This window comes from Salvelinus namaycush, chromosome 35 (genome assembly GCF_016432855.1).
Source record: "Salvelinus namaycush isolate Seneca chromosome 35, SaNama_1.0, whole genome shotgun sequence".
NCBI lineage: Eukaryota > Metazoa > Chordata > Actinopteri > Salmoniformes > Salmonidae > Salvelinus > Salvelinus namaycush.
In genome coordinates this window covers 8,124,758-8,268,936 of record NC_052341.1, presented here as the reverse complement: position 1 = coordinate 8,268,936, position 144,179 = coordinate 8,124,758, and the positions used below count along the sequence as shown (strand labels likewise).

The window sequence follows — 144,179 nt, the reverse complement described above, 5'->3', positions numbered from 1 at the left end:
CGGAGAGTGTGATCACACAGTCTTCCGGAACAGCTGGTGCTCTCATGCATGTTTTAGTGTTATTTGCCTCGAAGCGAGCATAGAAGTAGTTTAGCTCGTCCGGTATGCTCGTGTCACTGGGCAGCTCTCGGCTGTGCTTCCCTTTGTAGTCTGTAATGGTTTGCAGTCCCTGCCACATCCGACGAGCGTTAGAGCCGGTGTAGTATGACTCGATCTTAGTCCTGTATTGATGCTTTGCCTGTTTGATGGTTCATCAGAGGGCATAGCGGGATTTCTTATAAGCGTCCGGATTAAAGTCCCGCTTCTTGAAAGCAGCAGCTCTAGCCTTTAGCTCAGTGCGGATGTTGCCTGTAATCCATGGCTTCTGGTTGGGGTATGTGCTTATGGTTACTGTGGGGGGGACGTTGTCGATGCACTTATTGATGAAGCCATTGACAGATGTGGTGTACTCCTCAATGCCATTGGAGGATTCCCGGAACATATTCTAGTCTGTGCTAGCAAAACAGTCCTGGAGCTTAGCATCTGCTTCATCCGACCAATTATTTATTGATCTAGTCACTGGTGCTTCCTGTTTTAATTTTTGCTTGTATGCAGGAATCAGGAGGATGGAATTATGGTCAGATTTGCCAAATGGAGGGTGAGGGAGAGCTTTGTATGCATCTCTGTGTGTGGAGTATAGGTGGACCAGAGTTCTTTTCCCTCTGGTTGCACATTTAACATGCTGATATAAATTTGGTAAAACTGATTTAAGTTTCCCTGCATTACAGTCCCCGGCTACTAGGAGCGCCGCCTCTGGGTGAGCGTTTTCTTGTTTGATTATCGCAGAATACAGCTCATTCAATGCTATATTGGTGCCAGCCTCTGACTGGCATGTAAACAGCTACAAGGAATATAGATGAAAACTCTCTCGGTAGGTAGTGTGGTCTGCAGCTATCATGAGAAACTCTACCTCAGGCGAGCAATAGCTCGAGACTTCCTTAGATATCGTGCACCAGCTGTCATTTACAAAAATACATAGACCGCCGCCCCTTGTCTTACCAGACGCCGCTGTTCTATCCTGCCGGTACATCGTATAACCAGCCAGCTGTATGTTGATATTGTTTTCGTTCAGCCATGACTCCGTGAAGCATAAGATGTTACAGTTTTTAATATCCCGTTGGTAGTTTATTCTTTCCAGTAACTCGTCCATTTTATTGTCCAAAGATTGCACGTTTGCTAGCAGAATTGAGTGAAGTGGGGGTTTATTCGATCGCCTCAGACTTCTCAGAAGGCAGATCACTGTGGTCGGGGCCTGTTCCCGAGGGAGCCGTATATCCTCCGCCTCGGGCTCGTCAGAGTAGTGAAAGAAGAAAAAGGATTCTGCTAGTCCGTGGTGAGTAATCTCAGTCCTGATGTCTAAAAGTTATTTTCGGTCATAAGAGACGGTAGCGGCAACATTATGTACAAAAAGAGTAAAAGAATAAGTTACAAACAATGCAGATAAACGAACAAAAAACACAATCGGTTGGGGGCGCGTAAAACGTCTGCCTTCTGCTCCGGTGCCATCTTAAGGCAATGCATCCCAGTGCTAGAGGATTAACTACAGACTTGGGTTCGATCCTGGTCTGTATCACAACTGGCCGTGATCAGGAGTCCCATAGGGCGGCACACAATTGGCCCAGCATCGTCCGGGTTAGTGGAGGGTTTGGCCGGGGGGGCTTTACTTGGCGCATCGCACTCTGGCAACTCCTTGTGGTGGGCCGGGCGACTGTAGACTGACCTCGGTCGTCAGTTGAACAATGTTTCCTCTGACACATTGGTGCGGCTGATTTCCGGGTTAAGAGGGTGGGTGTTAAGAAGCGTGGTGTGACTGGTCATGTTTCGGAGGTATGACTTGAACTTCGCCTCCCGAGCCCATTGGGGAGTTGCAATGAGACAAGATCGAAATTGTGGAGAAAAAGGGGGTAAAATATATATATATATATATATATAACATTGCTTTAACACGCCCCAGAAAGAAATGAGGGGTAGGGGTAAGATCAGCAAATACCACCTACCAAACAGGTGCAATTTGTGAGCACAACGCTCCTGTGGTAAATCCTTTGATTCAGCAGCAAATTGTCTGTCAGTCTCTGAACCTGCATTAGATTTTCTGGGGACCATGGCATTGTGGTTCTAATACTGTCCTATACATTCAAGGTGTGAAATCATATCCATAATCTATACACCAATGCCTGAACGTAAGCCAAAATGCAGCCCCCCCCCCTCTCCCCCCCATGAATGTATTATGTTGCGCTGTTAGTTCAGTCCAAATCAGATAGTGAAAAAAAATCTAGGGAAACATATTGGAGACCACACAATGGGAGACCACACAATGTTGACATCAGTCATGTGGATATAATACAAATGCTAATACATAATCTGTGTCCTTCCCAATACATTAGAATAGGATTTAAAAACAGGATGTTAGAGATTCACTACCGCATGAAAACCAATGACGACACAGACATTCTAATGATTTTGTCTCAAAATATCCTTTTGAGCACCAGGGAAGAAGTGAGAGGGGGAGGCCAATGTGCTTCAACTCTGCAATGAACAACTTTGTGGTGCATCATTTCTCCCCTTACAGAAAAACCACATGAATTTCACGTGTTATAAAACATGTTTTTATGTGATCACGTAATATTATGTGAAGTTAATGTGATAACAAGTGACATCATGTAAAGCAACATGTGATAACATGAAAATATCACGTGGAGTGTTCCAAAAACACGTTTTCACATTATTTCACATGTGAAATTTCACATGAAAGGGAAAGGGGGATACCTAGTCAGTTGTACAACTGAATGCCTTCAACTGAAATGTGTCTTGCTGCCTTAATCGACATCCACGTCTTCAGCGCCCGGGGAACAGTGGGTCAACTGCCTTGTTTTCAGGGGCAGAACGATAGATTTTTACCTTGTCAGCTCAGGGATCCAACGCTCTAACCACTAGAAATCATGTGATGTTCCACATGTGAAATCATGTGGTTTTTCTGTAAGGAGATCATTATACAGTGAAGTATATACTGTTAGGTTCATGGCTCAGACTTTCTCTGACCTTTCATCCAACACCAGCCATGATTGCATTTAGAGTGACTAAGTGTTATTCAATGGATTTCTATGGGCTAATATCAATAAGGCCACATTCAATGTTTATACTTACAGGGGTCCTACAATTCAAAGTCAAATAGCTAAATTATCCTTGGTATGGCCATCTTAAAATAAGTCCATATGTTAGCTTAGTAGAAACCCAGCTTGGCATAATTAGACCTTAGAGGGTTAAGACCACCTAATTACCTTAATTGAATTCATGAAAGACCTGTCATTAGAATAGCACAATCGAAGCTGAATGTAACTTGATTTTCCCACCTCTTTTCCACAGCCTTTTAGGTCTACCTTAAAGACAGGCCAAAATATCAGTGTTTTGCATCTGTAGTCTGTATGCTATTGTATAATGGATGTGATAAAAGCCTAATGCAACCAATTAACACGTGAGTCTTAGATTTTGCTAAAGGTAATATATTTAATGACAGGACTTAACAAATAACACTATTAACAGCAAATATCATATTATATAAATACAAATATGTATGTATGTTAAATTATGTCATCAAAACGCAATGCATGCTGTATGTTTCAACTTCTTTCTTAACTACAGTAGAATGCAGCACTTGTAAGAGTCATCTTGAGAGAGATAGAGAGAGAGAGAGAGAGAGAGAGAGAGAGAGAGAGAGAGAGAGAACTCTTCCGTACTTCGGTACGACACACCTTGTATTTCCACATCACATCGACAGCTATTTTAAGGTATTGACCTTTGTTGATGTTTTTTCTGCCAAGTGCTCCAGGCTTCAGTTTTTGAGGGCGGTTGCTTGTGTTTTGGAGAGGAAACAGGCTCTTGGGCATGAGTGTCTCTAGTAGTCTTCTTGGCCCCCCTTGTCCCCAACAGGGCCACGCTGCTGCTCCAGCTAGCGATCATGCATAAACATCGGCATACAGTAGCCCAGAGATGTTTGCATGCTCGGAAAGAAGAGGCTGTAGGAAAAACAAACCTACACTGCATGTCCTACCTTTCAAAGCCAAGTTGACCTACCAGTGGGTCAACTTGACGTGATGATAAATGTGTCTTAACAACTGCTTAACTGTCTGCAGCTTTGAAAATGAGCCAAGAGCAAGACCAATAGTTGTATTGTTATGCCTTTCAAGCCACCAAGATGTGCATAAACTTACCTCCAGAAGATGAGAATCTTGAGGGATTGTGAATGGGACTCTAAGGTGTTTACACAGGCAGCCCAGTTCTGAGCTTTTTTTCATTAATTGACCAATCAGATCAGCTCTGAAAATTATCTGATGTTAAAATATCTTATGTGATTGGTCAAAAGAACCATTAGTGGAAAAAAGATCAGAAATGGGTTTCCTGTGTAAAAGGTTTGTAGTGATGTTTATGTGGAGGTGATGGTGGTGGCATGTACATGTATTGCCCTGAAAAAGCAAAGTGCCCAGTGGAGAATATTCCTGGACATATCACTGTTTAGACCAAGGCCCTGAACGCTTTTTTGGAATATAGAGATAAAGCACTAAACCGTAAGATGGAGGTTAATGAGTATGTTGGTGAGGAAGCCTGTACATTAGAAAGCACCTGTGAAAGTGGATGATGCCGCTTTTAACCTGTCGACATGAGGCAATATTAACAACACTTAACGATGGAATTTAGAAATGCCCAATTGTGCCTACCCTGCAGTGAATACTGAAGAAAATTACACCCAATGTTTGTACCTTCCTGTGTTGATGATAAAGGACACGGTACACTACAGAATATACTCTCCCAGGAATTTCAACGAGACCTCGCAGTGATTCTCTGTCACATTCATCTCCAGCATGCTGGCTCAAAAAACCTTGGTGATCTGGAGGTTAATGCATTTTCTAAGCCATCACTGTGTTTGTTTTCACCTCCTTGTTGAGACACAACAGGGACACGGCCAATGAAAGCAAGAATGATGATGTGTACAAACAACATGAGACCCTACTCTGAATGACACCCTTATTGATAATATTTTTACAAATTCTTTGAATAACGTGGCTAATACAGGTATACTTTATACTGACATTTCTGACCACATTCCAATTTTCCACTTCTCTTTGGCAACTGAAAATGAACCGATGGGAATGATTAGTAGCATTAAATGTAGAATATTTAACAAAAGTAATTGTGAGCACTTAAAGATGTTGATTGATGATATTTCATGGGAAAATGTTCATAATCAGGCTGATGTGGAGTCTGCTTACCAGACTTTTCGCTTTCAACTCTGTATTTCACCACTGCTTTCCCTTAGTTAAACCATGTAAGAGACCAGCAGAAGGGTTCTGGAAACCTTGATTGTATAAAATCCTTAAATAATATAAAGTAAACTTGGAAAGTCATCAAGCAACTGTTGAGTAAGAAAACAGCATCTACAACTATTCCATTTAAATGTATTGTTGGAAATAAGACCTATAGGGATGCTGATGTTAGTTCATGTGAATTTAATAACTTTTTGTGAAATGTGGGTTCCTCTCTGTCAAAGACAATTTAGAAAACTGATTGAAATCCCTTGGATTACATGAAGGGACATTTCCCTTCTCTGCTTCAGTGTGATCCTTCTGATATAATGGAGGTGATGGAGGTAATTGGTAACTTCAAGATATCAGCAGCAGGTCATGATGACATTTGTGCCTCTTTGGTGAAATCAGTGTCTTCCTCGATCACTAAGCCTCTAACGTATATCTTCACCAAATCTATGTAAACTGGTATTGTTCCTAAAGATTAGAAAAGTTATCCCCCTCTATAAATCTGGGGATCCAAGATATTTTACAAACTATCGGACAATATCTGTAGTACCATGTTTTTCTAAAATCCTCAAAAAAATGGTGTATAAGAGAATGTTGAAATATTTAAATCAACACTGTATTCTATATGATCACCAATATGGTTTTCGTAAAAAATACTCCACAGATAGGACTCTTTTGTAACTTGTGGATAAAATATTTTCAGCCCTTAGTGTAACGGATGTGAAATGGCTAGCTAGTTAGCGGGTACGCGCTACTAGCGTTTCAATCAGTTACGTCACTTGCTTTGAAACCTAGAAGTAGTGTTGCACCTTGCTCTGCAAGGGCCGTGGCCTTTGTGGAGCGATGGGTAACGATGCTTCGTGGGCGACCGTTGTTGATGTGTGCAGAGGGTCCCTGGTTCGCGCCCGTGTCGGGGCGAGGGGACGTACTAAAGTTATACTGTTACATTGGTGCCGTGACCCGGATCACTGGTTGCTGCCGAAAGGGGGGTGAGTGTAACGGATGTGAAATGGCTAGCTAGTTAGCGGGTACGCGCTACTAGCGTTTCAATCAGTTACGTCACTTGCTTTGAAACCTAGAAGTAGTGTTGCACCTTGCTCTGCAAGGGCCGTGGAGCGATGGGTAACGATGCTTCGTGGGCGACCGTTGTTGATGTGTGCAGAGGGTCCCTGGTTCGCGCCCGTGTCGGGGCGAGGGGACGTACTAAAGTTATACTGTTACATTAACACAAATGAATACACTCTTGGCATCTTTTTAGATTTATCCAAAGTGTTTGACACAGTTGATCATGTAATATTACTTTCTAAATTGCATTTTTACAGTTTTCATGATTATACATATAATTGGTTATATAATTAGGTTTATGAGAACAGATAGAGAACAATTTGTTTATGCAAACGACTGTGCATCTACCAGGGCCAAGATATCCTGTGGTCTCCCACAGGGTTTGATAAGTGGACCTTTGTTATTCCTAATCTATATAAATGACCTTGCTGCTGTGTCTTCTACTGTACTTCCCACTCTCTTTTCTGATGATACCAATTTGATTTTATCACACAAGAATATTGATTCACTAATTAATGAAGTCAACTCAGGCATGGACACATTTTCTGAATGGTTCCAGATAAACAAATAATCTTTAAATGTTAAAAAATCGAACTTTATTGCATTCAATAGTAAAAATAAGAAATATTGTAAAAAGCCAGAATCTCAATTGGTGGGAATGAAATGGAACATCCACTAGATTCCTCTGAGTTCTAATTTATGAAAAGTTATCCTGGAAAGATCCTATTCATTTTGTCTGCAGCAAAGTGATGAAATCGGCTGGTGTCATCAGAAAGATTAGTGGTTTGGTTCATCAGGCTTTCTTCTTAACTCTTTACTATAGCTTAGTTTACCCATATCTCATTTACTGTAATATTGTCTGGGCCAGTACATGTGCCTCCTATCTACACAAATGACTTATCATACAAAATACATGTGCTAACCCTTCAATGGATTCTACACAACACAAGACACTGTGATAACCTTCACACTCCCCACTGCCGCACCTCACATAGTCAATTCTTTAACATATACAAAGGTACCATGCTCTGGAATTCTTATCTTCACATTGCCAAAACCTCATCATCCCTCAATAACTTCAAGTGAAGACTGGGGGTCAACCTGATGAACCAAACTACTCAGTAATCTCCTCCATATAGCCCAACTGTCACACACTCACATCCACGCAAGCACACACACTTAAACAAAACATTGGGGGAAAAATGGAATGCTTAGCAAGATGGGAAAATTGTCTAATTCACATACTTATTAAGAGAACATCCCTGGTCATCCCTAATGCCTCTGGTATGGTGGACTCACTAAACACATGCTTAATTTGTAAATGAAGTCTGAGTGTTGGAGCGTGCCCCTGGCTATCTGTAAAAAAGAAGAAAAAAAAGAAAATGTTGCCGTCTGGGTTGCTTAATACAAGGAATTTAAAATTATTTATACTTTTACTTTTACTTTTGATACTTAAGTGTATTTTAGCAACTACATTTACTTTTGATACTTAAGTATATTTAAAACCAAATACTTTTAGACTTTTACTGGGTAACTTTCACTTTTACTTGAGTCATTTTTATTAAGGTATCTTTACTTTTACTCAAGTTTTTCTCCACTTTGTCTGCCTCTTCAGTCCAGAGTGCATTGTATGGTGCCAATGGATGGATGTTGGGATTGTCAGATTGTCAATCTGCAAATTGAACATGGTGAAATTGTAGACTCCTAAATTGATAGTGCAGTTTATTTGGCCTGATTTTACAGCTAACTAGCTACTTCACATGCTGATATGAGTTTGGTATTATTGAGTGTGTAGCTATGTTTGATACCTAACTACCTAGCTATCTAGCCAGCCAGCCCTTAGAGAGAACTTTGCATTGTAGGTTTTGTAGTCAACTTGAGCTGCAACAGATTTCCACAACAATTTTCACATTTTGCTACCAACCTTATTATTTATTTTTTTATTGAACGTTTATTTAACTAAGCAAGTCAGCTAATATTTGTATTTAACTGGGCAAGTCAGTTAAGAACAAATTCTTATTTACAATGATGGCCTACCCTGGCCTAACCCTCCCCTAACCCGGACAATGCTGGGCCAATTGTGCACCGCCCTATGGGACTCCCGATCACGGCCAGTTGTGATACAGCTCGGGATCGAACCAGGGTCTGTAGTGACTCCTCAAGCACTGAGATGCCTAAAACCGCTGCGCCACTCGGGACAAAATGAAACATTTGTTCACACAAAATATTGCTCTCACATGTTAGTGTTATTTAACACTGTAAATTATAGGAATTGGTGGTTTTGGGTACATTTTTCCTTTAAGGCATGTAACAAACTTGAACTAAACTCAAACGAATCATTGCTTTTAAGGCTACAGTATTTGAATGTAGAATAGAATTGCTGCAGCATGTTTGTATAGAGGAGGGAAAGAGGGAATAAATACATTAACAAACAGCAGAACAGGAATGTGCTCAAACTGTTCCAAAATGACTGGAAAGCAGGGGAGCACAGGGGAACTGCGTGCCACATTGCCTGCCTGTCTCCTGATAAAGCCATTGTCTGTTTATCTTTTGGAATTAGTTCCAAAATGGGCCTGGCTGAGGTGACCAATACGCAGTCACAATACAAAACTTAACTCCATGCCCCGAGGGCTGCTGGGACAGGAATTCCTCCAGCTGCCACCACACAAGAGTTGACGCTGAGTGTGTGCCAGCCATTAAATGGATCCTAATGCTGGGCGTGCTCAGGGGGATGAAGATAACAGTAGCATGCTAAAAACAACAACAACATAGGCAATGGCTTTGTGAGAGCTAAACTGTGTGTGTGGATATTTCCCCTCATTATTGTGCAAATTTTCACACATTTTCCCCCTCCATTTTTTTATGTCAATACTTTCTGGTGCACATCTGAAATAGGCAGCAGCACATTTAAACCGATGGTGTGTTTGTGGATAAATATTACAGCTGAATGAGGAAAAGGTTTTAGTAAATCAAATCATTTTAATGCAACATGAAAACAATGCATTTAACCATGTTGTATATAATCAAATACGGTGAACATTTTTCTGTCCTTTTTTCATTTCTGTCCATGCCAAATCATTATAATTTTCTGGTACGCTCTACTACTAAGTGTGAATATACCTAGTGGCAAATCTTTCTGTCCAACCTGTGAGTGATCATTATCATTCATCTGTCAGTAATCCCATGTCAGAGGTCTTCATCACCACGACAGGCCGCCTATCGAATTCCAGTGGATAATGGGAAACCACCTCACACATGGTAAATAACTTGCTAACATCGGATAACATTCATACTCTATATTGGGAATCTCTGAAACTCACTTAGATAATTCCTTTAATGATACATCAGTAGCAATACAAGGATATAACATCTAAATAACAGACAGGAATGCCTATGGGCAGGTGTTGCTTTATATGTTCAGAGACATATTCCTGTAAAGCTTAGAGAGGACCTCATGTCTAATGCTGTTGATATCACACCCTGATCTGTTTCACCTGTCTTTGTGCTTGTCTCCACCCCCCTCCAAGTGTCGCCCATCTTTCCCATTATCCCCAGTGTATTTATACCTGTGTTCTCTGTCGGTCTGTTGCCAGTTTGTTTTGTTTCATCAAGCCTACCAGTGGTTTTCCTGTGCACCTGTCTTGCTCTAGTTTTCCCGGTTTTGACCATTCTGCCTGCCCTGAGCCTGCCTGCCGTTCTGTACCTTGTCATACCACCCTGGATTACTGACCTCTGCCTGCCCTGACCCTGAGTCTGCCTGTCGTTCTGTACCTTTCAGACTCTGCTCTGGATTACTGACCTCTGCCTGGCCTTGACCTGTCGTTTGCCTGCCCCCTGTTTTTGTAATAAACGTTTTTGTTACTTCGAAACTGTCTGCATCTGGGTCTTCTCCTGAGTCTTGACAGTTGAAGTGTTGTGGTTGCAGGTTCAAGTGCTAACAGTCAGTATCTGGATAATATGTGTGCAATGCTTGATAATGTGTGTGATGCTAACAGAGGTCTATTTTCTGGATGACCTGAATATAGACTGGTTTTCATCGGGCTGTCCGCTCAAGAGGTGGCTTCTTGCTGTAACCGGTTCCTGTAATTTGTCTCAGGTTATGTATGAATGTTATGTATGAATGAGTGTTTACAAGAACTACATCATCCATGTGTATTGGTCACATTTTTACAAATGCTTCAGAACTACTAAGCTAACATATGGAATTGTTTTAAGATGGTTATACCATGGATCTTTTAGCTACTTGATTTTGAATTGTAGCACCCCTGTAGGTATAAAACAAATATCTATTGAATTTGGCCTTTACTACTATAGCCCATAGAAACACAATGCGTAACACATTCATAAATGGCAAAAACGTATGATTATTTTTTGCCATGTCTGTCCTATATCTAGGAGATATAAGAAAGCTCAGGAAACATTTGTGGTTTTTTGGACACATATTTAACCCCTTATTTTTTGGGGCACAAAACTACTTAGACACTTCCATTCATTTGTATGGGTTACCTTCAGACAAGTCCATGACAATTGTGGGCACCATGTTCATGAGTCTCATCTTACCATAATAGTCATATTAGTTTGTAGGCCAAACTGTTCGGACGCTACAGATGTTTTTGTGAGAAGAACAATTTTCGGGATGACAAACATCGTTGTAGCTCAGCCAACTTTGAGACGCAGCCCATGCAGAAAACATAACTCTCGCTTCAACGGACGGATTTTGATTGGGATTTTTTTTATGATGACTTAAGGATTTATTAACAAACTGACTGTTAGAGCTGTTAAGGATTGATGAGGAATTTAACCATGTTATAGTTGAGAGAGATCAAGCAAAAGGAGTGGCTAAGTAAATTGAGAAATGATGTGACTAAACTGAACAAAAATAAGAAACTGTATGACACTAAGAAATTATGTAAAGTACGATGAAAAAAAGATTTGGAGTACATTAAATGAAATTATGGGCAGAAAGACATTCAAATCGTATTTCATTGAATCAGAAGGCTCATTCATCACAAAACCTTTTGATATTGCCAATTTTAATGACTATTTGGTAGGTAAAGTGGGCAAACTCAGACATGAAATGCCAACAACATTGTGAGCTATCATATTCATGCATAAAAGACAGAATAGTTAAAGAAAACATACATTTTGAATTCTGTAAAGTTATTATGGGAGAGGTGGAAAAATGATTGTTGTCCACCAATAATGAAAAAACACCTGGTATTGACAACTTGGAAAGCAACTGAGGATGGTAGCAAACTATATTGCCACTCCTGTTTGTCATATCGTTAATCTGAGCCTGGAGAAAAGTGTTTTTCCTCAGACCTGAAGAGAAGCTAAAGTAATTCCGCTACCCAAGAATGGTAAAGCGCCCTTGGCTGGTTCTAACAGCCTACCAATCAGCTTGTGTTTGACCAGATACATGCTCTTAGCAAACTTTGGGGAAAAGTTGTTTGACCAGATACAATGCTATTTCTCTGTGAACAATTTAACAAGACTTTCAGCGTGCTTGTAGAGAAGGGCACTCAACATGTACTGCACTGACACAAATGACTGATTGGCTGAAATAAATTTATCAGAATAAGATTGTGGAAGCTGTATTGTTAGACTTGAGTGAAGCCGTTGATATTGGAGATATCATAATCTGATATCATAATCTGTTATCGGAAAAATGTATGTTATGGTTTTACATCCTCTACAACGGGTTGGTCAAAACAAGCATTGTGATTGGTTGAGACACGTTATAAGCCATACTAACGGTTTAGCACGGGAGTAAACATTTTCTTAACGAGTCAGATAATAAGTTGCATGGACTCACTCTTTGTGATATAATAGTGTTTAGCATGATTTTTGAATGACTACATAATTTCTGTACCCCAAACATACAATTATCTGTATGGTCCCTCAGTCGAGCAGGGAATTTCAAACTCAAACACAAAGAGCAGGGAGGTTTTCCAATGCCTCTCAAAGAAGGGCAACTATTAATAGATGGGTAAAAATAAGAAAAGCAGACAATGAATATCCCTTTGAGCACGGTGAAGTGATTCATTTCACTTGGTGTATCAATACACCCAGTCAAACACAGATTCAACTACAAAGACCAGGGCCTGGTGGCATACTGTAAAACATCTTAAGTGAATCCCTTAAGGGTTTACCTTAAGTAATGACTGTTGCATAGAGCCCCACAAACATTTATTTAGCTACGGGTATCATTTAAGGGTTTTACGTTAGTTTGAAGGCATTTACGGCAAAGAAAGAGTCTCTGGTTACCATGAAGATGATTTTATTCACTGAATGAATGTCTCCTCAAAGAATTAGCATTTGTTTTGGGAGATTGCAGGAGCTCGCCGCCCGGCCAAACTGAGCAATCGGAGGAGAAGGGCCTTGGTCAGGGAGGTGACCAAGAACCCGATGGTCACTCTGACAGAGTTCCAGAGTTCCTCTGTGGGGATGGGAGAACCTTCCAGAAGGACAACCATCTCTGCAGCACTCCACCAACCCAAGAAGACATGAGGCTGTAATCGCTGCCAACAGTGCTTCAATAAAGTACTGAGTAAAGGGTGTGAATGCTTATAACAATGTGAAATTTCAGTTTTTTTATTTTCAATAAATGTTTTTTTTTATCTAAAAACCTGTTTTTGCTTTGTCATTATGGGGTATTGTGTGTAGATTGATGCGGGAAAACAAATGATTTAATCAATTTTAGAATAAGGCTGTAGTGTAACAAAATATGGAAAAATTAAGGGATCTGAATAATTTCCGAATGCAATATATATACTGTATATATATGTATATATGTATATATATATGTATATATATACATATATATACACAGTGCATTCGGAAAGTTATATATATATATATTCTGTAATGTTAATGTTTTAAATGTATGTAAATTGTAAAAAGTATTTTCGTCTGTAATGTGTTTTTTGTTATGTGTTGGACCCCAGGAAGACTAGCTGTCACCATTGGCGTTGGCTAATGGTGATCCTAATAAAAATCATAAGTGTAGTCACTCACAAACCTCACACAAACTCGTATCCCTCTGTTAGCCCTCTGAGCAAATGAAAAAGCATTAGCATGGAAAAGCCATCTCACACATTGCGGCTAAGCGTAGCCACTCACAAACCTAACACCTATTCATCATATCACATTGGCCCATTCCTCTTTGATCTCTGTAATGCCGTTTTACTTGAATCCTATAGAGACTACTGTCTCCAACCATTATTTTACGTGAAAAGCCTGCTAATAAACGCATCTGCTTAGTGTCTCAAGGTATATCCACAGCTGTTCTGCTCAGCATCCTGCCATGGTGGAGGGAGGCTTTTGTTTTGGATGTGTAAGTAGGACAACTGTGAACGGCTCATTTCAACACAGGTTTGACTGCCTTTTCCCCCCTCTGTGCTCCTGGCATATGAAAGGCTGCCTAGCTGATAGAGACGACGACCCACATTGTTTAATCCCCTGTATTGTGTAGCAGTGCTGGGAGGATTCGGAAAGCGGCAAAGCAGGGGAAACAATGGTGCAGGACATTCTCCATTGCTACACTCTTAGAAAAAAAGGTTCTATCTAGAACCTAAAAGGGTTCTTCGGCTATTCCCATAGGAGAGCCCTTTGAAGAACCCTTTTTGGTTCCAGGTAGAACCCTTTTGGGTCCAGGTAGAATAATTTTCAAATCAAAATGAATTGGTCACGTACACAGATTTGCAGATGTTATTGCAAGTGCAGCGAAATGCTTGTGTTTCTAGCTCCAACAGTGCATTAATAATACCTAGCAATACAAAACAATACGCACATAATCCAAAAAAGCTATGTTCCCTTACTGATGTCACTTGTTAAATCCTCTTCAATCAGTGTAGATGAAGGGGAGGAGACAGGTTAAAGAAGGATTTTTATTTCTTGAGACAATTAAGACATATATTATGTATGTTTACCATTCAGAGGGTGAATGGGCAAGACAAAAGATGTTAAGTGCCTTTGAACGGGCTATGGTAGTAGGTGCCAGGTATCGCTTGTTTGAGTGTGTAAAGAATTGCAACACTACTGGGTTGTTTGAGTGTGTCAAGAAAAGTCCCCCACCCAAAGAACATCCAGCCAACTTGACACAACTGTGGAAAGCATAGGAGTCATCATGGGCCAGCATCCCTGTGGAATGCTTTCGACACCTTGTACAGTCCATGCCCTGACGAAATGAGGCTGTTCTGAGAGCAAAAGGGGTGCAACTCAATATTAGGAAGGTGTTCCTAATGTTTTGTACACTCAGTGTATATATAATGGTGTGCATATACAGTACTACCTTTTTGTACTGAATTCAAGGTGTTATGTTTGGGGGAAATCCAATACAACACATTACTGAGTACCACACTCCATATTTTCAAGAATAGTGTTGGCTGCCTCATGTTATGGGTATGTTTGTAATCGTTAAGGACTGGAGAGTTTTTCAGGAATAAAAAGAAACAGAATGAAGCTAAGCACAGACTAAGTCCTAGAGGCAACATTACTTTAAAATGGCTGTCTAGCAATGATCAACAACCAACTTGACAGAGCTTGAAGAATTTTTGTAAGAATAATGTGCAGGAAAATATTGTACAATTCAGGTGTCCAAAGCTCTTAGAGACTTAGACATATTTACAGCCGTAATCGCTGCCAAATATGATTCTAACATGTATTCACTCAAGGGTGTAGATGTGTGAGAAAAAAACATATTTAATACATTTTGAATTCAGGCTGTAACACAGCAAAATGTGGAATAAGTCAAGGGGTATGAATACTTTATGAAGGCATAATTGGCCTGGCCTACTCCAAAATTAAACACATTTTAGTATTCGCCTTTCAGTGTGTACTGTATTATTATGCATACTGGATGGACTGGTTACCTTATGCTCCAAACTTTATATCCATGAGTCTGGGAGAGAATGTATAGGTCTACTGTAGGTGATACTGTTGGTTCCTTGGTTGTGCAAGGTGGCTTACAGTTAGTCTACAATTATAGCGAATTTGTATTTGATTTTGAATAGCCTAGAAATAGGGAATTTGTTATATTTTCATAACTAATAGGCTGACACATTACCTTTAGCAACAGAATCTCACCCTCATGAATTTCCATCTCCTTCTCTCTCTCCTTAATTCCTTTCTAAAGCATGCAGAGAGAGGGGCTTTCAACATTTTAATTAAATATGTTTAGTTGTGAAAATATATAACTATCGATGTCCCTAACAGATCTCACTTGGTTTCCCAAATTAAGCACTGGGTAGCTGCAGGAACAAGGTTGGAGAGCCCATGGCATACAGAGTTTGGGCAGAATATCACCTATCGCGCAGTGAGAGGCTGCATTCTCCTCAAACAGTGGTTGATGCATGGAGTAAAATAACCAGAGTAGCCTACCCAGCATGATTGAAAAACGAACAAGCGGGAAAGCGGCTTTCATTCGCTATTTGAGTGAATATGGCTGACGTCTTTTTTCCCCTGCTCCTGTCCATTTGATAATGGACCATTCTAAAACAAAACAAATTTTACATATTAGTAAAGACAAGATTCAATTGAGAATAGTCTGATGGGTAAAAATATGATCACCTGATGAGAGAACAGAATGTGCAGCCTGAGGCAAGGAACAGAGAGCAAGCTTTTTTTGTGACTTTCTCAAATCATCAGTAGCCTTCAGTCGCACCATGCAGCCCATATATGTTTTGATTTCTAAGACATTCTAATGTTCATGTCATTCACAACTAAAGTTGAGAAATAACTCTAAATCTAGGGTATAGGACCTGTTTCAAATGCTAACTTTTATGTTCAACATGCGCACTCGCTCCAGAATGGGAAAAATATCCTTATTATTTTATTCAGCTAAGTTCAATTATATTATTCTTACTATAAAATCACATAATATAAAATAATGGCACAGGACTTATAAGTATATCTTGTCTGCTAAATGAACAAGCCTACAACCTATGGCATGGCGCATAGCCAGATAGTCTAACATACAGTAGGCCAACTCATTATGTTCTTCTGAAGTATATTTTCTTCATATCATAATTTCTTTAGACCTGCATGAATTCAATAATGGTTTTATTGTGATGGTGTATATTAAATTGATTTATTCAACTTTTTTTAATATAGATGTTCCAAAGGTTCGCATCAGTGCCTCGTATGCATGGAGGCCTGGAGATGCTTAATGTGTTTATGTTAATTAACAGTCATATAACGGACTCTTATCCAGAGCAACTTAAAGTAGTGAGTGCATACATTTGAATTCATACTGGTCCCCCATAGGTATCAAACTCACAACCCTGGCGTTGCAAGTGCCATGCTCTACCAACTGAGCCACACAGGACCAATTACCGTAAGACCGGCAGGCTTTTGCAAAGCAATAACTGGCTGACCAAATTTCATGACTGCCACAGCCGTAGGGGTGAACAGGCCGTGGCTCAGGAGGCTGAGGTCCATGATGATATTCTTGGCCTTCCTTTGACACCAGGTGCTGTGGATGTCCTGGACGGCAGGCAGTGTGCCACCAGTGATGCATTGGGTCACTGGAGAGCCCTGTGGTTGCAGATGGTGCAATTGCCATACCAGGCGGTGATACAGCCCAACAGGATACTCTCAATGTTGCATCTGTAAAAGGCCAAGGCAAATTTCTTCAGCCTCCTGAGGTTGAAGAGGCGCTGTTGCATCTTCTTCACCACACTGTCTGTGTGAAGGGACCATTTCAGGTCGTCAGTGATGTGCACGCTGAGGAACTTTAAGCTTTTGACCCTCTCAGCTGCGGCCTCTTCAATGTGGGTGGGTGAGTGCTTGCTCTGCTGTCTCCTATAGTCCATGATTAGCTCCTTAGTTTTGTTGAGGGAGAGGATATTTTCCTGGGCTCTCACTTCCTCCCTGTAGGCTGTCTGGTCGTTAATCAGGCCTACCACTGTTGTGTTGTCAGCAAACTTGATGATTGAGTTGGCCACGCAGTCATGGGTGAACAGGGAGTACAGGAGGGGGCTAAGCACGCTCCCCTGTGGGTCCCCCATGTTGAGAATCAGAGTGGCGAAGGTGTTATTACCCACTTTCACCACTTGGGGTTGGCCCGTCAGGAAGTCCAGGACCCAGTTCTGCCGGCAGCCTTGCGAGGCTTAACACGCTTAAGTGACTTACTCACATCGGCCATGGAGAATGAGAGCACACAGTCCTCGTAAGCGACGTAGACCTGTGTTGGCGGTTGAATATTGTTTTCCTTGTCCGGGAGCGAGGCGTCAGTGTCCGCGACGTGGCTGGCTTTCCTTTTATAATCCGTGACTATCTGGACTCCCTGCCACATATGTCTCGTGTCTGAACCGTTGAATTGCGACTTCACTTTGTCCCTGTACTGTCGTTTTGCCTCTTTGATTGCCTTACGGAGGTCATAGCTGATCTGTTTGTACCCGTCCATGTTCCCAGTCACCTTGCCGTGGTTAAATGCGGTGGTTCGCACTTTCAGTTTTGCGCGAATGTTGCCATCTATCCACGTTTTTTGGTTTGGATAAGTTCTAATCCTCACAGTGGGAACAACATCCTCTATGTACTTCCTGATGAACCCAGTCTCCGGGTCAGTGTATACATTGATACTATCCTAAGAGGCGACCCAGAACCTTTCCCAGTTTGCGTGATCAAAACAGTCTTGAAGCGTACATTCCAATTGGTCAGACCAATGTTGATCAGTCCTTACCACACGTGCTTCTTGTTTAAGTTTCTGCCTATAGGTGGGGAGGAGCAGAATGGAGGCATGATCTTATTTGCCATCCCTGAAGGGAGAGTAGCAATGATCCAGAGTTTGTTATGCGGGTATAGCACAGGAGATGTGTTGATAGAATTCTGGTAGCGTTTTCCTCAGATTCCCTTTACTAAAGTCCCGAGCTATATTAAATGTGGGCTCCGGGTATGCGGTTTTCAGTTTGCACATACTGTAGTCCAGTGTAGTTCGTTGACCCATAAATGGTTCTACCTGGAACCAAAAAAGGTTATCCTATGGGGACAGCCGAAGAACCCTTTTGGAACCCTTTTTTCTAAGAGTGTAGACTTGTCTTCTTTCCTGCTGTAGATTGTCTCCTCTCGCACTGCTGCAATGTCTGTTCCACATGATGTTATGTTATTTGCTGGAGAGCAAAGTCTGCTTTTTTTTCATACTGTATAAAGGATCATAAACAAATGCAAAGGCTGAGACTGAAGGACTTTATGATTCTCAACTTACATTTTAGTGAAACATAAGTACACATTAATCTATTACATTGGCGCTAGAAAGTTATTTTTCTTTATGACCCCTCAACTGAAGGAGAATTTCCAGATTAATAGCAAATAATCCTCCTATCCAAAGCCTATATATTACCACCACAAGGGAAATAGGCCTAAATCTAATAGAGGAAATCCACTTTGGTGGTATGATATTGTTTAATGCAATTACCATCATACTTGAAAACAAAGCATAATTGGTTTCTTTCATCAATCTATTGAACTGCAACAGTTTAATCAGTTGGGCCTTAAAAGTGCTGTAGTTGCTGATTCTTGAATTACCCATCTGAAATATGCACACTCCCAAAAGCCTAAAACACTGTCTGAATATTGGCTTCATCAAATCCTGTAAGGTTCTTTATAATACAGGGTCAATATGATGGGCAGAGTGAATGAGCTGATGTTAACAAAGAGTAGAAGAAAACATGAAAATACAATTATTTAATATCAATTACAGTATGATGATGACTCGTTTATATTCCGCAGGGGATTAATTAGATATCACATTTAAATAACTACAGGGATATTAACGTCTTCAGGTGTAGCTATTGATCATCCAGGCATATTATTGTCTCACAAAGGATTCCTTTTGTTCGTGTCTTAAAATGTTATTTTGGCGGAGGTCCGCCTGTCTGAATTTGGAGAATAAATGTGTCAATGACTCGTGAATTGTTGATTCGATTTTTCTCCACCCTGCTGTGTTGAACACTTTAATCTGTTGCTTTCACTTCTCAAGTCTCGCCTTTGGAGACCTTGGGTAGGTCTATTACAATAAGACTTTAAATAATTACAAGAAAAGCATTTAGCAATTTGTAAAGTCAAAGAATTTCAATGTTTTTGAGGACATTTGTTCTTCTCATCTTTGGATCAGAGAAGTAGTTGTAGTGACTTAGCTAGAGAGGGTGAGTGTTACCTACCCCTTGACACTGATGGAACATGTCAGCAAAGTGCACTGGCCCCATCCCTGTAGGCGCTATGGTGCTGCCAAAGCTTGTTTGCAGTATGATGTTCAAACCATATTTGAACAATGTTTTGAGCAGACCTCATAAGTCTCTATAAAAAAAAGTCTGTGTGCATTCCCTTTGACTGTAGTCTAGTTTATCCCTGTTTTTTACTAGATGTAAAGGTTCAAGCCAAGAAAATACTTTTTAATCCTTTTTTTTTCCTTTCTTTCTTTTTTTCCCTCACCAGCCAAGATAACAACCCAATGAAGCTCACAGCAGGGACTGGCAGATGACTGTTAAAGGAATAAATAGGCTTACTGTGGCGCCCCTTCTGTTCGGTGGCAGAAAAGAGAGGTTAACGGGGAGGATGGGGCGACTGAACATCTCTGAGCAACAAAATAACAGCTGAGATAACTGCTCTCACTCCTACCTTTAAGGATACTGAACTTCTATGTCACCAGTAAGGAGGTGCACTTCTTTGACCACTTACTGTAGTTTCAGTTTCAGTATCATTTTCTCTTGTCTGCCAATTGTTCCCACCTGGGGGCGAAGATTAGATCTCCGGAATGTGGATTAACTTGCATCGGTTGTTCATCACACACCCCAACTACGGGAAGTTCAACTTTCTGGACAAACTCTCTACAGTAAGTGAACCGCAGAGAGTTTGATGGTGTGTTTGGACCTCATCTTCCTGTAAGGAGCCTCTTTTGCCCCTGCCCCACTGTGGATCATCTAATTTTTTCTCAAAGCCTCTGGAACTGTCTCTGTACGTTTCAGCTGGTGCTGATATTGGTATCCCTGACTGCTCAAGTCCTTGTTACCTCATTAAATTAGTGGTAAAGCTGCAGTATTCAACAATGGTATTGAGCAATGGCTGGGCACACCATAAATAGTGATTTTCCCTCTTATAAACACCCTCAAACTGTCCTTTACTTGGAGGTGAACTCAAATGGATGCTGGGGTTACTGTTATCGATACACTGCAGATAGCCCTGCAAATTAAATGATCAACAGAACAAAAAACCTGGCCATTAGGCGTGTGTTTGCAGATGGTAAATCCCGGTCACCTGGTGTGTAGGCCTTTCTTCCTGGAGAGGAGGCACAGCGAGATTAGAAGTGCAGTAACCGTGGGAGACCGCTCTTTGCCAAGCCAGACATGATGTCAGCACGTCGCTGGCTGAGAACACTGTTAAAAATCCCTAGAGGTGGCCGCTTGGAGCACAGGACTGGAGGCTGTGTCAGGTTTGATTGGCTCTCCCCTGAAGGCGATGGTTGCATGTTACTTCAGCAGTTGCCGTTTGCACATTGAAGGGGAGTGTTCTGTTTGCCTCAGCATCGGGGATCCACACAACAGCACCACCCACCAACACATTATTTCGTGTTTATCTGTTCAGGAATCTTTACCTTTTCACTCCTATATGGCTGGGTAGAAGTTTATCTTTGTTGTTTAACTTTTGAGTAACATTTAAAGTGTAGAAAAAAACAGCTATAATGATTTACTGCGGACCATTAGAATCAGTATTTCTCTCAAGGTAAAAACAGAATAGGATCAATAGCTGCTAGCCATAAAGGTAAACACACAACAGGATCAATAGCTGCTAGCCATAAAGGTAAACACACAACAGGATCAATAGCTGCTAGCCATAAAGGTAAACACACAACAGGATCAATAGCTGCTAGCCATAAAGGTATTGTACTCATGGTGGTTAAATGCCTCAGACTGGTTAAATGCAGTAACATCGGCTACTATAGGTTTGAGGAACGGTGAACTCATCTGATGTCCTCCTGAAACAGTCACCACAACACCACATCTTTATAAACAGGAGTGCCCTACAGTTACAACACCACACAGGAACAGTATAAAGCATTCCCATATAATATCATTGGTCAACTGAGAATCTGAGCACAAGTAAATCCTATAAATAATCTCGCAGAGAGGAATCGTTCTTGTCATGGTGACCATATGGCCAATTAATTATGAGATGCAGAGCATGTCTTAATGAGATAAAACCTTGGCTTTTCCTTGGGATATTCAAAAGCTCTAATACTTCAGATGCAACATCTCAATAGTGTTCGTTTTACTATGTCACCTTCACTTGAACATGTTGATTCTAGTTTCCCTAGAGGATATCTAATAATTGTCTCAACTCTTCTCCTGTTATTGCGTGTGTGTGTGTGTGTTCTGTGACTATCCCTAACCTGAAATCGTTTAGAAAATATTACTCATCAAGATTTGCTACTCAACTTGTCAGTATGGTTCCAGGTCAGTATTGTTCCAGGTCTGATCCTGTAGACTGGACCTGTATGGGTGTTTTAGGGTCCCAGTCTATTCTCAACAATCCCAGACACTAAATAGGAATCCCCAAAATTCGATCCATTATTCATGTGTACTGAACTATTGGGAATTTTTGTATTTTGGCCTTTTATTCTTTCCATTTTATCACTTTTGAAACCATGCATTGATACAGAGGAAGAAGCTTCAATCTATTTTGCCATAGCTCAAAGAACTAGAGCCATGTCACTGCTTGCTGGCATATTTCCATTAGCATGCAGGGATCAAATCCACTTGAATGGGTGAGGGGTGTGCACCACTGAAGCGCTGTTGAATCATTTAAATTGGTTTGAAATGCAACAGGGAACTCACCAGTGATTCACCTCAAAGAAAACTTTGGTGAGTTGAACTACGATGACCTTGACTCATAGAGAGGTAACAGCATGTCCAGGTATGCAAAGCACAGCTCAATTTCAGCTTTGGAAATAAGAAACCCCGGCAAAAATATTCCAATGAAGTAGGTCTCTATAAACAACATCAAACATGATGTAATAAGTGGGTATGACCACAAAGCCACGCCAAGCACCAAGTGTCCCTGCACCCCTTGAAATTCCTGACATGTTGTTGACAAAAATCTAATTATAAAATAATTTTGGTAATACCTCACTTGAAGTGGTCTGAAAGAGGGCATTTATAGCAACCTGACATGATCCTCTTATGTTAATACAAAGCATCAACGTTTCTGGTTCCGATGAGCTTTCACAACGGTTGATGTGATGTTCTGGCATGTTAACAGTACATTACCTCTGTCAAAACAGTGAGGCGATGTGCCACCTCAAGACTGAACAGAATCCAAGTACCTTCGTCTGCATCCCTGCATCAGTCAACTCTGCTTCGGTCAATATATTGTCTTGAACAGTAACGTTCAGCAAAGACAACAAACTGATGAGAAAACATCCCATTGTTAGGTAGTGTGCCAGTGTCTATTAATATTAAGGAGAGTGCAGAGGTGTCACTCTGAGCACTCATTGAAACTGGTCAAAAGTCCCTCAACTTGATACATTTAAAAATAAATATATACAAGATTTACAAAGAATAAATGCAAAGATACTGACTTTGGCCATCAACATGTTGGTGCATGACACCGCTGGGGGGGGGGTAGTGTATGAACTAAACTCAGTAAAAAAAGAAATGTCCCTTTTTCAGGACCCTGTCTTTCAAAGATAATACGTAAAAATCCATATAACTTCACAGATCTTCATTGTAAATGGTTTAAACACTGTTTCCATGCTTGTTCAATGAACGATAAACAATTAATGAACATGCACCTGTGGAACGGTCTTAAGACACTAACAGCTTACAGACGGTAGGTAATTAAGGTCACAGTTATGAAAACTTAGTACACTAACGAGGCCTTTCTACTGACTCTGAAAAACACCAAAAGAAAGATGCCCAGGGTCCCTGCTCATCTGCGTGAACGTGCTTAAGGCATGCTGCAAGGAGGCATGAGGACTGCAGAAGTGGCCAGGGCAATAAATTGCAATGTTCGTACTGTAAGACAGCGCTACAGGGAGACAGGACGGACAGCTGATCGTCCTCGCAGCGGCAGACCACGTGTAACAACACCTGCACAGGATCGGTACATCCGAACATCACACCTGCGGGACAGGTACAGAATGGCAACAACAACTGCTCGAGTTACACCAGGAACGCACAATCCCTCCATCAGTCCTCAAACTGTCCGCAATAAGCTGAGAGAGGCTGGACTGAGGGTTTGTAGGCTTGTTGTAAGGCAGGTCCTCACCAGACATCACCGGCAACAATGTCGCCTATGGGCACAAACCCACCGTCTCTGGACCAGACAGGACTTGCAAAAAGTGCTCTTCACTGACGAGTCGCAGTTTTGTCTCATCAGGGGTGATGGTTGGATTCGCGTTTATCGTCGAAGGAATGAGTGTTACACCGAGGCCTGTACTCTGGAGCGGGATCGATTTGGAGGTGGAGGGTCCGTCATGGTCTGGGGCGGTGTGTCACAGCATCATCGGACTGAGCTTGTTGTCATTGCAGGCAATCTCAATGCTGTGCGTTACAGGGAAGACATCCTCCTCCCTCATGTGGTACCCTTCCTGCAGGCTCATCCTGACATGACCCTCCAGCATGACAATGCCACCAGCCATACTGCTCGTTCTGTGCGTGATTTCCTCCAAGACAGGAATGTCAGTGTTCTGCCATGGCCAGCGAAGAGCCCTGATCTCAATCCCATTGAGCACGTCTGTGACCTGTTGGATCGGAGGGTGAGGGCTAGGGTCATTCGCCCCAGAAATGTCGCAGGAACTTGCAGGTGCCTTGGTGGAAGAGTGGGGTAACATCTCACAGCAAGAACTGGCAAATCTGGTGCAGTCCATGAGGAGGAAATGCACTGCAGTACTTAATGCAGCTGGTGGTCACACCAGATACTGACTGTTACTTTTGATTTTGACCCCCCCTTTGTTCAGCGACACATTATTCCATTTCTGTTAGTCACATGTCTGTGGAACTTGTTCAGTTTATGTCTCAGTTGTTGAAACTTGTTATGTTCATACAAATATTACACGTTAAGTTTGCTGAAAATAAACGCAGTTGACAGTGAGAGGACATTTCTTTTTTTGCTGAGTTTATATGCCTCTAATGGACTGTGAGACTTTAGTATGCAGAGGCCCTGCCATGTCATTTCACGGTGCAGAGTGGACCAGCTTCAAAAAGTATAATGTGATTGCCATCCTCCCTGGACTGTCATTAAATCACCTTGGAAGTACACTACTGGTCAAAAGTTTTGAACACCCACTCATTCAAGGGTTTTTCTTAATTTTTGCTATTTTCTACATTGTAGAATAATAGTGAAGACATCAAAACTATGAAATAAAAACACTGATGGAATCATGTAGTAACCAAAAAAGTGTTAAACAAATCAATATATAGTTTATATTTGAGATTCTTCAAATAGCCACCCTTTGCCTTGATAACAGCTTTGCACACTCTTGACATTCTCTCAACCAGCTTCATGAGGTAGTCACCTGGAATGCATTTCAATTAACAGGTGTGCCTTTTTAAAAATTAATTTGTGGAATTTCTTTCCTTCTTAATGCGTTTGAGCCAATCAGTTCTGTTGTGACAAGGTACGGGGGGTATACAGAATATATCCCTATTTGGTAAAAGACCAAGTCCATATTATGGGATGAACAGCTCAAATAAGCAAAGAGAAATGACAGTCCATCATTACTTTAAGACACGAAGGTCAGTCAATGTGGAAAATTTCAAGGACTTTGAAAGTTTCTTCAAGCCCAGTCGCAAAAACCATCAACTGCTATGATGAAACTGGCTCTCATGAGGACCGCCATAGGAATGGAAGACCCAGAGTTACTTCTGCTGCAGAGGATACGTTCATTAAAGTTACCATCCTCAGAAATTGCAGCCAAATAAATGGTTCACAGAATTCAAATAACAGACACATCTCAATATCAACTGTTCAGAAGAGACTGTGTGATTCAGGCCTTCATGGGCGTTGACCAGAAGTTGACCATTTCTGTCTATTTTATAAAATATCTGTGAAATTATGTACTTGTCCTATAACACAAAATATGTTTAAGTCAAATTGCACGGTGTGAGAAAGTAGCCTTCCATTGGTTGAATCAACGTTGTTTCCACATAATTTCAATGATGACGTTTAACTAACGTGGATTAGACGTTGAACTGACGTCTGTGCCCAGGGGGCTATGTTTCAGACGTGTGCAGCATTACAAAATTAACACTGATATGATTTATCTTCTTTATAGAGTATCAGTTCTGTAAGCCAGTTACTTCTATCAAATAACACTGATGTCTTTCCTGGCATGTGCCAAGACGAGGGCCTAAATCCTCCATTGTCTGTATCTATCCATCACTATGGATATTAAAAAAGGTTCTGGGACACTTATCGTAGAAGGAAAAAGGTATTAACCCTGGTGTCCTGGCCATATTCCAAACCAGATTTACTGACCACATAGTCATTCCCTGTGATGACTACACACAGTACAGCCAACTCCCCCGTGGGCAGGTGAACAATACAATACAATAAATCAATTTCACGTTTAAATACAATACATTGACGTATGCAGCAAAGCAAAGCAAGGCATAGAATTAGCTATGACTTTACATGTAGTCAGATCAAAAAAAATCTGGTCAAGTTCACAATATTAAGACTTATCATTTCAAAATAGTTTGTCGTTTTGCTGTTATATTTATGAAAGACTGTTGGCAGCATTCCTTTGTTCTGTATAGAGAAAGTTAGCATATCATCAAAGGGATATCACCCACACTCACTTTATCTGAAAGTGAAAAATGCCTCCAATGATAACAATGGCAGTTTCTACTTCAAAGTAATCTCAAATCCTATTTTCTTTACTCTCATGTGCCGAGAACCAAGAGATACTTCTGTTCTAAACCGAACTGTATCACAGACTCAATATAAGTTACTACAGTAGATATGCTCTCTTTGTTTTGGGATATTAAGTCAAAGAACACATATGGCCATTTTGAAATCATTGATAATGACCAGTCATCAAAACAATTTAGTAGCACCAAATTGTATGGTACAGGAAGGACCAGGTATTTACTTGATTTAAATAAAATTAAGAAAATACATAATAAAATTGTAATTATACATGAATAACATGGATTATATATTTGTTTCTTTGGGATTGACCCAGCACTGTTTCGTTACAGGTAGTTACCAATTGTGTTGTAAAATGACCCAGAAACAACCCAGTGTTAACACATACTTTCCTAGTAAACACTTGGTAAATACCAATTTAAGCGGAACCATTAAGAATAAAGTGCTACCCACAATTCTTATAGATAATTCCCATATTCCCATATTTTTGGTCAGCAATCACTTGTGTTTGATGATTGTGTCTGTTGAAAAAAATAACCATTCCAAATGTAAAAATGTATGATTTAAACATTTATGATTTAATGTGCTTATCTTCACGTTTGTTGAATAGCCCCTTTGGGAGCAGCAATTACATAAATCCCTTGCTTTTGTGTGTATTTGGGGTGGTAATTTGTCCACAATGTAATTTTGTAATTCATCCACCCACAGCAAATCGATGTATAAAAGTAAGCCACATGATTCAGTGTCTTGACTGGTGGCTCCTATCGGGTTTAGTGGTTGTACATGGGCTGTGACTGTATGAAGCACCAGTGTCACCATGTGGTCATGTGTAATGAAATAGCTATTCAAAACTGTATTTCAAGGAATGGCTACAATATTATACTGTATTTGACTTGAAATGCACATTTAGGTTATTGATGGGATTTAGAAAATACAGTTCTTCAGCTTGTCCATTTAGCCCGTTTGCGAGTAGCAATAATCAATATTAGGAGCATTTCTCAGGGGACGACTTTTGAGTGATAGAGGGGAACTACAATACGTACTGAGTTGATTGATATAAGTTGCTATGGAAAACTATGATTTATATAGGAAATAATGTTCAGTGATTAAATATGTGTGATTTAATTCAAGTCACATGTAGAATGATTTCAAAAGCTAAATAAGACCAATTTCCTCCATTTTAATTATTCCAATCAAATCCCAACTCCAGTGTAATGATTACTGGAGCCAGTTTATCACTGAAATTAGAAAAAACTGTGCCGTTGAAAATTAACTTTTTGACAGAATAGGGCTTTGAAGTATGTCAAGCTGAAACAGTTTATCAACTATGAACTCGGAAAAAGCACACAACCCAGAAAGTGTATGATGCAAATAATTAATTGGCTTGCAATCATATTTGGCTTTTTGAATTGAACATACTCAATTAGGTTAGGAGTACACAACATGAATAAAGTGAATTCCATTCCCGCCAAAACTAGACATGTGATTGTGATTTATTAACAATATCCTTGTGGAGATACTTGATTAACAACTCCTATTGAATAGTGGGGAATCTGATGGCAAGTTGTCAGTGGGCAAACAGCCATAGGTGCTCCATATACATGAATTGATTTGTGGAGTTGAAAATGAAAGTGGGCAAAGAGGTAGTGAAAAGTGCTGATGTGATTCAGATCGGCCTATAGCCACTCTAATCGCTTACATATTTTACATTGCGACTGCATTCAGACACCTTGGGTGAGTGTACGCTGGAACCCAACAGTAAACAGCTCAGGGACCACACAGTGAGAAGTGATTTTTGCTCCTTTTTATTAGCACAAAAGCAGGCGGAGACATGCGGCGGCGAGAAGGGTAACGTGATTTATTGGAGACAGTGACTAGAATCGCCGCGCCTGCCGCTGTGGGCTAAGTGGAGGTCCAGCACTTTGGGGTTATCCATCCGTAGGGACAGCCAATACCTCAACATTGCACCAGCTAATTGAAAGTGCAGCTTTTAAAACAGAGATGTAATAAACCAAACATCAAAGCTGGTCAATTTTTACCAAAGCGCCCAAAGTGAGACAGAGACAAGTTCATTCTAAGGATTCCAACATTAAGACTAGATATCTCTCATTTTTCACTGGGGGGGGGGTTGTCATCAAGGTTTACTAAGCTGAATGTGCCTTCTAATGCAACATACATTTTTGGACTTGTAAATTAATGATATATACCTGATTCTCGATGAAAATAAATTATAAATGCCTCATGATATTAGTTTAACTGTCATAACCTATCAAAACCCAAAAGCTTGTTTTAACACTGTATAACCAGGCCCATCCCATAGCTTTTTACCAAAACAGAGGCGGGGTGTTGCTATGTTATTGTTTCAATAAAGGATTCTAGCTTTAAATAAAGTTATATTTCATGACTCATGCAAAAAGATCAATCACTTTTCATTGTCTTGTCTCTCTTTGGAATTGAAGTGCTTCGGTTGTTTACTTTCTCTTTGTTGGGGTAGGGGACTTCATGCTACGAGCTGGGGTGGGAGATTTCAGTCCCTTAGGAGAGGTGGGGGACTTGGCACCGGCTGGAGAAGAGACATGGGAAGGAGCTGGGGAAGGGGCAGGGGTGACAACCTTGGGACCTGGGATCTCAATAGGACGTTTAGGTGGGATGATGGACTTGGGCGTTAGCGTTGGTTTGGCCTGTGGAATCGTGTCTCCATGCTTGTAGGCGCTCACAATGATATCCACGGACTCTCCTCCATATTTGTTCTGCACCGTCATAGTATACCTGCCACAGTCTTCCAGGGACACACGCTTGATGGTGAGACTGGCGAACTTCCCGGACTCGAGGGACACCAAGTACTGGTCATCGGTATACACCTCTGCACCATTTTTTAACCAGGTGACTTGAGGTTTGGGGTCACCGCACACTGTGCAGGTCAAACTCAGTGTCTACCAAGCAGGGCAAAGGAATTGAAACACCGTTGGTTACCAACACAGATATAACAGAAGAAGATGGAATGTTGGAGTGCTGTTGTTTGATTTAATCAGAGTTTACTATGCTTATTGTGTCTTGTTAAATCCCTAGTCTCTCCCCTCTTGCAGCCCCAAGGTAAAATAACCAATCACACTACAAACAAGCGTGTGTAGTCACTTTGGAGAGAGGTGCAGTTACAGTGACCTTTACAAGTAGCTCTATTCTGCCATTATGCAAACCATATACCTCTATGACATGTCTACACAATATTCCTATCATATACATCACGCTGCATGTGTTTCATAAGGACCCCAGTTTATGTTTTTCCCGCAATATATCATATGCTGTATGAAATCTGACATGAGGTGCTGTGAAATGCAATATAACAATCTTCCACCTAAGGGTGATTTTCCAGTGCTGTGCAGTGCTGTAAAGTACTTAAGTAAAAATACTTTAGAGTACCTCTTAAGTAGTTGTATTGGGTATCTGTACTTTACTATTTCAATTTTCGACAACTTTTACTACATTCTTAAGGAAAATGATATACTTTTTACTCCATACATTTTCCCTGACACCCAAAAGTACTCTACATTTTGAATGCTTAGCAGAACAGGAAAATGGTCCAATTCACGCACTTATCAAGAGAACTTCCCTGGTCATCTCTACTGCCTCTGATCTGGAGGACTCACTAAACACATGCCCCTGGCTATCCATAAATAATAAATAGACAAGAAAATGGTGCCATCTGGTTTGCTTAATATAAACAATTTGAAGTTATTTAAACTTTTGATACTTAAGTATATTTTAGTAATTACATTTAAAACCAAAACTGTTTTACTTTTTCTCAAGTAGTATTTTGCTTGAGTAGTTTTCAATTACTTTGACTCAAGTATGACAATTGGGTACTTTTCCCACCACTGGTGCTGTGTATAATGCAACAGTAGGTTACAGTGGACATCAGCTGCGTCCATCTGGTTATGATAGTTGACACTGACCTTCGCAATGTGTTAAACCATGTCTGGTTACCTGTTCTAATGTTAAATATATTCCCATCATTGTATTAAATTGCAAAATAAAAGGTAAATTACCTTCTTCTCCATGATGGTAACAACATCAGGGAGACCGCCCAGCACTTTGCCACGGTCTAAAAATGAAGATATTATATAATCACAATATTGTCCGAATCAGAAAATTCCCACAGAGCCACAATCTAGCATTATGACAAGAGAATGTACTCACTGGCTTCAGCATATGCTTCCACCCTGGAAAACAAGAGAAAAATGCCAGTGAGTTCATTAGCACAGTGAGGCTTGGTATATTTCACCCCAAGACTGTGACTCCATACACATGCTCTGCATTACCACAATACATTAACACTATGTAGGAGTTCAAGCTGTGTTTTAGCTGTATAGAACATTAAATGTATATAGTATTATTGACCTGCATACATGTGCATGAAATAACACAGAAATGAATACACTGAACAGAATTATGACGTGATTATCTTACTTGAGAGTTGTGAATTCCGCAAAGGCTTTATCGTAGGCTGTGAAAAAGAAAGAAAATATTGGCTTTTCATGCATGTAATAATTAAACCGCTCTAATTACATGATTTATTATTTATTATAGTTAATTATGCACGATGCAATGCGGAGTGCCTGGACACAGCCTTTAGCTGTGCAATACCATGCAGCCATATTCATTGACCTGGCCAAGGCTTTCGACTCGGTCAATCATCGCATTCTTATCGGCAGACTCAACATGTCATGTTTTGTCTTTGATCATGTCTTGTCCCTGTGCTTCCCTCTGCTGGTCTTATTAGGTTCTTTCCCTCTTTCTCTCTCTCTCTCTCCTCCTCCCTCTCTCCCTCTCCCGCTCTCTCTCTCTATCGTTCCGTTCCTGCTCCCAGCTGTTTCTCATTCTCCTAACGACCTCATTTACTCTTTCACACCTGTCCCCTATTTTGCCCTCTGATTAGAGTCCCTATTTCTCCCTCTGTTTTCCGCTTCTGTCCTTGTCGGATTCTTGTTTGATGTTTGCTGTTCCTGTGTCCTTGTTCCGCCCTGTCGTGTTCTTTGCCTTCTTCAGATGCTGCGTGTGAGCAGGTGTCTATGTCAGCTACGGCCAGTGCCTTCCTGAAGCGACCTGCAGTCTGTGGTCGCGTCTCCAGTCGTTCCTCTCTATTGACGAGAGGATTTCAGTTTCCTGTTTTGGATTGACCATTGATAATATCCAGGAGAATCATTATTTGTTTAATACTGGAATAAAGACTCTGTTACTATTACGTCGCTTTTGGGTCCTCATTCACCAGCATAACAGAAGAATCCGACCAAGATGGACCCAGCGACTATGGATTCTCTCAACACTGCCGTCGAGTTCCAGGGAGCAATGCTCGGCAGACACGAGCAGGAATTGTTTGCTGCTCGTCATGCCGTTGAGACCCTGGCCGCTCAGGTCTCCGATCTCTCTGGACAGTTTCAGAGTCTTCGTCTCGTGCCACCAGCTACTTCCTGGTCTTCCGAGTCTCCGGAACCTAGGGTTAATAACCCACCATGTTACTCTGGGCAGCCCACTGAGTGTCGCTCTTTTCTCACCCAGTGTGATATTGTGTTCTCTCTCCAGCCCAACACGTACTCTAGTGAGAGAGCTCGGATCGCTTACGTCATATCACTCCTTACTGGTCGGGCTCGGGAGTGGGGCACAGCTATCTGGGAGGCAAGGGCTGAGTGTTCTAACGATTATCAGAACTTTAAAGAGGAGATGATACGGGTTTTTGATCGTTCAGTTTTTGGGAAGGAGGCTTCCAGGGCCCTGGCTTCCCTATGTCAAGGTGATCGATCCATAACGGATTACTCTATAGAGTTTCGCACTCTTGCTGCATCCAGTGACTGGAACGAGCCGGCGTTGCTCGCTCGTTTTCTGGAGGGACTCCACGCTGAGGTTAAGGATGAGATTCTCTCCCGGGAGGTTCCTTCCAGCGTGGACTCTTTGATTGCACTCGCCATCCGCATAGAACGACGGGTAGATCTTCGTCACCGAGCTCGTGGAAGAGAGCTCACGTTAACGGTGTTTCCCCTCTCCGCATCTCAACCATCTCCTCCCACCGGCTCAGAGACTGAGCCCATGCAGCTGGGAGGTATTCGCATCTCGACAAAGGAGAGGGAACGGAGAATCACCAACCGCCTTTGCCTCTATTGCGGTTCTGCTGGACATTTTGTCATGTCATGTCCAGTAAAAGCCAGAGCTCATCAGTAAGCGGAGGGCTACTGGTGAGCGCTACTACTCAGGTCTCTCCATCAAGATCCTGTACTACCTTGTCGGTCCATCTACGCTGGACCGGTTCGGCTGCTTCCTGCAGTGCCTTGATAGACTCTGGGGCTGAGGGTTGTTTTATGGACGAAGCATGGGCTCGGAAACATGACATTCCTCTCAGACAGTTAGGGAAGCCCACGCCCATGTTCGCCTTAGATGGTAGTCTTCTCCCCAGTATCAGATGTGAGACACTACCTTTAACCCTCACAGTATCTGGTAACCACAGTGAGACCATTTCCTTTTTGATTTTTCGTTCACCTTTTACACCTGTTGTTTTGGGTCATCCCTGGCTAGTATGTCATAATCCTTCTATTAATTGGTCTAGTAATTCTATCCTATCCTGGAACGTTTCTTGTCATGTGAAGTGTTTAATGTCTGCTATCCCTCCTGTGTCTTCTGTCCCCTCTACTCAGGAGGAACCTGGTGATTTGACAGGAGTGCCGGAGGAATATCATGATCTGCGCACGGTCTTCAGTCGGTCCAGAGCCAGCTCCCTTCCTCCTCACCGGTCGTATGATTGTTGTATTGATCTCCTTCCGGGGACCACTCCCCCTCGGGGTAGACTATACTCTCTGTCGGCTCCCGAACGTAAGGCTCTCGAGGATTATCTGTCTGTTTCTCTCGACGCCGGTACCGTGGTGCCTTCTTCCTCTCCCGCCGGAGCGGGATTTTTCTTTGTTAAGAAGAAGGACGGTACTCTGCGCCCCTGCGTGGATTATCGAGGGCTGAATGACATAACGGTTAAGAATCGTTATCCGCTTCCCCTTATGTCGTCAGCCTTCGAGATTTTGCAGGGAGCCAGGTGCTTTACTAAGTTGGACCTTCGTAACGCTTACCATCTCGTACGCATCAGAGAGGGGGACGAGTGGAAAACGGCGTTTAACACTCCGTTAGGGCATTTTGAATACCGGGTTCTGCCGTTCGGTCTCGCTAATGCTCCAGCTGTCTTTCAGGCATTAGTTAATGATGTACTGAGAGACATGCTGAACATTTTTGTTTTCGTTTACCTTGACGATATCCTGATTTTTTTCACCGTCACTCGAGATTCATGTTCAGCACGTTCGACGTGTACTCCAGCGCCTTTTAGAGAATTGTCTCTACGTGAAGGCTGAGAAGTGCGCCTTTCATGTCTCCTCTGTCACATTTCTCGGTTCTGTTATTTCCGCTGAAGGCATTCAGATGGATCCCGCTAAGGTCCAGGCTGTCAGCGATTGGCCCGTCCCTAAGTCACGTGTCGAGTTGCAGCGCTTTCTCGGTTTCGCTAATTTCTATCGGCGTTTCATTCGTAATTTCGGTCAAGTGGCTGCCCCTCTCACAGCTCTGACTTCTGTCAAGACTTGCTTTAAGTGGTCCGGTTCCGCCCAGGGAGCTTTTGATCTCCTCAAGAAGCGTTTTACATCCGCCCCTATCCTTGTTACTCCTGACGTCACTAAACAATTCATTGTCGAGGTTGACGCTTCAGAGGTGGGCGTGGGAGCCATTCTGTCTCAGCGCTTCCACTCTGACGATAAGGTCCATCCTTGCGCTTACTTTTCTCATCGCCTGTCGCCATCGGAGCGCAACTATGATGTGGGTAACCGCGAACTGCTCGCCATCCGCTTAGCCATAGGCGAATGGCGACAGTGGTTGGAGGGGGCGACCGTCCCTTTTGTCGTTTGGACTGACCATAAGAACCTTGAGTACATCCGTTCGGCCAAACGACTTAATGCACGTCAAGCTCGTTGGGCGTTGTTTTTCGCTCGTTTCGAGTTCGTGATTTCCTATCGCCCGGGAAATAAGAACACCAAGCCTGATGCCTTATCCCGTCTCTTTAGTTCTTCTGTGGCTTCTACCGACCCCGAGGGGATTCTCCCTGAAGGGCGTGTTGTCGGGTTGACTGTCTGGGGAATTGAGAGACAGGTAAAGCAAGCACTCACTCACACTGCGTCGCCGCGCGCTTGTCCTAGTAACCTTCTGTTCGTTCCTGTCTCTACTCGTCTGGCTGTTCTTCAGTGGGCTCACTCTGCCAAGTTAGCTGGCCACCCCGGCGTTCGGGGTACGCTTGCTTCTATTCGCCAGCGGTTTTGGTGGCCTACTCAGGAGCGGGACACGCGTCGTTTCGTGGCTGCTTGTTCGGACTGCGCGCAGACTAAGTCAGGTAACTCTCCTCCTGCCGGTCGTCTCAGACCGCTTCCCATTCCTTCTCGACCATGGTCTCACATCGCCTTAGACTTTATTACCGGTCTGCCTTCGTCTGCGGGGAAGACTGTGATTCTTACGGTTATCGATAGGTTCTCTAAGGCGGCACATTTCATTCCCCTCGCTAAGCTTCCTTCCGCTAAGGAGACGGCACAAATCATCATTGAGAATGTGTTCAGAATTCATGGCCTCCCGTTAGACGCCGTTTCAGACAGAGGTCCGCAATTCACGTCACAGTTTTGGAGGGAGTTCTGTCGTTTGATTGGTGCTTCCGTCAGTCTCTCTTCCGGGTTTCATCCCCAGTCTAACGGTCAAGCAGAAAGGGCCAATCAGTCGATTGGTCGCATATTACGCAGCCTTTCGTTTCGAAACCCTGCGTCTTGGGCAGAACAGCTCCCCTGGGCTGAGTACGCTCACAACTCGCTTCCTTCGTCTGCTACCGGTCTATCTCCGTTTCAGAGTAGTCTTGGGTACCAGCCTCCTCTGTTCTCGTCCCAGCTCGCCGAGTCCAGCGTTCCCTCCGCTCAGGCTTTTGTCCAACGTTGTGAGCGCACCTGGAGGAGAGTCAGGTCTGCACTTTGCCGTTACAGGGCGCAGACTGTGAGAGCCGCCAATAAACGTAGGATTAAGAGTCCTAGGTATTGTCGCGGTCAGAGAGTGTGGCTTTCCACTCGTAACCTTCCCCTTACGACAGCTTCTCGCAAGTTGACTCCGCGGTTCATTGGTCCGTTCCGTGTCTCTCAGGTCGTCAATCCTGTCGCTGTGCGACTGCTTCTTCCGCAACATCTTCGTCGCGTCCACCCTGTCTTCCATGTCTCTTGTGTCAAGCCTTTTCTTCGCGCCCCCGTTCGTCTTCCCCCCCCCCCCCCCCGTCCTTGTCGAGGGCGCTCCTATTTACAAGGTACGGAAGATCATGGACATGCGTTCTCGGGGACGTGGTCACCAGTACTTAGTGGATTGGGAGGGTTACAGTCCTGAGGAGAGGAGTTGGGTTCCATCTCGGGACGTGCTGGACCGTTCGTTGATTGATGATTTCCTTCGTTGCCGCCAGGGTTCCTCCTCGAGTGCGCCAGGAGGCGCTCGGTGAGTGGGGGGGTACTGTCATGTTTTGTCTTTGATCATGTCTTGTCCCTGTGCTTCCCTCTGCTGGTCTTATTAGGTTCTTTCCCTCTTTCTCTCTCTCTCTCTCCTCCTCCCTCTCTCCCTCTCCCGCTCTCTCTCTCTATCGTTCCGTTCCTGCTCCCAGCTGTTTCTCATTCTCCTAACGACCTCATTTACTCTTTCACACCTGTCCCCTATTTTGCCCTCTGATTAGAGTCCCTATTTCTCCCTCTGTTTTCCGCTTCTGTCCTTGTCGGATTCTTGTTTGATGTTTGCTGTTCCTGTGTCCTTGTTCCACCCTGTCGTGTTCTTTGCCTTCTTCAGATGCTGCGTGTGAGCAGGTGTCTATGTCAGCTACGGCCAGTGCCTTCCTGAAGCGACCTGCAGTCTGTGGTCGCGTCTCCAGTCGTTCCTCTCTATTGACGAGAGGATTTCAGTTTCCTGTTTTGGATTGACCATTGATAATATCCAGGAGAATCATTATTTGTTTAATACTGGAATAAAGACTCTGTTACTATTACGTCGCTTTTGGGTCCTCATTCACCAGCATAACACAACAGCCTTGGTTTCTCAAATGACTGCCTCGCCTGGTTCACCAACTACTTCTCAGACAGAGTTCAGTGTGTCAAATCGGAGGGCCTGTTGTGCGGACCTCTGGCAGTCTCTATGGAGGTGCCACAGGGTTCAATTCTCGGGCCGACTCTTTTCTCTGTATACATCAATGATGTCGCTCTTGCTGCTGGTGACTCTCTGATCCACCTCTACGCAGACGACACTATTCTGTATACTTCTGGCTAACTATGTGTGTGTTAACTAACCTCCAGACGAGCTTCAATGCCATACAACTCTCCTTCCGTCGCCTACAACTGCTATTAAATACAAGTAAAACTAAGTGCATGCTCTTCAACCGATCGCTGCCCGCACCTGCCCGCCCGTCCAGCATCACTACTCTGGACGGTTCTGACTTAGAATAAGTGGGCAACTACAAATACCTAGGTGTCTGGTTAGACTGTAAACTCTCCTTCCAGACTCACATTAGAATTGGCTTCCTATTTCGCAACAAAGGATCCTTCACTCATGCTGCCAAACATCCCCTCGTAAAACTGATTATCCTACCGATCCATGACTTCGGCGATGTCATTTACAAAATAGCCTCCAACACTACTCAGCAAATTGGATGCAGTCTATCACAGTGCCATCCGTTTTGTCACCAAAGACCCACCCGACCTGTATGCTCTCATTGGCTGGTCCTCGCTTCATATTCCTTGCCAAACCCACTGGCTCCAGGTCATTTCTAAGTCTTTGCTAGGTAAAACCCGCTCCTTATCTCAGCTCACTGGTCACCATAGCAGCAACCACCCGTAGCACGCGCTCCAGCAGGTATATTTCATTGGTCACCCCCAAAGTCAATTCCTCCTTTGGCCGCCTTTCCTTCCAGTTCCCTGCTGCCAATGACTGGAACGAATTGCAAAAATCACTGAAGCTGGAGACTCATATCTCCCTTACTAACTTTAAGCATCAGCTGTCAGAGCAGCTTACAGATCATTGCACCTGTACATAGCCCATCTGTAAATAGCCCACCAAACTACCTCATCCTCATATTGTTATTTATTTTTTGCTCCTTTGCACCCCAGTATCTCTACTTGCACATCATCTGCACATCTATCACTCCAGTGTTAATGCTAAATTGTAATTATTTCGCCACTATGGCCTATTTATTGCCTTACCTCCCTAATCTTACCTCATTTGCACACACTGTATGTAGACTTTTCTATTGTGTTATTGACTGTACGTTTGTTTATTCCATGTGTAACTCTGTTTTGTTGTTTGTGTCGCACTGCTTTGCTTTATCTTGGCCAGGTCGCAGTTGTAAATGAGAACTTGTTCTCAACTGGCCTACCTGGTTAAATAAAGGTTAAATAAATAAATAAATATATATTGGCAATATATCACAAACCCCTGAGGTGCCTTATTGTTATTGTAAACTGGTTACCAATGTAATTAGAGCAGTTAAAATACACTTTTTGTCATACCTGTGGTATACGGTCTGATATACCACGGCTGTCAGCCAATCAGCATTCAGGGCTCAAACCACCTGGTTTATAATTAATGTTACACCATACAAAACCAATGTTGAAGTGTAGATGGAGTAACCTACTTTCTTTCTATTGCCGTTCTTACTGGTACTTGTCTTGGAGACATAACAGCAGAAACATATCGTACCTCATTATTGTAATGTTGTTCTGTTTTGCCTGAAATAGCTCATCCTCGCTCACTCATTACTGTTTCCAGCCCACACATCGCATGACCTGTCAGGGACCAGCCCTTGATTATGTTTGTCATCAAACAGTCTGTTGACTAACTGAAGTCTGAGCCAGGATTGCACCTTTGATATTGTTGTTCCTGTTATTTCATCCACCGGATTAGCCTAAATATGCTGCTTGCTTCTGTGTACCCAGCTGCAGAGATGCCCTTTTCTTTGTATTATAAATGTAGAAGTCAGTGTGAAACTGGACACTGTGTGGGTTATTCTAAGACTGTGGCAGGAAAACAGTAGAGTGGCCAATAGTTGGAGGTGGTATGATAAAAACTACAACAGTTTTTAGTAGTTGGTCATTTTGATAAAGATGCGCAGTGTTCTCATTACTGTGGTCCAGCTGAAGACTCCACCTCATTCATATACTGCCAGAAAAAATGGTAATGATATACAACCTCCGTTATTTTCAACATTTAGATGTTAGGTACACACACTAATGAAGACTGGTCTGGGAATCCAATGCATACGAATGAATGTGAATATCTAAAATGATGAACTCAATTGATCAGGTGTATAATTTACAGGTTACCATTATCCTGGTATTGTTCTTGAGGTTCATACATGCTGAATGTGCTAATATCACTACGTTCATGTGTTATGCTATTTGCAAGACTGAAGGAGAAGTAGGTTGTTAAAGTACAAGTACGACGGCATATATACTGTCTATATCATCTGGCTTACCGTGTCCAGAGAGGTCGATGGTGCGAGTATAGGTCTTATCCGTATCTATTATCTGGATGTGGTAAAGACCCTTATCCCTGTCTGTGGGTTCAATGATCTCCATAGTTGCCATGGCTGGGGTACCTCCAATACGCACCTTCTCAGAGTGAGAGAGTTTCCTTTCCCTGGAATGGTAAAGGGGAGGAACAGATGGAGCATAATAATTATTGTTTTGGGATTGAAAAAACACTGCTATTGAAGGTATCCATTGTGTTGGATTGAGTAGGCCCCTAAAGAGCAGTCAATGAAAAATTGTATAAACTCTAATTCACAGGTAGCTCAATGAGGACCTAATTAGGATCATACAAACATAACATGAAATTGTGATTGATTCTAATGAAAACGGTAGAATTTCCTAATTTCTCTCATAATAAGTGTCATTTTCTAGTAGGTTATCAAATAATGACCAGCTGCAGTTGCCTTTCTGGACCATTTGAGCATCATCATTATGTTATTTATGTGCCATGGCCCTCTTGGCAGGCAGGGAGGACCTGAAATTTGCCAAGCTCAAATTTGTGAGGAATCATGGGAAATGGTGAGCTTTGTTCAGTCATTGCGTGTGAAATTGTTGCCGTGCTGTGAAACATGCTCCCCTTGTCTATACCATGCACGCCAGAAGAAAGAAAAACCCGAAGCAGCTACTTCAAAATGTTCATACAGGGATTAGAAGACCCACGCATGGTTAGCTGAAACTGGTTTGCCTTACACAAGCTGCTGTAACCGATGACTTCCCACAAGTGTTTTTCTTATTATCCTGTAGCTATTCTGTTAGGTAGGCCTACTAAATATTTCCTTAGGACAGAGCATTAGTGACAGTTGATATTTGTTTTGTATTGTTTGTGTGTGAATAAAGGCTCTGCTCTCACTGTTGTTTTACATTTTTACTAAAGAGTCACAATTTTAGACAAAATCTAAAATCATGTTTACATGCCTAGCTCATGTTACACCTTGGGATAAAACCTTGTGTGGATTATATTTACATGAACATTTCCATAATTTCAAATTCTCTGCATAATTTAATAAAATAAATAAATAAATACATAGCATATGCTTACACGTGCAGCCAGTGGATTTTCATCTCCTCTGTGTAGTATTTCATGTGGCATTGGAGCTGAATGCCTGTTGCTGTGCAGTGAATTGCCAACTCAGTTGCAGAGGATCCTGGTGAGCGAAAAGGAAAACCCAAGCGTCCTTTAGTGTACATATGCTGACATATATGTTCTATACGTCTCTTAAATTAATAATATATCTTCTTAGATAGACACAACTTGGTGACTTGCTGTGGTTTACTAATTGGTTGGCCAGTGAAGGGAATTGGAAATCAGCACAACAAATGCTGTAATGGGGATATGATTTCAGGCTAGGACGACAGGTACAGATGTGTTACTTCAGCCCAGTTCATGAGGGTAGAGTAACAAGATCCTTGATATGCCCACTGGCTGTGTAATCCACCTCATTAGTTTTGCTGCACTGAGAAAAACCACAGAACTGTGTGAGGAACACATTATCTGTAATCTAACTATCAAGTCCAACTGATTTATTGCCCTGGTTGAATAATGAGTAGAATAAACTGAAATAAGTTTTTAAAAGTATGTTAAAGCATGCTAAGATATGCTAAGTATACTAAAGAAGGGAAGTGGCAATCAAGCAAGCTAAACTTGAAGATATTAGTACCTACCAGCAAGTTTAGAAAGCTTGTTGATAATTTCATCAAAAGCTGTAAGAGAGATGTTGATAGAACAAAATTACATTCAAAGTATGTTCACAGTAAGACAATATATTTCACACACAACATGGTATAATTTTGATAATAATATTTACCATGGCCAGATATTTCAATTTGGGACTGATCCTTTCCTCTGTCGTCACTGATGGTAGCTTTGTAAATGCCAGTGGAAGCCTTGGAGAACTAGGTCGGATAAAAAACACAATTTCAGGAATCAAATTAGAATAGATATGTCTCAAATTAGTAGATATGTCTCAGTAGATAGGCCTCAAATTAGAATGCAGTAGATAGGCCTCAAATTCGAATGCAGTAGATAGGCCTCAAATTAGAATGCAGTAGATAGGCCTCAAATTCGAATGCAGTAGATAGGCCTCAAATTAGAATGCAGTAGATAGGCCTCAAATTAGAATGCAGTAGATAGGCCTCAAATTAGAATCCAGTAGATAGGCCTCAAATTAGAATGCAGTAGATAGGCCTCAAATTAGAATGCAGTAGATAGGCCTCAAATTCGAATGCAGTAGATAGGCCTCAAATTCGAATGCAGTAGATAGGCCTACCCTCTGTAACAGTAGCACTGACCACGTAAGCTTCATTAACTTCCTTACATTGAGATTGGAATTCTTTTGCTTTAGTCAATTTCGGTTCATACAGTGTCTCTAACCACATTTCCATCCACAATGTTTACATGAGTAAAGTCAGACTGTATTTTTAAAAAACAGCTGTGATGGAAACAGGAAGTTCCAGTACAATTTTATAAATGCTGACAGATCATTTGTTAGTTCAACATTGGTGCTTTCTTTTTCTGCTGGTAAAATGTACCACGCACAAAATGGCAGTGGAAGGCCTTTATGCGCAAATATTGATATAATAACCATCATATCGAAGTATCATCACGTGATGATATGGTATATAGTCACCACTTCTCTCACTACGACTTGGGAAACCATACAGTTTATAAGGCTCCAGATGAAATCAGTTATGATGAACTTCACAGGGTGGTGAAAGTGCACAGTGATGAGCTTGATGCTGCTTTCAATAAATACCAAGGGTCTTATTCTGATGAGATGGTATTGATGCTTGACTGCCATTTGATAAATACAAATATTCTCGTTCTTATCCATAATAATCTCCTCATGTAGACTAGCCTACCCGCACTGTATCTACAAGCTGTTGGCTAGTGTGCACATGCCAAGACCAGAGTAGACACATTTGCTATTTAATGCAACAGTTTTTGTGACAAAACTATCGCTAGAGTTGTAAATACAATGGAAACACATTGAACTTTACATTTTTATTTGGTACATGACAATTGAAGCTGACTTTTATCTGCAACGAGTCAGTTTGGTGGAAACATACCACAGGTGAAAAATATTTTTTTCTTTATGCAGATTTTTGAATATATTCGCATGAAAATCTATTGCCAATTGGATGCAAACCTAGCTATTGTCTCAATTTCATTTAATTTTTCTCACCACTTCTGGCATTTACATGTGGCCAATGTCAAACAGGCTGTATATCAAGCACAGGATCAGAGTAACCTCTTCCATCTCATAGCTTTGTGAGGACAGAGTACGATTGCAGGGTGTGAATATTTATAATGACATAATTGGAAGTGACTGCTTTCTATGACAGTGGCGCTTTACTGAGGATCGAGCTGCTTATCTTCTTCCCCTCAGGGTTATTCCTCTTGTTTCCTATAAATGACTGGTGCCCCTAGGACCTCAAGTCAAAATTCACCTTGACTGCACCTCTTACTTCCCTTACATTACATTACATCACAGTACATTACATCACAGTATATTACATCACAGTACATTACATCACAAATGTTTTGGTGGCTGTTTGTCTCTTGTCTTATTGTGTGAAACAGTGGAGGCTGCTGAGGGGAAAATGGCTCATAATAATGGCTTGAACGGAGCGAATGGAATGGCATCAAACCATGTGTTTGATTTATTTGATACCATTCCACTCATTCCGCCCCAGCCATTACCATGAGCATGTCCTCCCCAACTAAGGTGCCACCAACATCCTGTGGTATAAAGCGTAGGAACTGACAGCATGACTGTGGAGGCGGATAATACCCTCCTTCAACACAGACAAGGGTAATACAGAATATTAGTATGACTAACTTTGGCTTGGCCTGATTGTGTCTAGATGATATGGAAAGTCACAGGACTGCTCAGAATTGTACTCAACAACAATTCTGTTCTCAATGACTGCCTTCAGATTTCCAGCAATGAAGTCATAGGATGAATGTGCCTAACCCGGGTTTACCAGACTGCAAGGTCCTTTTACTGTAGACTATTATCAAAACTACTGGGTTTCCAAGAAATGTAATTGTGCTTCTGCCTATTGTCCACATACAGTAACACCTGCTATTATATGTACAGGTAACTGCCAAAATAATGGAAGCACTTGAGTAAATGAGTAATGCAAAGTATGTTGAAAGCAGGTGCTTCCACACAGGTGTGGTTCCTGAGGTAGTTAAGCAATTAAAACATCCCATCATGCTTAAAAGCTCTGCATGGTCAATCTGATGTCTGCAGTGGCTGTACAGAATGGCGACACATCCCACCAATAGAGTTCCAGACACTTGTAGAATATATGCCAAGGCGCATTGAAGCTGTTCTGGCGGCTCTGGTGGCTCGTGAGAGCCCAACACCCTATTAATACACTTTATGTTGATGTTTCCTTTATTTTAGCAGTTACCTGTCATTTGTTCAATCTTTATACAACAGGTGAGTCTAATCCTGAATGCTGATTGGATAAAAGTGCATTCCAGCAGGTGTTATTTCAATAATTTACCACCGGCTAAATCTATGACGTTAAAATGCCAAAACTCAGTACTTTGTTAAAGCACCTTTGGCAGCGATTACAGCATCGAGTCTTCTTGGGTATGATGCTACAAACTTCGCACACCTGTATTTGGAGAGTTTCTCTCATTCTTCTCTGCAGATCCACTCAAACTCTGTCAGGTTGGATGGGGAGCGTCACTGACCAGCTATTTTCAGGTCTTTCCAGAGATGTTAGATCGGGTTCAAGTCCGGGCACTGGCTGGGCCACTCAAGGACATTCAGAGACTTGTACTAAAGCCGTTCCTGCGTTGTCTTGGCTGTGCTTAGGGTCGTCGTCCTGTTGGAAGGTGGTCCTGTTGGTCTGATGTCCTGAGCGCTCTGGTACAGGTTTTCATCTAGGATCTCTCTTGGTTTCATCAGACCAGAGAATCTTGTTTCTAATGGTCTGAGAGTCTTTAGGTGCCTTTTGGCAAACTCCAAGCGGGCTGTCATGTGCCTTTTACTGAGGAGTGGCTTCCGTCTGGCCACTCTACCATAAAGGCCTAATTTTTGGAGTGCTGCAGAGATGGTTGTCCTTCTGGAAGGTTCTCCTATCTCCACGGAGGAACTCTACAGCTCTGTCAGAGTGACCATCTGGTTCTTGGTCACCTCCCTGACCAAGGCCCTTCTCCCCCGATTGCTCAGTTTGGCAGGGTGGCCAGCTCTAGGGAGAGTCTTGGTGGTTCCAAACTTCTTCTATTTAAGAATGATGGAGGCCACTGTGTTCTTTGGGACCTTCAATGCTGCAGAAGCTCTCAGAGCTCTACAGACAATTCCTTCGATCTCATGGCTTGGTTTTTGCTCTGACATGCACTGTCAACTGTGAGACCTTATAAAGACAGGTGTCTGCCTTTCCAAATCATGTCCAATCAATTGAATTTACCACAGGTGTAGAAACATCTCAAGGATGACCAACTGAAACAGGATGCACCTGAGCTCAATTTCGAGTCTCATAGCAAAGGGTCTGAATACTTAATGTAAATAAGGTATTTCTGTTTTTCATTTTTTATAAATTTGCAAAAATATCTAAAAACATGTATTTGCTTTGTCATTATGGGGTAAAGCTGTAACGTAACAAAATGTGGAAAAAGTCAAGGGGTTTGAGTTCTTTCCAAAGACACTGTACAAAGAAATGTCAATTGAAAAAACGTCAAACAAAACGAAGTGCAGCTAGTTTGCAGTCTTTACAGCTTCAGTGTTTGAAGCTCGGCGTTACTCTGGACCCTGATCTCTCTTTTGACGAACATATCAAGACTGTTTCAAGGACAGCTTTTTTCCATCTACGTAACATTGCAAATATCAGAAACTTTCTGTCCAAAAATTATGCAGAAAAATGTATCCATGCTTTTGTTACTTCTAGGTTAGACTACTGCAATGCTCTACTTTCCGGCTACCCGGATAAAGCACTAAATAAACTTCAGTTAGTGCTAAATACGGCTGCTAGAATCCTGACTAGAACCAAAAAATTTGCTCATATTACACCAGTGCTAGCCTCCCTACACTGGCTTCCTGTTAAGGCAAGGGCTGATTTCAAGGTTTTACTGCTAACCTACAAAGCATTACATGGGCTTGCTCCTACCTATCTTTCCGATTTGGTCCTGCCGTACATACCTACACGTACGCTACGGTCACAAGACGCAGGCCTCCTCATTGTCCCTAGAATTTCTAAGCAAACAGCTGGAGGCAGGGCTTTCTCCTATAGAGCTCCATTTTTATGGAATGGTCTGCCTACCCATGTGAGAGACGCAGACTCGGTCTCAAATTTTAAGTCTTTACTGAAGACTCTTCAGTGGATCATATGATTGAGTGTAGTCTGGCCCAGGAGTGTGAAGGTGAACGGAAAGGCTCTGGAGCAACGAACCGCCCTTGCTGTCTCTGCCTGGCCGGTTCCCCTCTCTCCACTGGGATTCTCTGCCTCTAACCCTATTACAGGGGCTGAGTCACTGGCTTACTGGTGCTCTTTCATGCCGTCCCCTAGGAGGGGTGCGTCACTTGAGTGGGTTGAGTCACTGACCCGATCTTCCTGTCTGGGTTGGCGCCCCCCCTTGGGTTGTGCCGTGGCGGAGATCTTTGTGGGCTATACTCGGCCTTGTCTCAGGATGGTAAGTTGGTGGTTGAAGATATCCCTCTAGTGGTGTGGGGGCTGTGCTTTGGCAAAGTGGGTGGGGTTATATCCTTCCTGTTTGGCCCTGTCCGGGGGTATCATCGGATGGGGCCACAGTGTCTCCTGACCCCTGAGTTTTTCCTAGCCACCGTGCTTCTACACCTGCATTGCTTGCTGTTTGGGGTTTTAGGCTGGGTTTCTGTACAGCACTTTGAGATATCAGCTGATGTAAGAAGGGCTATATAAATAAATTTGATTTGAAGTGATTGTGTTAGCTGTGTTGTTGGCTAGCTCCTCTGAATAACAGTGTCCTGAAGAGATATTATATTTTCTATGCCAGGCGAAACCGCACCTCAATAGCTCATTGTTATGGGTGTATCCAAATAAATGTCACTAGAAAACTGCTTAAACAAATGCAGCTACTTTTGTTATTCTTTTTTTAACGTTTGACGTGACTCTAAGTTAGTTGTAGTTGGCTAGCTAGCAAGCAGTATGGCAATGGAAAATTTAGAACGAATGTCTGGGTCGCGTCCATAAATACAGAACAAAAAGACTGAACGACTGGGTCGCGTCTCTGGCAACCGAACCAATAGAATGAACAACCAGCCGGCTTGGGTAGCAACCCTAGATTTGTGTTGGGACTATATCTTGTGGAAGGATGAAATAGTATTCATAAATTAATCTAAATAACGTTTTTTAATGAAAATATGTCAATCATTATTTGAATATGTTGGTAACCTCTTGTATAAAAGTGATCATGTCCTTGAAGCCGGTGTTTGGAGGATATATTGGCACGGTTCGACTTCGTCTCGGGCCTGACAACACCCGTGCCAATATATCCTGCAAACACCGGCTTATCGGGCATTATCACTTAATTAGAAGGTGTGTGTCTGTGTGATACAATTACCAGGGAAATAGGAAGCTTGCAGGATCCAGATGCCAGATTGACTGGCCCTTCAGGGGTAATCTCAACGGCATCCTTAAACCAGTGCAGCGCAGTTTCCTTCTTCAGATTATCCACCTGCATTATGAAACAACAGAACCCATAGCCCACAGGTAGGTGAACCAGCCCAAACAAAGACGCATGCCTGCATTACAACAACACCATCTGTCAACGCAGGAGAACAACGACTGAGGTGAATCATGCTGACTGTGTTTGTCGTTTAGATTGGCAGTAGCGATAACTCATGCCATCATTTCCATTTAATCTCTTGGCTTAATCTAATTGTACTTTCAGTGAATGTTTAATTACCTTGCAGATGAGTGCCACAGAGCAGTCATCCCCGACATGGACTGACAAAAACTCACTGAAGTGGGGGCCTGGAAAGAGGGCAAGAGAGACAGAAAGGGTGGGAGGGAGAGAGGGGGGGATAGAGGGAGGGTTGGAAGAGCGGGCATATGAAGGCCAGATTTCATCAATTGTTTTGCTAATAACACCCTTGTGTCCTTGTAATATTCTTGTAACAATGGGTGGCTTATGGATTTGCAGGTCTGATAACAGTGTGTGGCTGCCATAAATAATGTCAACCATTTTGAAGGAATAAATCATTTTAATATCAATTCATCATCTTAGTATTTGAAATTCATACCTAATTTAAATATTACTCTAAATAATTTCCCAAACACTAGAGGACTGCATATGGAATTTCCCAAACACTAGAGGACTGCATATGGAATTTCCCAAACACTAGAGGACTGCATATGGAATTTCCCAAACACTAGAGGACTGCATATGGAATTTCCCAAACACTACAGGACTGCATATGGAATTTCCCAAACACTAGAGGACTGCATATGGAATTTCCCAAACACTAGAGGACTGCATATTGAATTTCCCAAACACTAGAGGACTGCATATTGAATTTCCCAAACACTAGAGGACTGCATATGGAATTTCCCAAACACTAGAGGACTGCATATGGAATTTCCCAAAAACTAGAGGACTGCATATGGAATTTCCCAAACACTAGAGGACTGCATATGGAATTTCCCAAACACTAGAGGACTGCATATTGAATTTCCCAAACACTAGAGGACTGCATATTGAATTTCCCAAACACTAGAGGACTGCATATGGAATTTCCCAAACACTAGAGGACTGCATATGGAATTTCCCAAAGACTAGAGGACTGCATATTGAATTTCCCAAAGACTAGAGGACTGCATATTGAATTTCCCAAAGACTAGAGGACTGCATATTGAATTTCCCAAACACTAGAGGACTGCATATTTTGAAACACTGTTACCGTCTTTCACTCTGACGTACTCGCTCCTTTGGTGTTCTGCGTCAGCGAGAGCTGCCTTGAAATCTACAACCCAAACAAAGTGATACAGGGGATAAGTCCTGGATCCCTCATGGAGCCCTACCCTGGATTAGAGCACAACCCCCACAGCAGACAGGCTCTCACCAGCTCCGATAAGCACCAGAGAGGACTGTCCTCTGGCTTTGCCATCCTCGATCTGAACAGTAAAGGTGCCCTCGCTATCCTCTGTGAAATGATCCAGCACAAACTCAATGATGCCAGCCTCCACGTCATGACTCGCATGATTTGGCTGAGAACACAGAAGAAGACACCAAGAAAGTTTACATGAGAGGACTCTATTAAGTGAATGTTGAGGAATCGTAATGGGCGAATCCAATAATGTGGTTATGTTGTGTAATCCACTCTAGTCTTGGCTTAAAAGTCTATTCATGCCATGACATAGTGATGATAGAGTAGAATGTCTAGTACAAAGAGAAAAAAAGATGTCTGTGCAAGTCCATTGTGAGTTCAATTACAGTGTTGTGTCCGAAACTACACCCTATTTCCTGTATAGTGCACTACTTTTGACCAGAGGCCCATAGGGTCAGCCTCCTAGGCCTCTAGTCAGGAGTTGTGCACTGTATGCCAAAAAGGTGTCTAAAGATGTGCACTAAATAAGGAATGGGGGTCAAAAGTGCACTATGTAGGGAATAGGGCACCATTTCGGACAAAGACAGTGTGTCGGTTTAGAGTTGACAGGAATAAGGAGGAGAGTCTTACATTAGTCGGTGAGAGTTCATTGTTGTTAGCTAAGAACTTATAGGTGACAGCAGAGGAGATGTGCTCAGCCTGCAGCCAGAAGCGCATGCGGCCGCGCTCCAGAATCTTGTAGGCCAGCTGAGTCTTTAGAGGGATCACTGTGGAAGCAGAAACAATAATAGAAGAAGGTGATGCAAATAGAGGTAGGTTTTGTGATAGAAATGGGATTTGTTCAAAGGAAGACATTGCCCTTCTCAAAACATAAGAATAAGCTGTGATGAACCACATGCTAAAAACGTTGATGGAGCAAAGGCTGACAAAAACTATTTTCTGGGATTAACAGTTGTCTCCTCTATGTGGTTTACATGGAACTATATGGTTTACATGAACCCGCATCACCAGTCTACAACAGCACACACGCCCCTATAGTATATACCCATTATTCAAGCAAAACAAAACTAAGAAAATGGACCTTTTACCCTGAGCTGTGTATTCCAAATAGTTATTTGATGGGAACCAAAAATTCATGAGAGTGAAAATAGAAAATGACCTGACAAAGATCCAACTCTGATCTTTTTTGTGTGTCTGATTAAATCACAATGGGAACATACCAGAGTCGCGGACATTCCTTTTCTCTTTGAAAATAGAAAAGCCATATTAAATAATTCAGAACAAAACCTACCTGGGTGTCGAATACCATAGCTCTTTGCCAGCATTTTCTCCAGCTCTGTAATAGAGGTAAACAAGAGAGAGTGTATTTCAGTATTGTAATGATCCAATATCATCCACAGCAATTCCTTTTTACATGGAACTTCATCATACACTTCAACAGTAACAGTTGTCTGCACTGCACAAGACCAGACATGCATGTCCTGTATCACGTCATCATATCATATTTATGAATAACAGTGAAAGGCACCACTATTGTTTCTGACTCCAACATCTGCCGTATAACGACATGCTGTTATGTTGATTTAGATGTACTAGTACAGTATGCATGCATGTATGGACTAAATCTATTTCATACCGTGATCCTGAATGAGGGTTATAAATAAGTAACCTCCTGTTTGTGATCTACCCCCAGCCAGGGCCTACCGTCGGCATGGATTTCATGGCTGGCAGAAACACCACCAGTGTTAGTTACAGAAACGGAGAAGCAGCCCACATCCCCCTGGTCTGGGTGCTTGAAAATAAGCTTAGAGCTAGAAAGAAAGGAATAAAGGCACACCATTGGATAATATAGAAATAAAAACAGCCACACCATTGGATAATATAGACATAAATCAATAAAGGCACACCATTGGATAATATAGAAATAAATGAATAAAGGCACACCATTGGATAATATAGAAATAAATGAATAAAGGCACACCATTGGATAATATAGAAATAAATGAATAAAGGCACACCATTGGATAATATAGAAATAAATGAATAAAGGCACACCATTGGATAATATAGAGTCCAGGAGATACTGAGCACATCAATGTGAGTATATTACACACTTCTGAATCACTACTGAGAACTCTTGAACGTTTTGTTTTGTTGAAATATATTTGATCTGTTGACAAGTTTTGTGCATAGCTTACATATTGCCCTCTGTTTTGATGACAATGCCTTTGGAGAAGTCAGTGATTTCCTTGTAGAATTTCTTCCACACAAAGTGGGAGCTCTCTGTAATTTGACAACTTTCAAATGACAGGATGAAGTCACCTGACTCCTCGTCCACTGTGCAGGTCATCTCCTGGGCACCTTTTGGAGTGACAAAGCAAAGAGTGAAGTTGACAGGCAACAGCAATAAACATCTGGGAGTGCAGCATCCTAGAGATGTGTGTTTTGGTACAGTCATAGTAGGGTAGTACAGCATCCTAGAGATGTGTGTTTTGGTACAGTCATAGTAGGGTAGTACAGCATCCTAGAGATGTGTGTTTTGGTACAGTCATAGTAGGGTAGTACAGCATCCTAGAGATGTGTGTTTTGGTACAGTCATAGTAGGGTAGTACAGCATCCTAGAGATGTGTGTTTTGGTACAGTCATAGTAGGGTAGTACAGCATCCTAGAGATGTGTGTTTTGGTACAGTCATAGTAGGGTAGTATGTTCATTATATGTTCAGAGACTATTTCTGCATTTATGTTCTGCATCCTCTGTTGAATGAATACCTAGAGAGTTGTGAAAATGACTTTTCTCTGATCTCAACCAGCCTTGTGCTTGAGTCGCTGATGTCCCTGTAGAATACAACACTGCCCTCTGCAGGTCGCCTGATGGTCTGCACCTTCTCACTTCAACAACTCTACCGAGCTCCATATGAGTCATCTATTTTTCTCTACTCCCACGTCGTCCCAATGTTCCTTATCGACAGAAGCACAGACTACCCCTCCTCATAACCCTGTCTAGTGTACTACACACCCTGTGGTATTACTCTCCTAATCTAAGTCCCATTTTAATGGGAATCCTGACCCAAATAAACATTCTCTGTGGAACACACTGAACGAATGCTGCTCTGCTCTAAGCCACATTGAAGCGCAGCGTAGGGAATTGTGTCTGTCCAACAGTACCTTCCACTGCTTTGGCAACCACAGGGTTAGAAGCCAAGGAAGGCTTGCCGGCACCTTCAGCGTTTGCTGCGCGCACTCTGAACACATAGGACACTCCAACCTCCAACCCAGTCACCTGAAAACGAGGAGGACTGTCAAACGTGCCAAATAGGCTGACACATTGTCATAACGCAGGTATTCTAGGAATACTCTCTGTACCTTGTGGTAGCGGTGACTGACAGCGTGGCTCTCGTTGGAACAGTGCCATTCATCTGAGCCTTTCTTTGCAAAGTCAACAAAGTAGCCTGTGATCGGGCTGGTGCCTGTGTAGACGGGAGCCTTCCACTCCACCACCACAGAGTCATCACGGATCTCGCAGAAAGTCATGTCATAGGCTGGACCTGAAATTCAGAGTGCAGTAAATGTACAAAAATGACAGACAAGCAGTTCTTTATGTCAGACGTAAGTCAGAGCACAGACGTCAGACTGTGTAATGTCTATGTGCTGCTGTTTTAACGATTGATGTTGGAAGTGGTACCGGCGATAAGCTTCTGCTTGAATACACCTATTCCATAATTATGAGATATGCATTAATGGTTTAATTATGCAACGGTATTTGCATGTAAAATGATCTTCACTTCTTTGAACTGTGCACACTTCATCTTTAAAATAGAAACTTGTTTTAGAGAGGTTTTCGGTACTGTACCTGGCTCGGGTATGGTCCAGGCATCACAATGGAAGGCCTTGCTGGGGGCAGAGGGGGCACCAAGACCAGCAAGACTTCCACCATACACCATGAACTCATAGACTGCACCTGCACTCAGATGTTCAACCTGTGGTTGTGAAGGAAAGTACTAAAACGGTTACAACTAATTGAACTGCATAATAGATTCCATATGATCCGACACTATCTATACTAAAGGTGCTATCTAGGACCTTAAAGGGTTCTTCGGCCGTCCCCATTAGGAAAACCCTTTTTGGTTCCAGGTAAAACCTTTTTTTGTTTCCCTCTATGGAAAGGGTTCTACATTGAACTGAAAAGGGCATGGAACCAAAAAGGGTTCTGCAAAGAGTTATCCTATGGGGACAGCCGAAAAACCCTTTTAGGTTCTAGAAAGCACCTTTTGTTCTAAGAGTGTATAATCCTAACCATTACAGATGTGTTTAGCTGACAAAGGTCGATCAGATTTGTACCTTGAACAGCCGCTCTTTGATTGGTGGGATGTTGATCTCTCTCCATGTGTGTTCTCCGTGCCTGTGTTTGTCAATGTAGTATTCAACCACCGGAGAGCCACCGGAGTGGACTGGGTGCTTCCAGTTCAGAACCATAGACTCTCCGTCACAGGCCAGCAGAGCGATGTCATATGGAGCAGAGGGAGTCGCTGCAAACAGAGTTTACATGTGTCTTAAACATGTATCATGATTAGGGCCCTGTTTTTTGGTTAATCATGTCACATGACCTGGATTGGATATACAGTGGGGAGAACAAGTATTTGATACACTGCCGATACACTGCCGATTTTGCAGGTTTTCCTACTTACAAAGCATGTAGAGGTCTTGGCCATTGTGGAGAGGTTGTTTTAGATTCCGTCTCTCACAGTTGAAGTGTAACTATGATAAAAATTACAGACCTCTACATGCTTTGTAAGTAGGAAAACCTGCAAAATCAGCAGTGTATCAAATACTTGTTCTCCCCACTGTATAGCAGGGTTCTCTACACATAAAGGTGCTATCTGGAACCAAAAAGGGTTCTTCGGCTCTCCCCATAGAAAAACTCTTTGAAGAACCCCTTTTGGTTCCAGGTAGAACCTTTTTGGTTCCATGTGGAACCCTTGTGGGTTCCATGTGGAACCCTTTCCACAGAGGGTTCTACCTGGAACCCAGAAGAGTTCTACCTGGAACCAAAAAGGGTTATCCTTTGGGGAAAGCTGCAGAACCCTTTCAGAACCCTTTTCTACGAGTTTAGGGTTATGGTTGTTAAGGCTTTCGGTAGCATGAATAATAAATACATTTTAGTGCATAATGGCGCCAACTAGCATGTAGCCTAGCGTTTCAGCACGTTGGGCCAGTAACCGAAAGGTCGCTGGTTCGAATCCCCGAGCCAACTAGGTGAAAAATCTGTCGGTGTGCTCTTAAGCAAGGCACTTAACCTTAATTGCTCCTATAAGTCACTCTGGATAAGAGCATCTGCTAAATGTAAATATGATCATTGTTGTTAAGAAACACTGCAATCCACATAGCTTGGAGTATCGTCAATGAGTTTAAAAATGTATGATTTGATGAAACAATCTGCAGTTGTTGGTTGAATGTCCCAAAGGAACTCTACGAACCAATGGTTTGTTTTTGACTCAGATTGCCTAAATTATTCACATTATTTGGACAAGGAGAAAAGTACACGATGACAGGCTCAAATCCAATAGGCTCCCAGGCTGTCCTGCTGAAACGTGTGAATAGGAAGAATGACGGTCCTCTTCATTTATTGGAGACATTTATTTAATGATACGATGCTTGTGATGATATAATCATTAGATATTCAGCCGACTTAAGGCATCAAAGTTAGATGCCTTTGTGTGTCTTACTTCTGGACAGCTACCAACGGCCTTGAAGAAAGTCTTGACAACATTGCTACAATTTATTCACTGTGATCATTCACAGAGAAAAGAGCCTCCAGCTAAGCACAGTGGGTCGCTAAAATTTAGTATTTGCAATTTTCTTCTTTGTTACTGTTGCTACTGCCATATTGAATGCAGCACTTTTTCCACCTGGTTGGAATCTCGACAAATGACAAGTATATTCTGTCTGCTGTGTGTGTGTGTGTGTGTGTGTGTGTGTGTGCGTGCGTGCGTGCGTGCGCGTGCGTGCGTGCGTGCGTGCGTGCGTGCGTGCGTGCACGTGTGTGTCCATACTCACTGAGTGCAGCTTTGACAGAGAGGGGGGAGGACTCCTGTGATTCATCACTAAGACCCAGCTCATTGATGGCTTGCACACGGAAAGCATATGTCTCACCAGTGGTCAAACCTTGAACCACAAACCTAATCAAAAATAGCAAATGAAGAAAAATCTCAACACATTATGATGAATGAAATCACACTTCAAATAATAAGTAGAGTGCCTTGCAAAAGTATTCATCCGCCTTGGCGTTTTTCCTATTCTGTTGCATTACAACCTGTAATTTGAATTGATTTTTATTTGTATTCCATGTAATGGACATACACAAAATAGTCCAAATTGGTGAAGTGAAATGAAAAAAATTACAAAAAAATTAAAAACTGAAAAGTGGTGCGTGCATATGTATTCACCCCCTTTTCTGTGAAGCTCCTAAATAAGATCTGGTGCAACCAATTACCTTCAAAAGTCACATAATTAGTTAAATAAAGTCCACCTGTGTGCAATCTAAGTGTCACATGATCTAAGTATATATACACCTGTTCTGAAAGGCCCCAGAGTCTGCAACACCACCAAGCAAGCGGCACTATGAAGACTGAGGAGCTCTCCAAACAGGTCAGGGACAAAGTTGTGGAGTAGTACAATTCAGGGTTGGGTTATTAAAAAATATCAGAAACTTTGAACATCCCACGGAGCACCATTAAATCCACTATAAAAAAATGGAAAGAATATGGTACCACAACAAACCTGCCAAGAGAGGGTCGCCCACCAAAACTCATGGACCAGGCAAGGAGGGCATTAATCAGAGAGGCAACAAAGAGACCAAAGATAACCCTGAAGGAGCTGCAAAGCTCCACAGCGGAGATTGGAGTATCTGTCCATAGGACCACTTTAAGCCGTACACTCCACAGAACTGGGCTTTACGGAAGACTGGACAGAAAAGAGCCATTGTGTTAAGAAAAAAATAAGCAAACACTTGGTGTTTGGTGTTCGCCAAAAGGCATGTGAGAGACTCCCCAAACATATGGAAGAAGGTACACTGGTCAGATGAGACTAAAATTCAGCTTATTGGCCATCAAGGAAAACGCTATGTCTGGCGCAAACCCAACACCTCTCATCACCCCGACAACTCTATCCAATTCCCAGTCCCTGACGATGTTTTTCATCGTCAGGGACTGGGAATTGAAGGAATGATGGATGGCGCTAAATCCAAGGAAATTCTTGAGGGAAACCTGTTTGTCTTCCAGAGATTTGAGACTGGGACGGAGGTTCACCTTCCAGCATGACAATGGCCCTAAGCATACTGCTAAAGCAACACTCGAGTGGTTTAAGGGGAAACATTTAAATGTCTTGGAATGGCCTAGTCAAAGCCCATACCTCAATCAAATTGAGAATCTGTGGTATGACTTAAAATTGCTGTACATCAGCGGAACCCATCCAACTTGAAAGAGCTGGAGCAGTTTTGCCTTGAAGAATGGGCAAAAATCCCAGTGGCTAGATGTGCCAAGCTTATAGAGACATATCCCAAGAGACTTGCAGCTGTAATTGCTGCAAAAGGTGGCTCTACAAAGTATTGACTTTGGGGGGTGAATAGTTATGCACGCTCAAGTTTTCAGTTTTATTGTCTTATTCTTGTTTGTTTCACAATAAAAAATATTTTGAATCTTCAAAGTGGTAGGCATCAAATGATACAAACCCCCAAAAAGTCAATTTTAATTCCAGGTTGTAAGGCAACAAAATAGGAAAAATGCCAAGCAGGGTGAATACTTTAGCAAGCCACTGTACATGACAGAATACATACTTGTTGTTCTTGTGAGGTTTGTGGTTAGCTGAAGCCCAGTCCTTGGAGCCTTTTACACACACATCGATGTAGTAACCAATAAGATTATTAGGCTCCTTGGGTTCAGCCCATTGGATAAGAAGAGATGTATCAGTCTCCCTTGTGGCAACCACCTGACCAGGAGCGGAGGGGACCCCTACAGTAGATTAATAAGGCATGGTTAATGTCTAAGGCAAAAGGTCAACTATCTATAACTTACTTTAAATGAAGGACAATTGTTTTTGTTGCTAAATCTGTAATATGGGCGCAAATGACTTTTTGAAAAAATTTCCAGAGTAACTTTTTTCAAATTCTACCCATGACTATTGCTATCCTTTGCAGGGAGTTTGATATTTAGAGAAAATACTTGAGAACAACCTTGCAGAGGACTTTAAGAGACAGCTATAAAGCCACTGAAGAGGACCTTCTTACCGCGCAGCTCTTGAGTCTGAATGGGCTCTGTGGGCTCAGAGGCTTCACTGGTGCCGTACATGTTTGCAGCCAGCACGCGGAACAAGTACTGTTTTCCTTCAGCCAAATCGAACACGGCATAGCGAGGAGATCTCACGGGTACCTGAGTGTTCACCCTCTGCCACGCACCGCTCTCGGCCAAACACTGTGAGGGAAGAGCCCCAAAGACAACATTTACACTCTGTAACAACATCCACAGATACTGTCAAATGCAATGGAGAAGAAGACGTAACCCCAATTCATTCCGTTGACTTCAACCATTCATTCATTCATTCATTCATTCATTCATTCGATTTGAATCATGACCCTACTTGTAATTGCCCTTGATTATTCTATTGAAGTGGGATCCCGGAAAGATTTAATGTGTTTTAGAAGACACAAATCTAGTGATTCCATGTTGAAATGTGTCTCTATTCTGTTGCTGCAAAGTTTGGGTAAAAAAGAAAGGTGAGAGAGCAGAGAGAGACCAACCTTCTCAATATAGTACCACACTGGGGCCTGGCCCCGATAAGGAGCAGGTTTCCAGCTGAGGACAACATATGTTCGGTCGGTCTCTGAAGCGTGCAACTTGGAGGGGGTTCCTGGTACTTTCTTCCCATCTACGGACACAAGACATCACAAAGAATTCACAAACTGTTTTTTGCCCAAGTGGGAGCATTCCCCCGAGTTGTCTATACACATACAGTACCAGCCAAAAGTTTGGAAACACCTACTCATTCAAGGGTTTTTCTTTATTTTGACTATTTTCTACATTGTAGAATAATAGTGAAGACATCAAAACTATTAAATAACACATATGGTATCATGTAGTAACCATTGTTTCGGTTACTACATGATTCCATATGTGTTATTTCATGTATATACATTTTTAAATGTTTTTTTTTTAAATTAAATATTAAAACATACAGTCTACTTGCAGTGAAGCCGCTCAAGATCTACATCCCATTCAGTCATCTAACAGACTCCCATCCAGAGCGACCCACAGAAGCAACCAGAGTCAACTCAAGGGCACGTCGTCAGATCTCCCATAAGGTTAAAAATGGGGACCAGAACCAGCGACCTATCAGCCACCGGCCCAAGCTCCCAACCGCCAGGCCACCAGCCCTGCAAGATCCCCCCCCCTCGAGAAAAATGTAATTAAATAATTCCATTATTGCTAAATATTGAGACAGAGAGCAGCTGATGAGTAGCCTAGCGGTTAAGAGCATTGGGTCAGTAACCAAAAGGTTACTGGTTTGAATCCCTGAGCTGACTGGGTAAAAAAAACTGTCAATGTACCCTTGAGCAAGGCACTTAACCCTAATTGCACCTGTAAGTCGCTCTGGATAAGAGTGTCTGCTAAATGACTAAAATGTAAAAGAGTAATGTGACAGTTGGTGTACAGATGTTAGGCATGGTACAATGTGAGGGCTAATAATATGGCAATATTGTAAAGGGGGAGTTGGACCTCCTTTCAGTGTCTGATGAGGTATACAGAAATAAGCATAGAAAAGTAATATCATGACTTCTTAGAAGAACATCAAAGATTTTTGCATCAAACTAGTTGATCGAGATTCAAGGATCCCCATACGTCATAGAAAACCATTTAGTACCTTCAACGTCATCGTGGTAAATTACAACGTCAAGTTTTCCACCCAACTTGATGTCTGTCAAAACAAAGATAAAAACATAAAAGTATATACATTTAATTTGATTCTAGAGAATACATGAACTCACAAGGTAAAGTTTAAGATGTCATCACCACATTACCATGGAGTGTTTCAAATTCAGTGGGGTCCAGGGCGGCGATGGGGTCAGACATTCTGGAGGGCTTGCTGATGCCGTGTGAGTTTATTGCCCGCACACGGAAATAGTAGGAGTGGCCCTCGAACAGGCCAGGCACAGGGTATTTACAGATCTTAATGGGGGAGTCATTGCACTGCACCCAATTTTCAGTTCCAGTTTCACATCTGAAACAAAATGAGGAAAATTGGTTCATCTCCCCAAATCCATCTCTGAAGAGGACATTTTGGCTGATATAGCTACATTATCCTGTCACCAGCTATGAACAGTGGTGGAAGAGTATAGGTTGTAATTTTCAGATGTGTCTCCAATTTGGAGCCTAGATTTTATGTGATTATAAGAAGAAGAAAAATGAAAGTTTATAACGAGTTCCTGATGTTTTTCCTGATCAGATCATGGCATCTGTAAAAAGTAGCTGGAAATATTCACATTTGATTCCCATTTCAACACCTTCCGTTACCTATCTACAAAGTATCCGATGATGGGGCCTTCAGTGGTGGTGTTGGGAGGCTTCCAGGAAACGATGACATAATCTCTGTTGGCGTCATGGATCTTGATGTCCATAGGGGCACCTGGAGCTCCAGGCACTGGGGGAGGACCATCTGGCACAGGGACACAAAGCAAGTCACATCTTCATACTCTGTCAAAGTACATCATGCCATAGCCAAGTATTAAGGTCGTCACTAGTTACTACATCCACAAATGGCTAAACACTGCTTATTTCTACAGTTTCTTTTCTTTAAATCTGACCTAACCCTAACATTAACCATATGCCTAACCCTAACCTTCAATTAAGACCAAAAAGCAAATTTTTGAATTCATGAATTTTTACAATATAGCCAATTTTGACTTTGTGGCTGTTGTAACTACTGACAACCCTGTATTTAGAGAGTTGGGCCAATGCGGTTTATGAATTGTGATGCATTTACATGACACTATAGAAAATATATGGCAGCCATGTTAGCTCCCCATTGACATTACATGGGGAATATTTAAACAATACTAACTGAATGTCTAGAACTAGAACAACATTCAAAGTTCAAAAATTCAAAAATTATATTCCAAAAGTTGGCTTCACTCTCTATTCTAAAAGTTGGCCTAACTGTAAATATATGGCTTTGAATCACACAATACCTGAAACTCCCTGTGAACAGAACCATCAAAGGACCAAATCAGCTTTTTTGAAAGATATCAGAATATTACTGACACTACAGTTTTAAAGTAGCTGCATTGCTGGTACACACAGAGGGGGTATAGCTACAAACAGGGGCGCAACTTTGGTTTTAGATATATATTTTTTTCTATCCAGTTGGATAAACACTCCAAACAGCCTACCCGACCGCTTAGAGGCGTCCGCATGGTCCTAAAGCAAACCATTGCCTAGTTTTGTATCACATTCCAATGATAAAACTGGGGGGGGCCAAAAATGCAATTTCAGAATGTGGGAGTGACATGTCCCCCCCCCCCCGTCCCCCCGTCCCCAGTGAAAGTTGCGCCCCTGGCTACATTTCTCAAAGTTAGTTGTTGTTTTACCTGCACAGGAAACAAATGCACTGTGGACAGCATCTCCCCCCTTTGTAACCATACGGAGTGAGTAGACACCCTCATCATCCTTGTTCAGGTGAGGCAGGGTCAGCTTGGTCTCGCCTCTAGCAGACTCTATCTTCACCCACTTGGAGTCTGACAGCCGATGATCTGACACAAAAAAAACAGCAACATTAAAAGTGAGGACCTGTCCGTAGCTGAAGTTACAAAACTGGCCTAGTAAATTGTCTGTTATTGAGAGCGTTATGATCGTAAGAGAAAATGTGATACCGTCTCTGAACCATTGAGCTTCAGGCTGCAGATTGGCTAGGTTAGGAGTAGCGGTCATTGTGGCGGCCAAGGTGACCGTGTCTCCCTCTGTTCCAAAGACCGAGCCAAAAGTCTTCAGGAAGGTGATGTTGATCTTGGTGTATTTGATCTCCGGCAACATGGGAACTGCAGAAGACAGTAAAGGAGGACATACTTACAGTATTATGACTCTATTTCAGTAACATCATTATAGAGCACCATGATCACAATTATATTCTGCAACCATGCAATTACATACACTTTGATAGAGAGAGAGCGCTCTGAATTATTTTGAAGATATTGTGACAGTCTGACAAAAACGATCTATGTACCTCAGCATATTCATACCACTTAAATAGCACTCTCTGTCTCCTATTCTCTTTTTAAAAAAGACAAAAGTGCAACTGATGTTGTGATTAATATATACCAGAGGAGGCTGGTGAAAGGGGCTATAGGGTGACGGGCTCATTGTAAAGACTGGAATGGAATTAATGGAACGGTATCAAGCACATCAAACATTTGGAAATAAATCAAAAACAACATTCTTCTCATGCGTTAACAAAGCATGTTTGAATTGATATACCTCCTACAGTAGTTTATGTTTGTCTCTCACTATAGTACAAAACATTGTTGTGTTGAGTACATTGATTCATATGTAGGCTACATCTTTACAATTCAAGAAGAATGATGCCCTATTCAAGCAATCCCCAGTGATTGGATTTGACTCAACGGTGCTCAGAATCTACTCAGAGGATAAATTAAGTATCAGAGAGAATACACAGGACAGTTGTGTTGGGTGGACTTACTTGTGTAAGGAAGCCATGCATAGGAAGATGAATGGCCTTCTTCTCTGATCCCTGCAGAACAGACATTTTATACACACACAATCACTATACAACAATACACCATCATGTTGTATGATTATGGTATAAATCAAGTAATTACACATACTCTTTCCATTTAAAGGGGCAATCAGCAGTTGCTACATACATTTTTGGACTTATAAGTTATATAACTTCTAACTGCCTCATGAGCTTAGTTTAACTGTCGTACCCCATCAGAACCCAAAATATAATCTTGTTTTACGCCAATGTTTCAAAACGTGGTTAAAACTATAATTGTGATATCATGGATGTTCAGTCCTTGCATCCATAGCTCTGTCTATGAAATTTGAGATATTACATTTCTCCAGCCCCATCCCTCAACTTTTTAACGCAACAGTAGTGGGGAGTATGCTTTATTATTGTGTCCACTGCTGACTGGCCGTTTAAATAAGCCTTATATTAAAAACAATGCACTGACAAAACATGTATACTGTGTGTTTTTGCCTTGCCAGACTTACTCTTGACAATGACAGAGGCTTGAGTAGAGACCTGTCCATGAATGTTACCAGCCACAGCAGTGTACTGCGCAGTGTCATCAGTTTCACACCTATAGTGAATACCGGAAGAATACATATTGGAAACTGTACATGAACAAACATAAACATCTCAGCAATACTTAAGGCTTAGACTTTTATCTATTTATTTTTGTATGTGGATTTATTATTTATTTTTGATTAATTGACTAACCACCAAACATAATTTCATGAGTTGAATTTACAGGATGGTAAACTTTCAAAGGATGATAAATGATGTAGATTATGCAAATTGCTGTTGACTAAATTAATACTGTGAAATATCAAGACACAATCCTCATTTGAAATGTTGTTATGGCTCTATTAATGCACAATATTGCACAGCAAATAAATACAGAACATTTAAATACTTTTCTAGCGTCGTATCTTGACCTCTAGAACCACACACTCAAGATCATGGCACACATTATCAAACGTTTTGAACTCAGGACAGGAGAATAATTCTATGCAGGGGATGAAGAAAAAAAACAAGTCCATGAATTCTTCAGGAGATATTCAACATGAGAGGCTTTTAAATATGAATGGCAAACATCTGAAGATTCAAGGGGGGAGAGAAGGCTGAGAATAGTGACAGATATCAGACCTTGACCCTGCACACACTATTTTAAAGCTGTCCACACTCACTTTCCCTCTCTGTCTCCAAACCACGGTTGTTCTCTTTGAGTGTGAAAGGGTTTGAACACTGGGAGAATACAGAGTGGCATTTCTTTATTGAGACCTTTCATTTTGATTTGGAGAGGCAAAAAGTGCTTTGAGACTTGAGAGGGGATCTAGCCTTGGTGCCCCTGACACTCTGACAGCGAGGGGATGCAGGGCTCTTTAAGGAGCTCCAAGATCCAATGACACAGAGCTCAGCACTTCGCTATGAACAGCTGACGAGTCCTCAAGATGAGGGCGGCGCCCAGGAGGGCTTTTGACTAAATTGGAAAAGCTCCACCGCTACAGCTCCACCATTCACAAGAGTCCCTTTTGTGGGCACTCGTGTGTTAATTAAGTTAACATTAAACACTGGGATTGTCAGTGAAATGCAGGGAGGCCACAGTGAAAATCCCCAATGTTCCAGGAGCAAAGTCATGATATTGTATCAGATTTTTTAAATGGCTGCGATAAGCTACCGTGATGGGATAATGTTTTGTGGACAAATGGATCTAAATAATAAACAACTCAAATCAATGAGAACATGTGCCTTCCCTCATTGTTTTACCACTGACGGTGTGCATCCATTGTGCCTCCTAACGTCTGAAACACATAGACTAGCTATAGCTAGTAAACCAAAAAAATCCTACCATGAGAATAACTTACTTGGCAATCTCCAGGGTATGAATTCCAACATTGTCCTGCACATTGTATTTAATTGATGACATGTCAATGCTGACACCATCTTTATACCTGGAGAGAAATCAAGTAGAAGTGGTTGATGGTGAATCTTTCAGTTGGATGTGGTAACACAAAAGTGACCACGTGTGCAGAACATTGTGATCAGACTGTGTATTACCAGAGAGGCTAGCTCACTGAATATGCTACTCTGGAAATTCCTTTGGTTTCTACTGAGTTAGGTACATCAGTTTTTAGTTTTTCTTGCATCTTATTTGTGGAACAATCTTCTTAAATGTGATGCTCTGGTGCCTCTAGGGTGATTCAGAATGCTGATTGAGGACCTTATTACTGATGAATATGATGCTCTGGTGCCTCTAGGGTGATTCAGAACGTTGACTGAGGACCTTATTACTGATGAATGTGATGTTCTGGTGCCTCTAGGGTGATTCAGAAGGTTGACTGATGACCTTATTACTGATGAATGTGATGTTCTGGTGCCTCTAGGGTGATTCAGAACGTTGACTGAGGACCTTATTACTGATGAATGTGATGTTCTGGTGCCTCTAGGGTGATTCAGAACGTTGACTGATGACCTTATTACTGATGAATGTGATGTTCTGGTGCCTCTAGGGTGATTCAGAACGTTGACTGATGACCTTATTACTGATGAATGTGATGTTCTGGTGCCTCTAGGGTGATTCAGAAGGTTGACTGAGGACCTTATTACTGATGAATGTGATGTTCTGGTGCCTCTAGGGTGATTCAGAACGTTGACTGATGACCTTATTACTGATGAATGTGATGTTCTGGTGCCTCTAGGGTGATTCAGAAGGTTGACTGAGGACCTTATTACTGATGAATGTGATGTTCTGGTGCCTCTAGGGTGATTCAGAACGTTGACTGATGACCTTATTACTGATGAATGAGATGTTCTGGTGCCTCTAGGGTGATTCAGAAGGTTGACTGAGGACCTTATTACTGATGAATGTGATGTTCTGGTGCCTCTAGGGTGATTCAGAAGGTTGACTGAGGACCTTATTACTGATGAATGTGATGTTCTGGTGCCTCTAGGGTGATTCAGAACGTTGACTGAGGACCTTATTACTGATGAATGTGATGTTCTGGTGCCTCTAGGGTGATTCAGAAGGTTGACTGAGGACCTTATTACTGATGAATGTGATGTTCTGGTGCCTCTAGGGTGATTCAGAACGTTGACTGAGGACCTTATTACTGATGAATGTGATGTTCTGGTGCCTCTAGGGTGATTCAGAAGGTTGACTGAGGACCTTATTACTGATGAATGTGATGTTCTGGTGCCTCTAGGGTGATTCAGAACGTTGACTGATGACCTTATTACTGATGAATGTGATGTTCTGGTGCCTCTAGGGTGATTCAGAACGTTGACTGATGACCTTATTACTGATGAATGAGATGTTCTGGTGCCTCTAGGGTGATTCAGAAGGTTGACTGAGGACCTTATTACTGATGAATGTGGGGTTCTGGTGCCTCTAGGGTGATTCAGAAGGTTGACTGAGGACCTTATTACTGATGAATGTGATGTTCTGGTGCCTCTAGGGTGATTCAGAACGTTGACTGAGGACCTTATTACTGATGAATGTGATGTTCTGGTGCCTCTAGGGTGATTCAGAAGGTTGACTGAGGACCTTATTACTGATGAATGTGATGTTCTGGTGCCTCTAGGGTGATTCAGAACGTTGACTGAGGACCTTATTACTGATGAATGTGATGTTCTGGTGCCTCTAGGGTGATTCAGAAGGTTGACTGAGGACCTTATTACTGATGAATGTGATGTTCTGGTGCCTCTAGGGTGATTCAGAACGTTGACTGATGACCTTATTACTGATGAATGTGATGTTCTGGTGCCTCTAGGGTGATTCAGAAGGTTGACTGAGGACCTTATTACTGATGAATGTGATGTTCTGGTGCCTCTAGGGTGATTCAGAAGGTTGACTGATGACCTTATTACTGATGAATGAGATGTTCTGGTGCCTCTAGGGTGATTCAGAAGGTTGACTGAGGACCTTATTACTGATAAATGTGTTTGTTTTTTATGACCATGTTCTACTTTCTGCTTGCATTTTGTATTTATATTTTGATGTGTGTATTTTCTGTCATTTGTGTAATTCATGGCTCATCTGTAAACGAGACCTTGGTCTCATCATGACTCCCTGATCAAATAAAGGTTAAATAAATAAAGCTGGTAAATTGGGAGCATATTCAGTGTGCAGGCCTCTCTGTTATTTACAAGTTTACTTCTTTAGCCCAGCACCTACGTTTTTAAGGATGTTCCTAAAACCACAAACATTTCTATAGACTGTGTAATCAGTCTGTACCTTTGTCATAGCAGGTACCTAAAGTGGTAGCAGGTACCTATAGCAGGTACCTAAAGTGGTAGCAGGTACCTATAGCAGGTACCTAAAGTGGTAGCAGGTACCTATAGCAGGTACCTAAAGGTACCTACATTTTCACCATGTTTATCAATGAGTCAAATCTCAGGAATGGAGAAAAAAAAACATTTCTACAGAGACAGTGACAAGTTTAACTATGCTGACATCTTAGCCTCAACTGAAATAAAACACCATCAATCATCTGTAAAACGTTGACCATTATTTCACTCCCATAGAGGGAATGAGAGAATAGCACCAGAGGAACAGTTCTCCCTTTGTGCTACACTCTTAGAAAAAAAGGTGCTGTCTAGAACCTAAAAGGGTTCTTTGGCTGTTCCCAGAAGGAGAACCCTTTGAAGAACCCTTTTTGGTTCCAGGTAGAATCATTTTGGTTCCATTTAGAACCCTTTCCACAGAGGGTTTTACATGGAACACAAAATAGATCTACCTGGAACCGAAAAGGGTTCTACCTAGAACCAAAAGAGGTTCTCCTATGGGGACAGCTGTAGAACCCTTTTGGAACCTTTTTTTTCTAAGAGTGTACACCAATACAATAACATTTGATACCCATAGATAAACCACTTAGACTAAATCCTTACCATTTCACAAGTGGGGTAGGGTAACCCTCGACCGTACAGTATAGTTTCACAGGAGTGTGCTCCCAAACGGTATGGGATCGGAGTGTGGTCAGGAATTGAGGACCCCTGATCATAGACTCCTCACGAACGTACTTCTCAACCATCTTCTTCCGTACCTGAAGACAATATGGACATGTGACATTTTTACAGTATATGAAACCTCATTAAGTTTTCGTCAAAATCCTTTTCACCATACTGAGCCAAGCCGAGCTGAGGCGACCTGTACTGCGCTGGCCTGGTTATGCATGCAACATACAGATGTAGGATCTTAATCTGAGCCAGTTTGCTACAACAGGAAAATAATCCTGCAGCAACAGGACATTTTAATTATTACGTGGATTATAATTAATGGATTTAAAAAATCATAAGGGGAAATCAAGTCAGCAAATTGAAATTACAAACTTCAGAAGTCTTTTTAAACCTAAAATACACTACAAGTTTTACATTTCATGAAAATTCTCCTGCAACAGGGTGATCAAATTAAGATCCTACACCTGTAGTTGCTCGAACCGTGCTAGAGAGGATAATGTGAATAGAAAATATCGGAGCCTGTACAGTACGGTTTGGTTCAATACGGTGAAAAAATAACAAGTCTTTTGCAGATCTGATACTAAATATTTCCGCTCGTCTTTTTCAAAATACATTTATAATTATGGTGACATCTCCCAACAAGACAGATAAGGACCTTACCACTCCCTGGATTCTTGTTTCTTGTTTGTGATGATAATCGTCCTCCACAACCTCAGAGCTATATAAACAAAACAGACATAGTCAAAGCATAATTTACAAAAGGTAAAAGCAATTCCAAGTTCACTATTTCTTGGGCGTTTACGAAGTCAACACAAACAAGTGTAAGCAGCTAATTATGTTCAAGCAAACAAGCATTTAGGACCAAATCTACATTAAGTAAGGCTCACCGCAGTGAAAAGCCTCTAAGCACCACAAAAAACATCTATGTTAAGTCTAACCATAACAACCATAACAACTAAAGGATGTGCCATACATACAGTAAGCATCTTCGCTACATTTTAATAATCAGCTCATTGCTGAGTAAATATTGTTGGAAAGCTAAAAAGCACTTCATTTGCATCAAAAGCCCTCTCTCTAATAAAATCTAATCACATATTTAGCAGATGTTATTGCGGGTTTTGCAAAATAGCTTCATGTTGACAGTATTCTGATTGCATTTCTGTCAGATTATCTAGTGTACTATTTCTTGGGGATGAATCATCAGTCTGTGCATACCTGACAAAATAATCATACAAGTGTCCACAGGTAATATAGATGATCAGAGATTAAATAGATGAAACAGGGTACGATCCATAGACTGTATGGTACAGATGTAGGATGTGAATTTGAGCCAATTTGATTCAGCAGGAAAATAATCCTGCAGCAACAGGAACATTTTAATTATTATGTGGATTATAATTAATGGACATTTTTGTATAGGTTGATACATTTTTCGTAAATCAAGTCTGAGACATTACATGACCAAAGGTATGTGGACACCTACTTGTCAAACATGTCATTCCAAAATCATGGGCCTTCCCCAAACAGTTGCCTCAAAGTTGGAAGCACAGAATCGTCTAGAATGTTGCCACTATGCATTGGGGCAGGTAGCATTCTCCTGGCTTCTGCCAAACCAAGATTCGTCTGTTGGACTGCCAGAGGGTGATGCGTGATTCATCACTCAAGAGAACGCGTTTCCACTGCTACAGAGTCCAATGGTGGCAAGCTATACACCACTCCAGCCAACGCTTGGCATTGCTCATGGTGATCTTAGGCTTGTGTGCAGCTGCTCGGCCATGGAAACCCATTTCATGAAGCTACAGATGAACAGTTCTTGTGCTGACGTTGCTTCCAGAGGCAGTTTGGAACTCGGTAGTGAGTGTTGCAACCGAGGACAGACGATTGTTACGCGCTACGCTCTTCAGCACTAGGTCAGCACAGTCCTGTTTTGTGAGCTTGTGTGGCCTACCACTTTGCAGCTGAGCTGTGGTGCCACGTTGAAAGTCACTGAGCTCTTCAGTATGGGCCATTCTACAGCCAATGTTTGTTTATGGAGATTGCATGGCTGTGTGCTCGATTTTATACACCTTTCAGCAACAGGTGCAGCCAAAATAGCCAAATCCACGATACGTTTGTATTTATACTGTATTTCAAAGAGGAAATTACAAACTTCAGAAGCCTTTTCAAACCTCAACTACACTGCAAGTTTTAAATGTTTTGCATTGGAGGAAAGTTCTCCTGCAACAGGGTGATCAAATTAAGACTCTACATATGTACAAACTAATGTGAGTGTCCTGTCTCTAGTACTGACATAGATTTTTTTACATTTTGTCATTAAGCAGACCCTCTTATTGCGAGTAATTTACAGCAGTGAGTGCATATATTTTCTTACTTACTTACTGACTTTATTGTCCCAATGGGGAAATTTTGTTGCAGTGTCATGTACACATTTAAAGTGGCGTTTAAATACAAAACAAAATTGACAATACAGCTTTCATAACAGTTACATACCAATAAAAAACAAAAACAAATCAAAGACTAGCCTGCTGGCCTTACTGAGTCGTTAGGAACATCAGCCCGAGCTATTTAGGAGGGATATCACACCTGGCACAAATTATTGTCTAGTTCTGTTTTTCCTGCTGAGGGGTGCCCTGTATCTGCACCCAGAGGGGAGTAGTTCAACGTCTGGGTACAGGGGGTGGCTTGGGTCTAAAATGATTTTGTGAGCCTTGGGGTACCAGCCTTACTGGTACCCCAAGGGAATCAAACCCACAACCCTGGCGTTGCAAGGACCATGGTCTACTAACTGAGCCACTGTTGATCAATACACAATGCACAAATCAACACACCCCTCATTGAAGGCAAATAAGCTAAAGGTGTATTACAGAGAAAACCGTTCATTGTACATTGGCAGCTGCATTAGCAGCAGCTAATGGGTATCCATAATAAATACAAATACAAATTGCAAGACAGTGTAGCATGTGTCTCCAGTTTCCAGAAGAGAATGTGATCCAGTGATGTAATAGCAGTAGGATGGTTGCATAGTTACATGAGATTAGGCAATTAGCAGGGAACCAACCTGTTAGTGAGTTACAAGTGCTCTCTCCAGGTGTAAACTTACCCACTGTTAAAAGCCCAGCTGAATACACTAACTGCCATTTGAAACTGTACACCCAGGGCCAGATATACTTTATGTATTTACACCAGTGCTTTATCCTCAGAGGGGAATAAAGACCCAAAACAAATAGTAGAGGAAAAACAGTTAACTTTCTTAATTTACATTGAATCTAAATATGCTAAATAAGCTCTACAATTTAAATGCATTATTCACTCTGGTAAATAGCAGGTGCAAATTATACTCCTGTGCAAAAAATGTGTAAATCTGGCCACCAGTTTCCAAACCACATGGGCTACATTTACACAGGCAGCTTAATTTTGATCTTTTTTTCACTAATTGTCTTTTGACCAATCACATCAGATCTTTTCACATCAGATCTTTTTCAGAGCAGATCTGATTGGTCAAAATTGAGTTGCCTGTGTAAACGTTTCAAATGAAGCATAGGATTCCTATGGGCCCATCTTCCTTACCTTGTATACTGCTTTGCTACAACCTTAGACTGTGCACTGTGGTAGTCGTGGCTGATGTGCACGTGCTTGTGTCTGGCAACTGTTGCAGCCATAGTTGATCACTTTTAATGACCTGTGATTGAAATGACGAACACATAATACATAACACGTATTATATTGGCTAATAGTAATATAATGGCAACCCATAGACGTATAGTAGTTGTATGACAGAAACAAACCATGTTAATGTAGTTTTACAATGCAATGCAACAGATCCATAGCTCCTCTGGCTTTTTGATCCTCTGATGCATTTCAAGGCACAATATGCAGTACAGTACGTCCTTAGGTATTAGCACAATGAGACAGATATTCACTAATTTGTTCCCATTGGAAACAACAGGCTGTGGTCTATCTTGGTTTAGTTGTAAAACTCTTTGGTATTAGTGCCTGTGAGGTTACAGACACTGGGGGTCAAATTCCATCAAACCTGCAGTGCAAGGGGAAACATTGTGCCTGTTCTGATGTAATGGAACAGTCTGAGTTATGGGTAGGAGAGATAACACCTGTTCTGATGTAATGGAACAGTCTGAGTTATGGGTAGAAGAGATGACCCCTGTTCTGATGTAATGGAACAGTCTGAGTTATGGATAGAAGAGATGGCCCTTGTTGTGATGTAATGGAACAGTCTGCATTATGGGTAGAAGAGATAACACCTGTTCTGATGTAATGGAACAGTCTGAGTTATGGGTAGAAGAGATGACCCCTGTTCTGATGTAATGGAACAGTCTGAGTTATGGATAGAAGAGATGGCCCCTGTTGTGATGTAATGGAACAGTCTGAGTTATGGGTAGGAAAGATAACACCTGTTCTGATGTAATGGAACAGTCTGAGTTATGGGTAGAAGAGATGACCTCTGTTCTGATGTAATGGAACAGTCTGAGTTATGGATAGAAGAGATGGCCCCTGTTGTGATGTAATGGAACAGTCTGCATTATGCATTATTTTACGCTGCAGAGGCAGTTGCAGTGCGTTCTGTGTGGTGCATACATTGGATGTATCTAACGTATGCGTAAAACTGTATGCGTTGATGGCTTGACAGAAAGCAGAATGGTAGCAGGTAGCAGAAGCAGAATGTTGAACTTTTGTTGCACACATATCCAGATGATGCTGCGCACCATTTTGCGTAAGACACTGTAGGTGTGATCAAGGCGTTAGTTTTGAATAAGTTCTTTGAATATGGACATAGTTGTAATAATCTATAGGCCTATGGCAGCCTTAAATTCCCACAGTCCTACACAGTTGCATAATGCATCTCAACAATTGGAATAGGTTTACAATCAAATAACAGGAATTAGCTTTTTGACTTTTATATCCTATTCCCTATATTCATGTATCTGCCAGGTTGAGCTAATTTATAGAATACTTCTCAAGTATAAAGCAAAAGTGCTTAACATCAGACATTCAAGCACCAGATATATCAACCCCCCCTTGACACTTGAACTCCTGAGCCACATTTCTCTGCATATAGCAGACATATAGTCAGCTCTTTTTTATAGAATGAATTTTAAAAGTCCATATAAACTGATTTATTAGCATGCCATCAGAGCAACATTATGAGATCAATAATATAAGTCCCCAAAAATATTAAAATGAATATTGCTAGATAATATCCTTTTATGTCACGTCAGGGTCTAGGCAGTAGGCACTAATTAGGTAATTGGACTAATACATCTCCACATTCTGATATAACCAAGTCCCAAGCGCACATTTCTCAAATCAGCACCTGTCAGAAAAATCAAGGAATCTGTAAGGGAAGGCGATAATAGGCCTGACTTACCCCAAGAGATTACACGAGTTGAAAGCAGAGGTGGGTCAGCCGTAACAGGCTTGGAAGTCACTCGCTGATGAAAACAAAAAATGACCCACAGAGTGCAGCAACTCTCAGCATCCCATTTATGGATAGGCATATGACTATATATAGCTTTTACATCAACCCTCAACATCATTTCTTACTTGCAGTAGGCTAGGCTACATATCATGCAGTGTCGGTGCTTCTTTGCTCACTGTATAGGTTATTAAACATTTATTCCAGTTTGCAATATTTACAAAATTTGGCCTGAGCACAATGTGTCCAGTTTACTTCATTTAAATAATGTCATACTTCTTTCAACTCTAGCCTCTATTTAAGCAAGAATGCATTTTACGCTACAATTTTAAGAATTTCAAATAATTTTAATATTTGTTATTTATTTTAGCGTTAGGCTATCTTAATGCATTCTTGCTTTGCTCTATGCTCAACTGAAGGAACCAAGACGGAATCTTAAGACAACCCCTGAAACCTGAACTGTAGCCAGCACTATTTTTAACGGGAGATTGGGTTAGGAGTCAACAGTGTATATTCCTAGGCTATTCCTGCCAATAGCCCCAGAGCAGAGGCAATGTCACACAGCTTGTTAGCTTTATGCAAACATTATTAATCTATTAGTTAGCTTAAATGAAAACAATAACGGCTCATTCATAGCCTTCTGTCATAAATAACATTGTAAAAAATGTGTGCCAAGCCTGCCCATTTGTTATAGAAATATTAAAGAGATACATGCAATTTCAATAAACAATCAAACGTTTTTGTTTGTTGTTTTTAATTCAACTGTGTGGCCCAGTGTAATGTCATGATAGAAGTCTGTGTTTAATATTCGTGGCGAGTATGCGCGCCTATGGGGTATATATGGTTCATGGCTAGATGGATTACAGTTTATTTAAAATTGACATCTAAGGTTTACTTGTTTTGCATTTTAGCTAACCCTAACATTTTTCCTAGCCTTAACCTAATTATCTAACCTGCTGCGTAAATTCTCCTAAACAGCTACGAAAAGTAAAGTCTGGTGAACTACCATACAGGCTGCCTGCTACAAAGATACGTGTAACGCCCCACCAAGCAGACTGTCAACCAAGTTCAGGTTGTCATGCTGCGTCACAGAGTTGCTAAACTAATCGTCACGCAAATCCCTTCTCAAAGTCAGGTTATGAGTCGAAAAACTTGCCTATTTTCCTCTGAAGTACATAATCTCACGTTTCCAAAGCTATACGGCATTACATAGAACACATTAATTATCTCACATCTCGGAAAAGATTTGTAATGTTGTACTTCTTGTTCACGAAATGCGTCCTAATGTTGGTTTTTTGAGTTTGCGCCAATTGACTCCATTAACTCCTTGAAGGGGTGATCTTGTCCCAGAATGCACCGCGCGGCCCATTGACGACGCATGTGAAACGTACACAATGAACCCTCTAATACATTTCTAATGGAGTTGCCCATCTTCTCAAAAGTATTGTAACGACCCTGGGGTTATAAGCGCGGATATCGACTCTGCTGCTTGAGCATGCTTTTTTGGGGCACAGTCGATAGCGCGCTGGATTTCGGACTAGAAGGTTGAGGGTTCGAGACCTACTCCTTGCTGTTTCATTACATTGGTGTCAGAAGGTGTCAGAAGCTGCTTGCTACATTGCATTTCTCACATGATCTTGCGTGACTTCAATTTTCTACACGAGACTGTGCTCGGGACACTCTTTACACGACACTTCGATAGGAAGTGATTTTTGTAGCATTGGAAGGATAGCATTTTCGCTAACCCTAAACCTTTTCCTAAATTTAACGACAGTCTCCTAAACTTCTACATTCATTATCATAACCTTCCTCTTAAATTCTCCTAACCTGCTACGAAAAAGTAATTTCGGTATCGAAGTGTCGTAAAAAGAGTGTTTCTCCTGACAGGAGACCGTAAGACCAGTTGTCATTATTGAGTTAAAGTAGATTCCTTAATAGAAAATGACTCGAGTAAAAGTGAAAGTCAACCAGTAAAACACTACCTGAGTAAAAGTCTAAAACTATTTGGTTTTAAATATACTTAAGTATCAAAAGTAAATGTATAAATAATTTTAAAATCCTTATATTAAGCAAACCAGACAGCACAATTCTCGTTTTTTTATTGATGGGTGGACAGGGGCACACTCCAACACAGAGACATAATTTACAAACAAAGCATTTGTGTTTAGTAAATCCGCCAGATCAGATAGAAGGGATGACCAGGGATGTTCTCCTAATAAGTGCCTGAATTGGACAATTTTCCTGTCCTGTTAAATACTTTTGGGTGTCAGGGAAACTGTATGGAGTAAAAAGTACATACTTTTCTTTAGGAATGTAGTGAAGTAAAAGTTGTCCAAAATATAAATAGTAAAGTACAGATACCCCAAAAAACTACTTAAGTAGTACTTTAAAGTATTTTTACTTAAGTACTTTACATCATTGCGTGAGACTCAGCTCTGTTGCAGGAAAACAATTTCACACTTTCATTATTGTAGGCTACTACCAGAGACAGTAGAGAAAGCGAGACATCCACATATTTTTTCAGTTCAGAGCGTGGCTATTCTGGTCTACTTATTGCCCCTGCCACCTTGAAGGGCTGCCCAATATCTCACTGGCAATTTTTTCTGGTCGGGCGGGGCGGGTGGGGAGAGCTGGGAAAGGACAATAAATAGACCAGAACCATTGGTCTTACACGGTAAAGCAAGCTCACGTGAGAGAGGGAACGCCTACTTACAGAGACAGGAACCGTGAAAAATGTTTACAATGGTAAACTGCCTGAGTAAGACATCTTCATTTATCCACCATCTCTTCTACCTCCAGACGTCGAATCGTAGTGGCTATCTAATTTGAAACTATAAGTGATACTAGTGAGATGTCATATTTCTAATCTATAAAACAATATAAATATTTCCTCATCTAAATGGTCCTTCCAAACTTCTAGTTGTGTATACGCCAGGTTACTGTAGCAGGGTTTTACATCGATCCACAAGAACAAAAGAACAAAACACAGGTAAGAACTTGTTGTGTCACTCGTAGGCTATATTGAAAATGTACCCAATAGTCTAGGCTACGTGTAGCCAGCTGGAGACAGTGATTGTAAAATAATGGCAGTAACCCATAGCCTTCTATTGTGCAAGCTCAAGTTGCGCTCCCCCACAACGACGGTTTACACGGAGTTGCGAAACAGGCTCGATTATTTGACTTGACAGCAAACTGGCGCTGATGGGCGCAAATATCAGCTCAATAGTATCTGGCAAGCACCAATGTAAGAATCACACCATTTAAACCATTGTAGCCTATAACTGTTATTACATATGCTATATAGACTAAAATTAAACATTTATATAATAGGCTAAAAACATTTAGGTCAAGGGCGAAATTGTGGTGTAGGTATTGGGAGGGTGGGGGGTTGGGTTTAAAAGCATTTCCTGTAATTCTGCACAGTTTGACATGACTTATCATGCCTCTCTTGAGGGCTATGGCGGGGTATATGAATGGGGTATTTTGAAAACACAATATAAGTGGAAGGCGAAGTAGTCACCATCAATAATGAAGGTATTTCAAGGCAAATATTAAGACGTAAAATATGAAGACTGAGTTGTATTATAATGATCTTGTAAGGACCGACGCTGGAGTAGAGAAGCAGGTACGGGGGAGTCAAACATTCAATCGGAACAGACATGGAACAAGACAGGACCAGCATTAGCACAAGGACATATGACAATCAATGCTGAATCGGGGAACAGACATATAGGGGAAGTAATGACAGAGGTCCAGGAGTCCAGGTGAGTCCAATAATCGCTGATGGGCGTGACAGGGGAAGGCAGGTGTGTGTAATGATGGTGGCAGGAGTGTGTAGTTTTGTTATAGTTGAAGTTCGTCTACCTACAGTTGAAGTCGGAAGTTTACATACACTTAAGTTGGAGTCATTAAAAGTCGTTTTTCAACCACTCCACAAATTTCTTGTTAAAATACTATAGTTTTGGAAAGTCTGTTAGGAAATCTACTTTGTGCATGACACAAGTAGTTTTTCCAACAATTTTTTACAGACAGATTATTTCACTTATAATTCACTGTATCACAATTCCAGTGGGTCAGAAGTTTACATACACTAAGTTGACTGTGCCTTTAAACAGCTTGGAAAATTCCAGAAAATTATGTCATGGCTTTAGAAGCTTCTGATAGGCTAATTGACATCATTTGAGTCAATTGGAGGTGTACCTGTGGATGTATTTCAAGGCCTACCTTTCATATCATTACCTCTTTGTTTGACATCATGGGGAAATCAAAATAAATCAGCCAAGATGTCAGAAAAAAAATTGTAGACCTCCAAGTCTGGTTCATCCTTGGGAGCAATTTCCAAATGCCTGAAGGTACCACGTCCATCTGTACAAACAATATTACGCAAGTATAAACACCATGGGATCACGCAGCCGTCATACCGCTCAGGAAGGAGACGCGTTCTGTCTCCTAGAGATTAACATACTTTGGGGGCGAAAAGTGCAAATCAATCCCAGAACAACAGCAAAGGACCTTGTGAAGATGGAGGAAATGGGTACAAAAGTATCTATATACACAGTAAAACGAGTCCTATCTCGAAATAACCAGAAAGGCCGCTCAGCAAGGAAGAAGCCACTGCTCCAAAACCAACATAAAAAAGCCAGACTACGGTTTGCAATTGCACATGGGGACAAAGGTTGTACTTTTTGGAGAAATGTCCTCTGGCTGATGAAACAAAATAGAACTGTTTGGCCATAATGACCATTGTTATGTTTGGAGGAAAAAGGGGGAGGCTTGCAAGCTGAAGAACACCATCCCAACCGTGAAGCACGGGGGTGGCAGCATCATGATGTGGGGGTGCTTTGCTGCAGGAGGGACTGGTGCACTTCACAAAATAGATGGGAGGAAAATTATGTAAATATATTGAAGCAACATCTCAAGACATCAGTCAGGAAGCTAAAGATAGGTCACAAATGGGCAATGACCCCAAGCATACTTCCAAAGTTGTGGCAAAATCGCTTAAGGACAACAAATTCAAGGTATTGAAGTGGCCATCAAAGTCCTGACCTCAATCCTATAGGAAGTTGTGGGTAGAACTGGAAAGTGTGTGCGAGCCAGGAGGCCTACAAAATGCCAGCTCTGTCAGAGGAATGGGCCAAAATTCACCCAACTTATTGTGGGAAGCTTGTGGAAGGCTACCTGAAACCTTTGACCCAAGTTAAACAATTTAAAGGCAATGCTGCCAAATACTAATTGTATGTAAACTTCTGACCCACTGGCAATGTGATGAAAGAAATAAAAGCTGAAATAAATCATTCTCTCTACTATTATTCTGACATTTCACAATAAAGTGGTGATCCTAACTGACCTATTTTGACAACTTTTTTTTACTAGGATTACATTTCAGGAATTGTGAAACTGAGTTTAAATGTATTTGGCTAAGGTGTATGTAGACTTCAACTGTGTGTGTGTGTTAGTGCCTTCAGAAAGTATTCAGACCGAACAAACTGTCATGGTCCAAACACACCAAGACAGTTTTGAGGAAGGTACGACAACACCTTTTCTCCCTCAGGAGACTGAAAAGATTTGGCATGGGTCCCCAGATCCTCTAAAAGTTCTATAGCTGCACCATTGAGAGCATTGTGACCGGTTGCATCACCGCCTGGTATGGCAACTGCTCGGCATCTGACCGTAAGGCGCTACATACTAGGCAGTGTTAGAGGAAGGCCCAAAAAATTGTCAAAGACTCCGGTCACCCAAGTCATAGACTGTTCTCTCTGCTACCCCACGGCAAGCGGTACCGGAGGGCCAAGTCTAGGACCAAAAGGCTCTTTAAGAAATTCTACCCCAAAGCCATAAGCCTGCTGAACAATTAATCAAATGGCCACCTGGACTATTTACATTGCAAGGGGTCAGTGCCCGACCCCTTTGTTTTTACACTGCTGTTACTCACTGTTATCTATGCTTAGTCACTTTACAAATGACCTTGACTAACCTGTACCCCCGCACATTGACTCAGTACTGGAAACCCCCTGTATATAGCCTCATTATTGTTATGTAATTTTCTTGTTACTCTTTGATTATCATTATTAATTTGTGGTAACTATTTTCTTTACTCTATTACTTGAAATGCATTGTTGGTTAAGGTGCTTGTAAGTAAGCATTTCACAGTAAGGTGTGTTGTATTCGGCGCATGTGACATAACATTTCATTTGATTTGAATTCAATTGATTGGACATGATTTGGAGAGGCACACACTTGTCTATATAAGGTCCCACAGTTGACAGTGCATGTCAGAGCAAAAACCAAGCCATGAGGTCGAAGGAATTGTCCGTAGAGCTCAGAGACAGGATTGTGTCAAGGCACAGATCTGGGGAAGGCTACCAAAACATTTCTGCAGCATTGAAGGTCCCCAAGAACATAATTTTTAAATGGAAGAAGTTTGGAACCACCAAGACTCTTCCTAGACCCGGGCGCCCGGCCAAACTGAGCAATCGGGGGAGAAGGGCCTTGGTCAGGGAGGTGACCAAGAACCTGATGGTCACTCTGACAGAGCTATAAAGTTCCTCTGTGGAGATAGGACAACCATCTCTGCAGCACTCCACCAATCAGGCCTTTATGGTAGAGTGGTCAGACGGAAGCCACTCCTTAGTAAAAGGCACATGACAGCCCGTTTGGAGTTTGCCACTAGGCACCTAAAGACTCTCAGAACGCTCAGGACCTCAGACTGGGGCGAAGGTTCACCTTCCAATAGGGTCGTTGCACTAAGCACACAGCCAAGACAGCGCAGGAGTGGCTTCTTAACAAGTCTTTGAGTGGCCCAGCCTGAGCCCGGACTTGAACCCAATCAAACATATCTGGAGAGACCTGAAAATAGCTGTGCAGCGACGCTCCCCATCAGGATCTGCAGAAAAGAATGGGAAAAACTCCCCAAATACAGGTGTTCCAAGCTTGTAGCATCATACCGAAGAAGACGTGAGGCTGTAATCGCTGCCAAAGGTGCTTCAACAAAGTACTGATTAAAGGGTCTGAATACTTATGTAAATGTGATATTTCTATTTTTTTATTTGTAATAAATTTGCTAAAATGTCTAAAAATCAGTTTTTGCTTTGTCTGTATGGGGTATTGTGTGTGTATATTTATCAGGGGGGGAAAACAATTTAGTCCATGTTAGAATAAGGCTGTAAAGTAAAAAAATATATATTAAAAAGTCAAGGTCTGAATACTTTTTGAATACCAATATGGGTGTCCACATTCCAAATGAGTGGATTTGGCTATTTCAGCCACACCGTTGTTGACAGGTGTATGAAATCAAGTACATAGCCATGCAATCTACATAGACAAACACTGGCAGTAGAATTGCCTTTACTGAAGAGCTCAGTGACTTTCAACGTGTCACCGTCATAGGATGCCACCTTTCCAACAAGTCCGCTTGTCAAATTTCTCCCCTGCTAGAGCTGCCCCTATTAACTATATGTGCCGTTATTATGAAGTGTTAAGTTCTCGGAGCAACAGCGTCTCAGCCGCGAAGTGGAAGGCCACAGAAAATCACAGAACGGCACCGCTGAGTGCTAAAGCACGTAGCGCATAAAATATCATCTGTCCTCGGTTGCTGCAATCACTACCAAGTTCCAAACTGGCCCCGGAAGCAACGTCAGCACAAGAACTGTTCGTTGGGAGATTCGTGAAATGGGTTTCCATGGCCGAGCAGCCGCACACAAGTCTAAGACCACAATGCGCAATGCCAAGCGTCGGTTGGAGTGGTGTAAAGTTCCCCGCCATTGGACTCCGGAGCAGTGAAAACGCGTTCTCTGGAGTGATGACTCGCGCTTCACCATCTGGCAGTCCGACGAATCTGGGTTTGCCCGTTGCCAGGAGAACACTACCTGTCCCAATGCATAGTGCCAACTGTAAAGTTTGGTGGCGGAGGAATAATGGTCCGGGGCTGTTTTTCATCGTTCAGGCTCCTTAGTTTCAGTGAAGGGAAATCTTAACCATACTGCATACAATGACATTCTAAATTATTCTGTGCTTCCAACTTTGTGGCAAGTTTGGTGAAGGACCTTTCATGTTTCCGCATGACAATGCTCCGTGTACAAAGCGAGGTCTGTACAGAAGTGGTTTGTCGAGATTGGTGTAGAAGAACTTGACTGGCCTGCACAGAGCCTTGACCTCAACCCCATCGAACACCTTTGGGATGAATTGGAACACCAACTGCAAGCCAGGCCTAATCGCCCAACATTAGTGCCCGACCTCACTAATGCTCTTGTGGCTGAATGGAAGAAAGTCCCCGCAGCGATGTTCCAACCTCTAGTGGAAAGAATTCCCAGAAGAGTGGAGGCTGCTATAGCAGCAAAGGGAGGACCAACTCCATCTTAATGCCCATGATTTTGGAATGAGAGGTTTTATTTTAAATACATTATTGTGGGGGACGAATCAACCTTTTCTGAATATCCCCTGTGGTAATTCCACCTATGATTTAAGTGGCATATACAATTGAAGTTGTAGGCGTTATAATTGTAAGAGTTAGCCTACCAACAAAGATATTAGGCCTACAGATCATGTCAATCCAGCTATGGTCCAAAATCGACCTATCCTAATGGTATGTTTTTTTTGTTTCAGCGTAAACATGAAATCTTTGGCACTTGTTGTCCTGCTGTGCCTTGCCTGCGGTCTGATGTCTTCCTCATTCGTACTCGCGTCGCCGTAAGTACTGGTAGGCCTGTCTGTCTGGTTAATGCACTGGTAGGCGTATCTGTCTGGTTAATGGCCTCTGTATCAAGCCATTCATTCCAATGTAAGTATTATTTTTGAGACAACAGCTCATAGGTCAGCGTGAGGCAGCTAGGATCGATTCCCCCAACTTTCCAAACCCAGGACACTCTAACCACAGGGCCACTGAGTTGGTGTCATTCCGTAGCAGGTCTCAATGCAAATTAAAGGCCATTAAATGAGTGAGGCACTTTGATCATGCTAATGTTACTATTTTATTGAATGTAACTCTGCTTTATTTCAGGCATATGTGGAGTAAGTTGATCCTAACTCAACACTGGCCAAGCACGTTTTGCAGTGTAAGCTACTTTATGGTTTGATAGCATAATAAACTCTACGTATCATGTGTTGATCTGATTGTATAATTGATACAGTGGCCATAAGTTTCCAGATGTGCCACCTTGTATGACAAAATAAACATTTTGACATGCAGATGGAACACTGTGATCCTAAATTTGACTACTGGACTTTGCATGGACTGTGGTAAGGATGACTTAATAATGTTCAGTAAAAAATAAAGCACTGAAGATGCTGCCTTTGCCCGCAACCCAATCATCATGGTTTCTGAGTTTGAGTGACAAGAAACTGTGGTGGACTCTGTTATCTTTGTACACATTTGACCAATGTCTGTGTCTTACAGGCCAGATAAAGGCCAGGAATGCAATTCATCTTGGCACTTCAATGTAACTCTAATCCAGGTATGTTCTGCTGGGGGAAAAAACATACATTTTGCTTATTCGTGACAATTTTTTTTATTTTGAAGTCAAAAGTCAAGTGTTTATAATTTTAAAAATTAAGAGAAATGTTTGATCGTGACTATGTTTTACAGGACCTACTTCCAGATATGCAGAAGTGGTGGCCGGATCTTATAACTCCAGCATCCTCTGAATTCTGGTCTGTTCTAATTTTGTATAAATACTTTACTCCAGGTCATTGTTATATTTTCAGGTAAGAAGATTTTCCTAAACAAATGTTAGCACATTTGATCTTCTATTTACAGGCAATATGAATGGCAAAAACATGGAACGTGTGCTGCAAAAGCAGAGTCCCTAAACAGTCAACACAAATACTTTGGCAAAGTCCTGGAGCTGTATCACACATTAGACCTTGATGGGTAAGTGTACTGAAATAACAATAGAGTATCCTCATGAAACATATGGGATAATATATGGTCTGTATACCCTGAAGCCTGATTTATGTTTCTACTAGTTATTTATAAATTCTTTATGTCTTCAGAGTGATGAAGAAATTTAACATTGTGCCCTCGGAGACTTACTATACGGTAAGTACATCATTATTACTACATTACCAAGGACAATGGCATTTTGCACTGATTAAATTGCTGTATGTTTAAAGTTAGACTTAAAGAACGGCAAGTATTTTTGCGTCATATCAAGAAACATACTATACTGTTTTAAAGGAAACCCTGTGTTATGGGAAACCCGCCATAGTTTTTAATTTACTCCAAGTCATTTGACTTACTGTTCCTGTTTACAGATGTAGGATCTTGATTTGAGCCAGTTTGCTACAGCAGGAAAATAATCCTGCAGCAACAGGAAATGTGAATTATTATGTGTAATTAATGGACATTTTTGTAAGGGTTGAGACATTTTTCGTAAGGAAAACTCCAAGTCAGAAATTTCAAAGTAGAAATTACAAACTTTAGAAGCCTTTTTAAACCTCAAATACACTTCACATGTTGAAGTTCTTGCATTGCAGGAAAACTTTCCTGCAACAGGGTAATCAAATTAAGATCTTACATTTGTACTTAGCTACTGTCAGTGAAATGACTCAGATGTGTGCATGCATCCAATAGCATGTGATGAATACTCATGGTTAAATGTACTACTTCTGTGTTTTTAGTTTGACCACATCGAAGGAATCATTCTCAACTTCTACAGTGTGAAACCAAAGATTCAGTGTATTCATCCAAAGGTATCATGTTTTTTACAATATTTTTATTTTGGTAGAATGCAAACTCAAGCACTAGTTATTGAATTTGCCTACAGGTTTTCTTTGAAGAGTAGAGGATTATGTGGATTGTGTACAATTTTTGTATTTAGAATACATTTCCTTAATCATTCTACATAAATAGTGTTTGTTTCACAACTAAAATGTTAAATCATGAATCCTAACCTTGAATGGAGACCATATCACTAAGTTCTTTCTTGTTCACAGGGTGGGAAGGTGCAAATCTTGGGCCAGATCGAGATCTGCTTCAACTCAGACTTCCAACTTGCCAACTGTGAGCATTCTGAGACCGACACTCTGAGACTAATTGACTTCCTCAATGTTAAGGGTACAGAGTTTAGTGTATGTGACCATGCCACACCTGTCTACTACCCTCCCCTTAAGGGGAAGCCATCAATGTAGTGGCTAGTGAGGTCTGGTTACTCTATAATCAGTCATATCTCACATGGAACATACTCTTCGAAAAAAGGGTTATTCGGCTGTCTCATAGGAGAAACCTTTTTGGTTCCAGGTAGAACCCTCTGTAGAAAGGGTTCTACATGGAACGCAAAAGTGTTCTACCTGCAACCAAAAATAGTTATTCAAAGGGTTCTACTATGGGGACAGCCGTAGAACCCTTTAAGGTTCTAGATAGCACCTTTTTTTCCTGAGTGTAGATACAAGGTTCTACTAAGTGTGAGTTAGCTCAGAAATACTATACTGGACTACTAAAAACACAACTGTTTCCAATTGAATTTGTCTACTACTATTTTGATCTGTTTTCTGTGTTTTCTGGCATTCAAACTTAAAATTGTACTGCTTGATTCTTAGAAGCAGGTTGATCATGTTTTAACTCAGGGAATAAATCAGCTTTTAATGATAACACTCCTGAAGGCCTATACTTCCTATATAATGCTTTATAAATATTTTATACGCAAATGGCATACTAAGAGTGATGTAAGGTCCTTAAATCTTGTGCTTTGCCAAATGTGTCATACAAATATATAAAAAATGTTTTATTGACACATACAACAAATAGGTACAGTGAAATGTGTTGTTTTACAGGGTCAGCCATAGTCAGATTTTTCACCTTGTCACCTCAGGTATTTGAACCAGCGACCTTTCTGTTACTGGCCCAACGCTCTCACTGATCATAATAACCCTAATGCCACCAGTAATATAGTATGACATTTGCTTTTAAATTGTTTAAAGTATGGTCCTACTTTTTGTCAAACAAAATCTAAAGTTCAATGCACGGTTTATGAAGAAGTCTTTTCACTGCCTCCATTACTCTTTAAAAATGTTTTGATGTAAAAAGTGTTGAGTTATTAAGATTGTGTATGGTGGTGGTTAAAACCCATTGGTTTACATTAGTAATGCCATCTCCATAATTTGATGGAATGATGATCATGATTTAATCAGATATACTTATTGTATCTGAAACTGATGTTGTTTCTGCTGTTAAGTTAGTTAGATTTCATTTCAGTTGTGGGATACGCTTTGGTTTTAAATGGTGGCTTTATTTGATATGGTTCCGATCCTCTGTAATTTTTACTGACAATTAATTAAATACATGTTTCTATTGCAGCAGTTGTACATACTTTTTACCCCTACAATTTGCATTTTAGGGAATCCAGGTAACTAGTGTAATGTGTAAGTATGCACATTCAACTACATGCCACAAGAGGTCAGGAAACGTCTACACAACACCAATGGCCAACAGAGGCAGTATACCTGTCTTACATTGTCTAGCATTGTTCAGTCTGTTACAATAAATTACACATTTAAAGAAATGTTATATCCACAAAAGGTATGACATGATATAAAACTCCATGTCCAGGCACTCAAATGCTGATGAGTTTGACTTAAAATCATGTATATTTACATATACATATACATATTTATATTTGTCACACACTCTTCACCAACTTAACTGCAGATGTATAGTCAGTTTATTAGAACAAAGATGATGATTGCCACTCCATCTTAACTGTCTCCTGCGCAAGAAGATGTCTAAATCATTTTTGTTAATGAAAGCTATTTACTATAGTGGTAGAATAGCAAAGCTGGTGGTGTATAGGCTAGTTATACCATACAGTCAAGCCCTTGATCTTTCCTCTTGACAATTTACCTTGTGTGAGATTTATTGGGCTGTTGGAGTACATGAGACATTGTTCTTTTTACAGACCTGGGCCTCATGCAAGGCATGGAAACATACTGAAGAGCTTCATCTGTTTGTGGCCGGTGGTAAGTAAAGCTTATTTTTGCAAGAAGTATTTAAACTTTTTTAAATAAAAGGGGTTTATCAAAATCCTGGGACGGGATGTTTAAATATACACACAATAACTTGTCTAACTTACATGTCATCATAGTTTAGTATTTCCCTGCAAATGTGAACTGCAATTGACTCCCTGACCCCAAAATAAAACTTTTAATTTTGTATTATGGGCCTTGGCTGTCAGATATAATGAATATTATGTGTGGTGCAATCAGTTTTATGTAAGCTGTTGTAGTAGGATAAGAGGAAAGCGGTTATAGCAGGGGTGTAAAACATACCGCCGGGGATGGGTTCCAATCCAGCTCGTGTGTGGTTTGAGTGTTTTTAATTTAAAAAAATATTTTATTGGAGGTGTTATGGACACAATATACTTTACTGTAGAAATTATAATGGTTCTACATTCATGCAGTTTGTGTGTCCAGCTCACTAATAATAACCTAAATAAAACTAGACAGTAAAGGAGCACTGAAAATATAACCGAAATATAACCGAATGCGGCCCCTGCGTAAAATTAGTTTTACACCCCTGGGTTATAGTGTCAATGTAAAATCTAATTTGCCAAGAACAGGAAAAATCAAATAGGTGTAGGGGGAGCAACAGCTGCCTCAGTTGCTATTAGACACACACAGTGAGATCCATGCATCACTCCTAATGTGGTTATTGAAGTCGCTTAACAGTGGTAGTCAGGTTGATTCTTCCTGACTGAAAACTCTCAGCTGCATCACTGTTACCTAATTGGTAACCAGGCCCATTTGAAATGCATTTCATTCCTCTTCTCTCCTTTTGAGAGGTTAAGTGTCTTATGTCCTCAAGTCAATGGAGACAGCATGGGATAGTCACCCACACAAGAGCACTCATGGCCTCATTCCTCAGCTCCTCTATAGCCAGGGTGGTTTCCTCTTGGTAACGGTCCTAAACCAGATCTCATCTCGGTAACGGTCCTAAACCAGATCTCATCTCGGTAACGGTCCTAAACCAGATCTCATCTCGGTAACGGTCCTAAACCAGATCTCATCTCGGTAACGGTCCTAAACCAGATCTCATCTCGGTAACGGTCCTAAGCCAGATTTGTTACGTTACAGCCTTATTCTACAATGGATTAAATAAAAACAATTCCTCATCTACACACAATACCCCATAATGACAAAGCAAAAACGTTTTGTACAGAGAGATCGTAGCAAAGTACAGAGAGATCGTTGATGAAAACCTGCTCCAGATTGCTCAGGACCTCAGACTAGGGAGAAGGTTCACCTTCCAACAGGAACACGACCCGAAGCACCCAGCCAAGACAATGCAGGAGTGGCTTCGGGACAAGTCTCAATGTCTTTGAGTGGCCCAACCAGAGACCGGAGTTGAACCCAATCGAACATCTCTGGAGAGACCTAAAAATAGCTGTGCAGCGACGCTCCCCATCCAACCTGACAGAGCTTGAGAGGATCTGCAGAGAAGAATGGGAGAAACGGCACAAATATAGTTGCGCCAAGCTTGTAGCATCATACCTAAGAAGACTCAAGGCTGTAATCACTGCCAAAGGTGATTTAAACAAAAGTACTGAGTAAAAGGTCTGAATAAATATCTAAACACTTGTTTTTGCTTTGTCGCTATGGAGTATTGTGTGTAGATTGAGGGGGGGAAAACAATTTTATCATAACGTGGAATAAGTCAAGGGGTCTGAATACTTTACGAATGCACTGTATGTTTTTCCAGCAGCATACTATTTACATTTACATTTAAGTCATTTAGCAGACGCTCTTATCCAGAGCGACTTACAAATTGGTGCATTCACCTTATGATATCCAGTGGAACAACCACTTTACAATAGTGCATCTAACTCTTTAAGGGGGGGGGGGTAGAAGGATTACTTTATCCTATCCTAGGTATTCCTTGAAGAGGTGGGGTTTCAGGTGTCTCCGGAAGGTGGTGATTGACTCCGCTGACCTGGCGTCGTGAGGGAGTTTGTTCCACCATTGGGGTGCCAGAGCAGCGAACAGTTTTGACTGGGCTGAGCGGGAACTGTACTTCCTCAGAGGTAGGGAGGCGAGCAGGCCAGAGGTGGATGAACGCAGTGCCCTTGTTTGGGTGTAGGGCCTGATCAGAGCCTGAAGGTACGGAGGTGCCGTTCCCCTCACAGCTCCATAGGCAAGCACCATGGTCTTGTAGCGGATGCGAGCTTCAACTGGAAGCCAGTGGAGAGAGCGGAGGAGCGGGGTGACGTGAGAGAACTTGGGAAGGTTGAACACCAGACGGGCTGCGGCGTTCTGGATGAGTTGTAGGGGTTTAATGGCACAGGCAGGGAGCCCAGCCAACAGCGAGTTGCAGTAATCCAGACGGGAGATGACAAGTGCCTGGATTAGGAGTGCTTGATCATATGCTTGATCACTATGCTTGATCATGTCAAAAGCTGCATTGAAGTCCAACAAAACCGCTCCCACAATTTTTTTATTATCAATTTCTCTCACCCAATCAGTCATTTGTGTAAGTGCCATGTTGTGAATGTCCTTCCCTATAAGCGTGCTGATAGTCTGTTAATTTATTTACTGTAAAATAGTATTGTATCTGGTCAAAAACTATTTTTTCCAAAAGTTTACTAAGTGTTGGTAACAGGCTGATTGATCGGCTATTTGAGCCAGTGAAGGGTGCTGTACTATTCTTGGGTAGCGGAATGACTTTTGCTTCCCTCCAGGCCTGAGGGCACACATCTTTTGTAAACTTAGATTGAAGAGGTGGCAATATCGTCCGCTATCATCCTCAGTAATTTTCCATCCAAGCTGTCAGACTCAGGTGGCTTGTCATTGTTGATAGACAACAATAATTTTTTCACCTCTTCAGCAGTCACAAAATTACAATGCTTGTCTTTCATAATTTGATCAGTTAAGCTTGGATGTGTAGGTTTGGCATTTTGTTCCTGGCATGTCATGCCTAACTTTGCTTTTCTTGCCAATTAAAAAATAATTAAAGTAGTTGGCAATATCAGTGGGTTTTGTGATGAATGAGCCATCTGATTTAATGAATGATGGACTAGGAGCTGAGTTTGCCCTTTTGCCCAAAATTTCATTTAAGGTGCTCCAAAGCTTTTTGCTGTCATTCTTTGTTTCATAGTGTAGTTTCTTGTTTTTATTCAGTTTAGTCACATGATTTCTCAATTTGCAGAACGTTTGCCAGTCGGTTATACAGCCAGACTTTGTTGCCGTTCCTTTTGCCTCATCCCTTTCAACCATAACATTTTTCAATTCACCGGGATTACAATTTTGTCATTTTCTTAATGGGTGCATTCTTATTAGTAACTGGAGAAAGCAATTTCATAAATGTGTCAAGTGCAGTGTCTGGTTGCTCATCATTACACACCACAGACCAGCAAATATTCTTTACATGATCAACATAGAAATCACTACAAAACCTCTTGTAGGACTTCTTATACACAATATTAGGTCCAGCCTTTGGAACTTTGGTTTTCCTGGATATGGTAATATTGTGATCACTATAACTGTTGGATTTGGATACTGCTTTACAGCAGATTTCTCTATCATTAGTAAAGATGTGGATGATTTCATTATCCTCTATAGCCAGGGTGGTTTTCTCTTGGTAGAGGTCCTAAGTCAGATCCAGTCAACTGGCTTTTAATCAGTGTGAATTCATGGGAGCTGGTACCCAGAGGTAATGGCTGATAGCAATTCTGTCTGCTGTTGAAAGCAATCGTTTTGTAATTCACTCATCTGTGGTAGATGAGAGCTAAGATCCTGTGTTGTCTGCCCTTCTTCCTGTGAGGGCAACTGGGCCGAAAGGAAGTAATTTCACCTTGAGTCATCGCTGGTTCTCCCTGACCAGAGTGAGCGGTAAAAGTAAGGCTGAGTTCGTCTTCGCCTCGTTGACCGAAGACGAGGGTCCTTATGAAGAGCTCCTGAATACACCAGAGGATATTATAATATAACAGTATTTGTGTTTTATATGGTGAGTATGTGATATCCTTTATTATGACTTAGTCGTATGAATGTAAGAAAAACAAGTGGATACATAGTGAGAGTATCCAGCTCTCTAATGTAATGACGTCTAATCTGCATCAATAGAAAGGAGGAGTTTGGAGGACTTGTACAGAGAACTATATACTGGCTAACTGATGTATATGCAGTTTAGCAATTTCGTCATGAATTTTGTTCTGGAGGCAGCTCTGCAAAGTGGTCACTAGCTGGCACAGCCACATTCATAAAATGTGATTTTAAACCTAACCTTAACCACACCGTTAACCCTAATGCCAAACTCTAACCTTAAATTAAGACCAAAAAGCTCATTTTTGTGTAGATAAATTTTTACATTATAGCCAATTTTTACTTTGCAGCTAGCCTATCTAAGGGGACATCGCTCAGTTCTGCCTCCAGGACAAGACTCATGACAGTAAATGTCAAGCTGCAATGTATACAGGTGTTAGTAGTCCAACAAAAGTGATGCATGCAGAGTTCCTATATATGTCATTAAGCAGCTGTGTAGTCCCCAAAACCACATAACCCAGAAATGCATTAATGTCCAGTGCTCAGTCTGTCCTCCTAAATCTAGTTAAATGACGTTAATCCTTCAGCGATACACCAGTCAAACACAATAAGAGATCTGCTGATTTTCAGACAAATCTCTATTTCCCAGGAAATGACACTGATAAAGAGTGCCACTGGATAGCCTGAGTTATCAGCCTTCACCAATGCATTTTATGGTAGTGAGTTGATTAAATCTATAATTGCAACTCACCTATGCTGTGATTAGAAATATGAAGTTATATTTTATCGTCAGTCATCTAAGGAATCACAATATTTCAAGGAAATTAATAAATACATGATAAGATCTTGCTACTAGTATACCTCATTTGGGGGGCTTATCTAGGAATATCCAGGTGCAAGATGCTGTATTAAACGTGTGCAGCTACACAGGTGAGATGAAGGGAGGCATATCTTTTCACAGCAGACCTATAAACACAGCCAGGGTGACCACTGCTCCATTACTCACTCTCCAGAGAGCTGAAAGAACAGGAGACGTACATGAAGACCAGACAGATACGGGCGGCTGACATTCTGGGTCCTGATGGATTGCTCTCTATGGATCACAGCACCCCTGGCTTTGGGTGAGATAAGCTTAATCAGCCACGGACCTGGCTACAGCCCAGATACTTCTCCACCTCTGTATCTCTGTCTCCAAGCATTCTATAGCTCGTATTTTCCATGCCTAACTACAGTCCTTCCAGCCATTTAGACACAGCAAAGCAGTACCTAGGCAAGGTTTTGGACCGCACTGATAACCATGGCATTTCTCATTAATGTGCATCCTGATATTTGAGGGTCAAGGCCGGTCTTTCGGGATAATTACGTTTTACTTACGTAAAAGACATTTCTTTTCACGTGAGTGAGCATGAACGATGGCTCAAATTATGTGCTCAGTGAATATATATTAAGGTACCTTCTTAAACAAGAAAAATGTTAAGCCATACTCTGTATCAGAGATTTGACACATTTATTTTAATTCATGTCTACCTCTAACAAGGAACAGTATTATGACTTGGTAATTCAATACAGTTTAGGTGAATGTCAAATCCTCTGAAGGAATATTTAAATCTATAATATGATTTAAACAGTACAGTAATGTGGATATACTACTACAATCCTCCCATGTCATAGTAGTTGATTTATGGTATGATTTGAACATAAATGTAAGGTTCTGATATACTGTAAAAAAAAATATATATATCAGCATTACCGTATGTGCAGGCTAAGGTTCAGATCTACTACTGTATTCAGGCAGTTATTATGCTTCAGCTCCATGGGGACCGGTGCAGTATGGGAGACAAACATAATCTGTTTGAAAGATCACTTGATTTCTTTCTGCTAATTTCTTTGTGCTAAACAGCTTTGCATTGGTCTGTAATACAGATATGTGCCTTTAGTTATGCTCGAACCCTGTCCTTGTGTAACTGTTTGATTTCTCCACCTGCCCGCACTTCCTATGTCACTCCAATGCTAATTATCTCTGTATACTGCATAGTATAAACTGTTCACACTGCACTATAATACTATTTATGGGGAATTATGCATTATAGTTTACAATTGGCTCATTCATCCCCCTCTCCCCTGTAACTATTCCCCAGGTCGTTGCTGTAAATGAGAATGTGTTCTCAGTCAACTTACCTGGTAAAGTAACGGAAAAATAAATAAATAGTTTGTCCTGTGTAATCCTCTGTTTAATCATTAATGTGATCAGAAGATTAATTGATAGTTTCAGTCAGTGGCAGTCGTGACGTTTAAGATGAGGGAGCATGTTCTTTTTTTTTATGAGCATGGTCTTATTTCTATTACAGCATATTGGATGACTGTCATTCATATTCCATTCACCCAGCTCAATGTAACATTGATAGGTTTAGGCTACTACATGATGTTCAAATTTACTCTATACCTATCATAAGGTTGTGACAATCCAGCCTATGAATGAAAGTTTACAACGTAGGTGCACACAGGTTGAGAGACAAATTAGAGTAATTAAGGTGACAGACAGCGACACATTCAATACCGTCTTGCACACTTGCCTGCAACTAGCTGATCTAGGGTGTAATCATTAGACCAACAGTTACAAACAAGAGTTTTTATTGGACAAATTCAGGTATGTTTATCCCTGTTTCGTTCCGTTTGCTTCCATTTTAAGAAATGTTCAACATAATCGGAGGAATGAATACACCCCTGATCACACGCAAACACAGTTCACAATCATAGCAGCCACATACAAACGGCATGATAATTTTGCTCGTTTTAGAATTCCTTCTCGCATCTATTCGCTCTCCGTCCTCTCACCTTTTCCCTTTGCTTGTGGACCTCAGTGCACAACACATCAGGTGGTGAAATCAATGAGGCACTGAAATTAATGTTTTTCTTATTGAAAATCTATTTCCTTACTAATGGGTGTCTAGGTAGTGCAAGATTTAGTTTTGGCTGGCACACAACCTCGTCACTGATTTCTATTAGTTTCCTTTATTGATGTTGATTTGTATCTGTCATAGTCTGAGCCTAGAGGAAACATGCACCTAATTATTATCAGGAGGCGCAGCACTTGTACCCTTATAGAACCTCAGACTGGGGGCGAAGATTCACCTTCCAACAGGACAATGACCCTAAGCACACAGCCAAGACAAAGCAGCAGTGGCTTCGGGACAAGTCTTTGAATGTCCTTGAGTGGCCTAGCCCGATCCTGGACTTGAACCTGATCGAACATCTCTGGAGAGACCTAAAAATACCTGTGCAGCAACGCTCCCCATCCAACCTGACCAGTGCTAAAGAGGATCTGAAGAGAAAAATGGGAGAAACTTCCCAAATACAGGTGTGACAAGCTTGTAGTGTCAGACCCAAGAAGATTTGAGGCTGTAATCGCTGTTAAAGGTGCTTCAACAAAGGGTTTGAATACTAATGTAAATGTGATATTTAACTTTTTATTTATTTAAAAAAATGTCTAAACCTGTTTTTGCTTTGTCATGAGGTATCGTCTGTAGATTGATGAGGGGGAAAAAACAATTTCATCAATTTTAGAATAAGGTGTTAACGTAACTAAAATGTGGAAAAAGTCAAGGGGTCTGACTACTTTCTGAATGCACTCTAAGGCTACAAAAGGTGGACTTTTTGAATGGATGGTGTAGACTTTCTATAGGCACTATATTTGAAGAAGTTGCTGATGTGACAGTCTCTTCAGTTTATTCCAGAAGTTTTGAATTGTAAAAATGCAATGCATACTTGGGAGGAGCATGGTTTAGGATCCACAGCTTGATGTACTGTACTCGCCTTATTGGATGTGATCAATGTGTCTTGGCAATGTAAGTATAGTAGATAAAACCTACTGGTGTTGTGTGGAACCTATGAGGAAGTGTTTGCATGATAACTCCCACATTCCATCTGTGTTCTCAGAGTGAGATCAAGTCCAGTATAATTACATGCTGTCCTAATGGCTGCTGTACAAACTGAAGTGATGACTGAATTGTTTTTTACACCCCCTGAATCTAAAATGAAGAATTTCCACATAGCTTGTCTTCTTGAACAGATGCTTAGAACATTATTTCAACTAGGCAGATTTACTGTAATAGGGGGAACAGTGCTGCATCATGAATCCCAGTCAGATATAAGACACCAAGATGGTTCAATCCATTCCAGGTAAATTACTGTATGGAAAGCGGGTATGTCAATACAGACATGGTAAAGCTTTTTGAATGATATCCTCTGGGGTTTTTTGTGAAACAGACAGCAACACTTTTGCTATACAGTTGCTCTAAAGGGAACATTTTAGGTGCTTATATCCACTAAAGCAGGTGTAACCGAAGAACGATATTTGTCGGGGGTCCGGAACATAATTGTAATAATTTGTACACTGCAAATAGACCACCAAAAAAAGTGATTGTATTTGAAAGTAACAATAATGTTATACTTTGATTACATTGAGACACGAACGAGTCTCTTTTTCTTTCTTTTTTGTGGGAATACTTCGGAACAGATTTCCTAAATTAAACACATTTTTAGCTGAATTACTGGTGATTTTACAGTCTTTGTTTTATCAAAAACTACAATCCCTGAAAACTTTGGGAGGCATAAAGAATCCATATTCAAGACTTCAAAGCATATTCTTTGAACTCTTGACATTGTCATTGCAAAATAAGGTGTTGACTTTTTAAAGTGGGTTTACATTTCAAATCCTGACATTGTTTTGAAGTGCCACCGGTACTTAATATAGTCACTGCAGTGACTCTCCATAGATATGAATGATTGGTTTTGAGACCTTTATTATCTTTGTCAGACAGTACTCCATAACAATCTAATCTAAAGCGTGCATTCCGACTTTGGCTTTTTCTAGGTATGATGTTGTGTGCCAGTGCCACATTTGTGGATGACTCATCTCGTTATTTTAGCATTTCACAGATATTAACATACGGACAGATTCTAGCAGGATCACTTAGATGTATCTGTTTGTACTTGCAAATATCACACCGACCAGGGCGTAATAAATTGCAGTCAATCCCGCAGATGGCCAGAGGCAGAGATAAGTCATGCATTGTGATGTTCAAAGGAATTAGATAATATGGAAATGTTCACATTTACTGTAGACAGACCACCTGCAATGTATGCAAGCCTTGTCGACAATAAAAGTATGGCTATGCTTTAAACGAACAGCAGCTGTAGAAGCTGACTAGATGTAAAAGCTTTATGGAACAGAGTACTACATTTGGTCTTTGTAAACTGCAATAATTTGTTCACCGTAAGATTTGGTCAAAATGTCAAGATTCTTAAACCTCTTAAGGATCCGCCCCTCTTTTTCTATTTTCGCCTAAAATGACATACCCAAATCTAACTGCCTGTAGCTCAGTCCCTGAAGCAAGGATATGCATATTCTTTGTACCATTTGAAAGGAAACAGTTTTTGAAGTTTGTGGAAATGTGAAAGGAATGTAGGAGAATATAACACAGTAGATCTAGTAAAAGATAATACAAAGAAAAAAAAAATTGTACCATCTTTGAAATGCAAAAGAAAGGCCATAGTGTATTATTCCAGCCCAGGTGCAATTTAGATTCTGGCCACTAGATGGCAGCAGTGTATGTGCAAAGTTTTAGAATGATCCAATGAACCATTGTATTTCTGTTCAACATTTTGTATCAAGACTGCCCAAATTTGTAATTTGTTTAACTTTTCATGTTCAAAATTGTGCACTCTCCTAAAACAATAGTATGGTATTCTTTCACTGTAATAGCTACTGTAAATTGGACAGTGCCGTTAGATTAACAAGAATTTAAGCTTTCTGACAATATCAGATATGTCTATGTCCTTGGAAATGTTCTTGTTACTTACAACCTCATGCTAATCTCATTAGCCTACGTTAGCTCAAACGTCCCGTAGACGGGACACCAATCCCAAAGAAGTTTTAATTTACAGGTGTATGGAAAGGTGCATGGAAAGTTGTGTATGTGCTCTGACAGCTTCTGGTGTCCTGTCCTCCCAAGGCCTCTGGATCAGGGATAGATCAGAGATGTCCTCCCATAGCCTCAGAATTATGTACAGTATATAACTCATTATTCTCAGAGACATTGTCCCCTTTATGAGAACGAAAGCAAGCATCCCTATAAGGCCGGTAACAACCGTTACCACTGTTTGGTTGTACTTCTGATACAAGTGCAATCTAATCCCACCAGTCCCAGACATAGGCAATGTCTGGATGTTCATATAAGCATTTTGCAGTGCATGCTCTGATGAATGTGGAACATCTGAGTGTTGAAAAAAATGAAATCCACTGTGCACTGGGTATTTCTCACCTTGTTACCTCTAAGCTGCACATGCAGAAGGAGACATTTTTTTAAATATTTGAAGGTTTCAGTGAGGGTGACTATGTAAGCATCATCAGATTTGTACATACATTTCATCTCTCCTTGTTTAGAGCATTGGTTTAGGTACCACTTTAACCAGCTGCAAAGACAGTCTCACTATAATGTAGGCCTAATGCATGATTTCATAAACAATCTCTACACAGTAAGCCTATTCAAAGTTGTTTATGTATTTGTAATTGCCCTGTGATGACCCTCTATAGACACAGGTCATTGGGTTAGGTTGTAGGCCTCTATAGAGACAGGTCATAGGGTTAGGTGATAGGCCTCTATGGACACAGGTCACAGGGTTAGGTGGTAAGCCTCTATAGAGACAGGTCATGGGCAGAGCCAGCTCCAGGCATAAGCAACATAACTGGTCGCTTATGGCCACCTAGGCTAGGGGGCCCCTGACAAAAAAAGTAAATAATAATAATATTTTAGGAACTCAGTCGGGTTCTCAACTTACTATTGAGAGTTAGAATAGTAGAATACACAGGGTGCAATTTCTAAATTTGGTGCATCAGCAGTTTCTCTCTTGTTATGTCAGTCACTGACAATCACTCAATTAGCATGTCAGCAAAAACATTTTAGACTGGTAAGTTAGTCTAGCCAGCTATGGTGCCTTCAGAAAGTATTCATACACCTTATTCAACATTTTGTTGTGTTACAGCCTGCATTCAAAATGGATTAAATATTTGTTTTCTCTCACCCATCTACACACAATACCCCCATAAACCCCCAGATTCTTTTGCACATGTATTGAAAATAAAATACTGATATTTAATTTACATAAGTATTCACACCCCTGAGTCAATACATTTTAGAATCACCTTTGGCAGCGATTACAGCAGTGAGTCTTTCTAGGTAAGTCTCTAAGAACTTTGCTAACCTGGATTGTGCAATATTTTCAAAAAAATAATAAATTCTTCAAGCTCTGTCAAGTTGGTTGTTGATCATTGCTAAATAGCCATTTTGAAGTCTTCACATAGATTTTCAAGACGATTTTTAAGTCAAAGCTGTAACTAGGCCATTCAGGAACATTCAATGTCATCTTGGTAAGCAACTCCAGTGTATATTTGGCCTTGTTTTAGATTATTGTCCTGCTGACAGGTGAATTTGTCTCCCAATGTCTATTGGAAAGCAGACTGAACCAGTTTTTCCTCTAGGATTTTGCCTGTGCTTAGCCCTTTGCCTTTTTTGTTTTATCTTTAAAACACTCCCTACTCCTTGCATATGACAAGCATACCCATAACATGATGCAGCCACCACCATGCTTCAAAATATGACGAGTGGTACTCAGTGATGTGTTGTTTTGGATTTGCCATAAACATAACGCTTTGTATTAATTTCTTTGCCACATTTTTTTGTAGGATGCATGTTTCAGAATATTTTATTCTGTACAGGCTTCCTTCTTTTCACTCTGTCATTTAGGTTAGTATTGTGGCATAACTACAATGTTGTTGATCCATCCTCAGCTTTCTCCTATCACTGCCATTAAACTCTATAAGTGTTTTAAAGTCACCATTAGCTTCATGGTGAAATCCCTGAGTGGTTTCCTTCCTCTCCAGCAACTGAGTTAGGAAGGACGCCTGTATCTTTATTGTATTGATGGTGGATGGTGTATTGATACACCATCCAAAGTGTAATTAATAAATTCAACATGCTCAAAGGGATATTCAATATCTGCTTTTTTTTTTTACCCATCTACCAATTGGCAGTGGTGGAAAAGGTACCCAATTGCCATACTTGAGTAAAAGTAAAGATACCTTAATAGAAAATGACTCAAGTGAAGGTCACCCAGTAAAATACTACTTGAGTAAAAGTCTAAAAGTATTTGGTTTTAAATATAATTTTGATACTTAAATACATTTTTGCAATTATATTTACTTAAGTATCAAAAGTAAAAGTATAAATCATTTGAAATTCCTTATATTAAGCAAACCAAAAGGTACAATTTTATTTTTAATTAAGGATAGCCAGGGTCACACTACAACATGCAGACATAATTTACAAGCATTTGTGTTTAGTGAGTCCGCCAGATCAGAGGCAGTAGGGATGACCAGGGATGTTATCTTGATAAGTGTGTGAATTTGACAATTTTCCTTTCCTGTTAAGCATTCAAAATGTAACGAGTGCTTTTGGGTGTCATGGAATATTTATGGAGTAAAAAGTACATTATTTTCTTTAGGAATGTAGTAAAGTAAAAGTTGTAAAAAAATATATAAATAGCCAAGTAAAGTACAGATACCCTAAGAAAACTTCTTAAGTAGTACTATAAAGTATTTTTACTTAAGTACTTTACACCACTGCCAATAGGTAACCTTTTTGCAAGTTATTGGAAAACCTGCCTGGTCTTTGTGGTTGAATCTGTGTTTGAAATTCACTGCTCAACTGAGGTAGTCATTCAAAAATCATGTTAAACACTATTATTGCACACAGAGTGAGTCTATGTAGCTTATTATGTGACTTGTTAAGCAAATGTTTACTCCTGAACTTATTTAGGCTTGCTTTTCATTTTTTATTAATTTGTAAAAGTTTAAAAAAACATAATTCCACTTTGACTTTATTGGCTATTCTGTGTAGGCCAGTGGCACACAATCTCAATTGAATCCATTTTAAATTCAGGCTGTAACACAACAAAAAGTGGAAAAGTTCAAGGGGTGTGAATACTTTTTGAAGGCGCTAAGTGTAACCGATGTGAAATGGCTAGCTAGTTAGCGGTGGTGCGCGCTAATAGCGTTTCAATCGGTGACGTCACTCGCTTTGAGACCTTGAAGTAGTTGTTCCCCTTGCTCTGCAAGGGCCGTGGCTTTTGTGGAGCGATGGGTAATGATGCTTCGTGTGTGACTGTTGTTGATGTGTGCAGAGGGTCCCTGGTTCGCACTCGGGTCGGGGCTAGGGGACGGACTAAAGTTAAACTGTTACATAAACATGTAGTAATCATGGTCAAATACTGACCGGGCATGCAGGGCAGGTGCCCAGCGGAAATGTACAGTTAGGAGATGGTTTTCCGTCTACCTTCGGGAAGAAGTCACGGTCCCAAAAAAATCATGACATTTATGTACATTAACAGAGCATGTTAATTTGAATCATTTATGAACTGTAATATTGGAGCAGTTTATTATCAGTCGGTTTCAGTATCTTCTTCTCGGCCATGTTGACTAAGGCTCCGTTGATTGTGTTAGTCACTCTCACTCTGATATCATTAACATGACATAAGTCTTGAGAAATGTGTAGAATTGCAAGAAATTTGTAACAAAATTGCAAACATTTCTCTCCGCCCCATGGCAAATGTGTAGCATTGCAGAAAGCTTGCTTTAAAACTGCTAACAAAATATACTCCCCATGGCTAAATGTGTAGAATTGCAGGAAATGTACGGTAAAACATTTTTCTCTCCACCTTGAAAAGGGGGGCCACTAAAAGTGTGTGGGTGGGCAACCAAATCTTGTTTAGGGCCCCCAAAAGGCTAGGTCATGGGGTTAGGTGGTAGGCCTAATGGAGCTTTCTCCTAATGGCTGCCATATTAATAATCTAATGCACATTATTTAATAATCTAATGCACATTATATAATGAGCTAGTCCTCAGAGGTCAATTAGGATTCTCAATGCACACTATCAAGATCCAGCTTTACGCAATGGGTTATCCATTTCAATTGACTGATTTACCAACAAAATGTAACCCGTGGGGTATACACGTTATATTACAGGCATCCTAAACTTGGTTTGCCTTTTCTTAACCTAATTGGCTTCTTATAACCATTTTTTTTAACACTACCACACATTCCCCTGTGGTCTATGCATCCCTAACATGCCTGATGATGACAGATGAAACCTCAGCATTTCACTGGGCATCATACCAACATTGCATGCTGCTCTCTGCAGTGTCCACCATCATGAACATGTGGATTAGCTGCTCTAGTTTGATCGAGAAGGGGAGTTTTCTACTAGACTACCAACGTCCTGTTTGATTGGGCGCGAAAAGAAGAATCCGAATGTTGAGGAGGAGGAAGGGAGCCATCGCTCGCCTCACATTGCGTCACTCACTGCACGTGCTGATTCAGCGGGACGCAAGGGATAGCGGCGGGTGCTGAGGACACTCGCCAGAATCACTGCTGCTTGGATGCCACTGTCAAATCAAAGCATTGCGCGGTAGCAAGGAAGGACAGACACTGCGGTGGTGTCAACCGTGACCAAATCGCAAAGGTTTTCCTGGTGGCTGTTTATCTGCCGTATCGGAAGTATGGATTAGAAGTGACTAGGAGGACGCTTAATCCCTTTTTGTTGTTTACTGATCTATAGTTGTTGAGCAAATATAAACTGCCAGGGCTGATCTGAAATGCAGATCTGAAGCAGGGCGCAATGGACACGAACATGCGGAAATTTACAGTTAGGAGATGGTTTTCCGTCTACCTTCGGAAGAAGTCACGGTCCAAAAGCTCGAACCTCTGCAGATTGGAGGTTAGTATATTGTTGTGTATTGCTATTTTGTGTCACGTGTGTGCGCCATAACGTAGAATAATTGTTTGCTAATGGTGTGATTCAACCACTGCTGTCACTAAATTATATTGTGGTAGGCTGTAGGCTGTTTTGTGGAACCTTACAGGTGTTGTTTTGTTATACACCTGCCATAATATTTTGACAAGCTTTGTAACCTACCATTGCGCAACATTTTCATGCTAAAATGATCATATTGAATTCTGTATAGCCTGGTATTGCTGTGCCACAACAAGTCTGAATCCGACAGATAGGCCTACAGGTGTTCCCGCCTTTCTTGCACAAACACCTGCACTTGTCTTGTCCTACTAGCACTGACTTTGCTGATAGCTGCTTTATTCAGGAACGTTTTACTTACTATGACTGTGAAATGTTGTTGTCTGTACATAGCTACCTTAAAATGAATTCAATCACGATACCTGAGTATGTTTCCTGTAGGCTATTCTACTATCACGAGCCAAATTATATTTTATGGACTAAGTTGCTTTGCTTGTTGAATAAATTCCCTGCCACGCTCTGTTGATTTGTAGCTACTTTTTACATTTTATTTAAAAAATGTTACGTCTAATATAGGCCTAATGCGTTCTGGGTTTGGTGTAGCTAGGCCTATTTGCTTATGAGGGACATTTTTTAAAACTTATGTGGGCTACTTTTATTGATTCTTGAAGAATATAACTTATTTTGCCTCATGAGCTGAGTTCAACTGTTAAACCCCATCAGAATCCAAAATATAAACTTGTAAACAATGTAATCAAAGCTATCATTTTGATCTAATGGATGGTCAGTCCTTGCATGTATAGCCCCATCTATGAATTTGGGAGAGGTTCAATTTCTCCAGCCCCATCCATCTGCTGTTTACCCGCTTTGTTATTGTTTTAACAGCAGATTGACCCTTTTAAAATAATTAATTATTTATTAGATTTGGACGAAAATATTGAATCATGAAAACAAGAGAGCAGTAGACTGATTTCCAATGATCTTCACTTTATTCTGTAGGCCTAGTTTTTTTTACAATTTACAAAGGGGAATTGGAATCCATAGACACACCTATCCAATCCAACCACGACCCAGGAGATTGTAATCTTCACCTTTTGATTCACCATATTGCAAAGCTACCTGGACATGGTGCTGTTCAGCGGCCATGGGGCTGAATTTGCAATCAGTCTTTTGTCCATTTGCGTTGATTGCGGTACTGTCCATGGTGCTGAATGTTGGCCAATGGTTAAAGGCACAACAAGGGATTCCCGCATAGTTAACTTCTAAAGTGGTGGAAACACAGTATATCCTATTAAATTACTATGGGTGGAAATCTGTACGATACAATACCATACAAATACTTGAATGATAATTTACATGTAAATTCATGTTTGCGAAGTTGACATGCAAATACACGAAACAAATTCTCTATCCCAATTTAACCGCATACCTATCCTCTTTTTCTACATATTGTAGAAACAGTTTCTAACCGCTGTGAACACTTTGTCATTCAATTTTGTCCTTTCTTGCTGAGCTTTCAAGTAACTTGCTGTTAAAATGACCAGTGTTGACATACCTGCCTCAGTGAATTCAAAGTTAAGACCTCATAAGAGGGTCAAAGATTCTCAAAGTGTGGTTACGCAGACCCGTGAGCAACTGTGGCCCCTCATGATGAGTTTTGAGTTTTTGTGGCCCCCACTTCCATCAAAGTTGCCCATCCCTGGTGTAAACATTGCTTGGGGGTTATAGATATGTCACTGCTTGTGACTGTGTTACAGAATGCTTCTATGTCTGTGTGCAGTTATCAGTAGCAATGAGATTCACTTTGACGGCTCTTTGTAATCCTTTCTGACTGTGTCATAACAAGATGTGCAGACCGACCAGCCTCTCTGAGATAATGTTCCCACTGGCTAGAGACGTCATTTCAATGTCTACTTTTGATTTACATTTGGTTGAGTTGTCAACTAATGTGAATTCAACGTGAAACCAAAACATTTCATCATGTCATTGGATTTAGGTTCAACATTGTGTAAAAAAAGACGAAATTCCCTTAAGTTGAGGACTTTTTGCAAATCCAATCAGTTTTCCATCACATATAATTGTTTTGTTGAAATGTTGTGGAAACAACATTGATTCAACCATCATGTACAAAACCTCAATCCACATTACACACGAGACATAATATTTCAAACTAGGTTCCACCAAACATTTCATCAGTCTGGAAATCATCTGCAATACACTGAGGCATACTAAGCATGATTAACTTACTGTACATACAAATAAATATATGGAGACAATAGCTGATGGATTTAGATATGAGAGTGCTCGTGACATCATGGGGTATGATTGCCTCATGAGTAATCCTGGCTGTATCAGGAATCGCACAAGAAATTGATGCTATTTAGCAAATCGCTAAGTGATTTTCATTATATTGTCATTGTCATTATTACATACTTAATTCATATATGTTTGGATGAAGACACCCTTGTAGCTAGATGTCATTAAGAAAACATATTGTTTAGGCCTGAGACTAGGGTCTTTACAGATGTGTGGCACTGACCAACTCAATCAGTTAAAGATGGCGCCAATCAATATTGAGGCCAAAGAGGTATTGCAGTCAGCATATCTATTTTAAAGGCCCAGTGCAGTCAAAAATGTGATTGGCCTGTGTTTTATATATATTTCCAGACTGATGTTGGAATAATACTGTGAACTTGGGTAAATTATGATAATGCCCTTTTAGAGCTGTTTGAAAAGACTGCCTGAAATTTCAGCCTGTTTTGGTGGGAAGGAGTTTTGGCCTGCCTGGTGACATCACCAGGTGGTACATTAGTTAATAGACCAATAAGAAAGAGTTCCAAACCTCTTTGCCAATAACAGCTAGTTTTCAGTTATCCCTACCGACTCAGACCACTCCCAGACAGTCCTAGCAAAATTCTTACTTGAGAAATTGCTCTTTGCTAGGAAGCTACAGTATTTTTGATGATTTTTTTACCATTTTAATTGAAAACAACCACAGTAAGGTACTTAATTCTTACCCAGAAATGATTTGATATTGAGATAAAAACCTCTACATTTGACCTTTCAGTACCCAGGCCCATGAAATTAAGAACGATTCTGGAGGTCAGAGTTTTCTTAAGGAGGAAGAATCTGGCACTAAGTCAGGTAGAGACTCATAGGACTGTCTGACTGTTTTATTCCATTATACTGAGATTATTAATGGGAGAGATGAACTGCTGCAGTAACATTTAACTCTATTCCTACTTTGACATGGTGTAGGGCAGACTACTTCTAAATAGGAGGATCAGACTTTACAAACAGCATGAATGGGATGGAATGCATGGTGATTGTCTGCAATAGTAAACTGTTATAGCTGCTATCAGAGTTGACATTAGAACTAGCAAGCTACTATTGAGGGGAAGGATTTACCAGATGTTTTTATCCATGTGGACCATGTAGGAATCATACCCACAATTATTGTATTGCAAGCACCATGATCCAACTAACTGAGCCATTTTGCCAAGTTTACCTTTTCAGTCAAAGAGATTTATTTAGAAATACACACCATCATAAGCTGTTGACCCAGATAACAAACCGTGTTATTCAGGATACACTACGCAGCATGTCACGCTGTTGTCCATGTTTATTGGCAAAGAGTAGTAATTGGACAAGGGTTGTTTATACTTTTGATTCAATAAGATAATCATCACTAGAGTTTATTTTCAAAAAGACTGAATTAACAACCGACTGATTTGGATACTGTAAAAACCTACTAGTACTACTTGGTAGACTCCCCTCACAGGTAGATGTTTCATTCTATTCCGTTCCAGTATTTTAGAATAGTGTGAAATACTGCTATGTGGAACTAGGCCAAATCCTTACTTTCTTTCTGATTTGTAGGACTATTGTTGCTTTTTCTTCCTCGTAACGTTTGTTTGATCTTTAGGATAATAATAGCCATTCTCTGTAGTCTAAAATTGTATCGTTTTCTACCAATTGTTCTAAATCAATCACAGGTGTTTTAACTAGTATGAATAGATAGTGTACTGGTTAATGTGGGATATCACTGCTTGTACAAGGCATCATGACTAACTGCAACCGCCGTTCTTTTCCCCCAGTTTGAACAGCAGTGTTGAGGTGTTGGGGGTTTGGATAGGATGAAAAGCCCACTGTCCCTATGGAACTGACACGTTGAATAGCTACAGATGGACTGGGAGCGTTTGACATCCCATTGTTTCATGTATTAGCTTTTATTTTCTAGAGCCCCCACAGAGGTCATCCTTAACCCATTGATTCTTGAAAATCCACATGATACATGATTTTCTTCCTTTTCAATGCTGTGTTCAACATGGTATAGAGGAAGAGAAGCTATAGATTAACATACATCAGAGGAGACAAATCTGCATGTGTGGATTTGAAAAGCATCCTTTTTATTCCATCCCAACAACGTTTTGTATACAAAGGGTTATGTGACTGTTTGTTGTATTTGTTTTGCTGTGAGTGAGATAAGTCGGTTTTACCAGGCTCTCAGCTGTGTCAGCGTGACAGATTCTGCATCAATCAGCGACGGTCAGGGCAGGACTCTCACATGCTGTGGTCGGCACATTTCAGAGGCACGCCATGAAGACAGCATTAATAGCCAGAGCGCTCGCTCTACTGCCAGCCACACAGCCCCACTCACGCAAAACGTGCTCACACTAATCTCCCCTGACACGAGGGGAACAGGATGGACTACTGGCTGGTTCTTATTATACCTCAGTGGTTCTGTGGCCAAGGTCACTCTCTGATTGGTAGCCTACAACACCTGTTTCAAACCCTCCTATTGTTACTAGTTAACGTGGATATGTGTGGACATTGAGGATACTAAGGGCAGAGAATGTGGTAGCACTGTTCTATCCTCATAGTCATGCCTAGTTTCTTCTGGTTATTCTGGTCTACTCGTGATGCTGGCTATGCCATCTCAATTCGTCATTAAAGTTGACTAGTCTCTGTTGGCTCTGATAAAATGGGACTTTCCCAGGTTGGACATCTGTCTAAATCCCTCTCTCTGGCTCTCCCGGTGTCTCTGGAACAACACGGGTGTTCTCTCTATTCCTGGCGTCACTTGCTTGGTTTGATATGTGGGCCATTTGCTTCCCTGCAGGACGATGGCATCCTGAAAGAGATTGACATTAGCCAGCACACCAAAGAGGGATTTGAAAAGGCAGACCCCTCCCAGTTTGAGCTGCTGAAAGTGCTAGGCCAAGGCTCCTATGGAAAGGTAAGCATATACCTTGATTAAGGTGTTTGGATCTACAGTATGTTATACCTACTCTGTGTTGTATGTGTACTATACATTTGTGACCCTTTCCCCTACTGTTCAATCTGACATTACTGTTACTTTTGCAATCGGCTATTCAGATATTTTTGGGTGTGTGTATTAGTATTGTATTTGAGAGACATTCTACTGCCCTGTTGAAGCTAGTAACATAAGCATTTCACTGCACCTGCTATAACACCTGCAAATCTGTGTATACGACCAATCAACTTTGATTTGATTTGATATTAATCTCATCCACAGGTGTTCCTGGTGAGAAAAATCAGAGGCTCTGACAGGGGACAGCTCTATGCCATGAAAGTGTTAAGGAAAGCAACGCTAAAAGGTACTTATTATGATACTTTCGAAGAGTTGTATGTTTTTCATCAGCCCAATCTTGCTAAGATCGATTATTACAGTAAACATGCATCATCGGGGTATGATTGGTTATTGCAGTAAACAGACATGATCAGGGTATGATTGATTATTACAGTAAAATGATCAGGGTATGATTGGGGCAGGAAGATTCTAGCGGTTAAGAGCATTGGGCTAGTAACAGAAGGGTTGCTGGTTCGAATCCCTGAGCCAACTAGGTGAAAAATCTGTCGATGTGCTATTGAGCAAGGCATTTCACCTTAATTGCTCCTGTAAGTCGCTTTGGATAAGAGCATCTGCTAAATGACCAAAATTATTGATTATTACAGTAAACAGACATGATTGAAGTCCCTATCCAGACTAACAGTTTTTTCTACATAAGTAAAAAAAAATATATAATATGTTTCCTATACTCAACAAATCTCAGTCAAAAACATTACTTTTTTTAATCAGCTCTAAAAAATGAAGTCTCAGGAAATTGAGATGATGTCCTCCTTGCTTACATAATACAGCTGCAGGAGTGTCCGCACTGCAAAGCAGAGAGCCATTGCAATAGGAAACTGGCATAATATTCTGCATTGCAGTACAGGTGCTTGAGGGGAGGCTTCCAGTGTTACGATTTTAACACAAAATAATTCATAAGGAAGTAGCTGACTTCCATTTCACAGGTGACCTAGGAAGAAGGCTTAGGTAATGCAGATAGATTAGCAGAAAGCAGCTGTCTATATTATACTACGATGTTCCCACTGCAGGACCAGATAAGTGGCTGACTAGTGAGGGAAATGCCTGGTTAGGAGGTCTCATAGTTTCAACAGCTTTGACAGTATAGAAATTCGAACCTGAGGTATTTTATACAGTATCATCGGATACCGGCCCAACTGTAAGGGTTTGAATATGTATAGCTTTCGTCAACATCTATTCAGTTCTACAAGTATCTTAACTCATTACCACTACTTTGATATGCTTTGTCTGTTTTTCAGTCCGGGATCGGGTGCGGTCCAAAATGGAGAGAGATATTCTGGCTGAAGTCAATCACCCGTTCATAGTCAAACTCCATTACGGTGAGCTCATCGACGCAACCATGTTCTGACTGGCACACATACATAGAACAGACACTGACATGTCTAAACTGAAAACCCTGTTTTTAAAACAGGCAAATAATTATGTAACCAGATTGTCTTTATTTAGGTGTTGTTAGAATGGTTCTGTCCTCAGACATCAGGCAGAAACACATTTTGATATTAAATGTAGTTGGATCTTGCATTGAATAACTCTCCAAGCGTTTTATAAAGCTTGGCACGTCTCTCTAAACATTTCAGTGACGTCTGGAGCCCTTCAGACAGCGAAAGCTGTCACTCATCTCAAAGCACCTCACCTCCTTGTTTATCAGCATGCTCTGAGTAATTCCACAGCAGCCCCTGGTAAACAGAGAGTATTGCTCTGAGTAATTCCACAGCAGCCCCTGGTAAACAGAGAGTATTGCGCTGAGTAATTCCACAGCAGCCCCTGGTAAACAGAGAGTATTGCTCTGAGTATTTCCACAGCAGCCCCTGGCAAACAGAGAGTATTGGTCTGAGTAATTCCACAGCAGCCCCTGGTAAACAGATAGTATTGCTCTGAGTATTGCCACAGCAGCCCCTGACAAACAGAGAGTATTGGTCTGAGTAATTCCACAGCAGCCCCTGGTAAACAGAGAGTATTGCTCTGAGTATTGCCACAGCAGCCCCTGGTAAACAGATAGTATTGCTCTGAGTATTGCCACAGCAGCCCCTAGCAAACAGAGAGTATTGGTCTGAGTAATTCCACAGCAGCCCCTGGTAAACAGAGAGTATTGCTCTGAGTATTGCCACAGCAGCCCCTGGTAAACAGATAGTATTGCTCTGAGTATTGCCACAGCAGCCCCTGACAAACAGATGCACTCAACAAGCCAAATAAAGCAATACTAGAGGAGGAGACCATATTATCTGTTTTTCTATTTACATTTTTATCTCAAAATTAGACCAGGAAATAAATATTTCCCTTGTCACGCATGCCTTGAAGCAGTACAACCTCTCACAAAAGTCTAATTCACATTTAGAGTGTTTTCCTTTTATTCCATGTCATGTAGCGGATAATATGTGTTGAGTGACCATTGTGATGTTGTTTTGGCCCAGCCTTTCAGACGGAAGGGAAGTTGTATCTGATTCTAGACTTCCTCCGAGGGGGAGACCTCTTCACACGGCTTTCCAAAGAGGTCAGTCATGTTACTCACTGTGAGGGCTTACTGCTCCCTAATTCACTGTTTTATTAATGCATTCAATCACCACATGATGTATTGTGTCCAATCAAAAACACCTTTTGACCAATGGGTAAAAAAAGAATGTTTCTATCATAATCAGTTCAAAAGTTATTAGAGTTGTTACCCTTGTAGGATGGCCAATATTAGGATGACTAAATGAATGGAGGCCACATTATAGTCACAGCTTGGCTGGATGCTGTGCGAGAATTAAGGCTAACTGACAGGCTCACGGTTGAACTCGTCATCTTTCTTCTCAAATTCGGAGGGCATAAAACAATATAGAGGTAAGATAGATATCGATTTTGAGACATGACATGGTATTTTCATATTTTAGTATACGGTTTCCATAATAATGCAACATTTCTGTTCTTTTTAGAAGAGTTCTGACAAAAACAAGCGTATCTCTGTGAAATGTCAACTGAACACTGAGCGTACCGCAATCATTTTATTTTCAAAACCTTTTACATTTAATTAAGCTTGTGTCATGGTAATTTTGACTTTTTGCAACCCACGGAAACAACTTTGCAGACGACCACCACAGCAAATCCTAAAAGGTTGCTTCGAGAAAGCAGCAGCGCTCTGATTATAATATAATTGATTATAATTACTGCATCATTAATCAAATTTCACGCAATCAGTTCACACAATCAATCTCCAATTGACTTGGGCACATTTAGAATGCTAAGTCTCTTGGTGCACATGTCCCTGTGATTGAATGGGTACAGTATATTTCGAGTTATTCTCAATTTGTGTGATACATTTTTATTTAATTGGTCACTAATGTGTCAACAGCCATGGTAATTTGACTAATAGAGTAAAAACCATTCCAACATGTTATTTCTAAATCATGGGCCTTGAACTATCAATATATAGGTTTTCTTGCCTTTATTGACAACAACAACAAAAAAGCTCTAACCACTAGGCTACCTGCCACCTCTATGATTGGGTCCAAACACACTCTGAATGATATTGATTTTGCCTTAATTGGTTTTGCTTTAATCTTGCTATTCAGCATCTCTGAATGTCCATGTACTGTTTACAGAGTGAGCTGAGAGAAGAACTTCAGTAATAAACAGTGTTTTCAAGTGAACAACCCAGGTTTATTATTATTATTTTTGACCAGTCCTTTAATCTTGACATTTCTCATGTTCTTTCACTCAACTTAATTGCCTGTTTGCACCAGTGGGCCAGACCTCATCGCAGGAACAACCTCAGTCCCGATCAGTCAGATTACAATATCTCCTCTGTTCTGTTGATTCATTACTCCTGAATCCATCCACTAACCCAGGGATAGTCAAGCCATGGCCCGCGAGCCCATTCAATCTGGCCCGCGGCGAGTGTGAGTAAAAAAATAAATATATATAGTACCAGTCAAAAATAATATATTTGGGGGGGTTCAAAAACACTCCAGGCCACACGTGAAGGTCTACAACTAGATAGAAAGTGTGTAGAAATGATAATGGACCGATATATTTTATATATCTTCAAATAACTACCCTTTTTCTGGCCTACAAATTGATTTGGACAAACAAATCGGTCCTAAAAACAATGTGCAGCCTTCCGTTGCATTTCGAAATCCCAATGTGGCCCACAAGTAAAAATGATTGCCAACCCCTACACTAGCCCATATAATAATACTGCTATTATGAATACATTATAGATAACAATGCCTGTGATGGACTGGAGGAAAAACAAGCATTTTCTTTATTTAGCTTCCTTGCTTATCTTAATATCGATTCAGTGACTCATATTTCCAAACCTCTCCTAGAGTACCCCCAGCCATTCTACTTATTTGTTCATTTCCAACTGGCACACCTGATCCACCTGGTCAACTGATCATCAAGCCCCTGATTGGTTGAATCGGGTGTGCTAGTAGGCCTACTGGAACAGATCATATATAATGAACTGTTGGGGTACTTGAGGGGAGTTTTACCAAATGATTAAGTGGATGGAGATTATTATTGCAGAATAAAAACAACCTGCTGTCCGGATAATAGACCACCAACTTTGTAAACGCATTCATCCATTCACCCATGCTTCCTAAAACTACTGCCTCTGCTGTGTCATCGTGACTACTACCAATTCTGTAAATGATAACAACTGGAATAAAGTTGAACTTAATCTGTAAACAATTTGTCTCTTTGGATTTAAATTTGCTCTACTGGGCAGAGAGACATGTGGGAATTGAGATGTGAATTAATTATTGCTGGTCTTGGAATCAGTCATCTGGAGCAGCTAGCAGATGCACGGGTGCTGGCGGGATCTTGTTACTTTAACGGCAATTCAATTTTCTCCTTGGCACCGCAGGGTTTATTCCCCAAACAAATTCTATTTGGGAGCTAAATCAATCTTACTGTGGCTAACATGAGCTCTGTAGTAAACAAGGAGAGAAGTCAACAATCCATGCTCTGACTGAGGAAACTTGGCAAAGGTTCTATGACATCCTAAATGCAAATATTTTGGGTGAGTTTCCAAGCAGCTGGCTTTGTGATCAAGTTAATGAGTTTCAATATGAGTTCAATCTGTGGCTAGTGCTCTTGTTTTGCTCAGGCTACCTGACATTGGAATAATGGAAAACTGTCTGTTAAATTTGATCTGTTTAAAACACATCAATGTAGGCTACTCTTAGGTTTTAAAAAGATTATCTTTCATGTTCACAATCATATATCACGTGTGTACTGTTTGCATATTGTCAATGACTCATGAACTGTCACTGGTAGTCTTTCTCCTTTGTCCATTTGCAGGTGATGTTTACTGAAGAGGATGTGAAGTTCTATCTGGCTGAGCTGGCCTTGGCCTTAGATCACCTTCACAGTCTGGGCATCATCTACAGAGACCTCAAACCAGAGAAGTAAAACACTTGTACACCCACTGACTGTACAGTGCCATAGACTACTTCTCTGTTCAAAGACCACCTTTTGTGGTCCTGTCTGGCGCAGTTGGTAGAGCGTGGCGCTTGCAAAGGTTGTGGATTCGATTCCTGCTGTGTTGAGCCATACCTAATATGTATGCACACATGACTGTAAGTTGCTTTGGATAAAAGTATCTGCTAAATGGCATATATTATACCGTTTTTACGCATCTGAGCGCTCAAATACACTGTTTCTTCATCTCAGAGATTTATGAATATTCTGATTGGGAATGACCAAGCACATAACTGCGTTGGATTACTGGAGCACCATCTGATTTGATATCATATAATACTGATCCAGGAGTTCAAACAAGGTTGCTGCTCTGTTTTGCTGCCTTCTCCGGGCCTATCAAAACAACTACATGTCTCTGGTGCAATCAAGGCAGCATCTGTCTGTCTCTTTTCCGTGAGCACATCCTTCTGTTTATTCTGAAAGGGCTATCAGAGGGCTTTTACAGTTGATGGAAACGTTTGACGACCTCCCAATGCATCAGTCAAGGAAACGTTTGGGCCCTTGAGATGTGAAAAGTGTCCACTTTTCCATCAAGCTCTATTTTTCATTTTTTCCATGTTAACAATGTGGAATGCAGGACTAGTAAATTGGCTCTCAGGGGGATTTGATGAGAGGAAATAAATGAAGAGCTCTCAGTCTGCTCCTTGATTTCTCTCCAATGGGAATAATTGATGCGTGAAGGTGTCACGTCTTTACAGGTTTAATTTTATTTACAAAAATATATGTCATTAGCACATACTCTTATCCAGAGCGAGTTACAGTAGCGAGTGCATAGATTTTTCCCATACTGGTCCTCCCATGGGAATTGAACCCCCACAACCTTAGCATTGCAAGCACCATGCTCTACCAACTGAGCCTCAGTGGATTGAAGGGCGAGCTATTCCCAGCTTTACTGTTGATGATTAATGACAGCAACCCAAGGGCAACAGTGTGCTGTGCACAAATCCATTTGTTCTAACAAACAAACACTCAATAAATGTGTGGGTGACATGTACTGTGCAGAGAGATGTAAAGATTTTATATACAGTATTTCTATTATACAGATATACTGTATATTGATGTCACATTCCTTCCCTCTACAGTATCCTTCTTGACGAGGAGGGCCACATCAAGATTACAGGTGACTAAAAACTGTTTTGAAAAGAGATTAGTAACATTAGTAGTCCCTTGGAATAGCAGTAGTCTCTCTTCTACATTGAATACATTAAGCCCATTGCTGGTGGCCATTTTCCTCCGTCTTTAACATCAGTCCCTTTGTGTTTTAGATTTCGGGCTGAGTAAAGAGGCAACAGACCATGACAAGCGAGCGTACTCCTTCTGCGGGACGATAGAGTACATGGCCCCTGAGGTGGTCAACAGAAGAGGACATACACAGAGTGCGGACTGGTGGTCATTTGGCGTCTTAATGGTATGGACCTCCCTCCCTTTCTTTTGATAATGCATTACACACATATTATAGCTATTGGTTGGCTGCAATGTTGCTGTAACGCAATCTCCAGGGCAGAGTTTCATATAGTAGAATTATGCTTGCATCCAGTATGTGGACGTAGCACTACGCATACAGCCTGTACGACCAGATGTGGTATCTTAATTTGATCACTTTGTTGCAGAAAATTCTCCTTCACAGCAGGAACTGCAAACTTGTAGTGTATTCCAGGTTTAAAAAGGCTTCTCAAGTTTGTAAATTCCACTTTAACTTTTCAGACTTGATTTGCCCTAACGAAAAATGTATCAACCCTATAAAAATTTACATTAATTATAATCGACCTCAAAACCTTAAAAATAAATAACTGTTCCTTTTCATTTGTATTAGCACTCTGCATTTTCGCTTTTTGTATTTTTTGGAGCATAGATTAAATTAATGATATTATTTTTGCATCTTGGCTTCCTTGTAAACTCTTTGAACTCTTTACAGATGTGTTCTCTCCCACGCACTGGACGCCTTTCGTTCTAGCCTGTGCGCAAACTCTCATACTTGCTTTCTACTTCCCATTAATTATAATCCACATAATAATTCACATATCCTGTTGCTGCAGGATTTTTATTCCTGCTGTGGGAAACTAGTCAAATTAAGATCTGTATACTCCAAATGTGGATCTTAATGCATCACGCAAAAGAGACATAATAATGACTATGCATACTGGTATGGTAGTAGTCCACTACTACGACGTCATACACTCATCTCTTCAGTCCTCTTAAATTAGAAGATGAATGCGGATTGAATAGAGCCAAACATGTTATAATCAGGTTGCTGCTCACTAATCCACACATCCACACATTACTCCACTACCTGTAGCCGTGGTCAAAGGACCAAATCGCCCTCTAGTGGTCTCATGGGTGGAATGTTATTCATCCTTTTCATTATTCCATAATTAATAAACATTATTTTTTAAACAGACAAATCCGGTGTTTCTATATCAATCGGTTTTGTTATATTTCAGTCTTCTGTGATGTATATTAAGTGTAATACTGGGATGCAAAATCAAACATGAATACATTTCAACTCTAAATCTTTTATTTTTTATTTATTTCACCTTTATTTAACCAGGTAGGCCAGTTGAGAACAAGTTCTCATTTACAACTGCGACCTGGCCAAGATGAAGCAAAGCAGTGTGACAAAAACAACACAGAGTTACACATGGGATAAACAAACATACAGTCAATAACACAATAGAAAAATCTATATACAGTGTGTGCAAATGTAGTAAGATTAGGGAGGTAAAGCAATAAATAGGCCATAGTGGCAAAATAATTACAATTTAGCATTAACACTGGAGTGATAGATGTGCAGATGATGATGTACAAGTAGAGATACTGGGGTGCAAATAAGCAAAAATAAATAACAATATGGGGATGAGGTAGTTGGGTGGGCTATTTACAGATGGGCTGTGTGCAGCTGCAGTGATCGGTAAGCTGCTCTGACAGCTGATGCTTAAAGTTAGTGAGGGAGATATAAGTCTCCAGCTTCAGTGATTTTTGCAATTCATTCCAGTCATTGACAGCAGAGAACTGGAAGGAAAGGCGGCCAAAGGAGGAGTTGGCTTTGGGGGTGACCAATGAAATATACCTGCTGGAGCATGTACTACGGGTGGGTGTTGCTATGGTGACCAGTGAGCTGAGATAAGTTGGGACTTTACCTAGCAAAGACTTATAGATGACCTGGAGCCAGTGGGTTTGGCGATGAATATGTAGCGAGGGCCAGCCAACGAGAGCATACAGGTTGCAGTGGTGGGTAGTATATGGTGTGACAAAATGGATGGCACTGTGATAGACTACATCCAATTTGCTGAGTAGAGTGTTGGAGGCTATTTTGTAGATGACATCTCGGAAGTCAAGGATCGGTAGGATAGTCAGTTTTATGAGGGTATGTTTAGCAGCGTGAGTGAAGGAGGCGTTGTTGTGAAATAGGAAGCCGGTTCTAGATTTAATTTTGGATTGGAGATGTTTAATATGAGTCTGGAAGGAGAGTTTACAGTCTAACCAGACACCTAGGTATTTGTAGTTGTCCACATATTCTAAGTCAGAACCGCCCAGAGTAGTGATGCTAGTCGGGCGGGCGGGTGTGGGCAGCGATCGGTTGAAGAGCATGCATTTAGTTTTACTAGTATTTAAGAGCAGTTAGAGGCCACGGAAGGAGTGTTGTATGGCATTGAAGCTCATCTGGAGGTTTGTTAACACAGTGTTCAAAGAACGGCTAGAAGTATACAGAATGGTGTCGTCTGCGTAGAGGTGGATCAGAGAATCACCAGCAGCAAGAGCGACATCATTGATATATACAGAGAAAAGAGTCAGCCCGAGAATTGAACCCTGTGGCACCCCCATAGAGACTGCCAGAGGTCCGGACAACAGGCCCTCCGATTTGACATACAACTCTATCAGAGAAGTAGTTGGTGAACCAGGCGAGGGAGTCATTTGAGAAACCAAGGCTGTTGAGTCTGCCGATAAGAATGTGGTGATTGACAGAGTTGAAAGCCTTGGCCAGGTCGATGAATACAGCTGTCTCTTATCGATGGCGGTTATGATATCGTTTAGGACCTTGAGCGTGGCTGAGGTGCACCCATGACCAGCTCAGAAACCAGATTGCATAGCAGAGAAGGTATGGTGGGATTCGAAATCGTCAATGATCTGTTTGTTAACTTGGCTTTCGAAGACTTTAGAAAGGCAGGGCAGGATAGATATATGTCTGTAACAGTTTGGGTCTAGAGTGTCTTCCCCTCTGAAGAAGGGGATGACCGCGGCAGCTTTCCGATCTTTAGGGATCTCAGACGATACGAAAGAGAGGTTGAACAGGCGCTAGTAATAGGGGTTGCAACAATTCCGGCACATAATTTTAGAAAGCGAGGGTCCAGATTGTCTATCCCAGCTGATTTGTAGGGTCCAGATTTTGCAGCTCCTTCAGAAAATCAGCTATCTGGATTTGGGTGAAGGAGAAGGGGGGGGGGGGGGGGGGCTTGGGTACGTTGCTGCGGGAGGTGCAGAGCTGTTGGCCGGGGTAGGGGTAGCCAGGTGGAAAGCATGACCAGCCGTAGAAAATGCTTATTGAAATTCTCGGTTATCGTGGATTTATCGGTGGTGACAGTGTTTCCTAGTCTCATTGCAGTGGGCAGCTGGGAGGAGGTGCTCTTATTCTCCATGGACTTTACAGTGTCCCAAAACTTTTGGGAATTTGTGCTACAGGATGCACATTTCTGTTTGAAAAAGCTAGCCTTTGCTTTCCTAACTGACTGTGTATATTGGTTCCTAACTTCCCTGAAAAGTTGCATATCGCGGGGGCTATTCGATGCTAATGCAGTACGCCACAGAATGTTTTTGTGCTGTCAAGGGCAGTCAAGTCTGGAGTGAACCAAGGGCTATATCAGTTCTTAGTTTAATCTTTTTTGAATGGAGCATGCTTATTTAAGATGGTGAGGAAAGCACTTTTAAAGAATAACCAGGCATCCTCTACTGACTGGATGAGGTCAATATCCTTCCAGGATACCCGGGCCAGGTCGATTAGAAAGGCCTGCTCGCTGTGTTTTAGGGAGCGTTTGACAGTGGTGAGGGGTGGTCATTTGACCGCAGACCCATTACGGACGCAGGCAATGAGGCAGTGATCGCTGAGATCCTGGTTGAAGACCGCAGAGGTGTATTCAGAGGGCAGGTTGGTCAGAATGATATCTACGAGGGTGCCCGTGTTTACGGATTTAGGGTTGTACCTGGTAGGTTCCTTGATCATTTGTGAGATTGAGGGCATCTAGCTTAGATTGTAGGATGACCAGGGTGTTAAGCATATCCCAGTTTAGGTCACCTAACAGTATGAACTCTGAAGATAAATGGGGGGCGATTAATTCACATATGGTGTCCAGGGCACAGCTGGGGGCTGAGGGGGCTCTATAACAAGCGGCAACAGTGAGAGACTTATTTCTGGAAAGGTGGATTTTTAAAAGTAGAAGCTCGAACTGTTTGGGCACATGCCTGGATAGCATGACAGAACTCAGCAGACAATCTCTGCAGTAGATTGCAACTCCGCCCCCTTTGGCAGTTATATCTTGGCAGAAAATGTTGTAGTTGGGGATGGACATTTTTGGTGGCCTTCCTAAGCCAGGATTCAGACACGGCTAGGACATCAGGGTTGGCGGAGTGTGCTAAAGCAGTGAATAAAACAAAAAACGTAGGGAGGAGGCTTCTGATGTTAACGTGCATGAAACCAAGGCTTTCACGGTTACAGAAGTCAACAAATGATAGTGCCTGGGGAATAGGTGTGGTGCTGGGGTCAACAGGGCCTGGGTTAACCTCTACATCACCAGAGGAGGAGTAGGATAAGGGTACAGCTAAAGGCTATAAGAACTGGTCGTCTAGTTCTTTGGGAACAGAGAATAAAAGGAGAAGATTTCTGGGCATGGTAGAATAGATTCAGGGCATAGTGTACAGACAAGGGTATGGTAGGATGTGAGTACAGTGGAGGTAAACCTAGGCATTGAGTGATGATGAGAGAGTTTTCGTCTCTGGTGGTACCAAGCCTGGTGAGGTCTCCGCATGTGACGTGGGACAAAAGAGCTATCTAAGGCATCTTGAACGGGACTGAGGGCTCTACAGTGAAATAAAACAATAAGAACTAGCCGAGACAGCAGTAGACAAGGCATATTGACATTAGAGAGAGGCATAAAGCAATCACAGGTGTTGATCGGGAGAGCTAAGACAACAACGGGTAAATGGCGATGAATGGGCAGAGCGGGTCAGTTGTGTACATACAGGACCTGAGTTCTCAAGGCTGGGGCCGACAGATAAACAAAATGAGGTACCGTGTTATTGAAACAGTCCAGGGGGCATCAGCTGTGTAGCCGAGTGATCATAGGGTCCAATGAGCAGCAATAGGTGAGTCAGGGAGCCGTTCGGTAGTCACTACTATGCTAGGCGAGCGGGACATGGTACAGGTGTTTTCTTTTTTTTAAGCCCATAACCGTGTGTGAGGTGTATATTTTTGTTTCAAAGTAGATTTGTTTAAGACTACCAAGAAATACTCTGTGTGACCTTGATTTAGCCCACTGCAGTAAAAGGCAAAAAAAACAAGGGTCTTCCTCTAAAGAACAAGGGACTGTCTCTAGTTCTCCACTTCCTCTAAAGAACAAGGGACTGCCTCTAGTTCTCCACTTCCTCTAAAGAACAAGGTACTGCCTCTAGTTCTCCACTTCCTCTAAAGAACAAGGGACTGCCTCTAATTCTCCACTTCCTCTAAAGAACAAGGGACTGCCTCTAATTCTCCACTTCCTCTAAAGAACAAGGGACTGCCTCTAATTCTCCACTTCCTCTAAAGAACAAGGGACTGCCTCTAGTTTCTTTATATTTCCTTAATGGTTTCAAGGCTCAATACTTTAGTCTCACGTTAAAACCAGATCAATACAAACATTGTCAAATGTATTTCTTTAGGGACAGAATTTGGGCCTAGTATTGATTTAAGAATCCTATTCTGGATTTTCATTTTTTTTACCTTTGATATTAAACACTGTATTGTTGAGGAAGAGCTTTAAAGTAAGCATTTCACTGGACTGTTTACACCTGTTGTATCCTGTGCGCGCAAAAACATTTACTTTGATTTGATTTTATAACACAAGCTCTGCTCTCTCCTAAAGAAACGTACCAGGCACTCTTACTGATTTCACCTGGCTCTCCATCTGCAGTGCTAGAAGAAGAGCATGTGTAGTAGCTGGAAAATATTATTATTCCTATATCATGCCCTAGTATATATAGTGAGTTAGCCAGCCAAGATGTGTTACATAACTACCTGACTTGATATGCCAAACACCGAGTCCTCAAAGCAAACAGAAATTGTGAGTCATCTGTGACACTGCGGACCTGGACAGCTCCTCAACTTCCCTCATTTCGTACAGCAATCATCAGGAAATGAAAAGTCATTGCACTGTAATGTTTTTTTGTAACACTTGACGTACGAGAACCATATGAAAATAGAAATAATGTAGACAGGAAAATCGAATTTCCTCTAGAGCAGAGAAGAGCTGGTTCATTTATGTAAATGAAATCTGAGTTGAGCTCAATTCAAACTGATAAGGGCACCCTGGCTGTGGGGGATTGTTTTCGAGGAATCAATCAATGATGTAGCAGATGCACACAAACACACACACACAGCAAATGTACTTTGTTTCAAGTATTGTCAGATGATTATATTGTCAGAAAGCATTGAGCCATATAATGCTCAACACGTGAGCATGGCCGCTTGAATTTGTATTCACACTCGCTGTAACGGGCTTCCTCCTTCTCTTCATCCGAAGAGGAGTAGCAAGGATTGGACCAAAGTGCAGCGGGGTGTGAATTCATAATGATTTATTTAACAAGACAAAGACGAAACGAAATACACTTTAGAAATACAAAATAACAAAACGAACTAAACAGACCTAAACTTACGAACTTACATGAAACGAAGAACACATGAACAGGAACAGACAAACCGAAACAGTCCCGTGTGGTAACATGTACTGACACGGAAGACAACCACCCACAACAAACAATGTGAAACAACCTACCTTAATATGACTCTCAATCAGAGGAAACGCCAAACACCTGCCTCTAATTGAGAGCCATACCAGGCAACCCATTAACCCAACATAGAAAACACATAACATAGACTACCCACCCAAACTCACGCCCTGACCAATTAAACACATACCAAACAACAGAAAACAGGTCAGGAACGTGACACTCGCATACAGTTGTAGAATCCTAATTTGACCTATATTGTCACAGCAAAATAATCTTGCACCAACAGGATTTTAATGTTAAATCCATAATGTTGCTTGATCGGTGGTTAGGCTATTAGCTGGCTAAAAGTAGGCTACATGAAAAGTGCAATACTGTTAATATAACCATGTGTGGGTTTTCAGTGAGTTTATGTAAATAATGAAGCAAAAGAGCGATCAAATTAAGATCCTACATCTGTAGATTAAATGTTACATAAAGGGATACATAAGGACAGGAGCTAGCATCAATGCAAGCTTTTAAAGTTGAGTGCTATTGCACATTCATTTTAATGGTTGAAGAAATTGATGACAACAGTTTGATTGTAGTATTTTCAGCATTTTCACAGCTTTCCTGTGTAGCTCAGTTGGTAGAGGATGGTGCTTGCAACGCCAAGGTTGTGGGTTTTATTCTCATAGGGGACCAGAATGAAAATGTATGTCCTCACTACTGTAAATCACTCTGGATTAAGAGTGTCTGCCTAAATGTAAGTAGAAGCTGTCCAAATTGTGGTGAAATACATTAGTGTCACGCCCTGACCATAGATTGCTTTGTATGTTTCTATGTTTTGTTTGGTCAGGGTGTGATGTGGGTGGGCATTCTATGTTGTATGTCTAGGTTGTTTGTTTCTATGTGTTTGGCCTAGTATGGTTCTCAATCAGAGGCAGGTGTCAGTCGTTGTCTCTGATTGGGAGCCATATTTAGGTAGCCTGTTTTCCTTTGGGTTTTGTGGGTGGTTGTATCCTGTGTTAGTGTTTTCACCATACGGGACTGTTTCGGGTTGTTTGTTTGTTTGTTCTTTTGTTATTTCGTTCAGTGTTCTGTGTGATTTATTAAATATATTATTATGGACACTTACCACGCTGCATATTGGTCCGATCCTCCTCAGACGAAGAGGACGAAACCCGTTACAATTAGATTGATTTGTAAATTGCCACTGACATTGTTTATCTTTGATTTCAGTTTGAAATGCTGACAGGATTTCTACCATTTCAAGGCAAAGACCGCAAGGAAACAATGGTCCTGATACTGAAGTAAGATACTATACTGACAATGTCTATGGCAACTACACAATGAAGAGTAGCTGCTGCCTTGCCAACAGCTAATGGGGATCCCTATATATGAAATAATAGTTTTTTCTGTGAAATAACTTATTTTCATCTGTTTTGTAGGGCAAAACTTGGCATGCCGCAATTCTTAAGCCCAGAGGTGCAAAGTCTAATACGGGCCCTCTTCAAAAGAAATCCTGCCAATAGATTAGGTATGTAGTCAAGAGCATTACTAAAATGTGTAATTTCATATGATCCATTCTATTTATCAATTGAAAGACAAATTTACAGCATTAGATCAACCTTTATTCGTGTATTATATGGGACACAGTAGACAGCATTGAAATCTGAATCTTAACTCATCTTCACATTAAGGGTTTTCAGGATAGTGCAGGCTAGAGGGCACAGTTACTGTATGTTTTCTCTTACCTGTCGGTGGAAGCTGGTTGGCCAGTGGTGGGATTGAATATAGCCATATGAATCACTTCCTCCATGATTTATAAGATGGAGAGTAATGTCACCGAGACCTCTTCAAGCCGGAGTCATTCTTTATGTATGATTACGGGAAATATGAGTCATAATTTACCTAAAGCTGAGAGGTTGTGTTATATGCATCTATATTAGCCTTTATAAGACATGAATATGTGCCTTTATAAGGCATGTATGTGAGCCTTTATGCATTACTGCATAGGGCTTATATGTTATGCAGCCACCACCGGAGACCCTAGTTAAATAAAATGGTCTAGAGAGTGTAGCTAATATTACCCATAATATCCCATGTTCTCACTGAATGAGCAGAGATACTTGAGATAGAATTTTAGTAAGTGAGAAATTTACAGCCCAGTGAAGCTAGAAAGAGTATTCAATCTAAATGTCCTGGTGTATTTTACTGTTAGGTGCTGGACCAGATGGAGTCGAGGAGATTAAAAGGCATCATTTCTTTGGAAATATAGATTGGAATGTGAGTACAATGCTTCTCGTAACCTTTTCTAGAAATCATTAAAGGCAAAGATGACCATCCATTGCTTTTTGATATGTCCTGAGGATTTCCTTTTGGATTGTTGTACTTTCATACAAGAAGTATGGGCATTTTACCTCAGACTTTGTACCTACTGAGTAGAGAGGGAAGAAAACAACAAGATACTTGAAAGCTTTCTTCTTTCCAAGATGACAATTTTCTGTACAGTATTTGGTTTGAAACATAATCTATTTTTACTCTCAGAAGTCACTGACCTATTTCTCTTACCTTTTTTTGGTTGCCATACTAACAGATCAAGCAGAGACATATCAAATCACCATGGATTAAATGTAGCTCAATACTAAATGGAAAAATTAAAGTAGCATTTTACCTTTCCCCCTCATGGTGAAACCACAGAAGCTTTACAGAAGAGAGATCAAGCCTCCATTCAAACCAGCGGTGGGCAGGCCAGAAGACACCTTCCACTTTGACCCCGAATTCACCTCCCGCACACCAACAGGTGATTAGTAATTGTAGGTGAAGTAGTTCAGCCCGTTGGCGTGTGTGGTGTACGTTTGTTTGTGTGTGTGATGTTGCCACATAATTTAATTAATCATGATGTTATGTTTCATTTCATGCTGTTTGCTTCACTGTTATGCTGTTTACTCAAAATAATAATTTCTCCATGCATCTGTGTTCCACTCACAAACTGACATCAATTTGCAATTAAATTACTGACAAATAACCCCCTCTTTTATATCGACATAAAGTACACTTCCATATCGACAAAGTCAACCAGCCACAACCCTCTGAAATGATTATATCATTCAATGAGTGCAGTTACATGCAAACAAAAATCTGATTATTGTGAATAATCAGATTAATATAATAGTTTGACTTAAACGTTTGCATGCTTTGCAAGAAAATCGATTTTCCTAATAATCCTGTTTCCATGGACACATCTGAAATCAGACTTCCTGGTGGGACTTAAATAAATGCAGAAAATCACCAATCAGAATCAGCGTTCTACCATGTTATTTTTCTGAAGCATATTTGATTCTGAGTTCGGACATATAAAGTTTATATGTGAAAACCATTCATTAGATGCGTACTTTCAGTTTTTCCGAACTCACTTCACTCGCGCAGCGCAAAAGAAGGCTGCTCATGCTATCACATGGCCATATCAAATCCACTGATACAGTATGCTAACACATGGCCATATCAAATCCACTGATACAGTATGCTAATACATGGCCATATCAAGTCCACTGCTACAGTATGCTAACACGTGGCCATATCAAATCCACTGCTACAGTATGCTAACACATGGCCATATCAAATCCACTGCTACAGTATGCTAACACATGGCCATATCAAGTCCACTGCTACAGTATGCTAACACGTGGCCATATCAAATCCACTGCTACAGTATAACTCTGATTTAAAGCATTTACATGTACAAATAATTTGAAAGAGTGCTCAGAACCAGGCGTTTTAATCGCTGTACGCTTACTTCGATTATGACTTTATGCCGATTTAAGATAAGCAGAGTAAGGTGTTTACATGACTAATGCTATATTCGGCCTACTGCCATAATCAGTTTAATGTTGAATTATTAGTGTGCATGTAAACGTACTCAATGAATCACAGTCCATGTGCAAAGGAAATTTGGTACAAAAGGACCAATATTTAACCTCGTGTATATATCAGCTGTTAGTGTGCAAAGTCAGAGATGGGTAGCTGTACATAAAAAAGACCCCCTAGGCCACATCTGTACACTACAATGGGACTGTCCCTCAAAAGTAAACTCATGATAAATGACATTCAATCAACTGATGTAATGTTCCAGTTGCTAATATGTCCATGTTCCCATGTCTGTCCTGTTCTCCCATCAGACAGTAGAGGTTGTAACAGGTTCTGTACCATCTGTCACCTTCTCCCGTCAGACTCGCCTGGCCTCCCTCCCAGTGACAACACACACCAGCTCTTCAGAGGGTTCAGCTTCGTGGCCACTAATCTGGACCAGGACCAGTCCATTGCTGAAATACAGCAGAACTCAACTGTCAACCCTATTGTACAAGTGAGTATGCTAGAGGGAGAGGACTAAATAACTCAGGTGTACAGCTCCTCCATCAACCATATAGACTTATTAAATACTCAAAGGAATATTTGAAACAATCAAAAATATAAATATTTTTTTAGATAATATGACATCCTTCAGGCAATTGACTTTTTATAAATATTTTCAATTTTCCATTAATTAAATGTAACCACCAAATGGACGTTGGTGTCTCTATAGTCTCAACTTCAAGTGGAATATCAAGCCTTGTTTTTGAAAGTCTGTATGTACAAATGAAGAAGAATCAGCATAGTATCAACTACCACCCTTACCTATCAGCTTAGTATCAACTACCACCCTTACTTTGGGGCGGCAGGTAGCCTAGTGGTTACCTGCCGAAAGGTTTCTGGATCGAATCCCTGAGCTGACAAGGTAAAACATTTGTTGTTCTGCTCCTGAACAAGGCAGTTAACTCACTGTTCCCCGGTAGGCCGTCATTGTAAATAAGAATTTGTTCTTAACTGACTTGCCTAGTTAAATAAAAAAAACAGCATTGGATGAATTCAATGTATTTTATGTGGTGACAGTGGTGAGATGGATGATGGTGATCCCCATGGTCTTCTGTTTTAACCATCTCAGCCACTGCTCCAGAGAAGGCCTCTCGTGTCCTGCAGTGCACAACAACACATCCACTCACATGAATAACAGCATAACTGATTCTACCAGATGGTTCATACCTGAGTGAGAAAGTCACTCACCAGAAAGGCCTCCCAGTGCCCTCAGACCTCAGCAAAGCATATTGATTTGTGGTAGCACATAGTTCCCTCGATGACATCATGGCCATGTGCGCTCTGCCGTGGCAACGCTCTGGGAACATTTTGATCCTCTGCTTTTTCCATTGTATTGAACAAGTGAGGTTAGAAGCTGCTGCAGTGTGGATGAATGAGCCAACATCTCTCATAGAACACAATAGACTAGCATGGAATGTCCTGCAGACCACAAGGTGAATGTGTGAAACCAAGAGAGACTATTACTGTAGTGATGTGTGAAACCATGATAGATTATTACTGTAGTGATGTGTGAAACCATGATAGACTATTACTGTAGTGATGTGTGAAACCATGATAGATTATTACTGTAGTGATGTGTGAAACCATGATAGACTATTACTGTAGTGATGTGTGAAACCATGATAGATTATTACTGTAGTGATGTGTGAAACCATGATAGACTATTACTGTAGTGATGTGTGAAACCATGATAGACTATTACTGTAGTGATGTGTGAAACCATGATAGACTATTACTGTAGTGATGTGTGAAACCATGATAGATTATTACTGTAGTGATGTGTGAAACCATGATAGATTATTACTGTAGTGATGTGTGAAACCATGATAGATTATTACTGTAGTGATGTGTGAAACCATGATAGACTATTACTGTAGTGATGTGTGAAACCATGATAGACTATTACTGTAGTACATTCACATTTTCAGTTCACTTTTCTTGCTCTCGTTTGTGATTTGACATGAAAGAAGAACACTTCCTAAATCTCCACATGTAAAGTGATACGTCACAAGAGAAAGGAGAAATGCGACCAAAGTGCACTCACGCAGAAACACTGTTCACCTAGAATGTTCTTCAAGGACCATTCTTACCAGGGGAATCATTTGATAGATCTGTTTTGAAAACCAGTGTGCTCCATTTTGCATATGAAATAGGCTTCCCCTGGATATGTCTGGGGATTATAGAAGGATTGATGGATTCCCTAGTCTGCCAGAGCAGGATTATAACATGAGCGAAGAGTAAGGAAGTCTGTTGACAAGCTTACTGGAGCATGATTATGACCAAAGGCTTTTATGTAAAATATGCTTAAACGTATTTGTGATGGCTGGACATGTTTGTAATTTCAGCAACTTCATGGGACCAACATCCATTTCACAGATGGGTATGAGGTAAAGGAGGAGGTGGGCTTGGGGGCGTACTCTGTCTGCAAACGATGCATCCACAAAATCACCAGTGTTGAATATGCTGTCAAAGTAAGTGAACCGTATGGGTAGATTTTTCAAGGGGAATATTTATGTATAGATCATTTCCTTCTCTAAGAATGATAAACTATTTTCACGGCTCGTCAGTTACATGAAACAGCACCATATACAACAAGGGACGTTACGATCACTACAAGGATTCCAGGTTGATGTACGACCTTTAATTATTGCAGCCTTGTGATGTACTGTATGTAGGCTACCCATTGCACTTCAACAACTATGAGCCTTTCAACTATAATATAGTCTCCCTTAGGATGATTCACGCAGCGACAATGATTCTGTATGTTGTGCAGACAATGCTCTGAGTCACACGTTTTATCATGAGGGAACCAAGCAGTTGTAATTTAACAGGGGGTGTGTCTCTTTCAGATCATCGACAGAGTTAAGAAAGATCCATCTGAGGAAATTGAGATTCTGTTGAGATACGGGCAGCATCCAAACATCATCACGCTGAAGGATGTATGTCATCATTCAATGACTCCCATACACACGCACATGCTGAAAGCCCTCCATAAGGGCAGAGAACCTTGCCAGTTTGCATACCTAAGAAAAAATGTGCCCCTGCAAACTTCATTGAATTTTCACTGACCCTAATATTTCATTTTATCTTCTACAGTTGAAGTCGGAAGTTTACATACACTTAGGTTCGAGTCATTAAAACTCGTTTTTCAACCACTCCTCAAATTTCTTATTAATAAACTATAGTTTTGGCAAGTCGGTTAGGACATCTACTTTGTGCATGACACAAGTCATTTTTCCAACAATTGTTTACAGACAGATTATTTCACTGTATCACAATTCCAGTGGTTCAGAAGTTTACATACACTAGGTTGACTGTGCCTTTAAACAGCTTGGAAAATTCCAGAAAATTATGTCATGGCTTTAGAAGCTTCTGATAGGCTAATTGACATCATTTGAGTCAATTGGAGGTGTACCTGTGCATGTATTTCTAGGCCTACCTTCAAACTCAGTGCCTCTTTGTTTGACATCATGGGAAAATCAGAAGAAATAAGCCAAGACGTCAGAAAAAAAATTGTAGACCTCCACAAGTCTGGTTCATCCTTGGGAGCAATTTCCAAACGCCTGAAGGTACCACGTTCATCTGTACAAACAATAGTACGCAAGTATAAACACCATGGGACCATTCAGCCGTCATACCGCTCAGGAAGGAGACGCGTTCTGTCTCCTAGAGATGAACGTACTTTGGTGCTAAAAGTGCAAATCAATCCCAGAACAACAGCAAAGGACCTTGTGAAGATGCTGGAGGAAACAGGTACAAAAGTATATATCCACAGTAAAACGAGTCCTATATCGACATAACCTGAAAGGCCGCTCAACAAGGAAGAAGCCGTTGCTCCAAAACCACCATAAAAATGCCAGACTACGGTTTGCAACTGCACATGGGGACAAAGATTGTACTTTTTGGAGAAGTGTCCTCTGGTCTGATGAAACAAAAATAGAAGTGTTTGGCCATAATGACCATCGTTATGTTTGGAGGAAAAAGGGGGAGGCTTGCAAACCGAAGAACACCATCCCAACCGTGAAGCATGGGGGTGGCAGCATGTTGTGGGGGTGCTTTGCTGCAGGTGGTTACTGATGCACTTCACAAAATAGATGGCATCATGAGGGATGAAAATTATGTGGATATATTGAAGCAACATCTCAAGACATCAGTCAGGAAGTTAAAGCTTGGTCGCAAATGGGTCTTCCAAATGGACAATGACCCCAAGCATACTTCCACAGTTGTGGCAAAATGGCTTAAGGACAGCAAAGTCAAGGTATTGGAGTGGCCATCACAAAGCCCTGACCTCAATCCTATAGAAAATTTGTGGGCAGAACTGAAAAAGCGTGTGTGAGCAAGAAGGCCTACAAACCTGACTCCGTTACACCAGCTCTGTCAGGAGGAATGGGCCAAAATTCACCCAACTTACTGTGGGAAGCTTGTGGAAGGTTACCCGAAATGCTTGACCAAAGTTAAACAATTTTAAGGTCAATGCTTCCAAATACTAATTGAGTGTGTGTATACTTCTGACCCACTGGGAATGAGATGAAAGAAATAAAAGCTGAAATAAATAATTCTCTACTATTATTCTGACATTTCACATTCTTAAAATAAAGTGGTGATCCTAACTGACCTAAAACAGGGATTTGTTACTATGATTAAATGTCAGGAATTGTGAAAAACTGAGTTTACATACACCTTGGCCAAATATATTTAAACTTCTGACTTCAAACGTATGTCCTTATTGGATTTTACTAGCCACTGTTTGTTGGCTGTGAGGTCTAGACTAATGTAGTCTTTGGCTCATAAATACCTCCACTTGGTATTAAAATGTATTTTTGGCCCCTAGGTCTATGACGATGGGAGGTATGTGTACCTTGTGATGGAGCTGATGAGAGGTGGGGAGCTGCTGGACAGAATACTCTATCAGAAGTGTTTCTCTGAGCGAGAGGCCTCTGCTGTTCTCTGCACTATTACCAAGACAGTGGAGTACCTTCACTCACAGGGGGTCAGTATCATTCATGTACGGGTACAGGGGAGTATCTTCACTCACAGGGGGTCAGTATCATTCATGTACAGGTACAGTGGAGTACCTTCACTCACGGGGTCAGTATCATTCATGTAGAGGTACAGTGGAGTACCTTCACTCACGGGGTCAGTATCATTCATGTACAGGTACAGTGGAGTAGCTTCACTCACGGGGTCAGTATCATTCATGTACAGGTAACTGCCAAAATGAAGGAAACACCAACATAAAGTGTCTTAATAGGGGGTTGGGCCACCACGAGCCAGAACAGTTTCAGTGCACCTTGGAATAGATTCTACTTGTGTCTGGAACTAAATTTGAAGGATGCGACACCATTCTTCCAGGAGAAATTCCATCAGTTTTGTTGATGGTGGTGGAAAACGCTGTCTCAGGTGACGCTCCAGAATCTCCCATAAGTGTTTCAATTGGGTTGAGATTTAGTTACTGAGACACACACACCCCGATGCTCCTTTGAGACCCCTATTTCAAAATCACTGAGATCTCTTCATTTTTCAAATCAAATCACATTTTATTTGTCACATGCGCTGAATACAATGGGTGTAACTGAAATGCTTGTTTACGAGCCCTTCGCAACGATGCAGAATTTAATAATAATACATAGAAAAACAGTGACACAAGGAATAACATTAAATAAACAAGAATGGAGCTATACAGGGAGCTAACAGGGAGTACCAGTACCAGATCAATGTGCAGAGGCAATAGCTATATACAGGGAGTACCAGTACCAGACGAGGTATTTGAGGTAGATATGTACATGAAGGCAGGATAAAGTGACTAGGCATCAGGATAGATAATAATAAGGTATTTGAGGTAGATATGTACATGAAGGCAGGATAAAGTGACTAGGCATCAGGATAGATAATAATAAGGTATTTGAGGTAGATATGTACATGAAGGCAGGGTAAAGTGACTAGGCATCAGGATAGATAATAAGAGGAAAATATAGAACAGAGTAGCAGCAGCAAATGATGTGTATATGTGTGTTTGTTGTTTCGGTAATGGTGTCTGTGTGTTTGTGTTCTGTCGCTATGCGTGTGTAGTGAATGTGTGAGTGTGTCAGTGTATTGTGTATATAGTGTGTGTATATAGAGTCTTGGGAGTGTGCACAGAGTCACTGCAAGATAGGGTCAATGCAGATAGTCCGGATAACCATTTAATTAACTATTTAGCAGTCTGGCTATTTAACAGTCTTATGGCTTGAGGCTAGAAGCTGTCTCGGCACCTGTTGGTCCGAGAGCCAATGCGCTGGTACCGTTTACCGGACGGTAGCTGAGTGAATAGTCTTCCTCTGGCCTTCCTTCCTCTTCTAGCCATGGTAACCAAAATAATAGGCTACTAGGCATGTTTTATACATGACCCTAAGCATGATGGGAAGTTAATTGCTTAATTACCTCAGGAACCACACATTCATACCATAATTCCTATTAGCTTCTCTATTGTCATAGGTGGTACATCGAGACCTGAAACCAAGCAACCTCCTCTATGTGGATGAAACGGGAGATCCTGAATCGATCCGAATATGTGATTTTGGGTTCGCCAAACAATTAAGGGCGGAAAACGGTCTCCTCATGACGCCCTGTTACACAGCAAACTTTGTGGCTCCAGAGGTGAGGAGACATTTGATCTTATTTATTTCAAGTACATCCCTATATTGTGATGTGACACAGATTGACCATGTCTTTCATAGGTCCTGAAGAAGCAGGGGTATGATGCTGCTTGTGACATCTGGAGTTTGGGGATCCTACTCTACACTATGCTCGCAGGGTAAACCTAATTTCACTGGTTTATTTAAACTTGGCAGGGTAAACCTAATATCACTGGTTTATTAAAACCTGTCAGGGTAAACCTAATTTCACTGGTTTATTAAAACTTGGCAGGGTAAACCTAATATCACTGGTTTATTTAAACTTGGCAGGGTAAACCTAATTTCACTGGTTTATTTAAACTTGGCAGGGTAAACCTAATATCACTGGTTTATTAAAACCTGTCAGGGTAAACCTAATTTCACTGGTTTATTAAAACTTGGCAGGGTAAACCTAATATCACTGGTTTATTTAAACTTGGCAGGGTAAACCTAATATCACTGGTTTATTTAAACTTGGCAGGGTAAACCTAATTTCACTGGTTTATTTAAACCTGGCAGGGTAAACCTAATATCACTGGTTTATTTAAACCTGGCAGGGTAAACCTAATTTCACTGGTTTATTTAAACCTGGCAGGGTAAACCTAATATCACTGGTTTATTTAAACCTGGCAGGGTAAACCTAATATCACTGGTTTATTTAAACCTGGCAGGGTAAACCTAATATCACTGGTTTATTTAAACTTGGCAGGGTAAACCTAATATCACTGGTTTATTTAAACCTGGCAGGGGAAGCAACATTTGCACGTTGCTACTTCTCCTGGCTACCACTGATTGAATGACTCATTTTTGGGACAGTGAGAGGGACAGTGGAGGACAGATTACTTTCTAAACTGAGGTCGAGTCTGTGGTAGTCATTGTAATTGTACTCTTCACAAGCCCAAATCTCTCAGGACCTGCCCTGACAATTTAATGTCCCAGCCTGCGGCTCAGGTTTAAAATCTCTAATCAGGGCAAAGTAGCATTCTTTCACTGGGTGAAAACTGGTTGAATCAACATTGTTTCCATGTCATTTCAACTAAACAATTCAATGTGATGACGTTGAATCAACGGGGAAAACTGATTGGATTTGAAAACGTAAGGGAATTGGATCTTTTTTCAACCAACTTTTAACCTAAATCCAATGACATGGTGATTTTGTTGTTGTTGATTTCACATTGAATTCACGTTAGTTGACAACTCAACCAAATGAAAATCAAAACTAGACGTTAAACTGACGTCTGTGCCCAGTGGTACACTGTTTAGACGCCATTATTCATATTACTTTTAAAAATAGCTCAGCCGAGGTATTGGAGAATCGCACCTCACAAACTCATAGATTTTAAGACCCCAAATTCAAACAAACCCACATACATCTTTCCCTACTGTGCAACAGTAAAGCACATTTATTACTGTAGAGCAGGGAAGTTTGATTGTCTTGTCCTTCTTCACTCTTGTGTTTACAGCTTCACCCCTTTTGCCAATGGTCCTGATGACACCCCGGAGGAAATACTGGCTCGCATTGGTAGCGGAAAATATGCCCTCACCGGCGGAAACTGGGATACGGTTTCTGATGCTGCAAAGGTGCGGTTATTTGTCCATCAATTAATAGAACATCACTGTTTATTTAATGATTAATAAATCCAGTTCACATCCAATTGTTGTACATGGAAGTTTGAAATGAAATCCCATCCACATTGGTTTAGCTGCAATGCTGCATTTCATACGGGTCCTAACTAGACTATTTCTGTATTGGGTTCCAATAGGACATAGTCACTAAGATGCTCCATGTGGATCCACACCAACGGCTGACGGCTCCCCAGGTCCTCAGACACCAGTGGATAGTCAACCAAGAACAGCTGTCTCAGTGTCAGCTCATCAGACAGGATGTACAGCTTGTTAAGGTAAAGAGGAAACCCTGATGAAAAGCCCAAACCTGACATAATGTAAGAAGCAACATCATCTGTACGTGTTGCCAATCTCTAGCCTCGTAAAACAGACTGACAACATTGTTTCACCTTAGCCCAGCGGTTTGACTGGTTGACCAGGCTGCTCGATCTTTGTCACTAAGCAAATTATGCTAGCTAATTGTGATAGTTATTGTTTTGCATCACAAGCAACGTTGTCTTCTAAAGCTCTCTGACTGATGAAAGGTCTCTCACACATGAATTATTCCTCTGTAGAAGTGCTGTTGTCATTCTACTGCCACCTTGTGTACAGATCTACCATTACATGTAGAACTTTTGCATTCTCTATGTCAGCAAAAGTAATTTGAAACCTGCTCAACGTTTCACACACTGTACTTGCTTTGCCCCCTTTAATTATGCAGTTTTAGAATATAATAACTTTATATACTTTAAGTGTTTTCTGTCTCCCTAGGGAGCAATGGCTGCAACATACTTGGCTTTGAATCGATCGCCTCTGGCCCCAAAGCTGGAGCCTGTGCAGTGTTCAAGTTTGGCCCAGAGAAGAGGAATGAAGAGACTCACATCCACTTGTTTATAGCACCCTGGTAGATGATTCAGGGACAGCTTGAAAATGGGGCAAGGTGCAATGACTTTCATCAGACACTGGTTTAAGTGCCCGTCCAAAGAACCAGGAAGTCTACAGTAGTGGGAACAAGGAGGAGCCACTTGTAACAAGGGGGGGAAAAAATTGTAGAGAAGATGCATCACATTGTTGCACTAAGACAGGAATCTTTACAGATTTTAGATGCACTCGAAACAAACAAATGGTGGCATCGAAGACAAAGCAGAATTCTGTTCAATTGTTCTTAAATGTATCATTTGTATTGAAGAAATGTAACATTAATATATTTTATTTTATTCATTCATATTTGCCTTTTCATTTAGGTGGCATCTGAAACTGTTTGTTTGTTAAGTGACACCTGTGTATTATGTCGAGTATGTTTAGAATGATATTGTCTAGGAGACCAAGTAACCTTATGCAACGTTGAGTTGACACTTTGTCATAATGGCTGTAACAGAAAAGTCTAGAACAGCTTGTAGTTCATAACTACATGATACACATTTTACGAGATTTTATCGACAGCATCTGTATTTTTCCCTGTGTCTGAAAATAAGCATGTTGGTATGTTACTTTGCTGACACATTGTTCAGTCTAAAAGTTAAATTACAGCTGCTAAGGATATATATGTTGGTACATTTTGTAGCATTCCAGACATCCACAGTTATTATAGACATTAAAATAAACTGAAATAGCTGAATGAGTACAGAGTATACAGTGCATTCAGAAAGTATTCAGACCCCTTGACTTTTTCCAGATTTTGTTACGTTACAGCCTTATCTAAAATGGATTAAATAAATAAAACATCCTCATCAATCTACACACAATACCCGATAATGAATAGCAAAAACAGGTTTTTTGATTTTTTTTTTGCAAATGTACAATAAAAAAAACGGAAATACCTTAGTTACATAAGTATTCAGACCCTTTGCTATGAGACTCAAAATTGAGCTCAGGTGCATCCTGTTTCCATTGATCATCCTTGATGTTTCTACAACTTGATTGGAGTCCACCTGTGGTAAATTTAATTGATATGACATGATTTGGAAAGGCACACACCTTTCTACATAAGGTCCCACAGTTGACAGTGCATGTCAGAGCAAAAACCAAGTCACGAGGTCGAAGGAGGTGTTCGTAGAGCTTCGAGACAGGATTGTGTCAAGGCACAGATCTAGGGAAGGGTACCAAAAAATATCTGCAGCATTGAAGGTCCCCAAGAACAAAGTGGCTTCCATCATTCTTAAATGGAAGAAGTTTGGAACCACCAAGACTTTTCCTAGAGCTGGCCACCCAGCCAAACTGGGTGGCCAGATGGGAGAATCTTCCAGAAGGACAACCATCTCTGCAGCACTCCACCAATCAGGCCTGTATGGTAGAGTGGCCAGACAGAAGCCACTCCTCAGTAAAAGGCACATGACAGCCTGCTTGGTGTTTGCCAAAAGGCACTTAAAGGACTCTCAGACCATGAGAAACAAGATTCTCTGGTGTGATGAAACCAAGATTGAACTTTCTGGCCTGAATGCCATGCGTCACGTGTGGAGGAAACCTGGCACCATCCCTATGGTGAAGCATGGTGGTGGCAGCATCATGCTGTGGGGATGTTTTTCAGCGGCAGGGACTGGGAGACTAGTCAGGATCGAGGCAAAGATGAACAGAGCAAAGTACAGAGAGATCCTTGAAAACCTTCTCCAGAGCACTCAGGACCTCAGACTGGGACAAAGGTTCACCTTCCAACAGGACAACGACCCTAAACAAACAGCCAAGACAATACAGGAATGGCTTCGGGACAAGTCTCTAAATGTCCTTGAGTGGCCCAGTCAGAGCCCGGACTTGAACCCAATCTAACATCTCTGGAGAGACCTGAAAATAGCTGTGCAGCGACGTTCCCTATCCAACCTGACCGAGCTTGAGAGAATCTGCCGAGAAGAATGGGGAAAATTCCCAAATACAGATGTGCCAAGCTTGTAGCATCATACCCAAGAAGACTCGTGGCTGTAATTGCTGCCAAAGGTGCTTCAACAAAGTACTGAGTAAAGGGTCTGAATACTTATGTAAATGTGATATTTCTGTTTTTTTTTTCATTTTAATAAGTTAGCAAACATTTCTTAACCTGTTTTTGCTTTGTCATTATGGGGTATTGTGTCTAGATTGATGAGGGGGAAAACCAATTTAATCAATTTTAGAATAAGGCTGTAACGTAACAAAATGTGAAAAAAGTCAAGGGGTCTGATAACATCCGAATGCACTGTCTGTCTGCATCAGTAGATGCTGCTGAAGGAGGACGGCTCATAATAATGTCTGGAATGATGTCATTGGAATGGTATTAACCACATGGAAACCATGTTTGATACCATTCCATTGACTCCATTCCAGCCATTCCTATGAGCAGCCCTCCCCTCAGCATCCTCTACTGGTCTGCATCAATCTATAACTTTCAGGTTGGTTCATAAGGTTAGACATACTGTAGTGTACAATATTTATTTTCTGTAGCTTACAGTTCAATATTATTTTCTTTATAAAATCTAGTGCGCATTATGTTGGATGCTTTTGATAGTTTTGGCAATTTCTAACATAATATTCTACTTTTGTTTTGGGGAGGGGTACTGAAACAGACTCATTATAAATTGTCAATGCAAGTTATATTTCTTGTGTAAATGTGACTTAAGTTATTGTATCAAACAACTGTATATATTGTTTCTACATTATCCATTATGTGAAGTGTATTAATGTATGTTTATGTCCGTTTGTTTTATTTTTTAATACATGACATATTTAAGTGTTTTTACCTGATCTGAAGTGCACTATGTGTTAGGTAAATTACTTTTTAGAGGGATGTATTTGTTTTAGTAGCAGATACATTGGTATGCATTTATTAGCATTACCTTGTTTCCTGTCTGTTAAATAGCTCATTTGGGGGGGGGGGGAAATATATCAACAAAGATTCATCTTAAAACATTATGGAACCAATATGCGTGGATTGATTTAGTGTTCATATGTTGAACACAGCATAAAACACATACAGTTGAAGTAAGAAGTTTACATACACTAAGTTGACTGTGCCTTTAAACAGCTTGGAAAATTCCAGATAATGCTGTCATGGCTTTAGAAACTTCTAATAGGCTAATTGACATAATTTGAGTCAATTGGAGGTGTGCATGTGGATGTATTCAAGGCCTACCTTCAAACTCAGTGCCTCTTTGCTTGACATCATGAGAAAATCAAAAGAAATCAGCCAAGACCTCCACAATTGTAGACCTCCACAAGTCTGGTTCATCCTTGGGAGCAATTTCCAAACGCTTGAAGGTACCACGTTCATCTGTACAAACAATGGTACGCAAGTATAAACACTATGGCATCACGCAGCCATCATACCGCTCAGGAAGGAGACGCGTTCTGTCTCCAACAGATGAACGTACTTTGGTGCGAAAAGTGCAAATCAATCCCAGAACAACAGCAAAGGACCTTGTGAAGATGCTGGAGGAAACAGGTACAATAGTATCTATATCCACAGTAAAACGAGTCCTATATCGACATAACCTGAAAGGCCGCTAAGCAAGGAAGAAACCACTGCTCCAAAACCGCCATAAAAATGCCAGACTACGGTTTGCAACTGCACATGGGGACAAAGATTGTACTTTTTGGAGAAATGTCCTCTGGTCTGATGAAACAAAAATAGAACTGTTTGGCCATAATGACCATCGTTATGTTTGGAGGAAAAAGGGGGGTGCTTGCAAGCCGAAGAACACCATCCCAACCATGAAGCATGGGGGTGGCAGCATCATGTTGTGGGGGTGCTTCGCTGCAGGAGGGACTGGTGCACTTCACAAAATAGATGGCATCATGAGGCAGGAAAATTATGTGGATATATTGTAGCAACATCTCAAGACATCAGTCAGGAAGTTGAAGCTTTCTCGCAAATGGGTCTTCCAAATGGACAATGACCCCAAGCATACTTCCAAAGTTGTGGCAAAATGGCTTAAGGACAAGAAGGTCAAGGTGTTGGAGTGTCAATCACAAAGCCCTGACCTCAATCCTGTAGAAAATTTGTGGGCAGAACTGAAAAAGCGTGTGCGAGCAAGGAGGCCTACAAACCTGACTCAGTTACACCAGCTCTGTCAGGAGACACCAGCTCTGTCAGGAGGAATGGGCCAAAATTCACCCAACTTATTGTGGGAAGCTTGTGGAAGGCACCCGAAACGTTTGACCCAAGTTAAACAATTTAAAGGCAATGCTACCAAATACGAATTGAGTGGATGTAAACTTCTGACCCACTGGGAATGTGATGAAAGAAGTAAAATCTGAAATAAATCATTCTCTCTACAATTATTCTGACATTTCACATTCTTAAAATAAAGTGGTGATCCTAACTGACCTAAAACAGGGAATTTTTACTTGGATTAAATATCAGGAATTGTGAAAAACTGAGTTTAAATGTATTTGCCTAAGGTGTATGTAAACTTCCGACTTCAACTGTACAGTAGAATGCCACCTTGGATCCCTTTATGTTTATGATTTAGGTGCAAATCAAGTAGTAAAGAAGCTGTGTGAAACAAACACCAGCAATCCCAACAGTGTTTTCAGTGTACCAACACAATGACATATTATAGAATTACAGGTTGAAAGTACACAGGATTCAGGAATGGTTTATCATTCAACTTAAGCACACAATGGAGCTTTAGTTGCTCCATAATATTAAGAATACGGGATAATATGACAAAACAGGTTAGGATAAATACCACACACTTACCTTTAGAATATTTTCATAATTTCTAGAATATTTTCATAAATTTGACAGTACAACATGTAAAAAGCATTACAGCCTAATGAACAGTAAGCCTTAACAATTTCTGCTTTCACAAAGCTTAATTGAATAACTACTAAAATACAATATTAGAATCATAGAATCACACAATAGATAACCTTGATCAATGACTCGCCTTGTGCTGCTGTGGCTTGTATATAGATCTGCATACTGAAGGTAATTCTGAGAAGATATTTATTCAAAGAGTCTCCTGTTCTGTGTTGTTCAGTCACTAAGCCCTCAAGTGAGGACACACTATTGTCTCAAAACCACTGTAAAGTAAGTAGCTAAAAAGTAACATTGTGAAACTTGTGTGCTAGTAGGACTGTACATACTGTATAGGTTACTTAACTATTTTCCTTGTATTGGCAGTGCATGCCAAAACTTTACAAATAAATCAAGTGGGAAAGAAACTCTGTTGTGTTGATATTTTGTGACGATAGTCTCAGGCATACACACAGTGACCCTTATCAGTTTGTGGACAATTTCTGGTCCTGTGTGGCAGGGTATTCGCAATGCAAGGGTGACTTCCCCTGGGGCTACCCATACAAAAAAAAAAATATGCATACACTACTGTAAGTTGCTTTGGATAAAAGTGTCTGCTAAATGTATATTATATTATTTAATATAATAATAGTATGCAGATTATTTTTCAAACTAGGCCTAATTGAATGCAATTTTGGTTTACCTTCGCTAGAAACCTGGTTGAACCTCTTTCACAGTAACAAAAAAGAACAATGGGAGGAAATCGGTAGAACATTTGCGCTGTGCTACTTCTCCTGGCTACCACTGATTGAATGACTCATTTTTGGGACAGTGAGAGGGACAGTGGAGGACAGATTACTTTCTAAACTGAGGTCGAGTCTGTGGTAGAGTCATTGTAATTGTACTCTTCACAAGCCCAAATCTCTCAGGACCTGCCCTGACAATTTAATGTCCCAGCCTGTGGCTCAGGTTTAAAATCTTTAAACAGGGCAAAGCAGCATTCTTTCACTGGGTAAAAATAGGTTGAATCAACATTGTTTCCACGTCGTTTCAACCAAAACATAGAATGTGATGATGTCATTGTAAATAAGAATTTGTTTTTTAAGGCCAGGCACCACAGGCAAAAATTTTGATTTTGCGTCCACCTGTCAATTTTCTGATTTGGGGATATTTTGCATAAAATGTCCAAATAAATCGGCAATAATGTAAATAAATACTTTATTTGTATAATTTTATCCCAACTCCGTCAACTACACCTAGCATTAATGTCGTTCTTGATAGCATGTTTCATGTAGAACTTCAACCGCTATTTTTAAATCTCTCCATGTTGAATCATATATCATTCAAAAGCTTGTTTTCCGGAGCATATCGTTAGCTAGTCCATAGGTGGCTATATCCTTTGTAGACGTAGTGCTTCGTGCTGAAAGATTAGTAATTTACTGACGTTGGTTACTGGCATTTAAAGGCCCTTTCCGGCAACCTGATTGGTTAAAATGCCTCACGTGCCGCGCAGCACTTCCTTGTTTGAAAATATCTCCCGCGAAGAATCAACGTAAAGAGAGACAAAATTAGTAAATCTCGAAGAATATAACTACAGTATGTGAATAAAAATAGGCGATCTCAGTTAGCCAATGCGAGAAAAGCAGTGAATGAAAGAAACAATGTGCCTGATCCGCCGATCGAGGCAGTGACAGTACAGGTAGAGGAGGAAAAGGAGGTGGCCCGCAGCAGCGCGTTGAGACGCAAATTAGTTGAGATGAAGATAACAACTAGCAGCGATCAACCAGACAGCAGCCAGCCAACAGTGGCGTTTATTCCACGTCTCAAATAAACCAACTTGTACATGATTTGATTTGCCCTAAGTGTCTAAACACTGGACTGAAAATCACCATAGACTTCACCAACCAGTGATTGTGTAATTCTGTCATGATAGAATGTGCAGACTGAAGGTGATCGTGATGCATTTAGGAGGAGTGTTTACACTTCCTCCCGGCTGCAGGAGTGCTCCAGGGAAGATGTGGCATTTGATATAAATGTGAGGATGGTTCTTCTAGCCCACGAATTTGGACTTGGTTATGAAGCTTTAAAGAAAATAAACAAAGTCCTAGCGATTCCTTCCTTGTGTCTCAGCTCATATCAGAGACATGATAGTAGAGTGACAGGTAAATAAAAAGGGAGAGTAGCCCATTATTGTCAGGTGACTTGCTGTGTATAAATAATATTTATTTCCTTGCTCTAGCACACAGGTGTCAAACTCATTCCACGGGGGGCCGAGTGTCTGCGGGTTTTCGCTCCTCCCTTGTACTTGATTGATGAATTAACATCACTAATTAGTTAGGAACTCCCCACACCTGGTTGTCTAGGGCTTTATTGAAAGGAAAAACCAAAAACCTGCAGACACTAGGCCCAACGTGGAATGAGTTTGACACCCCTGCTCTAGCAAATGTATTCAAAGTTAATAAAACAGAGTGATAGGAAAACATAACTCTACAATGAGACTGTCACATAGACCTACAGTGTCATAGGGCTGTAGCCTAATGTGATTAGTGAGAAATTAGCTTTACGTAAAGTAAATACATGCTGATATGCTAATATTTCGTCCTGCAGTTATGTCTGTAATGTCGACAGACATAATAAGTACTTTTTCCCCCCACTTTAGTTTCAGAGATACAGAGAGGGCTACAGTCAATGGAGAGTGCTGCAAAGATAATTAGAAGAGCATAGGCAGATATAGACCCAGACATAGCAGAGTTACTGAAGGAGGATGAGGATACAGATATAGACCCAGACATAGCAGAGTTACTGAAGGAGGATGAGGATACAGATATAGACCCAGACATATCAGAGATGCTGAAGGAGGATGAGGATACAGATATAGACCCAGACATAGCAGAATTACTGAAGAAGGATGAGGATACAGATATAGACCCAGACATAGCAGAGTTACTGAAGGAGGATGAGGATACAGATATAGACCCAGACATAGCAGAGTTACTGAAGGAGGATGAGGATACAGATATAGACCCAGACATAGCAGAGTTACTGAAGGAGGATGAGGATACAGATATAGACCCAGACATAGCAGAGATGCTGAAGTAGGATGAGGATACAGATATAGACCCAGACATAGCAGAGTTACTGAAGGAGGATGATGATACAGATATAGACCCAGACATAGCAGAGTTACTGAAGGAGGATGAGGATACAGATATAGACCCAGACATAGCAGAGTTACTGAAGGAGGATGAGGATACAGATATAGACCCAGACATAGCAGAGTTACTGAAGGAGGATGAGGATACAGATATAGACCCAGACATAGCAGAGTTACTGAAGGAGGATGAGAGTGTCATCATAGACATTAATGTATCCTTCGATGGCACTTGGCACAAGAGAGGATTCACTTCCAACTACGGGATAGGTGTGTGCATTGGTGCTGGTACCAGCGACCCATAGAAAATGGTAAAGATCCTCCACCCTGTCACAAAAACCTTGGAGGCCATACATTTTTTAATAGAGAGGTTGCACAGAAAATGGTAGCTGTATATCATAGGATGTCAAATGATAACGTCCTCAAAAGAATGTAGCACGGAGGAACCTAGAATGCAAATGAATGTCAGAACTCTGTAATATGGTCACGATGCCCCAAAACTGTCTTCGTGGGCAAAAGCCGCACTGACGGAGCAGCCAGTATGGCAGTAGCCACGTTCAATGATGGAGCCACTGCTATAACAATTGTGACGAACAAATTGTGGATTGACAGCACTTTGGTGAGACTGGAGCAGTCAGAGAGGAGTTGTGAGAGCTGATGCTGCTTCAATTGAGTGTGCCAAGCGCAGGTCCCATGATACAGTCAAGAAAGTAAATCGTCACCAGCAACAACTCAGAGGGCCTTACATATGGGGCAGGCTTGGCTGATTCATGTTCTGCACATTTCAACTGCCGTACAAAATCCGTGTATGTGACAAATTGAGCAAAGTGATATGAGAATTTGTCCAAAACTGCATATTTGTCCAACAGACCAGTATTCAAAGCATATGCTCTATTGCTTGAACCAAATGTATTAAACGTGCTAATGTATTTGTAAAATGTATATTTGATGTTTATTTGTCAGTTTAGAAGTGATATATGAATGAGTTTAATTAATGTGACATAAATGGTCATATTTATGGAAAGTACATTTTAATTGCATTAGCCTATCTTTATCTGCCATTTTCTCAAAATGACATGTTCCCTGTGCGCCAATTCACTTAACTTAGTCTTCAAAGGACGTACATTCCCTTTATTCCACACACAGGTTCTTAGGTCTTATAGTCAGACTTTTACAGAGGCTTTTCTTTTATTTCTTGTATTGTTTTGATTTTAAGTGTCATTGAATGTGTAAATTTATGCAAAATATGCATCCGTAATACATGTGAATAGTGTTTTTTTTAAATAATTCCATGAAATGACAATATTTAGATAAATTGATTTGTAAAAGTTGACCAGTCAGTGTCTTATCACAATAAAACAAAAACATTCTGCCTTGAAGCAATGTGTTGAAAAACAGATTCTGGTAATATGCAAATTAGCGCACATTTAAGGACGGTTTGCCTCATTTGCATATTTTTATTTTAAAATAAATAAAACTTGTAATACAATAATATATTGTATTTATGTATACTTTCAATTGGTAAAGTTTCAGTCTGATGAGAGTAAAGAAAGAAAGAAATCCCTATTAGCCTGTGGTGCCTGGCCTTAAAACTGACTTGCCTAGTTACATAAAGGTTAAATAAAAAATAAAAATAGATAAAACGTTGATTCAACTTGGGAAACTGATTGGATTTGAAAACGTTAGGGGATTTTGTCTTTTTTCAACCAACTTTGAACCTAAATCCAATGACATTGTGACCTTTTGGTCAGTTTATTGCATTATTGTGTCCCGGTTGAACGTGTTTTAAGGGTGGTATGTGTTTGAGCCAATAAGTGATGAATACAGGGTCACCTCCTTCGGAGAATTGTTGTGTAACCAGTTCAGCAGCTATTCTTGAGCATTATGTGTAGTGCCTAGCAATAGAGCCGAGTTGCTGATTCTGGATCAGTGGCACAATCTCAGAAAGTAGGGGCGGGTCATCACCATGAGGTCGGATATCGTGAGATTGCATAGCAACACCAATGAGAGGCGTGCTAACTGAATAATTGCGATTGTGTCGTAAAAATAATGTTTTGGTGAAGCTCTGTGACCACTGGTGTCCTCTACGCTTAACTGCATTTACCCAGTTTATACATTCCCATAGTTATAATTTCTTCTGCGAACCACCACAATCCGAAGTCATGGCAGGTACTTTGGCACGTAAAGCTGTTGACCACCTTAAAAGCAAGGAGTTCAGAGACTATTTGATGAGGTAAAACACATTTGGAAGATCTGGAAGATAGCTAGCTAACGAGATAAATTTTACTGTAGCGACTAGCAAGCAAGCTTGCTAACAGTAGACATCTAACGTTAACTAAATTAATGATCAAACAAAGCGAGCTAGCTAGTTGTAAATTCATGTGCACATCTGCAGCTAGTGTAACGTTACTACAGTTAACGTTTGTTTGTACAAATGTTTCTAACGACGTGTCCGGCTTGAAGGACGTTTGGCTTGAATGTTGTTGCTATCGCCGAAGCTAACTAACTGTTAGCTGTCAAACTAGCCTACTGCTGTGTGTGCTAATGTGTTACCGGTGATGTGAGACCTATGAGTATTATTAGTTAGCCCAGGCAGGATGTGAGGTGTTAGTTGTTTTTCATAAGGTATATGCATATCCCTCTAACCAAAACTCCTTTTGTGTTATGTCTGTCATCTTGGTGTCCTCATGGGAACTTTCAAAATAAGCACAGTAAGTACTCTCTGTTCATTGTGCAGGCTAGTTTAGTTTTTGTCTACTAAAATCAGAATATTTTGGCTCCATTGACCATTGCAGATATACTCGTCTCTTAGGTAGTTGTCGAGACTGTTTAATTGCTATGGCAGCTTGAAAACATTTGACCCTTACAGTAACCTCGTTGCTCTTTATATTCCTTGTTCCTTAAAATGTAGTTGTGTACTTCTATTCCAGCACTTCTGGGGACCTGTGGCCAACTGGGGTCTGCCCATTGCAGCCATCAGTGACATGAAGAAAAGCCCCGAGATTATCAGTGGCAGAATGACCTTTGGTGAGACATAATACTGAAACATAGCTAAACAATGGCTGATGTTTAGCGATAGCCTAACATTAGGGACACGTTTCTGCCAGGGATTGATAGTCACTCTTGTTGAATAACTCCAGAGTCATTATATGTCATTTCAGCAAGCCATGACACCCACTATCACAGATTGTTCTGAAATAATTTCTGTAGTTAGAAACTGATGAGATTAGCATACCTGCATCATTATTTTGTTAAAATGTAATTTGATCTCTGAACAAATGAAGCTTATTGGTTTGCCCCCAAATTGACCCTTATTTTATTTATGGGATTCACATAAAATGTAGTAAATATAGAACCCAACATCTGATTTAGACCAAACTTCTTCCTACCATTGAGTAAGACATAGGGAATCCAATTAATTGGTTAGGGTTGCTTTTGATCATTTTATTGGATTCCTCATGTCTTACTCGTTGTTAGGAAGAATGATGGTCCAAATCAGATGTTAGGTACAATATTTATCAATCCTCTTTCTTGTGCTTTTTGAGTCAGAATGGCCCTTCAGGCTTTGATAAAGTAGAATTCCAATAGTTTAACATTCTTCGTTGAACCTCATAATCCTTTCCTGCTGTCTGACACGAGGCAAGAAAATGTTGTGTTTTCTGATAAGGTTGTCCTAAAGATATGTAAGTGTCGAGTGGCTGTTAATTCCTTATTTTTTTGTGTGTGTTCTTTTCCCCCCGCAGCTTTGACCTGCTACTCCCTCCTGTTTATGAGGTTTGCATACAAAGTTCAGCCAAGGAATTGGCTCCTCTTTGGTTGCCATCTAACCAATGAGACCGCCCAGCTCATTCAAGGTTCACGACTTATCAAATACAAGTAAGCTCACAATTTACTGTACTGATTTGCCTATTTCAATGCTAAACTTTTTTGGGTTTGTACCTGCATTCCACTCTGGCTACAAAGCAACAACAACCTCAAAACATATGTGATTTATTCACTGCTCAGGTGGTGTCTCTTGTTAGTAACAAATTATTTGGGGTTCTTTCTTAGGGTATAATAGACTGATATTTCAATGAAGCCACAGCCTTGAAGCCCAAATATATATATATATATATATATATATATATATATATATATATATATATATATATATATATATATTAGGATTTTTCCACACAAGAATATGTTGAAAGTTGCCATCAAATCAACTGAAAATGTATAACATGGAAGCACAGTACTTCATAACATAATTTGTTTTATCCATATCCATGATAACATCTTAACTTCAATCTCTCATACTGTTTACACATAGATCATGAAACATTGTCACTAGTTATAATTTCATATGTCATTTAGACTTAATGCTGTTCTACAGAATGTGTGTCTCCAGTCATTCTGATGGAATTTTTTCCTTCTTTCCAGCATGGAGAAGAAGTCTTCTTAGTGATGGACAAATGCAGAATATATAGTTTCATTAGGAAATCGGCATAGTTTGACCCTATGGTTTTCGTGTGTATGACCATGTTTATCTCATTGCATACCTATGTAAAACTCTTAACTTAAAAAATGTTAATTTAGATTAAACTGCTGTTGACGATCACCATGCCTGTTTCTTCCGGTATATAAGGTCAATGAATAGATTTGTTTTGCATAATGTTTTTTACGCACAAACTAATTAAATGGAATGGAATCTAGTGAGGCCCTGTTACAGATGGTCCATAACACAAATATTTACTGTTTATGTCCTCATTTTAATAAATGTGTTAGCAATACCAATAACACAATCTTTATCAGAATGTACAGGCAATAAAAGTTGTACTCTGGTGTGTTGCCATGGAAACATTATTCCTGAATATAATGAATAAACCCTTATCTATGTATCATGAATTAAACTTCCTCTTACACTGACCATAATTTATAATAAACTGTCTGATATCCATGAAGTGACTGATGAGCTTTTACCTTCATAATGACTGATAACTCTAAAGCTGTGCAAGACCTTCGCCCAAGAACTGCCCGGTCCATACATTTGTTTAGCTAAATTATATATATATATATATTCTTTTTTTTTAAAGCGATTTTAAGATGTTACTCTTAATGGAAAGTACACATTTTTATTGTTAACCTGGACAAGCAGACCTGATTTAACTTCTAATCATCAAGCCATGAATGAGTTGAATGAGATAATCCATCCACCTGACAGATGTGGCATATCAAGAAGCTGAGTAAACAGCATGATCATTACACATGTGCACTTTGTGCTGGAGACAATAAAAGGCCACTCTAAAATGTGCAATTTTGTCACACCAAAATGCCACAGATGTTATGAGGGAGTGTGCAATTGGCATGCTGACTGCAGAAATGTCCACTAGAGCTGTTGCCAGAGAACTGAATGTGCATTTCTCTACCATAAGCTGCCTCCAACG

The 144,179-nt window shown here is 40.9% G+C and overlaps 4 protein-coding genes across 9 annotated transcripts; 3 read left to right on the top strand and 1 right to left on the bottom strand.

The window, feature by feature from the left end:
- Positions 1–28,067: 28,067 nt before the first annotated feature.
- LOC120029896 (myomesin-2-like) lies at positions 28,068–71,712 on the bottom strand. Its single transcript, XM_038975204.1, has 36 exons — positions 71,048–71,712; positions 69,232–69,343; positions 66,325–66,382; positions 65,596–65,750; positions 62,574–62,660; positions 61,197–61,285; positions 60,661–60,711; positions 59,837–60,001; positions 59,555–59,716; positions 58,482–58,623; positions 57,989–58,188; positions 57,832–57,885; positions 56,711–56,838; positions 56,201–56,384; positions 55,751–55,925; positions 53,974–54,095; positions 52,258–52,445; positions 51,770–51,896; positions 51,283–51,464; positions 51,085–51,199; positions 50,118–50,280; positions 49,624–49,730; positions 49,211–49,255; positions 48,550–48,686; positions 47,935–48,079; positions 47,773–47,835; positions 46,779–46,846; positions 46,434–46,547; positions 40,684–40,771; positions 40,541–40,579; positions 39,918–40,023; positions 38,824–38,987; positions 30,744–30,780; positions 30,474–30,496; positions 30,323–30,378; positions 28,068–29,209 (listed from the first exon to the last, which is right to left on the bottom strand). The coding sequence occupies exons 2-36, from the start codon at positions 69,321–69,323 to the stop codon at positions 28,748–28,750; spliced, it is 4,293 nt and encodes a 1,430-aa protein (XP_038831132.1). The 5' UTR covers positions 69,324–69,343; positions 71,048–71,712; the 3' UTR covers positions 28,068–28,747.
- A 2,015-nt stretch (positions 71,713–73,727) lies between these two features.
- Positions 73,728–91,230, top strand: LOC120029321 (ribonuclease T2-like). Of its 6 annotated transcripts, XR_005473581.1 has the most exons (15): positions 73,749–73,840; positions 74,016–74,084; positions 74,696–74,859; positions 79,697–79,780; positions 80,091–80,145; positions 80,280–80,329; positions 80,487–80,544; positions 80,676–80,740; positions 80,847–80,960; positions 81,083–81,128; positions 81,710–81,781; positions 82,025–82,091; positions 83,983–84,043; positions 87,840–88,022; positions 89,071–91,230. XR_005473581.1 is itself a non-coding variant. In XM_038974543.1 (12 exons), the coding sequence occupies exons 3-12, from the start codon at positions 74,792–74,794 to the stop codon at positions 82,217–82,219; spliced, it is 807 nt and encodes a 268-aa protein (XP_038830471.1). In that variant the 5' UTR covers positions 73,728–73,853; positions 74,016–74,084; positions 74,696–74,791; the 3' UTR covers positions 82,220–83,383. The 6 variants fall into 6 exon arrangements, 5 of the variants coding, with proteins under 5 accessions (XP_038830471.1, XP_038830473.1, XP_038830470.1 ...); XM_038974543.1 differs by lacking the exons at positions 83,983–84,043; positions 87,840–88,022; positions 89,071–91,230 and having other exon boundaries at positions 73,728–73,853; positions 82,025–83,383; XM_038974542.1 differs by lacking the exons at positions 83,983–84,043; positions 87,840–88,022; positions 89,071–91,230 and having other exon boundaries at positions 73,751–73,840; positions 82,025–83,383.
- Positions 91,231–98,791: 7,561 nt separating this feature from the next.
- On the top strand, positions 98,792–131,546 carry LOC120029857 (ribosomal protein S6 kinase alpha-2). The gene is made up of 21 exons (XM_038975163.1): positions 98,792–98,890; positions 104,046–104,162; positions 104,463–104,544; positions 105,554–105,634; positions 106,727–106,806; positions 109,596–109,702; positions 110,858–110,895; positions 111,041–111,183; positions 118,968–119,038; positions 119,177–119,265; positions 119,950–120,014; positions 120,429–120,531; positions 121,958–122,091; positions 123,986–124,111; positions 124,490–124,579; positions 126,472–126,630; positions 128,115–128,276; positions 128,357–128,433; positions 129,757–129,874; positions 130,057–130,194; positions 130,670–131,546. The coding sequence occupies exons 1-21, from the start codon at positions 98,792–98,794 to the stop codon at positions 130,793–130,795; spliced, it is 2,205 nt and encodes a 734-aa protein (XP_038831091.1). The 3' UTR covers positions 130,796–131,546.
- A 9,240-nt stretch (positions 131,547–140,786) lies between these two features.
- On the top strand, positions 140,787–143,696 carry LOC120029941 (mitochondrial pyruvate carrier 1-like). Its single transcript, XM_038975252.1, has 5 exons — positions 140,787–140,986; positions 141,461–141,464; positions 141,684–141,780; positions 142,497–142,629; positions 143,176–143,696. The coding sequence occupies exons 1-5, from the start codon at positions 140,916–140,918 to the stop codon at positions 143,195–143,197; spliced, it is 327 nt and encodes a 108-aa protein (XP_038831180.1). The 5' UTR covers positions 140,787–140,915; the 3' UTR covers positions 143,198–143,696.
- The last annotated feature ends 483 nt before the right edge of the window (positions 143,697–144,179 follow it).

Excerpts from the sequence above, each read along its gene's own strand:
- LOC120029941 (XM_038975252.1), top strand. The coding sequence starts at position 140,916 with ATGGCAGGTACTTTGGCACGTAAAGCTGTTGACCACCTTAAAAGCAAG. Across the intron at positions 141,781-142,496 it reads CAGTGGCAGAATGACCTTTG|CTTTGACCTGCTACTCCCTC; the intron begins GTGAGACATAAT and ends TTCCCCCCGCAG. Across the intron at positions 142,630-143,175 it reads TCACGACTTATCAAATACAA|CATGGAGAAGAAGTCTTCTT; the intron begins GTAAGCTCACAA and ends CCTTCTTTCCAG.
- LOC120029857 (XM_038975163.1), top strand. The coding sequence starts at position 98,792 with ATGGACACGAACATGCGGAAATTTACAGTTAGGAGATGGTTTTCCGTC. Across the intron at positions 104,163-104,462 it reads GCCAAGGCTCCTATGGAAAG|GTGTTCCTGGTGAGAAAAAT; the intron begins GTAAGCATATAC and ends TCTCATCCACAG. Across the intron at positions 105,635-106,726 it reads CATAGTCAAACTCCATTACG|CCTTTCAGACGGAAGGGAAG; the intron begins GTGAGCTCATCG and ends GTTTTGGCCCAG.
- LOC120029321 (XM_038974542.1), top strand. Across the intron at positions 80,146-80,279 it reads GGCCAAGCACGTTTTGCAGT|ATGGAACACTGTGATCCTAA; the intron begins GTAAGCTACTTT and ends TTTGACATGCAG. Across the intron at positions 80,330-80,486 it reads TGGACTTTGCATGGACTGTG|GCCAGATAAAGGCCAGGAAT; the intron begins GTAAGGATGACT and ends TGTGTCTTACAG.
- LOC120029896 (XM_038975204.1), bottom strand. The coding sequence starts at position 69,323 with ATGGCTGCAACAGTTGCCAGACACAAGCACGTGCACATCAGCCACGAC. Across the intron at positions 47,836-47,934 it reads TCTGGTGCTTATCGGAGCTG|ATTTCAAGGCAGCTCTCGCT; the intron begins GTGAGAGCCTGT and ends TTTGGGTTGTAG. Across the intron at positions 40,772-46,433 it reads GCAAGCTTCCTATTTCCCTG|TTCTCCAAGGCTTCCACTGG; the intron begins GTAATTGTATCA and ends TATCCGACCTAG.